The sequence below is a fragment of the Sus scrofa genome, chromosome 1 (assembly GCF_000003025.6).
Source record: "Sus scrofa isolate TJ Tabasco breed Duroc chromosome 1, Sscrofa11.1, whole genome shotgun sequence".
Classification (NCBI taxonomy): domain Eukaryota; kingdom Metazoa; phylum Chordata; class Mammalia; order Artiodactyla; family Suidae; genus Sus; species Sus scrofa.
Window position 1 is genome coordinate 120,851,079 of NC_010443.5, and position 144,179 is coordinate 120,995,257.

Consider the following 144,179-nt stretch of genomic DNA (forward strand, 5'->3'; position numbering starts at 1 on the left):
ACAACTGAAAAGTTTACAAATTTCAAACATTTAACCAACAGCCTGGTAGCCAAAGAAAGAATCTCATTATTGGTTTATCCTGAGGACTCTAACTACATCTGCTCAGAAACTCTGTACTAAATTTTCAATAGTGAGAATCCACAAAAGCCAAGTTAAAGTATCTACATTCAGGTGGCACCCTAAAGAAAACTGATTTCAAAAGAAGAAACGGTACAAAAACACTCAATTGATCAATTTCCATGCAAACTTCAGAGAGCAATGCCTGGCTAAGCAAGTCAAGGGCAGAGATGGGACTCCCTCTTTAAGGGGAGTGGGGTGGTATGGCAGGAGCAGTTTTACCTGGAAACATCACTGAGTCTTCAACTATCCCTTGGCACTCAACTCTGTCCCCACAGGAGGACAGCAGGGACTTGTACTGAAGTTTCCACCCACCCCTGACTGTGTCCTCCATGTGTCTGAACCCTGCAGAAACACATTCCCTGCCGGCTGTGCCCACCATGTGTCTGTATCACTTTTCCTCCCTGTGTTTGCATCTGTGAATCTCGACACCCTCAGCAACTCCAGGTCTCTGCTCAGTGACAAATCAAAATGAAAAGACTTTTCCATCTGTGCTTCTCCTCCCAACTCCCATCTCCCCCATATGTACATTTTTCAGAAGCAAATCAGTACATTCCCTGGCTGCTCCAATGCAATGAACTTTTTGTGTGGGTATATATATACATATACAAAATAAATACATGAGTTCTCAAATCAGGCCTACATATGCTCTGCCCAATATCTTTGGCGCTTGTTTGTTTGTTTGTTTTAATTTAACATGGTCCCAGATGTCAAGAGCAAAAATAATCAGTAAAAATTCTAGACCAACCAATTTCCGGCTGCAAAGACACTGAGTTAGTAGGAACTGTCCAGCAATGGAATATGTTGACAATAAAGTTATGAATCAGATGGCCTTGGAGGAGAAGATTGTGAAGGCTCTCCCTACTTAAAACTGTGTGGTCAGTGAGTTCCTTTGTTTAGTCTGACCCTGTTACGGGGGCCACAAGTCAAACCAGGCCATCTCTTGCTCTTTCCTTAGAGGGAGGTCTATGCTTGATAGGGGAAAAACTCTTCTACAACGCTGTTTTTCAAAATGCATCTGGAAATCCCTGAAAGTTCTGGACAGGGTGCAGGAGACAGGGAGTGAGCTGGAGCAGGTAGAAGTCCATGAGTTCTAAAAGAAGTTTATAAATTTTGTTCCAGCAATGGGGTCAGGTTATCCTTACATGTATACATTGCAACAGTGGGAAAATAAAAAAAAGAAAAAAAAAAAAGAAAAACTCTATAGCAATCAAAAAAATAAATAAATAAATAAATAAATTTTGTTCCATTCTGACAACTTATAAAAAAAGTCAAAATCGATATCAGTACCTTCTGGGAGTTCCCACTGTGGCACATCAAAACGAATTTGACTCGTAACCATGAGGTTGCGGGTTTGATCCCTGGCCTAGCTCAGTGGGTTAAGGATCTAGCACTGCCGTGAGCTGTGGTATAGCTTGCAGACACGGCTTGGATATGGCGTTTCTATGGCTGTGTCTTAGGCCAGCATCTGTAGCTCCCTTTTGACCCCTAGCCTGAGAACCACCATATGCCACAGGTGCGGCCCTAAAAAGCAAAATATACATCAGTATCTTCTGCGTCACTAGGAATGACTACATTATAGCCAGATAATGCCATCTGCCTTCAGGGTCTGAGTTTGTATTTATATTGTTGTTCGTGCTGATGGATCAACTCAAGAGAAATAAAATAATTGAACTTAATGTGTTTCTCTAATGAGGCCAGGGCATCCCCAGGGGTCTGCAGTCATAGCTTGGGCATCTATGAGTTCTCCATTTTGAGAAATCCTGCTATGATGTATGAAAGTATAGGCTTGCAGAGAATGAATGAGTGTTACTCTGCCCTTGACGGTGACTCATTTGTGTTGGGCTCTCAGAGACTGAGGGGTAAACCTGTATCTGGGGGACACATAGGCCTTGCAAAGAAACACTGCAAATCCACTTGCACTTGCTCACACTCTCTCAGTTCCAGCAGTACCTGCTGGTGTGCAGAGGCCCAGGTGTCAGGAGTGTGGAACTCATTGCTTGTCTGAACTTAAGGCAGGTGACATTCAGATTTCCTCCCAGTCTCAGAAGGAGAAATGGTCAGCCAGAGCAAGCTCTCTCTCACATCCCACCCCCAGCAGTGGTACATTCTTATTACACTGGTATAGTGGTATGTTCACATATATCTCAGTGCCATTACTAACCTGTCCTTTCCTTGCCTTCTCCTTTCTTTGCTGAGCTGGGAAAGTCTCTACAGAGGAGGGGTCCTGGCCATACACCAAGGCAGCCAGAGTTTGGGCAGCCAGGGCCCCCCAGGCTGTGGTATAGAGTTCCTCCTTGCTGACTCTAAGACCTTTCTGGACCAGCTCCTGGGACAAGAGAGTCTGGGATTTGGCTCTGTCATAAGGACTGGATGGGAGCCAGAGCTTGGCACAGAGCAAGTGCCGAGACTAGCAGGAAAGCCACAACCAGGCTCTGTTGTGGAGGGAGAGAGCACTCTTCCAGCCTCTGTCACTTGTGAAGGAAGAGCTTACAGGCTTGTCCCTGGGGAGTAATTAGACTTCTTCTGCCTCTCAGAGCAGCAGCTTTCCTGCCGAGAGGGTCAAACTTCCTCAGTGATGGGATGCCCCTGCTCCATGATTCAGAAACAGTTACAACTTGATTTTAGAACTGGATTATTGAGTTTGGGTTAGGGGTGACCAGGGAGATGAGTATTTAGGGGGTTGTTTTCTTTTCAGCTTTCATAGGCAGCAGGAAATATACAATATGGAATGAGCCATGAGTCAGGAGGTTAAGTCTCAGCTTTCCCAATACATGGTGATTTCCTTATACCTCTCCTCTTTGGGCCTCAGTTTCCTCAACTGTAATAGCAGAGAGTTGCACAAGGTTTCTAAGAATCCTTCTGATTCCATAATACCACGTTCTGAGCATCATAGGAGGGAAGAAGCTCTGGGCATTTCTCTGTTGTTGATTTCTTAGAAGGGAGGTTACTCATTAGTCAAACAAAGCAATACTACCCAATGGACTATGAAACGCCACCTCAATGATTCCTTTCAAGATCTTTGAATGTGAAAAGCAAAAACAAACAAAACAAAACAAAACGAAAAACCCCACTTAAAACAAACAAACAAACAAAAAACCAGGAATAAACCTAACCAAGGAGGTGAAAGACCTATATGTGTAAAACTATAAAACACTGAAAAAGGAAATGGAAAATGATTTAAAGAAATGGAAAGATATCCCATGCTCTTGGACTTGAAGAATTAATATTGTTAAAATGGCTACACTACTCAAAGCAGTCAACAGATTTAATGAGATCCCTTTCAAAATACCCATAATGTTTTTCACAGAACTAGAATAAATAATCCTAAAATTTATATAAAACCACAAAAGAACCAAGCTGGAGGAATACCCCTTCCAGACTTCAGATTATACGACAAAGCTACAGTAATCAAAACAATGTGGTATTAGCAGAAAAAAAAAACAGACATATAGATCAATGGAACAAAAAAGTGAGCCCAGAAATAAAACCACATGCCTATGGTTAATAAATCTATGACAAAGAGAAAATAATATACAATGGATAAAAGACAGCCTCTTCAACAAGTGGTGTTGGGAAAACTGGACAGCTCCATGTAAATCAAACAAATTAGAATATTCCCTCATACCATAAACAAAAATAAACTCAACATGGTTTAAAGTCCTAAATATAAGACATGACAGCAGTACCCTGGTGGTCTAGTGGTTAGGATTTGGTGCTTTCACTTCTGCAGCCTAGGTTCAAACCCTGGTCTGGGAACTGAGATTCCACACCAAGCCACTGCATGACAGAAAAAAAAAAAAAAAAGACATGACACCATAAAACTCCTAGAAGAGAACATATGCAAAATATTCTCTGACATAAAACTGTAGCCACATTTTCTTAGATCAGTCTCCCAAGGCAAAATAAATTTTAAAAAAATAAACAAGTATGATATAATCAAGTTTACAAGCTTTTGCACAGTGAAGAAAACCATCAATAAAATGAAAAGACAACCTGTAGAACAGGAGAAAATATTTGCAAATGATGTGACCAACAGGGGGTTAATATTCAAAATTTACAAATAGCCCAAACAACTCAATATTGAAAAAACAACCACCCAAAAAAGGGGCAGAAGATCTAAATAGACATTTCTGCAAAGAATACAGATGACCAAAAAAAATACATGAAAAGATGCTCAACATAACTAATTATTATGGAAATGCAAATCAAAACTACAATGAGATATCATCTCACACCAGTCAGAATAATCATCATCAAAAAAAAATCTATAAACAATAAATGTTGGAGAATATGTAGAGGAAAGGCAACCCTCCCACACCCTTGGTAGGAATGAACATTGGTACAACCACTATGGAGAATGGTATGGAGACTCCTTAAAAAAACTAAAAGGGGAGCTACCATATGATCCAGTAATCCCACTCCTGGGCATCTATCCAGAGAAAACCATAATTCTAAAAGATACATGTACTCCAATGTTCACTGCAGCACTATTTACAATAGCTAAGACATGGAAGCAACCTAAATGTCCACCAACAGATGAATGGATAAAGAAGATATGGTACATATATACAAGGGAATATTACTCAGCCATTAAAAATGAAATCATGGTCATGTTCAGCAACATGGATGGACCTAGAGATTATCATACTAAGTGGGGTAAGTCAAACAGAGAAAGACAAATATATGATATCACTTACATGCTGCATCTAAAATATATATATATATATATATATATATATATATATATATATATATGTACTTATTTATAAAACAAAAACAGACTCACAGACTTCTAAAACAAACATGGTTACCAAAGGGGAAACTTGGGGAGGGGAGGGATAAATAAGGAATTTGGGATTTACATATACACACTACTTTGTATAAAATAGATAACCAATAAAGACCTACTGTATTGCACAGGAAACTCTACTCAATATTCTACAATAACCTATATGGGAGAAGAATCTAAAAAAGAATGGATAAATGTATATGTACAACTGAAATCACTTTGCTGTACACCTGAAACTAACACAACATTGTAAATCAGCTATACTCCAATATGAAATAAATAATAAATTTTAAAAATAGGCAGAAGACATAAATAGACATTTCTCCAAAGAAGATATATAGATGGCCAATAGGCACATGAAGAATGCTCAACATTGCTAATTATTGGAAAAATGCAAATCAAAGCCACAATAAGATATCACCTCACACCAGTCAAAACAGCAGTCATCAAAAAGCCTACAAATATTAAATGCTTAAGAGGGTATAGAGAAAAGGGAACCTCCCTACATTGTTGGTGGGAGTGTAAATTGGTGCTGTCACTATGGAAAACAGTATGTAGATTCCTTAAAAAAAAGAAAAACAGTGCTACTATGTGATCCAGAAATCTTATTCCTGGGACTATATCCAGAAAAAAAAATTCAAAAAGATACATGCACCTCAATGTTCATAGAAGCACTATTTACAATAGCCAAGATATGGAAACAACCCAAGTGCCTGTCAACAGATGATTGAATTAAGAAAATATGGTACATATACACTATGGAATATTATTCAGCCATAAAAAAGGAATTAAATATTGCCATTTCAATGTGGATGGACCAGAGAATATTACTTAGTGAAGTAAGTCAGACAGAGAAAGAAAAATACTGTATGATACCACTCATATGTGGTATCTAAAATATAATACAAATGAATGTATATACAAACAGAAACAGACTCACAGACATAGAAAGCAAATTTGATTACCAAAGAGGAGAGAGAGAGGGCAAGATGAACAAATTAAGGGTCTGGGTTTAACAGATACAAACTACTATACATAATATAGATAAGTAAGAATGACTTACTGTATACTACAGTGAATTATATTCAACATCTTGCAATAATCTATAATGGAATATAATCTGCAAAACAGAAAAAAGCTGAATCACTATGCTATTCACCTGAAACTAACACAACACTGTAAATCAACTATGCTTCAATTAAAAAAAAAAATCTTTTAGTCTTTTTAGGGCCACACCCACGGCACATGGAGCTTCCCAGGCTAGGGGTTGAATCAGAGCTGTAGCCACTGACCTACACCACAGCCATAGCAACATCAGATCCGAGCCATGTCTGAAACCTACACCACAGCTCAAGGCAACGCCGGATCCTTAACCCACTGAGTGAGGCCAGGGATCGAACCTGCGTCCTCGTAGATGCTGGTCAGATTTGCTTCCACTGGGCCACGATGGGAACTCCCCCCCAACTCCAAATTTTTTTTTGAATGTAGATCTAAGTTCATGATTTCAGAAGGGAAAACTTTAAACCAGGAAATGTAAGGTTAAAAACCATAATGACCCACTGAACTAAACAATGTGGGCCCAGGTAGTTAGCTTAGCAAGGCCCCCTGGGATGCAATCCTAGGACTGATCTTTTACTAAGAATTACATTTCAAGTTGAAACATATCCAACTCTGGTAATGTAGCTCTGTAGAGATCTCAATAAGTCATTACTGATTTGAGTCAAATATCTTAGGAAATTAGCAGAATTATTTAAAAATGTATTAATAAAGCCATTCTCCCTTCAGCTGGTACATGTTATAGAATTCTCAAAATTTTTCCACCCACTAAATTGTCATCAAAGATTAATATATATCTTTACATAGTTTATTCTATTGCACCCCAGTGTTGTGAACTTACCTTTTTAAAAACAGCTTTATTAAGATAGAATTCACATAACATACAATTCACCTATTTAAAGCATACAATTCAGTGGATTTAGGTACATTTACAGATATGTGCAACCATAACCACAGTCAATTTTATAACATTTTCATCACCTCAAAAAGAAACCTGATACTCTTCAACTATTACCGCCCACCCCCAGTACAGACCTTACTCGCAACATAAAAATTGCTTTTCCTTCCCCCCTCCCTTGCCAAATGCCATAAATAATAATTTCTTAATATTGGAATTGCACTATGGTTGTAGTTTCAGAGCAAATAAATCCTGATGACATCCAGGACTAAGACTCATTATGCTGAACCCAATTGAACCTCAAGCATCTTCTGTGTTGTTCTATGAAAAAAAAGTCTCATTGCCCTCTCCATAGGGGTGTGTGGGGCATAGGGGGGGTAGATTCAGCTAAGTGTAGGTAAGAATGGATATTGAAGTCTCTAACTAGTATTGTAGAATCATCTGTTTCTCTATTTGATTCTATCAGGTTTTGCTTCATAGATTTTGATGGTCTGTTAAGGGCATAAATGTTTATATGTATCTTCTTGTTGTACTGAACTTTTTATTGATATACAATGTATTTCTTGAAACATTTTTGGATTTAAAGTCTATTTTGTCTGATATTAGTATAGCCACTCTTGCTCTGTTTTGGTTACTATCTGCATGAAGTATCTTTTTCCATCCTTTCACTTTTAATGTATGTGTGCCTTCAGATCTGAAGTGAGCCTTTTGCAAACAACATACAGTTGAAGCTTGTGTTTTTATCCATTCTGCCAATCTCTGTCTTTTGATTGGAGAGTTTAATCTACTTATGTTTAAAGTAATTGCTGATAAGGAGGGACTTAATTCTGTCCTGCTATTTGTTTTCTATATGCCTTAATAGTGTTCTGGCCCTCATTTCTCGCATTTCTTTCTTCTTTTGTGTTAAATTGATATTTTGTAGGGAAATGTTAAAACTTGATCATTTCCCTTTGTGAATATTCTATACTATTTTCTCTGTGGTTACCCTGCAGATTTCATTTGACATCCTAAATTATAATACTATAATTTGTATTTATACCAGTTTAACTTCAAAAACATACAACACCTCTGCTCCTTTACAGCTCTGACCCCACACTTTTCAGTTGTTGTTGTCTCAAAATTACATCTTTATGCATTATGTCCCCCAAAACATAAACTAATAATTCTTTTAAGTGCATTAGTTTCTTAAATCATGTAAAAAACAAAAAGTGGAGTTACAAGTTGTTACTTTAATACTAGCTTTTATAATTGCCCATGTATTTACTGCTATTGAGATATTTATTTCTTCATACTGCTTCATGTTACTGCCCAGTATCCTTTCATTTCATCCAACAAGACTGCCTTGAGCATTTCTTGTCAGGCAGGTATAGCAGTTACCAGTTCTCTCAGATTTTTTTTTTTTTCCTGGAAATGTCTTAATTTCTCCTTCACTTTTGAAGGACAGCTAAGCCTGAAGTAAGATTCTTGGATGATATTTTTTTGTTGACTCTAATACATCTAAATCTAATCATGTGGTAATTCTGGAAACCAGATACTTCTTCCCTGGATTTGCTGGATTTTGTTGTTTTTGCTGTTGTTATTATTGTTGTTTTATTGTCATAGGCTGTCTCTCTGCCAAGGTTGAGTTTTAAATCTAAGCTCTTCTCAGGTATTTTCTGAGTCTCACTTTTCCTTGGGCATATGCATAGTCACTTTCTAATTTTCACCATATATGCAGTTGCTTTTGAATGCCTGAGTCTTAAGATATCTGGCTTCCGAAAAGGAAAAAGTTGGGGGGGATATGAAGAGGGGAAGATGCTGGCTCTTTAAGTACCCTAGAAGTCAAATCAGCTAGAAGATGAAGGACTTGCAGCAATGGTGGGAGGTGCGACCATGATCAATTACACCTCTGTGATCAGAAACAGCAACAGTGACCAGCACACAGATCCTCCATGTTTGAAAGACAGGGACTCTGATGTCTAGGAGTTGTATATAAGGTGCTCCAGAAACATGCGTACTGCTAACTGCTATGTGGCTGGAGATAGGGGATCAGTAGCTGCTACTGTGCTAAGAAGCTGAAACTGACGAAAATAAAACATTCACATCTTCCCTTGGAAGTTACAAGACTTATTCAATAAACTTCAGAGTTCCAAAATAGTTAAGTAAGGCAAATTCTGCCAGTGCAGTTGTTGTTGTAAAAGGATCATGAATTGCCTAATTTTCTACCAATGCAATCAAATTCCTAAGAAAGAGATGGATCTTCATACTCTACGTAGTGTACATACATGTATAAATGTATAAGCATCTTCTTTTCTAACTCCCAAAATACGAACAAGGTGTTTTTTGTTTTTTTTTTTCATTTTTTAAATTCTGTTGATAAATTTCCTCTAAACTCTCTGAGTTAACTACAAACAACAGGATTGCTTGAAAGATTCTTGGCAAAAGTCAACACCTCCAAGAACTTGAAGAGGAAAACCAGCCCATGAGCATGCATGCTTGATGCCTCTGAGCCTGGAGTGTGTCCTCTGATCATGACTATTGGAGGGAAGAGATGGTGATATTTTGCTTCCCACCTCTCCCTTGCTGCCTCTCATCCACTGAATGATGTTGGTCTCATTTGTGGACTAATAATCACTGGGTTGATGGAAGGGAAGACTGTAGGCTTGACTGGGCTGCTGAACTGGGCTTTGTAAAGAAAAGGTTCCCCCCAGCTCTCCTCCCCCACCTTGTAAATGCCCAGGGAAAAAAGGCCCACAGGGGAGTGGATAACCCTCACATTTGTGGCTAGCCAATTCCTTGCCTGCCTGTGAGTTCCCAGAGGAAATGCAAACAAATCAGACTACACTTGGCTGCTGGCCAATGAATCTTTGAACTTCTTCAATAAAAAGTCTTTAAAACTTTGATTCTGACCCAAATCTTTTGCTCCAGCATAAAAAGTGCTAGGCTTCAAGTTTCTCTGTTGAGGGAAACAGTGTGTCTGTGGCATTTGAATAAGGATGTTGATCTCAGAAATGGTTTCTTGAGTTCCATCAGGTTCTATAATAAGCTCACTGTCCCTCACCCTCAGCTTTCAAGCCTTCCTGAATATCTGGTGTGCGTTTACCCAAATCCCTTACAGCAGTTGTTGGGTGAATTTACTTGTGAATGTTCCTAACTCTGCCTTCTTTCTTTGTAAGCCCCCAATTGTGCTTAGTATAAGGGCCCAGAGTTTGTTGAGTTTCCACTGAAACCAGGACAAGAGAGAACAAATGCTCGAGCAGGAGACCTTTAAAAGGTGTTGGTCACTTGTATTCACACTCAAAGTGGTCCTGAAGCTACCACAATACAAAAAAATTAAAAATAGAAATAAATTTAAGGAATTGCTGAGATATAAGGTATTCTTTTTTTCTTTTAGACTAAATGCACATTTGATTTTTTTTCATTTCCTCTTTGTTGCCGCTTACTTCCAAAGCAGATTATATCGCAGATATCCACTCTCCAAAGTCACATCTAACACTCTTATAAATAGAAGTCCCAGGAGGAGAAAGAACCAAGTTTTCCCAATCCAGGCATCTCTCCTAGTCTCAAATCAGTACCCTCATCTTCCACACCTTCCTGGAAATAATAAATGAGTTCACTTTGAGCCTTCGACAGGAAGCCTGGAAGAAGTTGTTATAGGCTTCAAGTACTCTTCAAGGAGATTAAACCCCAAAGCCTCTGACCATGTCTTGTTGCAATGCCCCTTCCTCCCCCTTGACCAGCCTGAGTTGCTCACTCCCTGCTAGAGAAGGAATGTCGCCCATTCCTCACCTGGCCACCACATAACCTGTTCCCCATGCAAATAAGGTATCTTGCCCAGGACAAATCTGAAGATCAAATTGAGTCTCCACTCAGGTCTCATTGTGGGGTATAAAGACTATGGCAGAGTGAGTCAGGTCCTCTTTTTTTAACCTGCAAGCACATGAGTTCTCTCACTTCCTCTCTGAAAATGTAGTTTCACCTCAATAAATTTGTAAAACGTCTTCAATTCCAATGCTTTGTTATAGTGAGACAGGGACTGAGGAAACTGATGGTATCAAAGTCAGTTGCCAGCAAACCACTAAGCAGTGGTTTTTAAACCCGTCCTATCACCAATTTACCTATATAACATGGACATTTAAACAGCAGCTGAACCCTCCCATGTGTCTTGTGGCCACTGGACTTAAACCTCCTCAACCTGAAATCTGCCAGCTCCAAATATGCAGCACATGTGGGAACCAAAGCCATCAAGAAAATTCCCCCAGAGTCTCAAATAGCTGGAAAAGTAACTGAGAGGAGGAGAGGATTCCAAACTCAAGGAAAGAAGAGAGAATCACAGATCAGACCCCAGGCATATTTTTCAGATAAATGGAGTGAGCAATAATTGTTAACCAATTTCTATATTGGCTCCCTTAATTAACACCTTCACAATCAATCCCAAATTGTTCATTTCCACCTAAAGATTTTTAGTGGCAATAGATGGGAACCAACTCCATTTCAGAATTAATTTCCTTTAATGGCACACTTCCAGACAAATCACAGGGTATTGAGTGTTGTAAAATAACATTTTTTTGTTCTTCTTAAAGTGACAGTTTAAATTTATATGTACATATCAAAAAAAAGAAAAAAAAGAAAAGAAAATAATAAAAAAAATAAAAAGATAAATTTATATGTACATAAATGTGCTGAGCCCAGTATGTTAGGTCACCACTAAATCATTTATAGAGATGAAGACTATTAATTAAAGGGGGTAAAAAGAGGTTCTAAGAATGCCTGCTCCTTGCATTTCCTATTTAGGCATCCTTTTTCTCTTTTCGGACTGGTGTCTATATACATATCATCTCCCTCCACCCCACCCCTGCCATTCCCACCCTTGCCATTCCCATCCCGCCTGTGCCCCCTCCAAAAGGTTTACTTTAGCCACCCATAAAACAATTCCATTCCATAATATTTGTGTATTAAATGCGATATTTAACCTCATTCTGTTATGTTTTCATTATCTTGTTAGCATTACACTCATATATTTACATGGAAACTTCTAAAATTGGCCAGAACTCTGTTGGGGCAGATAAATTATGATAGCAGATAAAATAACATATTCATAGATATTTATGATGTAACTTTCTAAAGCACTATGAAGTCAACTCCTCATGTGAAGATAATATTGAACTTGTTAGACAATATTGAACTTGTTAGATGCCTATCTGGGGTAAAAGCTGTTTTTAGGGACTTGGAAGAATCCCCCACTGTAGGTCACTTTGTTTGACACTCTGGGGAATCTCTAGATGGTTGTTTAAGGGGAGGCTGATCCAGGAGAAGGCAGCCGAGGCTGCATATAAAGGCGTGTGGTCACTGTTACCTGCCCAGGTAAAGAGTGGTTTCTGTGGTTCTCAGGTTGTAGAGAGTCCTATCTCAGGCTGCCTTGAGGCAGATGCAGATTGACAAAGCTGTACATTTGTTTCTGCTTCTTTCCTCACCTTTTGCTTCCTCTGCTTCTATACTTGTTCCCTACAAGAAGAACTAGAACATGACTGCTTTGGAGCTCCCCGTCATTTCTCCATCTCGCCATCACTGCCTTTTCCCAAACCATTAACCCAAATGCCTCCTCCAAGCTGTAGTTTTTCCCCTAGTTAATAGGACTTAGCTATTCTGCTGATTAGTAAACCTTGCTTGGAAACGCACTTCAGAGAAAAAGTAACACTCTCTGCTGTTTTCACAGCAGGGTTTATTTCCAGGTTCTCTATTCTGTTCCATTGGTCTGTCTGTCTGTTTTGATACCAGTACCACACTGTTTTGATGACTGTGGCTTTGTAGGATTTCTTGAAGGCTGGGAGAGTTATGCCTCCTGCTTGGTTTTTGTTTCTCAGGATTGCTTAGGCGATTCTGGGTCTTTTGTTGTTCTATATAAATGTTTGGATTGTTTGTTCTAGTTCTGTGAAAAATGTCATGGGTAATTTGATAGGGATTGCATTCAATCTGTAGATTGCTTTGGGTAGTATGGCCATTTTTACAATGTTGATTTTCCCAATCCAGGAACATGGAATATCTTTCCATTTCTTTACATCTTCTTTGATTTCTTTGATTAAAGTTTTATAGTTCTCGGCATATAGGTCCTTTACCTCCTTGGTCAGGTGTATTCCGAGGTATTTGATTTTTTGAGGTGCAATTTTAAAAGGTATCGTATTTTTGTATTCCTTTTCTAATGTTTCATTGCTGGTATACAGAAATGCAACTGACTTCTGAATGTTAATCTTATATCCTGCTACTTTGCTGAATTTATGAATCAGTTCAAGTAGTTTTGGGGTTGAGTCCTTAGGGTTTTCTAGGTATAGTATCATGTCATCTGCATACAGTGACAGTTTGATCTCTTCTCTTCCTATATGGATGCCTTTTATTTCTTTTGTTTGTCTAATTGCTGTTGCTAGGACTTCCAAAACTATGCTGAAGAGCAGTAGTGAGAGTGGGCATCCCTGTCTTGTTCCAGATTTGAGTGAGAAGGCTTTCAGTTTTTCCCCATTGAGTATTATATTTGCCGTGGGTTTATCATAAATGGCTTTGATTATGTTCAGGAATGTTCCCTCTGTACCCACTTTGGCGAGGGTCTTGATCATGAATGGATGTTGGACTTTGTCAAATGCTTTTTCTGCATCTATTGAGATGATCATATGGTTTTTGACTTTTCTTTTGTTAATATGGTGTATGACGTTGATTGATTTGTGTATGTTGAACCGTCCTTGTGAACCTGGGATGAACCCTACCTCGTCATGGTGAATGATTTTTTTTGATATGTTGTTGGATTCGGTTGGCTAAAATTTTGAGAATTTTTGCGTCTATATTCATCAAAGATATTGGCCGATAGTTTTCCTTTTTGGTGGTATCTTTGGTTTTGGAATTAGGGTGATGGTGGCATCATAGAATGTCTTTGGGAGTGTTCCTTCTTCTTCAACCTTTTGAAAAAGTTTAAGGAGGACGGGCATCAGATCTTCTTTATATGTTTGGTAGAATTCACCTGTGAAGCCATCTGGTCCTGGACTTTTATTTGCAGGGAGTGTTTTTATGACATATTCAATTTCATTTCTAGTGATTAGTCTGTTCAATTGGTCGGTTTCCAAATAGGAAGAGAAGAGATAAAACTGTCACTGAACGCAGATGACATGATACTATACATAGAAAACCCTAAGGACTCAACCCAAAAACTACTTGAACTGATTAATAAATTCAGCAAAGTAGCAGGATATAAGATTAACATTCAGAAATCAGTCGCATTTCTGTAAACCAACAATAAAATATTAGAAAAGGAATACAAAAATACGATACCTTTTAAAAATTGCACCTCAAAAAATCAAATACCTTGGAATACGCCTGACCAAGGAGGTAAAGGACTTATATGCTGAGAACTATAAAACTTTAATCAAAGAAATTAAAGAAGATATAAAGAAATGGAAAGTTATTCCATGTTCCTGGATTGGAAACATCAACATTGTAAAAATGGTCATACTACCCAAAGCAATCCACAGATTGAATGCAATCCCTATCAAATTACCCATGATATTTTTCATAGAACTAGAACAAACAATCCAAAAACTTATATGGAACAACAAAAGACCCAGAATTGCCAAAGCAATCCTGAGAAACAAAAACCAAGCAGGGGGCATAACTCTCCCAGACTTAAGAAATCCTACAAAGCCACAGTCATCAAAACAGTGTGGTACTGGTATCAAAACAGACAGACAGACCAATGGAACAGAATAGAGAACCCAGAAATAAACCCTGACACCTATGGTCAATTAATCTTTGACAAAGGAGGCAAGAGCATAATATGGGAAAATCAAAGTCTATTCAGTAAGCATTGCTGGGAAACCTGGACAGCTGCATGCAAAGCAATGAAACCAGAACACACCCTCACACCATGCACAAAAAAAACTCAAAATGGCTGAAAGAATTAAATATAAGACAAGACACCATCAAAGTCCTAGAAGAGAACATAGGCAAAACACTCTCTGACACCAACCTCATGAATATTTTCTCAGGTCAGTCTCCCAAAGCAACAGAAATAAGAGCAAAAATAAACCCATGGGACTTAATCAAACTAACAAGTTTTGGCACAGCAAAGGAAACCCAAAAGAAAACAAAAATACAACTTACAGAATGGGAAAAAAAATAGTTTCAAACGATGCAACCGATAAGGGCTTAATCTCTAGAATATACAAGCAACTTATATAACTCAACAGCAAAAAAGCCAATCACCCAATGGAAAAATGGGCAAAAGACCTGATTAGACCGTTCTCCAAGGAAGATATACAGATGGCCAACCAACACATGAAAAAATGCTCAACATCTCTGATTATTAGAGAAATGCAAATCAAAACTACCATGAGATACCACCTCACACCAGTCAGAATGGCCATCATTCACAAGTCCACAAATAACAAGTGCTGGAGGGGGTGTGGAGAAAAGGGAACCCTCCTACACTGCTGGTGGGAATGTAAACTGGTACAGCCACTATGGAGAACAGTTTGGAGATACCTTAGAAATCTATACATAGAACTACCATATGACCCCACAATCCCACTTGGGCATATATCCAGACAAAATTTCCTTGAAAAAGACACATGCACCCGCACGTTGATTGCAGCACTATTCACAGTAGCCAAGACATGGAAACAATCCAAATGTCCATCGACAGATGATTGAATTAGGAAGATGTGGTATACATACACAATGGAATACTACCCAGCCATAAAAAAGAACAAAATAATGCCATTTACAGCAACATGGATGGAACCAGAGACTCTCATACTGAGTGAAATAAGTCAGAAAGACAAAGACAAATACCATATGATATCAGTTATAACTGGAATCTAATATACAGCACAAATGAACATTTCCACAGAAAAGATAATCATGGACTTGGAGAACAGACTTGTGGCTGCCCAGGGGGAGAGGGAGGAAGTGGGAGGGATCAGGAGCTTGGGGTTATCGGGTGCAACTTTGAATGGATTTACAATGAGATCCTGCTGAGTAGCATTGAGAACTATGTCTAGAACTATGTCTAGACATACATCGCAACAGAACAAAGGGTGGGAAAAAAATGTATACATGTAAGTGTAACTTGGTCCCCGTGCTGTACAGTGGAAAAAAAATTTTTTTTAATTTTTTTCATCAATGAATATTTCAAAAATATAAGTGAAATTATATTTAAGCCCTCATTCACTTTCAAAAATGTCATCATTTCTACCATAGATTATATGGTCCCCCCACTTGAGAGAAATAATCCAGAGTAACACGTAATAGCTACTCTGTACGTTGAGGAACCAGGACAGTGAACATCCTTACTGAGGAGATCCCCTCCACACATCTCATGGGGCTCCTGAAGTTACCTCTGTTTCTATCCCCACTGCACTCTGCTACCTGGATATTTCCTCCAAACCGAGAACTCCTTAAGGGCAAAGACCCAGGCTTATTCCCCAATAACTAGCAACGTGACTGACATATAAAAGGTGTCTCCCCTCTGTTCTCTAGTGTGGGGTCCAGGGAGAAGTGTGGGAAACCTAGTGTGATAACTGGCACTTGCCCTCTCTCCTCCACTGGGCTTCTGGGATGGGCAGCAGCACTCCCCTGGACCACATGCAGTAGAGCCTCACATCCAGCCTCAGACTGCCCTGCCCCAGAGAGAGATATGCATTGCATCTCCTGACCTCTGGTCTTGAGGCCCTGGGCTTGCTCCCAGCACTCTGGACAGGAGCTAGTGGCCACATGATTCTATACTATGCCCTGTTGAGAGCAGTCAGGGAACCCTGGCTGAGAAACTTAATACTCAGAGTATCTCAAGTTGATGTGGCTAAAATACTTTATTTCATTAAATAATTATATATGTACCTGTGGGGGTGTATCTGTGGATGTATGCTAAGTTAATATACTTATAATTTATTTTTGGTGATGACTGGTCTTCTACTATAAAACAAAACCCACCCCAAAAATGCCAGTGAATAATCAATCATTAATGATTGACTTGTTAGTTTTCCTCTGGCTTCACAATTACCTGCTTCAATTAAACAAAATAATCACAGCATTATAAAATTTCCTGACCCAACTGCCAAATTAATCTAAAATAAAAAGAAATTATTGTTCCTGTCGTGGCACAGTGGAAACGAATCTGACTAGTCTCCAACTAGGATCCATGAGGATGCGGGTTCAATCCCTGGCCTCATTCAGTGGGTTAACGATCCAGTGTTGCCGTGAGCTGTGGTGTAGATTGCAGACGCGGCTCTGATCTGGCATTGGTGTGGCTGTGGCGTAAGCCAGCAGCTGTAGCTCCAATTCGACCCCTGGCATGGAAACTTCTATATGCCTCAGGTACAACCTTTAAAAAAAACAAAAACAAAAAAAATTATTTTAATTTCTCAATTTTCTTTAGACTAACTGGACTTTTGTCATTCAGAATGGCTTCAAATCTGGAAGAAACCAAGAAGATAAAAAGTAAAATGCGTCTCTCCCTCTAGTAGAAAAAGAAGAAACTTCACAGTGACAGGCTCGTCAATCTGATCACAGAAGTTAGGCTCCCTCATTCTGGCAGAACTCCCAAAGGGCCAGCTGCTCCTCACCAAAGCCAAGAGGTGTAGAAGAAAAAAGAGAAAACAGGAAATAAGAAAATAGGCAGAGGATAACAATCATAAAATCACAGTGCAACTCCTAACTTTACTGCTAGACCTTAGGCAAGTCACTTAAACTCTCTGAGCCTCGGTTTCCTCATAAGTAAAATAGGAAAATATCTGCCTTCAAAGATTTGGGAAGATTAAGCTCATGATAGTATTTGGAACAAGCTTCTGGCCCAGTGGCACTCAATAAAAATTTCCTTGTTGTTGTGATGACAAATTAATTTTTTCTTGGAGGCCTTTTGGATCTAATTAGGGGTAGACAGTCATCCAAGAGAGCAGATAAATTATAGCGAGAGGTAAGGCTGAGAGGTGCTTGCAGAGTATGAGTTGGAAACCACCTAACGTGAGGGTATTTTAAACCAACTTTATACTCTTAAGACAGAGAGGACAAACAACTTTCATTTTTAGCGGCGACTCAAGACTAACTAGCAGTGGATGCCTGAAGTGCTATGGTAGAAAGGATTCTGAAGTTGGGTGTGGACTCCAGGGCAGGAGGGATATGACAAATTTCAATGTCTGCCCTGCTATCAGGAGAGGAAGTGATGGCACGTGCCATTCCTGATCCTCTAGGCACAAGAGACAAAACTGCAATAACTTTTGGCCAACTTCACAAGAGAAACTCAGACAAGTAATAGTACTTCTTCTTCTTCTTTTTTTTTTTTTTTTTTTTTTTGGTCTTTTTGCCTTTTCTAGGACCGCTCCCGTGGCATATGGAGGTTCCCAGGCTAGGGGTTGAATGGGAGCCGTAGCCACTGGCCTACACCAGAGCCACAGCAAGGTGGGATCCAAGCCACGTCTGCAACTTACACCACAGCTCACGGCAACACCAGATCGTTAACCCACTGAGCAAGGCCAGGGACCGAACCCTCAACCTCCTGGTTCCCAGTCGGATTCGTTAACCACTGTGCCACGATGGGAACTCTGTAATAGTAATTCTTAAACCAAGAGAGATTCACTTTATTAAAAAACAAACAAAAATGCCAACACTGATAAGATCTATGGCATTACAGTGCCAACCCTTCAGGGATATCCTATTTTATTGACTTCTGCCCTTGAAACTGGAGGAAGAGGTTAAGGGATATTCTATGGGACACCCCAGGTACTGATAACACTTTCAACATGTATAAGCTTCATAGCCTTGGAAGGAAACTTTAAGAAACAATAACCCTCTCCCCTGCTCCCTCACTCCCCACAAAATCTATTATGCACTAACAAATCACTAGTTCAGTCCACAGTGGTCTCCCACCAAAAACATTCCCAAATACCAGTGTCAATACTAAAAAAGTTTGGCTCAGACTGTCCTGCCAAGGAGTTTTTAGCCTGGAGCTGCTCTAGCAAAGGCCTCTGCTTGTGCCTCCTGGCCTGTCTGGAAGTGTCTAATGATGCTAATTGCACTCTCTAATTATGGGTTCATTACCTGGCAAGACCTAAAACACATACAGGTTTCTCTGTCTACACAGAGTGACACATGCCTCTTCCTTCCAAATTCTACACTTAATGTAATCAAGTGCCTCAGAAATTCCTAGAATAGGGTCGGACTGTAGACTTCATGAAATTAAAAACTGGTTAGGGCACTACCTCTTCTGGCCAAGAGTAACAAGGACCGGATTTACCCTCCTGCCTTAAACAACTAGAAAACTGGAGATATATGAAATTATGATTAAAAACAAAAAACACTGAAAAACAACCAGCACAAGACTCTAATCCTCCTGAGAGAAGGGAAACAAAATCAAGGCAAGCCTTCTGATTCTTGTACCTGACTGCCTGGAAGCAGCTTACAGGGCACAGGACAAGAAGGAAAAATTCTAAGAGTTCCAGGAGGCCAGGATGGCCAAAACTGGGGATGCAAATGGTTTATGTTTCCACCAGCCAAAGTACCCTCATGATATAGAGTTAGAAAGGTGTTGTCTTATGGGGGATAAATTAACCCTAGACTAAAGACTGCTCTGGACCAAGCCTAATACAGCTTAAAGGCACGTCTTAAAATGATCAATCTGATCCAAGCAACTTAACCAAGTACCAGAACAAACTCCAACATTATGTAGAAGAATACACTAAAATGCAGCACCCAATAAGCTAAAATTCACAATGTCTGGCATCTAGTAAAAAATTACCAGGCATGCAAAAAGGCAAAAAACTATGACCAATAAAAGGAGAAAATACAATCAACAGAAACAGTCACAGGTCCCATGTGTAATGGTTAGTTAGCACTCTGGACTCTGAAACAGATACAAAGACATTATAACAGCTATTAAAAACACACACCATGTGTTTAAGAAAATAAAACATGAACATGATGAAGACAAAATATGAAGATATTTAAAAAACCTGAATGGAACCTCTAAAGAGATGAAAAACACTATGTCTGAATTGAAAAACACTTTAATAGCAGTTTAGACAAAAATAAGTTAGATATAGGATGGAGACAAAGACAAGAAAAAATAGAAGACAAAAGATACCACATTCTTCCAGAGGTTGAGGGAACTTTTTTTTTTATTTCTTCCTTTTAAGAAGACATAATTCTCTTAAAATTGCCATTAATGTTTAAGGACAATGGATTTAATGTCAGGATTAGCAGGAAGGAAGGAATATAATAATCACTGATGATTTTTTCTAGACTTGATCTTTGCAGGTCTATAAATTGAGGTCTTGGTTGAATGTTAGTTCCAAGACACCACTATCCAAAAGAACTATAATGCAGTCTCATATATGAATTTAAACTTTCCTTGTAGCTACATTAAAAAGAAACAGGTGAAATTTTAATTTGATTAATATATTTCAGCAATGTTAATATAAAATTTTAATATTTTACATTTTTGTACTAAATCTTTAAAATCCAATGTTTATTTTGTGCTTAAAACACAGTTCAGTTCTGACTAGTCACATTTCAAGGGCTCAGTTACCACATGTGGCTAGTGGTTAACATAATGGGCAGCATAAGTCTAAGTGGTTGCATCAGTCAGGGTAATGCTAGGTGTTGTAACAAACCCCAAAATCTCAGTGGCTTAACACAGCCCAAGACTTATTTCCAATTTGGGTTACAGCCCACGAAGGTTGATGGGGAAAAAAAGCTGCCTCACTCAAGCTGCTTTTAACCAGTGGCTCCACTGTCTCCTTTCGGAGACTTTCAGTGGATTCTCTTTATCCAGCCACCTAATAGCAAAAAGTAAGAGTGTGCCTCTGATTGAGTAGCAGCTACTACTGCATAGTCTCCTCGTGGCAAGTCATCATCATACAAGAGGCCAGTAAAACCACATACACTTAATAACTCTGCTTGTATTAAACTGGCTAACATTCCATTGGCTGTGCCAACAAAATGGTAGGAGAAAGAGATGGGGAATGAAATGTGCTGAACAAAGAACCATCACATCTCATCATGTCTTTGGAAAAGGAGAAACTAAAGTTTAGCAACTGGTGTGTTTCCCTCTCCACAATCAGTGGTAGTAGCTTTGTTACTCCCATAGTCTCCAAGGAAGATACAGCATAGATTAGTAAGCAAAAACAAGGTATGAAAACACTGATAATTATAGACTATGGCTCAAACTTCATCACTAGGGGCTTTTAAAGACCTAGAACTTTTTTTCCCTTTTTTAGAAAACTTAAAAAAAAAAACTTAAAAAAAAATAATAATAAATAAAAATGGAGTTCCCATCGTGGCGCAGTGGTTAACGAATCCGACTAGGAACCATGATGTTGCGGGTTCGGGTCCCTGGCCTTGCTCGGTGGGTTAAGGATCCGGCATCCATGAGCTGTGGTGTGGGCTGCAGATGTGGCTCAGATCCAACATTGCTGTGGCTCTGGCACAGACCGGCAGCTACAGCTCCCATTCAACCCCTAGCCTGGGAACCTCCATATGCCAAGGGAACAGCCCTAGAAAAGGCAAAAAGACAAAAACAAACAAACAACTTGTAAAATAAAGCACAGATACAGAAAGCTGTAATACACAAATGGATAGCTTCATAAATTATTAGTAAGTGGAAAACCACTGAAATACTAGCCAGATCAAGAAATAATGCTATACGAACCACCCCAAAAGCCCCTCAGTGGGCCCAATTCCAATTACAATCTCCTCTTTGACCCAAAGTAACACTACTCTATATTTATTACAATCACTTCTTTGCATTTCTTTTAGTTTTAATACCCAACTGTGCATCCCTAGACACTATAATTTAGTCTTGCCCGTTTTTAAGAAACTTCATATGTCTCTTTTAATCTTAAGATTCTGTTCCACCCCTTTCTTTTCCTTATCTGTTGAAGGCCTCTAGGGTTTTCCAGTTTGGATTTTGCTGACTGCAAACTTGTAACTTATTCCTCTCTCCTCTGTATTTTGAGTTACAAGCTGACAACTTGATCCAGAGACTCGAACAAACTCAGATTAGAATCACTTTGGTAAAGATCGTAAGTAATTTGTATTCTTTCACTGGAAGGCACAAAATATCTAGTTGCCTTTCTTTGTAGTATTACCAGTCTTTGGTGTTGAATACCTAAATCCACTAACTCACTGAAGGTTGTAAAGTGTAGAAATTCTATCATTTGTTTTTCATTTATCAGCAGGAATAGTTTATTAAAAGATGCTTGTCTTTACCTGTTCAGTTATCCAATGGTTTAATCTCTTTATTTGCTAGTTTTCAAGACAATTTATTTCCTACAGTTCTCCATTATGAACTCAAGGATTTAAGCATATTTAGATTTTAATGCCTACCTACACTAAAGCTTAAATTATCTCATTTTTGGCTAGTGGGAGCCTCTTGAGTTAGCTGCTATACTTTTTGTTTAGTACTTCAGTGGTCTTTGATAGATTCTTTGTTCCCTCATATAAAAGATTATTTTGGGTTCATCTTATGTAATTTCTACCCCTGACAAGGAATCATCAATCAGTTCTTCAAGAAGCCGTGGTTTCTTTTAGTGGGCAATACTGTTATAATATTTCAGGACCAAAATCTGGGCAGTAGGAGTGTATGTGTGTGTGTGTATCCTCAACACAAAACGATAACTACAAAATTTACTCACCCTCTTCTAATCATATCTCTATTTACTTTCCTCCATTCCAAGAATTCAAGTCTCAAGGATAGAGACTATGCTAAAATAGAAATATCCCAAAATTAGCCATTTGTTTTATCCTGTATTACACAGTCTCAGATAATACTACCACTACTGATATAATTACAAACAATATTTTTAATTTTGCAAGTACTTTTCCTATTCCCCCTCTTTCGGTTGTACTATATCTGCATTATCAGTGTAGATAGCCATTACATACCATACCTTCTCCCTTTTAATTCTCATTTATCCCTAGTTCTAGGAACAATCATATATTTAATGCTTACAACCAGTCTTTATGAATCTTTCTAGTAACGTCCTCAGGAAGAGTTCATAGGAACAATATTCCTTGACTATGTGCATATTGACAGTTTATGCTCTTCATACTTGAAGATCAGTTTTACTAAGCATAAAATCCTTGGTTAACATCTTCCTTTGCGTTATCTAAAATAAATTATCCTATTTTTGTCTGGCATAAAGCATGTGTACAAAAGTCTGATAATAATCTAACTTCTTTTCCTTAGAAGTCATTATTTTTTCTTACATGGGCAACAATTTTTTTTCTATTTTTAAAACTTTAGTGACCTTACTATAATGTCTTGTCTTGGTATTTATCAGTTGGTAGTCTCAAGTAATTTTTTTTTAAATTGTACTTTCGGGAATGTCCCCTCAAATTATCACATTTAGTATTTGTTTTGATTTTTTCTATGCTTTTGATTTTTTTCTTCAGAGCTCCTATAATGCGTATGTTGGACCTTCTTTGCCTATCTTCAGTATTTGGAACTTTCTCTTGAATATTATCCTCACATTCATTCTCTATTTCCCGTAGGTCATTATTTTTTATTTATTCACACTTTTTTTTTGTCTTTATAGGGCCACGCCCACAGCATATGGAGGTTCCCAGGCTAGGGTTCAAATCAGAGCTAAAGCTGCTAGTCTATACCACAGCCACAGCAATATGGGATCTGAGCCACATCTGTGACCTACACCACAGCCACGGCAATGCCAGATCCTTAACCCACTGAGCAAGGCCAGGGATGGAAGCTGCATCCTCATGGATACTAGCTGGGTTCGTTAACCACTGAGCCACCACAGGAACTCCTGTTTATTCACATTTGTGTTTTCTAGTTTAGTTTTCAGTTCTGAAATTTTTTAAAATTTCCATTACTTAATTTCTGAGTTTATATCACACTAATTTATGCTGTTCTTTCACATCTTAAATAATTTTTTAAATTTCATTTAGCTTGTTTTGAAGCAGTAGGTCAACAGTTTTGATCAACTCTGTGAGCATGTTATACTAGCGTGCTTTTTTTCCCTGTAGTAATATTAATACTCTTCTTAATCTCTCCCTCTCTCTCTCTCATGTTTATTTGGAATTTGACCATAGGAATTTTCCTGTTGCTTACATTTTTATAAAACTATTTTCCTACATATTTGGGAGAGATGGTTGAGAATGCTTTTCTAACTTCACTAAGCTTTTTTCAGTTTTTTCCTATAATGTTAAAAAATACATCAACCTGCTTTCCGATTTTCTGTTTAGGGCCACACATGTGGCATATTGAGGTTCCCAGGCTAGGGGTCAAATTGGAGCCACAGCTGCTGGCCTACACCACAACCACAGCATCATGGGATCCAAGCCGAGTCTGCAACCTACACCACAGCTCACAGCAGGCCAGATCGTTAAACCACTGAGCGAGGCCAGGGATTGAACCTGCATCCTCATGCATACTAGTCAGGTTCATTACTGCTGAGCCACAATGGGAACTCCGCTTTCTGATGTCTTCTGACTGTACTAAATTTCCTTTCATCTGGACCCCCTCTTTCCTTCATCTTTACTGCTCCCCTCTTTTTTTCCATAATGATGGTAATAAAATGATAGATCATGATCACATGAACCACTATGCACAATACCTCATTTCACAGTAGTCCTACAGAGTAGATATTGTTATCATCCCTATTATGCAGATGAGAAACTGGGACACAGAGTGTTTAAATAATTTTCCCAAAGGCACAAATTAGTAATTTGGAGCCAGAATTAAAATTTGACAATCTGACATCAATCTGAAAGTTACCCCTAATTATTTTTACAGTACTTCCCACTCGGACTTGATGGATCTTCATCTATCAGATCCTACCACACTATTGTCTTAAGAGCAGGACTGTGTATTTCTTTGAAGTCAGGTTATGAAATTATATGCAAAACAACCAGTCCTGGCAATTAACGAAAAAGGGGAAGTTGAAAAAGACAGATAGGCTCAGATTCAATCATTGCTCACCTTTACTAGCAACTTAAGAAAACAAAGCTCTTCAAGAATGACCAGCTAGTGTCTCTCATTGGCACCATGGAAGGATTCCAGAGAAAAACTGGTGACTATAGGAAAGCAACCAGATCCCAAACGGTCCTGACTCTCAGTGTTTTTCTTGTTTTGTTTTGTTTTGAAGTTAGCACTTCTATAAGATCCCTAGAGTAGTAAGATTCGTAGAAACAGAAGGTAGAAAGGGGGTTGCCAGGGCCTGGAGAGAGGAGGGATGGGAAGTCAGTATGTAATGGGTAGAGAGTTGCAGTTTTTTAAGATGAAGAGTTCTGGAGATCTATTGTACAAGGATGTAAACACACTTAAAACAACTGATCTGTACACTTCAAAATGGTTAAGATGGTAAAGTTTATATTAAGTCTATTGTCCTACAATTTTAAAAAGGAGAAAATAAAATTTAACAACCTGACATCAGAGCTTATGTATCCTGCTCCATTTTGATACCTCACCAAGCAGTTTCTCCTTGGTATGTTCCCCTAGTCTGAAAGGGAGCCATGACCAGTTGGATTTCAAGAATTCATAGGGGTTAGACTGCTCCAGATCTTACTATGCCTTTCGCTCACTCCCTGTAAACTGTAAAAAACATCCAGTTTCAGATGCTAATTTCTAATTGACCCATTGTCCTTTCCAGATACTGTTCATTATTTTGGAGTTGTCCTGTTCTCAGGTCTATTATATGATTTGCTTCCGCCTACAGACAAATGATACATACATACTTTGGCTACAATGACTTGTCTCTACCTGCTTGTATTCTGGGGCTCATGAGTACACTGTTGCTTAGTTTTGCTGTAAAAATTGAATTATTGAATGTGGGTTTTTGTTACGCTATCTAGTTGCTTTGCTCATTTTTATGTGGAGATTCAGGGAAATTCAAACACTAAGCTGCCTCTGCCATAGGACCTACAATTTTTTATATACTCATACAAGAGTCTTCTCTCGTACCTACCTAATCTTTCCAAATAATGCCATTACTTACCTCCTACTCAATAGCTAATTACTTCTAATCAAACTCCATTACAGGAAGGAGTCTGGGGAAAACACAACCAAAAGCAATCCCCTTGAGGAAGAGTGGGGTGAGAAAACATCTGAAACAGTGGTTCTCAAACTTGGCTGAACATTACAATTACCTGCGGAGTTTAAAAATTATTGAAGCATAGATCAGACTTCTCAGATTATCTGACTATGGCCTAGAGTATTGGATTTTAAAAAGGCCCCCTGTCTCATGGACAGCATAGTGATTATAATTAGTAATTTCACACTGTACATTTGATAGTGTACAATATGATACTACTTAAATGTTCTCACCACACACACACAAAAGTAACTATGTGAAGTGATGGGTGTGTTAATTAACTTGATAGTGGTAATCATTTCACAAGATATATTACATCATCATGTTGGACAACTTAAAAAAAATCACACTGTACAACCTAAATATGTAGAATTTTTATTTGTCAATTGATGTGGTTTTTTTTCCCACACCATGAAGCAGTTCCAATTCTGGGTGGACACACACTGGCTATCCTACAAATTAACTCAATTCTGACACTGTCTACCTGGAGACAGCATTAGATCTTACAAGTCAAAGGCTCAGTCCCACAAAAGTGCCCCACCTCAGACACCAATCACAAGTCTAGGTTGTCACTTGTGCTGCTGACACACTGACTATAAACTGGAAGTTCCCACAATTCACTTCTCAGTTTCACTTAACTTGCTAAAGTGGCTCAAAGAAATCTGAAAAACATTTAATTACGTTTACCACTTTATTACAAAGGAAATTATAAATGGTATGGATGAACAGCCAGATGAAGAGGTACAAAGGCTGAGAAACAGAAGGGTCCCAAGCACAGGAACTTCTTTCCTAATGGAACTGGCATGTGTCAAACCACTCCCCAGGATGTGGATGCATTCACCAACACTGAAGCTGATCAAATCCCTTTGTTCAAGAATGTTTACAGAATTTAATCTCCAAACCCCAAACCTTCCCCTTGCTTGAAGTCAGTGGGTAGAGCTGAAAGTTCTAAATCGAACGACTTGGGGTCTCTGGTGACCAGCCCCTTTTTGAGGCTACATGGGGGCCCCATCCCAAAGTCATCATATCAGCATTAACTCAGGTGTGCTCAAAAAAGGCTCCCTATGAGTAACAAAAGATAGTCCCATCACTTTTGCAGATGAAGACTGGTCCAGTATTTGGGTTCAATGATTTCATCTCTCCCATATCTCACAAAAACTATTCTATTTAAACCCATCAACCATATTAGTCAATAAAGATGAAAAAACTAAATTCTTTTATCTTGGTATCATCATGAGGACCAGCTCATTCTGGTCACTGATTTTGCCCTTACCTTCATTAAATTATGTGGTAGCAAATAATTTGTTATGTTATTTGTCACATAACATAAGGTGTAGAGAAGATATGCAATTAAATATATTTCTAATTACTTTTCGCTAACTGAAACACAAATATCCATTTGGCATAACTTCCGCCAGATACCATCAGGCTAGGCATTTAGTTACATTGGCAATTTATTGCTTTAAGGAAGGAAAACACACTTATCCACTCAGAAAAAGTTTAAAATAACTAAAGGAGGAGAGCCTGTCGTGGCGCAGCAGAAACGAATCTGACTAGGAACCATGAGGTTGTGGGTTCAATCCCTGTCCTTGCTTAGTGGGTTAAGGATCTGGCGTTGCCGTGAGCTACAGTATAGGTTGCAGACGTGGCTCAATTCTGCATTGCTGTGTCTGTGGTGTAGGCCAGCAAGTGTAGCTCTGATTAGAACCCTAGCCTGGGAACCTCCATATGCTGCAGGTGCAGCCCTAAAAAACAAAACAAAACAAAATTAAAATAACTAAAGGAAATTGATTCCTTCTCTTGTAAAAAAAACAAAAAACAAAGAAACAAACAAACAAAAAAAACCCCACAATCTAGCTATAACCACTTCCAAGGACTCACTATTTTTTTAGCATGACAGGTGTTCCAATAAACTTGTTTGACTTTCCCCACCCCTACCCCATTTCCTCTGTATCCAGGCCATAATCTTCAAGTTCTCATGGTTCTCAGGGATTCATTTTTGGAGGTATCTTCCTGTCTTTCATCCATACACCTACCATAAAATTTCCCATGTAATGCAAATGAAACATTTCCTTTTAAGTAACTTCTTTTGCTGTGTCCTTTTAAGTAACTTCTTTTGCTTCTTTTGTGTGTTCTTTTTTGTTTGGATTGTTCTAACCCAACTTTCCTGACACTATCGATCTAATTAATATCAATATAGTTGTCTCTCCCATTATCAAATTTCTCACTTTTCTAAAGAAATAGGTGATACTAATTTAGCCAGTAAATCTGCCTACATTCATTAGCTTCCTAGCTTTAACTTCACTAACCTAATGTCTAGTGCTTTCTGTCTTAGAACAAATTCTTCTAGACCAGTAAGAATTCATGGACATCTGATATATTACAGTAAATTTCCCCTTTGACAAGTCATAACTTCTCTCTGTAATCACACTGCATTTTCACAGTGATCTCTTAAACAGCATAGCAAGTTCTCATGGGACTTAGTCGTAGGCTGGTTAAGAGTCTCATCAAGGCACTATTATTTCTTCTCTACCATCTCAAACAAATTGGCACAAGCTATTTTCACTAGAACCCTTTTCTGCTGACTTATATCTATAAACCAGATCAGATCACTTTTATTTCTGGGCGAATCATAAGATTACTAAAATAAATCCCTGGATATTACTGGTTTCAGATTACTTATTTTGAAGGAGCAGGTCACTTTAGTCATTCATTCAATAAAATGAGTGACAGTTATGTACCAGGCAAAAGGGACATAAAAATATACACCTGGGCTCTAACTACCTGGTTTCTTGTAGTCTCTCATTACACATACATGTAAACAAGTAACTTTCATGTAATCATTAGTCCTGGCCCATCCATTTGGCAACAGGCCACCCTTTCTTTTTAATTCCTGCAGTGGCTGTGAGACATTTAAACCTCCTTTGGTGCCCCAAAGATGGGGTTTTAAGTCTCAGAACATTTTCCTATTACACATTATAGAAAACAAGAGGCAGATCAGTGAGATTTAAACACCATTTCTGATTTAGCTTTGTGTTTTAGGATACATAATCAGAGACAGTCAGGAGATTCAGAGTCTTTGGACACTAAGTCACCACCTGACTTACCATGTTTCTTGCATCTTGAGGAGAGGCAATATAGAAACAAAACACTCTGCTCTGAATGTTCTGGTCAGCCTAGGATGAAAGCATGGAACATGAACAGGCACCTGAGTATTGATCCATGCTCCAACCTGCTGGAAGCCCATAAAGTTTTTTCTCAACATTGTAGAGAAACAGTAGTATCTTTACTTTTAACCAATTCAATGAGATTCTTTGGAGCTATAATAAGTAAATTACTCTTTTCATTCCATTCCAATTGTTTCTGCTCTTTTTAGCTAATGCCTATCAAATTACTGAGTAGTTTTACTTATTATTCAGCTATTTATATAATAAGGAATATACAGACCAAAGAACAATATAGATCACTTTGCATTTATTACATGTTTAACTGAATTTTTTCAAATTACAGAATAAGATAATTAATGCTTGGTAAGTTGTTATTCACTTGCATTTTTCGCTCCTAAAATTTTAACACAGAAAAACACCTTAAAAGACACGTGAATAGGTTCAGTGCACTTCTGGTCGCTCAAAATCATGAGACAAAGAACACGATCATGAGACAAAGACCACATTTACCCACAGGGGAAAAAAAGCTCAATATTTTAAAATATTAGTGATATAAACTATAATAAAGGAAAAAAATACTGCATTTTCACAATTGTTTCAGTAAATGATAGAATATTTTTTTTAAACAATCCTACTTTGCAGAGCATATGCTGTGCTTGGCATGCTTGGCACATCAGCACTTTGTATCTCAACTTCTATCTGCAGTTTTTTCAGGAGGACACTTACTCAGAGCCCACGTTACCCTGAGACTAATCTGCCTTGACTCCACAGGGACTATTCTGGTGGGAGCTTGATCCTTCTTCCTCCACCTGCTCTTAAGGCTCTCCTGTCTTCCCTTCATTCTCCTCAGATTCACACTTCCTGTCACCTGGATTCCCAGCAAAGATGTCTGGCACTTAACTCACACAACTGGGTCTTTCTCTCCTCCACCCCTCTCCCCAACAGCTGTTATCCCAGATGCTGCCCCTTTATTTGATTAAATTATGACTATAAGGTAAAGAGACGATTTATTAAGAAAAATTGTTCTTCCTACTTCAGGTATATCTCTTACAATGCCAAAAAGATTGGTGATGCCTGATCTAGAACTTAAAATATTGAATTAGTTTAGGCAGAATATACTCTGCTCTGAAATTCTTTAAAATTTACTCCTTCCTATAACTGTTTTTAAAACCACAAAATATAAAAATGTAAATATTTCACTAAAAATTTCAGTAGAAACCCTGTTATCCCATTTTTTTATGTAGTCAGCTCAAAAAGAACAAAAGTGACACCATGTTCCCAGCACACCCAAAATCATGCTCCCAGCCCTAACCTACCATTACACATTTCCCATGGTGAGACAGCGTTTCAGACCAAGCATGGCTCTCATGAAAACTGCTGTTGCCACCAATGAACACCCTTGTAACAAAGCAGCCCAGCAGCTCAATGTAATCTCTCCCAGCTACTTGTTCATCTGCTTTCTGGGCTCCTTATGTCCACTGCTCTACACTCAACCCAGCCTTGGTGATCATGAAATCACATGGAAGGAGAGACACAAAAAATTGAAGCACCTCTTTTGCCACACTCTACATTCCTCTGCAAAGTGACAGGACACTTCCTATCTCTTAGAGTAACAGCAGAACCTGGTGGGTAGGGTGGTTGCTGCTGACAGAGGTAGAAATAAAGAAAAAGCTGATGAGTCTAGCCACCAGAGTACACCAAACCCCAACATTCACATTCCCTTCATGACAGTCTGGGAGCTTGAAGATGAATCTGAAGTATTCTACTCAATGGGAGAAACCTATGGAGGAAATTCTAGCCACTTTTCACTGCTCTTATAGGAAGGTTTTACTGTTACATTTTTTAAAAGCATGAAATTAAAAAGTGTTTTTTTAATAAGTTGAAAATTAATTTTTTAAACTGTTGCTTTCACTTTTAGGGAGATACATGCTAAGCACAAATGACTAATGAAATCTCTCAGCTTTGGGGAATTCCCTTAGCATCTTTATAGCTATGATTAATGAGAAAACCTAAAACCACAATTCCACACCTGGGTGATAAACAATACCAATTAACCAGATATTAACTGCAACGACTTAAAACTACATTACCTGAATAGTTTCCATGGTGAAGTACCAGAAAAAGTGAAATAATAAATATTTTCTGTAGCACCATAAGGTTTTATAAAATGTTATTTCAGCTTTTAACATTAATGTACAATCTCAAAGTTCTGGTCTATCATTCATATCACGCTTAACCTCTTCAACTGATTAATAGTTCTGCCAGAGGCCATATAGGCACAACTATAACCTGAAAATGATATATTTTACTGAAGAACCTGTATGATATACTTAGTCACTCTTCTGGTTGTATCACTGAGTACTAGTAGATTCAAAGCCCAGGAAAGGTGTTTTGCTGTTTACACTCTAATCACAAATTTTAATTTGCCAAAAAAAAAACCCAAGTGGTAACTAAGATATTTGCCATAACTATAAAGTCCTTTTATAACCTGTTTACTTTAGTACTGTGTGCTCTTATAGGTTTTTTCTATCTGATATTTTATAAATGGCTCTGAATTTTTAAAACTAGAATACAGTGATTCACTTTGAATTTTAAAAATAAATGCAAGTTGAAAACAAATTTTGTAGTCAAACTGTCTGCAATTACGTATAACTAGTTATCTATAATAAAAACTGTATCACAGACTGGATCCCCCTCCAATATCCAACATGCTCATGGATCTCCCTCAATTACTAGTGTGTGCTGTGCCAATTTAGTTCAATACTGATCTAAGCAAAACATAACTGAAAGCAATGACTTGCCTACCAAAAAGCATACACTGCACTCCAAAGCCAAATATGAATTAGGTTTGGGATTATCAAGTTCATGCCTCCTCTCCATTAATGCAGAGAACGGAGACTTGGCTTTACCACAAATCAGCTAGCACTGGAGTAAATTTGCTATAAAATTATTTATAACAAAATAAATATTTTCAGTCCTCCTACCCTAAGTGATATACAAATCATTAGCAGTTTATAACATTAGCTTAGGTCACTTTTTTGGAACCTAAACATACTGTACAATCCTGAGTAAAAGGTTGGGATACAGTTTCTTGGGGATCTTTCTTGATCAGGAATTCATAAAGAAAACATAAAACCACAACATGAATAATCCCCACTTTCATTAGAAGTACCATGAGTCCTTTTTACTTTGGTAAATACGTTTATCTATGTAAACCATTTATTTTGATGGGGTAAAATATAAGCAGAACTTCTGCTAGGATCCCTCCATCACCTTTTGACACTGATAGAGTAAATAGTCAGGAAGAGTAGAGCAGGAGGATCTGAACCACAGGGCTAATATGTCACCATGAACTCGGAAATGCAGCAAGCAGGGGCTGGATGGGAGCAGCTGACAGGCCAAAAGCCCTTCACTGCCTACAACAAAACAAAATTAGAAACTCTTTTAATAAAAAAGACTTCAACAGACATTTTTCCAAAGAAGATATACAAATGGTCAAAAAGCATATGAAAAGATATTCAACATCACTAATCATTAGGAAATGCAAATCAAAACCATAATACATTACTACTTGACACCCACACCCATTAGGATGGCAACTATCAAGATAAATAAATAAGCATTGGTGAGGATGTGAAGAAATGGAAACACTAGAGCATTCTTGGTGAGAATAGCACAGTTGCTTTGGAAAACAATGTGACAGTTTTTCCAAAAACTATATATAGAATTACCATATGACCTAGCAATTCTACTTTTGGGTATATAACCAAAAGAATTGAAAGCAGGGACTTAAACACAGATATCTATTTACCTGTGTTCAAAGCAGCATTATTCATAAAAACCAAAAGGTGGAAGCAACCTAAGTGTACATCAAAGGATTAATGGATAAACAAACTGTGACACAGTCGTATAAAGAAACAGTATTCAGGCTTAAAAACGAAGGAAACTTTGATACATGCTATAACATGGACGAATCTTGAAGATACTATGATAAGTGAAATCAGTCACAAAAGAACAAATATTGCATGATTCCAATTTGATGAGGTAACTAGAGTAGTCATATTTACACAGACAGAAAAGAGAATGGTGACTGCCAGGGGCTGGAGAGGGAGGGACAGTGGGTGTTTAATGGGTACAGAGTTTTAGTAAAGAAAGAGGAGCAAGTTTTGGAGATGATGGTGGCAATGGCTACACAACAACATGAATGCATTTAATGCCACTAACTTGTACACTTAAACATGGTTAAAATGGTAAACTGTTATATATATTATACCACACAAAAAATTATTTAATAAAGTCTGAACAACACACTCATCTGAAAGATATGTGAAAGATACTGAGTATCTGAAAAATATTCCTAACAGGAAATGTAGCTCTAAATCTTGACACTTACTAAGAGTTGATTTGTTTTCTGATTGTAAGAAAGCCCCTATAAACATAAGACTGCCTTTTCAGAACTCTACAAACCTATAATGTCAACAACATGAAGTCTTAGTTCCTGCTGCAGGGTCTTCAGAGTAGAAGGCAGAGCAGCTTGAGATTCTGACATCTTTACATTTTGTTTCACATCATTTGCGAAGGATAACCAAAGTTTACCAAAGTCTTCAGTAGAAATTTTTAATGGTCTGCAAATAAGTTTTAAAATTAGATTTATGTCCATAAGAATGAAATTATTCCAAACAAATACATTTCAAATGACTCATGGAAATTTAAAGGAAAAAATCACTGTAAATCTAGATTCCACAAAATTTATACAGGATCAATACTTACCATCATCCTCCAACCTGAAGAAAATGCTGAAAGCAGATGTTATTAAAGAACAAATGTCTTTTTCAATAAATCACCCAGTTCTCTCTTTTTCTACGTTATTAGTCATTTCAGTAAAATTTCACCAAGTAAGTCCATGAATCATTCAAATATAAAACTTTTCTTTCATGTATACTTTAGATTTGCAGACGAGACAGTCTATCAAAGTCACATACAAGAGTATGAATAGAAACCAGCACCTTCCGCAAACTGGACCAAGAGAAAGGATATTAATAAATATACTGTGGTGCAGTGGGCCAGCTTGTGTCTTAGTGGAGGCAAGCCCTGACCCAGCACAGTGGGTGAAGGATCCAGCACTGCTGCAGCTGTGGCGAAGGTCACAGCTCAGGCTCAGATTTGATCCCTGATCTGAGAACTTCCGTATGCCACAGGTGTAGCAAAAAGAGGAAAAAAAAAAAAGATACACTGAAAGTGGTTCAGGTGGAGTTCCTACTGTGGCTCAGCAGGTTAAGCACCCGACATTGTCTCTGTGAGGATGCAGGTTTGATCTCTGGTCTCTCTCAGCAGGTTAAGGATCTGGTGTTGCTGCAAGCTGTGGCACAGGTCACAGATGTGGCTCGAATTCGACCCCTAGCCCTGGAACTTCCACATGCTGCAGGTGCAGCTGCAAAAAAAATAAAATAAAATGGTTCAGGCAATTGAAGATCAAACAGTTTACGCTATTTACGTAAACTGAAAGGAGTTATAGGAAATTTTCATATTCGAATTATATTTTTATATAACATTTAATTTTTATAATAAGTATGTGCTGATTTTATAATTAAGAAAAAATATTTTAACATATAAATATTTTTATTAATAAGCAAAAGAGAACTGTTTATGTCATATATGTTGTGCTTCCTCAGGTTACTAACACGCATCATGGATATACCGTTACAGTCACAGAACATAAGTTTTGTTGGTTTTTTTTTTTTGTCTTTTTGCCATTTCTTGGGCCGCTCCCGCGGCATATTGAGTTTCCCAGGCTAGGGGTCAAATCGGAGCTGTAGTCACTGGCCTACGCCAGAGCCACAGCAACGAGGGATCCGAGCCGTGTCTGCAACCTACACCACAGCTCACAGCAACGCCGGATCCTTAACCCACTGAGCAAGGCCAGGGACCGAACCCACAACCTCATGGTTCCTAGTCAGATTCGTTAACCACTGTGCCATGACGGGAACTCCACAGAATATAAGTTTTTTGAAGGCTGAATTCTATCTTTTTGGTACCATGGTATAAATAAATAAATACTCTGTGACAGACTGATAAACATGTTCTTACTAAAGAACTTTAAAGAGGAGTTCTCTTGTGGCTCAGCGGGTTAAGGATGTGGCAGTTGTCACTGCTGTGGCTCAGGCTGCTGCTGTCACCTGGGTTTGATCCCTACCCCAGGAACTTCCACAGGCCACTTCCACTTCTTTAAATTAAATAACTTTAAAGAATAGGCAAAAATTATAGTAGTCTAATATAGGTGATGTGTAAAGGTTTAAAAAATATTTTTTACAGATAGTCACTGGTATTCTTCATTCCTTTTTTTGTCTTTGTAAGGGCCGCACCCACAGCATATGGAGGTTCCCAGGCTGGGGTCAAATCGCAGCTGTAGCTGTCAGCCTATACCACAGCCACAGCAATGCCAGATCTGAGCTGTGTCTGTGATCTACACCACAGCTCACGGCAATGCCGGATCCTTAACCCACTGAGCGAGGCCAGGGATGGAACCTGCATCTTTATGAATATTAGTATGGTTCGTTTCCGCTGAGTCACGACAGGAACTGCACATTTAGACTGTAATTATTTGGGCAACAGTGCACAGTGCCTAGTATAATACTAAATACTATTGTATGTCTAATGTAAGTTTAATAACTTTGCTGAGTAACTTACTTGCAGATCTTTAAAACTTAATGAAAAGACTTTATGAAAAAATTAATCTAATAAATGAAATACAAATGAGAGAAACTTTAAAAGCTTTTTAAAAAGTCGGGCAAGGAGTTCTCTTGTGGCTCAGTTTTCCATGATCACTAGCCAACCCCAATCTAGAATGGGTCCCACATTATAATCACCCATCCTACCATTTACTTTCTCTTCATAGCACAATTCACAATTACACATGCATTTATATGACTGTTCGATGTCTCCTCCCTAGAGGTAGGGGTGTGTAGTTTTGAACTGCTCTCCATCCAGAGAAGAGGCTTAGTAAATATTTGCTGAATGAATGAATAATTTGAATTAATTTTATAGAAAATATTTACCTAATGAAATCTAATAGTGATAAGGTTACTGAAAATTCAAGCTGAACAGAATGAGTATCCATCACTTGATAATTTATAAAACCAGAAAGAGTCCCTTCTATAAAAGGTTTTTCCATCTGCATACTGTACTGAAAATTTTTGGTGCTTTCTGCTTCTATTACAGGCAAGCAGCATCCAGGTTGCTCGGTGATCTGTAAATAAAAGTAACATAAGTATTAAAAAAGGAATCAACACAGACTACCATATGAAAACCAATTTTCTATGCAATTTAAGTAGTACAAAAGCATACTATTGTGAGACATTAAGAACAAGGCAAATTATGAAGATAACTGACAACTTCATTTGAGAAAAATTCACTAGCACAGATAGTTAATAAATAATAGTACATGGGTACTAATAATACATGGGTCGAAATTATGTAGCAAATGTAATTACAATGAAAACGTCTATGGAATTTAACAATAAAAAACAGATTAAACTCTAGTCATTTGGCTCTCAATACCAGCTAGCACCAGATTTTTAAAGCCAGGAGAGTTAAAAAAAATAATTCAGGTATCTTCCCCTCTCATTCTCCACCCTTACTCAAACTCTGGTGGTAAGACTCGGACAACTGAATTGGGTTTTGGTTTGTGGGGTTTTTTGTTTGTTTGTTTGTTTGTTTTAAGGGTCATACCTGTGCCATATGGAAGTTCCCAGGCAAGGGGTCAAATAAGAGCTACAGCTGCTGGCCTATACCACAGCCACAGCAATGCAAGATCCAAGCTGCATCTGCAACCTACGTCACAGCTTGCAGCAATGCCAGATCCTTAACCCACTGAGCAAGGACAGGAATCGAACCTGCACCCTTATGGATACTAGCTGGGTTCCTAACCTGCTAAGCCACAATGGGAACTCCAGTTTGTGTTTTTAAGTTCCACAGGTGATTATAATCTATAATCAGGAACTTCTGCCCAGCTCAGGCCCAGGTAATATACCACACAATGCATTCTAGTCCATAGAAGAAAAAAGAGTCAGTTTCCTCATTATAACTTCACCAAAGACATTCCCACATTAATGCAATTAGGATGTTTCTAGAAATCACAACGGTAATGTCTGAGAGCTAGGGAAGAAACAGAATTGACACCTGAGTACTCAGTACAGTGCAAAGGCACACATTATTTATATTTTCATTTTTGGAGTTCCTATTGTGGCTCAGTGATTAATGAACCCAAGTAGTATCCATGAGGAAGTGGGTTCGATCCCTGGCCTTGCTCAGTAGGTTGCCATGAGCTGTGGTGTAAGTCACAGATGCGACTCAGATCTGGCATTGCTGTGGCTGTGGTATAGGCTGGCAGCTACAGCTCCGATTAGACCCCTAGTCTGGGAACCTCCATATGCCACAGGGGTGTTCCTAAATAGACAAAAGACAAAAAAAAAAAAAAAATTTCACTTTAAATGTGAGGAAACTGAGGCAAAAACAGTTATATAGCTTGACTGTGTAAAACAGCTAATAAGCAACAGAAGCAAGATCCAAAGCCAAGCAGTCTGAGTCAAGAGCCTACATTCTAAACTACTGTGCTCTATTGAAACTCACTTTGCATTTACGGTTTCCCCCCATAAAATCTTTATTATGTTTGTCTCTTTTGAATAATTCATCCCTACTTAAAATAATAAAAAACTCTGTCACATCTTTCATGTTTCTGCTAAAGAGGAAAGAAGGATGTGGGAGAAATTTATAAGCCATCAAAAGCATCAACAGCAGAAACACTAAGCATTGTCTATTTAAGGTAGAAATAATGAACCATTCATTGTCTTACCTTGAAATTTTCTGCAGGAGCAATTTCCAAGTTAGCACTTTTTAGTTCCAAACCACTCTTATTAAAAACGGACCAGACCAGCAACAAACAATCATCTTGCCAAATTTTGTAAAAAGACACTGATACGGTTTCATCATTACAGACTTCCATAAGATCTGAATGCATGTGTTCAGTAGTTTCTTCTAACAAAGAGGAAGCTAAAGAGATTTCATTGGCAACTGAGGCTGCAGTAGATTGAGGAGGGTGAAAAACTTCCATGTTGTTATCAGCAAACAAAGAGGGTGTAGACAGCCTGCAATTTGAGAGTTTCTCAACCAAGGGAAGTTCTGTGAGTGGCTCAGAATCCAAAAGTTTTGAATTGAGAGAAAATTTATTTAATTCTTTGTCTCCTCGGTCCTGCAAGTTATCCAAATAATAATCGTCTTCATAATTCATATTTGATGAAGAACTAAAGGAAGAATGGGTCGTATGTTGAGCACTCGTTGTTTCCCCACTTTTGGTTTCCTTAACTTTTGATTTCCTTCTGAACTTGTGAGAAATAGCATCTGCTTTCCCTAGCTGCAAAAATAAAATACAATAATATTATAAAAAGAAAGCATTCAACTAAGTCACAAGTTTTAAACATTTTTCTATAATTTCAAATGAGCAACTTACTACCTTGCTAAAGTTCTATCTATAAACCATGGATTAACAAAGACTTGGAGAAGAATAAAATGTTAAGCCCTAAAATTCTGACAGCTACATAACTCTGAACTATTAAGCAAAATCTATTCCTTACCAAAAATACACAAAATGAGAAAAAGAAATAAAGTCAAAAAGTCAATTATGAACAATTCTAAAAACCTATTTGATTTCAGAATACTAAAGTACAAATTACACAAATTAAAAACAGTGAGAAAGCTAGCCATTTTCGAGCTTCCCAAGTTGGTTTATAGAAGTAAAGGAACAGGGATGCCTCAAACTTTGGTTCCATGATTTATAATTATGTTTTCATGACCTATGAGTCAATAAACAGGAGAAAACCTGATTTTACCTTAAGAATCAACTAGCAGTGGCTAACTATAACACATACCAGGAAAGAATTCTATAAGTTTTTAGCAATGTTTGTGACAGACTTGGGATGGGAACAGCAAACTTACCATCCTTGAGCTAAGCCTCTCAAAGAAATATCTATAAATCTATGTAAGAGTGATGGCTCAAAGAGCCCCCTTACACAAAGTTCCATCTAGAATCAGTGCAGCAGATGGTGCTATTTAAAGTCTTTCCTTCTGGGGGCTTTAACATTTAACACTACATGGCCACTTTTGGCAAGATTCTAGTTAACTAGAATTCGAATTCCCTTTTCTTATCCTCTCATCCCCTCACATCCCAACATCTCTGCCAACTCCTAGCAAATAAGTTTGTCTCCTACCTTTCAATTCAGAAGTCATGATACAAGAATTAACATCATAGTAACAGAAAAATGAAAACAAGTTGGGATATGGGGGGAGTGGAGGAATTCCATTTCCTGTAGCCATGGGACTCAAATTTGACATACATTAGACTGCTCGATATTATTCCTCAGGTCACTGATATTTTGGGGTTTTTGTTTTTTCTTTTCTTTCTGTGTTTTATTTTGGATAGTTTCTATTTGTCTTCCAGTGTAATGATCTTTTCTTCTGCACTGTGTAATTTGCTGTTAGTTAAAAGCTACACAAACCAGAAGACACTGGAGTGACCTTTGTTAAACTACTTAAAGAAAAGAAACAGTCAACCTCCAACTCATAGCCCAAAGAAAATACTTTTTTAAATTAACAGTGAAATAAAAGGAAAAGGTGGGAAAAAACTTTGACCCCTATAGTGAACCATGTAAAAAAATTAACTCAAAACAGACCACAGACTTAAAAACAAAAGATAGTTAAGGAGTTCTCCTGTGGCACAGTGGGTTAAGGATCCAGCATTGTCACTGATGTGGCTCAGGTTCAATCCCCAGCCCAGGAACTTCTGCGTGCTGCAAACACGGACAGAAAAAAAAAAAAAAAAAGTCAAAATGAAATGCTCAATATAGCCTTGACCTATGTAACTGAGAACTTTAAACATAAGAAAAATTCAAAGAGAGAATAAGATTGCTACAGAAAAGCAGCCATCCAAAGGGACTTATGATATAGATGGAGCATATCCAGTGACATAGTGAGAGAGGAAAAAATTGGGGCTGAGAAGTAAGAGAATACATGCTAATTTTATACAATTATTTGCTTATTTGCTTCTCCTCTTTTTTGCATGATGCCATCTGAATTGTAACCTAGTTCCTCACAGAATTCAGGGTTCCATTAAACAGGGAAATATACTCTTTTTACACATTTTTAAAAACAATTCTAGTGATAGCTGAGGGGAAAGCGTAATAGGTAACCCACAAAGGAATTAACCTAACAAAGGAATTAACCTAACTTAAATAGAAAAACATCCTAATTACATTTGTGATTTCAAGCCCACCACAAAAACGTTTGGCGATTAATTTGAATGTTCTCCTAAGAAAGATTTTAACTGAAAACTATGCACTTCGTTGAGAAGGCAGGAATCCTTCAATACCAGCAATGAAGTTCACAAATCAGGGCTTCATAAGCCTGGGTGCACTCTGACCACTGAGAACTTGCCCCATCAGCACCAGATCATTTACTGGCACCCTCACCATGGCCTGCTGGAACAGCTCAAAGACCCAAGATCAGTTACTCTGCTGTTGAAATACAAATGCTAACGGAAGCATTAAGATATGTTACTTACTAATACTTTGGGGCTGAATTTATTTTTTCTTAGAAAGGAAAAGAAAGAAATACAGGCAAAGAGTGTAGCCTAGAGTCTGGTCTAGTGTTGACAGAGACGTAGGAAAAATTCCACCAAGGAAGGAGGATGATAGAGCTGTAATGATATAAAACTGAAGAAAATATAACATCACAATTTTGTACTAGGTGGGATCATCTGCCCACAAAATGGAAAATTACAAATGGAATTCTCAGACACTCAAAAATAGCACCTGTACTTCCCTCTAATTTTTCAACCTTTCACTATGACAATAATATGTCAACATAAAAAGTTTTAAAAATCATTATCACTATAATGTCTGAATATAATTTTCATTTTTGTATAATTCCAACTTCAATACTTTTATCTTAACAGTTATAAGTAAGGTACAAGTAACTTTATATTCTGCTTTTTTTGCTTAACATTATCAAGAGTATTTTAAATTTTACAATTCAGTATTTATCATTTTTAACTTTTTAGTAATATTTGGAGCTAATATAATTAATGTATCCATTCTCCTATTAGACATCTAAATTGATTCCTATTTTTCACTATTAAAAATGACATTTTTGGAGTTCCTGTTGTGGCTCAGTGGTAACGAACCCGACTAATATCTGTGAGGACATGTGTTTGGTCCCTGGCCTCACTCAGTGGGTTAAGGATCCGGCGTTGCCATGAACTGTGGTGTAGGTCACAGATGCAGCTCAGATTCCCTGTTGCTGTGGCTATGGTATAGACTGGTAGCTGCAGCTCCAATTGGACCCTAGCCTGGAAACTTCCACATGCCATGGGTGTGGCCCTAAAAAGAAAAGGAAAAAAAAAAAAAAAAAAAAGCCATTTTAAGAAGTACTTTTTCCAAAGACATATCAATATTGTTGAACTATTATTATTGACAATACTTCCATCAAGTCTCCTTCCCATTACAACCTGTCCTCTCTGCCCATGGGGGTGAGTTTACACGTGGTCACCTCTGTACACTTACCCTTGCCCTAACTGACTGCATTAAAAAGAATACCTGACTCAAGCTGAGCCAATTAGACTTTCTCTTTCAGAATATAAAGGGTATGTCACTGGTGGCTCTGGAGCTGGGGAAGCCATTCATACCATGTGTATAGGTAATAGCCAAAAGTTTTTGTAGGGCCAATTTTTTGGTACATCACAGGGGACACAGATTCTCAGTGGAATATAACTGACTACTTACCAAATTGATTGTACTTTCTGATCCTAGCCCGACAAATAATGATGATGCCAGCAATTGCTTTTCTTTTTCCTCTTTAGACTGGGTAATGACTTGAGATTGATCCTTTTTTGTTATAGGTTGATCTACATTCTCCACTATTATACTGTCTTGAGGAACTGGAAGAGCTTCTGTTTCATCACCAGTTTTGCTTTCCTTCTTGGGAAGATAGCCCTCTTTCCCCCACAATTTCTTTATACCTTCCAGCTTCAAGCTATTTGCCCTGGGGAGATTGATAATGACATCAAGTCAAGTTAAATAATTTACCTTCTTGAGGCATTTTTAAAAACACATCATTGCCACGATCTTTTACAAATAGCTTTCATATTATATTCTATGTGCCAGAAATAATACCTAGATCTCTAGATTTTATTTTGGTTATAACCAACCTTCCCCAGCTCTCCAGATGAAAGATTTAAGGCAATAGAACTCTAGACTTAGTTAAAATTTCAGATTATTTAATCTTCATTTAACTGCTTGAATAAGTTGTCCAAAAATAGTACTGTAAATTAGTTCCTTTCACCCATTGACTTTGCAAAACTATCTTCAATTATGATGAGTTAAAGATCAGAAATGATGCAAGTTTCATAGCTATAATCACTCAATAAAGGAATTAACGCTACATAGATTCCCTATATAAAATCCTATTGAGGAAAAAAAATCATTGAAATCCACTATGTGTAAATTTACCTTTAATTCAAAATGTTTTCTTAATGTGAACACTACCTACATTTTCAACTGTTACAAATGTACATTTATAAATATGAAATGAGGTTTGATCTAGAAAAGAAAATAGTTATTAATATTTCTGGAAAAAGCATGAAGGTTATTAGTTTTTTATACCTAAGCTAAAGAACAGTAAAGCAGGGATAGAATTTGGACTCACCTACTGTTGTCCCAAAAGCTACAGCTGTAAATCTGGAGTAACTAATGTAATCATAAGTGCTAGCTGAAATAGCCAAAACTGCCTCTATTGTTTTCATATAAGAACTATGCTTTCTTGGCACTGGCTCATTTAAGTAACCCTGTCATGATCCCAATATGCATTTTTAAAATTTGTATTACAAGACAAGCAGATCATGAAATAAATCTAAAAGAGAGACTCAAAAATATCTATACTGAGGAGTTCCCGTCATGGCTCAGTGGTTAACGAACCAGACTAGCATCCATGAGGAGGTGGGTTTGATCCCTGGCCTCGCTCAGTGGGTTAAGGATTCAGCATTGCCGTGAGCTGTGGTGTTGGCCAGCAGCCACAGCTCTGATTGGATCCCTAGCCTAGGAACCTCCATATGCCACAGGTGCAGCCCTAAAAGATCAAAAAAAAAAAAAAAAAAGAAGAAGCTATGAAGAAAAATATCTGTACTGATTATTATTCCATTTTAATTTGTTGAAATCATCAGTTTGATTTTCTGTAGTATGTCAGAAGGAAAAACAGGTCATTATGCTTCATACTGAGGGAAGAACTAATGCTATTCAGGACCAAATGATTTAAAGAAAATTTAATATAAATAAAAAATGCCCTATAGGGAATTAATCCATTCCTTCTCAATGAATTTTACTGCTGAATGTTCCTTTATGAATATCTTCATTTGTTCCTTTTTTTCAGGTACCAAAAGAGTTTTCTAAAAAGTTTAAAGGAAAAAAACAAACAAACCTGTTATCTATCAAACTTCTTCGAAGAAAAATGGTTGATATTGTGCAAGCAGACAAAAAAAGTGGTTATGGGAACCCTAAAATGAGTGCCAGCATTTCTAGGATACTCAACAACTCAAATGGACTCATGAATGCCCACAGCAGGATTACAGTGTTTCTGTAACCCTGTTTACCAAAACATATTCTTTAATTATTAAGGGGGAAAAAAAAGAGCAATTCCCCAAATGATTCAAATATTAGTTTAACTAAAAATAGGGAGGTATGGTGGACACACTGGGATGCTCCATCCAGATATCCCTTCAATTAAGGTCTTGTTGCCCCAGCTGCTGGGAGCATATCACCTTTAGGAATTTATGCCTCAGTCCCAGTCACCTCACTAGAGACCATGCCCCCTTCCAGGCAGCCCACATCTGATCACTGATGAACAGAAGCAGAGTCCTGGCTACCCATTTTAGTCCATCTCAGAACAGCTCTCACAGGCCAATCTAGTTCTAAAGCTTCCTGTGGGGTCAGAAGATACTGCTGCTGACACTGCATTGCTTCTTAACTTCTTTCGCCCAAACCGTCTTCTTTCCCCTTCCTTCCACAGCTGTTGGAAGTCAAGGGCACTCCTTATTATTCTGCATGCTAAAATTCTATCTCAGAATGCACTTCCCAGGGAATTCAACCCACAATAACAGGCAAAGTGGGAAAGGGGAGGAAAAAGGAGCCTCAAGCTTTTAAAAAATTTTTCTGGTTTACAATCATCTGTAAACGTACTGATTGTTAATATAAATTTTCTGTCATGTATTGTATTTAGAAAGTCTAAAAAGCAGGAAAATAAGAGAGCAACATAAAACCATTTCACACACAAAATATGCTTCTTTATGATATGAAACATAATGTAAAAGAATTTTTTCAACATGAGGCATCTTTGCTTGAATTTTGACAAAAAGTAATAATATCATCCATAATTTTATATGGTATACCTTTATATTGTTTTTAAACAGACCAAACAGAGATGTACATTATGGCCAAGCAACTTTCAAAAGATTAGGGATAAACTTTAACTCAGCTCTTAGAAATTCCCATTTGAAGTAGGGTACTGCCCTGTAATAGGGCTTAAGGTAAAAAATTCTAAATTGGGCTTGCTTTATTCTCAGCTTGCCAGAGACTGAAGAAGAATGATCATCTCCTCTCTAAAGCTGATTCATCTTGCCAATTACCACACAAAGTTCCTAATCTGAAATAATGTGTTAGCTGTGGTACTCTTTGGAAAGAAATTTTAAATCTATACTTCTTATTGCGTTGCCTTTCACGATAATACAGCGAATGTATAATTCCTTAGCAGCTTTGTAATTGAGCACCCTGTGAAGCTTTCCCAGAGTGGACCCCACTCGTGTCCTCCACTTGCCTTTTTATGTATAGAAAAATTTTACTCAAAGAATCAATTTAATCAGAGAAAAGAGAAAATACAGAGAAGAAGGAAAACAGTAAAGCAAGACAGAATAATGATAGTTCAGCCATTCAACAAAGTCAAGGACATTTCTTTAGTTTGAAAAGACTACAGATAATATTCTGAGCCTCAGTCCTATAGACTATAGATAATATTCAGTCCTTGGAGCTGTTTGGCAGGTGCTAAAGCTCCCATCAGGTGGAAAAAGTCAACTGTATGCTACCCACAAGCAGAGGCAAGAAGATATTTTGGCAACAGCTTTGTCAAATGTCATTATCTGGAAGTAGTACATTTACACAGGTAGGATTTACAAGGCCCTGCCAAGTCCTCCAGATCCTAGTTCAATACTAAAAAAACAGTTGCTGTCATCTATTGTGCAGGTAAGAGACCAAGGTTCCTCTCTTGGTTTGAAGGGTTTCAGTTCCCTTGCCACTCTATTTTCTGTTTGAGGTACTTAATTGCTATCACCACCACTATCACATGCCCACAAACCCAATCTGCTCCCCATGCTTGGAATACCAAAATTAAATGTCTGAGAAAGAAAAAGGTGTCAACAGAGCAGGAAAAAAGGCTAAGAAAGAGAATTTGAACTTATGCCATTTCATTCAGCAGATCATTCTACATTCCTTATAATCCATGTGCCATTCTTCTGATAAATACTTCCGACAACCATCTCACTGGAAGACTGACAAATGCAAAGATGAACATAAAATAAGGTGGCTGACTCTGTCCAAAAGTCATCTTTCAAAGCTGTCACCTATGAGATTTTATCACATTTTATTCCAATAATGCTGCAATTATTCAAAACATCTTTGAACTCTTTTAGAAGAAGCTCCTTCACAAACAAGAAAGCCATTTTCACTACTTTACGTCACATCAGTTCATAGACCAAAATTATCCAGATTGAGCACAAATTTTATGTGGTAAATTCATCTTTTGGATAATAATAATGATAGCAATGACATTATTAATTACAGCAGTTACCATTTATCACTTACTATGTCCTGGGCTGTATGAGACATTTTACATATATTATCTCATTTTATTAACTTAATCATGTTTCTAGTAATTTATTCATATTTCCAAAATCAAAATCTACCCAAAAAGGATGAAGATTTAGCTCCATGTTAAGACATCTAGAAAATCCTATCACCAATCTTCAAGGTGTCTAGAAAGAAGCTCTGAAAGCATTCTGAACAAAGTATATAGCTTTCTCAAATGAAGTCAGTGATTTATTTTATGTCTATCTATATATTCGTCAATCTTCCAATGAGATGGTTTATAAGAAGCAGATTATGAGGAATGCAGAATTATATGCTAAATACTCACCTAAGTATATAAGTTCTGATACACTTCTTTAAAAATATGAGTGTGTGTATGCACAACATGTAGTAATCTATTACTATGTGTAAAGCTTATATATACTCTACCCTGTCTTGGAAGTAAGCAAGCTCTCTTAAAGTACAAGGACAGACTGTACACTGTCAACACCTAGAGAGCAATAAATAGAAACAACTGAAACAACAACCCATATAGAACTTAGCTTTCAGGAATCTTTCAACATTTAAAGATATTTATATAGTAGAAAACTGACATAACACTATAAACCAACTATAATGGAAAAAATAAAAAATATTTCAAAAATAAATAACGATACTTCTATTGCAAAAAATTAAACTTATTTAAACACTATGTTCTCAATTTTAATAAGAAAGGAACTTACTCTTTTAGCCCTGTCTCTGTACTATTTCCAGATATATCTGAACCAAGAGAAATGCCAGCAGGAGACTGTCGTCCAGTGAAACCAGATGAAGAAAAGGAGAGTCCATATGGTTCAAAATTGAGAACTAGAATTTTAAGACAATAACAGAGGTTCATATTTAAAACAAAGCAAAAATTATGAAAAAAAGAAAAAATTATCAATGTTGCCATTCACTACTGAAATAAAACAATTGAAGACCTAGAACTCAGTGACAATTTTTAAACTAGAAGGGACTTTGGAAACAATCTAATCAAATATTTATAGTAATAATAATAAAGCAGCTATGATTTAATGAATGTCCACCTCAGTCTTCATACAATTAGTTGATCAAAGATAAACAATCCTTCATTTTTATCTTTTATTTCTCTTAAAAGCTAAAAAAGAATTAGGAAAGACAATTGATAAGCCAGGTCTATTGGTCACTGCTGTCATGTAAAAACATTTAATGAGCTATGAATGAAGAACTGATGGCTTTTTTTTTTTTTTTAACAAAATGCTTTTGGGCACATTCCTGTACCAAATGTACTGATTGGAACCCTCATATGATATCTCCCTTACTGACAAATAGGTTCATACTCCTTTGAGTCTGTATACCCAAATTAACTCAATTAGAGCCATAGAAATTCGTATTGTTACGGTGGTAGAGGAAATGACGGTATCCATGCCCTTCTTCCTTCTAAGTAACAGAACCCTCAATTCTTAGCTAGGTACATGGCCACCCAAAAAAGAGATTACATTTCCTGACTCCTTTATTATATGACTTAATTATGACCAGTGAAATTATTAACACATTTTGTGCACAACTTCTGGAAACAGTCATCCTGGAAGAAAAAACTTTCTCACACCCTTCTTCTTTTATATTCATGAAGCCATCATCAATCCTAGGCTGCCTACTTCTGAATTTCTTTAATGGGAGAGAGCAATAACCCTCTACCTTATTTAGGGCCCTGCTTTGTCTGTTTTCTAAAATGCTATTTAGCTAAACTTAATCCTAACTGGCACATTATCTTTTGGACTGTCTGGACCTTCTTAAATCATAAAAGGTATCTTAGAAAATAAAATGTGAACTTCCATTAAAATTATTATCCTCATTTTACAAGTGAAATTGTGGCAAAGGGAGTGCCATGAAGTTGCCCAAGACTACAAAGACAGGAAATGAAAGAGCCAGATAAGAAATCAGATACAATGGTTTCAGAGCTGCACTCTCAACCACTAGATTATACTGTCTCCTCCAAAGGAAAGAGCACCTAATCCAAAGAATACTACATAAATTAGCTTGTTTGTTAGCTAAATGATACAGAAGAGGAATAACTGTCCAACAGAAAAAAAAAAAAATAATGGGCTAATGAATAATCAGGAGAACCAGTTCTTGATGTGGGTTGGGTGTTAACTAGGTGTATAAATTAGACCTTTACTTCTTTGGTCTGTAAAGAGAAGGTTGGGCTAGATCAACAGTTTCCCAATGCCTATTTGATAACTAGGATAACCAAATCAAGCCAACTTCACAGAATTCACACAATCTCCCACATATCTTTTTATACACACAACCAAGCTTTCAGAGATACAAAAAAGAATAGGAGTAAGACTCAAAAATCTGTATCATTTATTAAAACTCTCCCTGTGATTCTGATTCTTAATCATGTCAGGAAATCACTTGTCTAAATCTTTCTAAGGTCCTTTTCAGTTAGAATATCCTCTCATTTTAAGCTCTCCACTCATCTATCTAGCTTAACCTTCTATCCCATATTGGCCTCTTTTAAATAGCATCTGTTACAGTCAATCATTCAGCCTCTGCATTAACACTTCCAGTAACAGAAAAGAGCTCAAGAAATGTTTCAAGAGTTTAAGCCAAAGAGCAAGTAAAGATAGGAGTTTAAGCAAAGAGCAGAAAGAATTCAAAATTAGAGAGATAAGACTAGATATGGAAGGGGACAATATCTGAAGACTAGATAAAACTCTAATCCTGAGACAAAAGAATTGTAGATTGTCATTTAAGAAAGGCCAAGAAGACCTCAACATGGGGAATGAAGTTCAAACCACATTATTTTCATTCTTTAGTGAGAATATCCCAAGACCCTTAACAGAGGTAAATGATGGGAAAGGACAAAAATTGAGGGGAGTTAACCAGATGAACAACTGTAAAAATGAGGAACAGGAAGAGAATAATGGTATGCAGAAAGAGTCAGGAGAAGGAAGAATATGGCTGAATTGCAACTTAATGAATATGTAGAAGTTAACCAGATGAAGAATAGGGACAAAGGGCAATTCATAAGGAGAAAGCATGAGCTGGAAAGAGAGTCTTTGGGAGTTGCGAGTTATTGAAAGTAATCCAGGTGGGAGATAAAAACCTAAATTATCCTGGGCTTAAGTGAGTAATTCAATATTTAATCTGTTTGTACCCTTCATGACTTCAGAGGCCTTGACTAAACGTACACTCCTTTACATTACCTTTTACTGCAGTTTTATACCTTGGTCATGTGGCTATATACGTCTCTGACCATCCCCAGCTGTTATTAACTTGTATCTTGAGAGACTAACAATCTTGGCCTGATGTGGTTTTTTTCTAAAAGCCACAGTTCTGTAGACAGGAGACTACACTGCTATTTCCCCTTACTATCTCTGATTTTAACTAACATGGGGGCTACAAAATATTTTAAAAATGTTGTAACAGAATAATCCACACTGATTCCTAAATGCTTTTTCTGAGTAGGAACTGGTAATAAAAATTTATTCCCCACTATCCCATCTATTTTTGCCAATATCTTACAGTATCTTCCAAGAAGTTTATTGTTAAGAACTTGGCATTTTTCTACCAAAGAGAGCTAAGTACTGTATCATTCATAAAAGTAACATTTAACTACTACTCTCTGCAAATGATTTATAAAAACCTCAAATAAGATCAGTAGCAGAACGAACTAATACTTGAAGGAGTCTAAAATTAATAGCCTTTTAGGCAGAAAATAGATATCTACTTTTCCCCTACTTTTTTTTCTGTCTTATCGCCATCCAATTATAAGATACATGATTTTGTAACTTATTCCTCAAGTATTTATTAAGCATTTGCTATGTCCTATCTCATAACTGATTTCCTTTCCCATGATATGAGTCTAAGCTCATGAAATTTCAATTTTACTTTAGAGAACTTTTGAAAAATAAATTTGGGAGGAGAGTGGAGGAGCCTAATTTGAGAGTTTAACCCCATTTATAATGATGATTCTATGATTTAAAAACGTACTTGGCAAAGGAATGCACTAGCCTGGTAAGTTTCAGGGCTATCATATTTGCATTAGCCACTTAACTTAAGGAAAGAAGGCAGGCAGAGCCAAGACTTAGACTCCTGTCTTACCTCCCTTCCCCTTCCCTGCTCTACCCTTCAATTGCAGTAATAACAGGAGCTGATGGCCACCGGACATTTGAAAACAAGGAAATATGGCAATTAGACCATGTCTCCCCCTTTGGAACTCCAAATTTTCACTCCATGCCCTAGATGAGATAAGGCCTTTATATGCACGACAGTCAGAAACTGGGCACTTGTAATTCTGAACTTTATTTTCCCCCCACATATTCTATCAATATATGAGGAGTTAAATAAGAAGGAAACTGATTACCCTTTGAAAAGAAATTAAATATTCTAGGCCACTAGGTATCACTGTGTTAAATAATATGTCAAAAACCTTAAAAGAGCAAATACTTTTGCAAAAAGATAACATTAAGCCTATAATTAGTATTTATACTCTTTGGTTTCATTTTAGGATCAACCATTCAGTTGTAATCACATGCCTAGCACAGAGCCTGGAAAATAGTAAATACTCAACAAAAGTCATTAGATAATGAATAAGGGAGGGGGGGAAGACCTTTCAGCATTGAACTTCTTGGTATTAATATTTTTTGAATTCCTATATAAATAAGTCAGTGGTCTCCCTTTATTCATATATATATATATATATATATGTCCCATCCACTATCAAATATCTCAATAATCTCCACTTTACTAAAATCATAACAGAAGTCTTTCCCTGACAGGATACATTCAAATGTAAAGTTGTTCTCTGCTTTCTTAGCTGTTCCTAAATTTACCCATCAGACATCTTCTTGGAGGAAGCATTTTAACACAAGCTATACAAGACTACTCAGGATGATAATGAAACTCACTACTCCACAGTAAACAGAGCTTTTTTCCCTGAAATTTTTCTGTAGATATGCTTTACACTAATATCTGTCAGCCCTTGAGCACAGTGACCAACATGATAATTCCACCTTCAAGTTCTTTTACAATTCCAGGATGGCTGCCAAATCTTAGGTACTTATGTACATGAAACCTATGACTTCAGGAATACCTCCAGGCTAACACTTCTTTTTTCTGTTTACACCAACAAGGTCAGGATGAACAGGTCACAAGCAGATTTAAAGAGGGAAAATAAAAGTAAAGATCCTCAGTTATTTACTTACATGACTATAAGTTGCATTAAAAATTGTATCTCTACAATCTAGTTTATCATAAATCCATGAACACTTACCTTTTTCCTGAGAAAGTTTTTCCTCCTGCCGTTGATGGTGAGGTTTATAAGGTGCTGCCCCCTGACCTAGTTGTTCAGCCACAAAACCATCCAGAAAAGATAACGAGGCATCTACCTACATTAAAGTAAAGCAAAAATTAGGAATTAAAAAAACTGACCCTCAACAGTAGACTGTACGTTCATTTAAGTAATTTCAGCTCACATTTCCTAAAAATAGTTTTTAAGTGAAAACCAGAACTTTAATTCTAAAATTGCTACTCAATTCTCTTGCTGTCTAAAACATCTATAACCAAGTCACCCAGCTAAGAACCTAACAATGTAAGTCAATTGCACTTATTAATTTCACTGCATTGCAGAACACATTTTTGAGCATCTAATATGTTAAGGCATCATGTTAGATGCTATGATTGAGACAAAGACCTGCCCTCATGCGACCTGTAACCTACTAGAGAAAAACATATGCCCTATGAGCTATAGTGTCTAGATTAGTTTCGTTCTGTTGGGGGCTAAAAACAAGGTGTTGGCAAAGGCTAGGTCCTTCTGGAGATGCCAAGGGAGAACAGGAATAAGTTCCTTGTCTCTTCTAGCTTCTAGTGGCTGCCAGCATTCCTCGGCTTGTGGCCACATCACTCCAATCTCTGCTTCTATTATAACTTTGCCTTCTTCTCTCTGATCTCTTGCCTCACTTTTGTAAGGACCCTGGTGATTACACTATGCCTACTCAGACAGTCCAGGATAATCTCCCCATTACAAAACCCTTAACTTAATCAAACCTACAGAGTCCCTTTTACCATAAAAGCTAATATAAGTTCAGGTTCCAGGGATTAAAATGTGACTATCCTGGGGAGGCCCATTATTTAGCCTCCCACAGTGCTCCTGATTTAACTATCCTATTCTCTTCTAACTAAAAATGCTTTTTCAGGAGTTCCTGTTGTGGTGCATCAGAAACAAATCCGACTAGTATCCATGAGGTTGCAGGTTTGATCCCTGGCCTCACTCAGTGGGTCAGGGATCCAGTGTTGCTGTGAGCTGGTGCAGGTCGCAGATGCGGGTCAGATCCCGCATTGCTGTGGCTGTGGCAAAGGCCAGCAGCTGTAGCTCCAATTCAACCCCTAACCTGGGAACTTCCATTTCCCATATGTATGGCCCTAAAAAGCAAAAAATTTAAAAATTAAAAAATAAAAATAAAAATGCTTTTCCACAAATCTGTGGAAAATTAATTTCAATAAAGTACAAGAATATAAATATACAAAAGAATGGTTATTTGAAAAGAAATAAGGAGATTAAGAAAGAATAAGGGGGAGTTCCCGTCGTGGCGCAGTGGTTAACGAATCCGACTAGGAACCATGAGGTTGCGGGTTCGATCCTTGCCCTTGCTCAGTGGGTTAACGATCCGGCGTTGCCATGAGCTGTGGTGTAGGTTGCAGACGCGGCTCGGATCCCGCGTTGCTGTGGCTCTGGTGTAGGCCGGTGGCTACAGCTCCGATTCAACCCCTAGCCTGGGAACCTCCATATGCCGCGAGAGCAGCCCAAGAAATAGCAACAATAACAACAATAACAACAACAACAACAACAACAACAACAACAACAACAACAACAAAAAGAAAAAAAAAGAAAGAATAAGGGGAAAGGAGAAAAGAAAAAGTGAGGAGAGAAAGAGAAACGAGATATACAAGAGGACATAGCAGTAATGACTTCAGAAACCACAGATTTGTTTCTTCTGATTTAGTCAAGTGTAAGCAAACAGCTCAGATAATTTAGAATAGCAGGTAATTCTCAAACATTTAAGTGGCATGTCACACTCTGAATCTGGAAAGGTTTCATTTCTATTAGACTTGTAAGAGATGAAGCTATGTCATCACTGTTATCTTTTACTGGAAGAAAGGGAAACAGAGTTACTAACTAGCTTAACTATATAGTGGAGTTTCCATCGTGATGCAGTGGAAACGAATCTGATTAGGAACCATGAGGTTGCAGGTTCGATCCCTGGGCTCACTCAGTGGGTTAAGGATCCGGCATTGCAGCCTGTGGTGTAGATTGCAGACGTGGCTTGGATCCTGCATTGCTGTGGCTGTGGTATAGGCCAGTAGCTGTAGTGTAGGTCCGATTCGACCCCTAGCCTCGAAACCTCAATATGTCGCAAGTGTGGTCCTAAAAAGAAAAAAAGAAGAAGAAAAAAAATACTATGTATAGCCTATTTAGTCATACAGTCTCCAGAATGTCTACCAAATGTTAAAGCAAGGGCTCTGTCCCTTGAGGAACTAATGAAAAAATTACTGAACAAAGGTTCAAAATGAATACAAGTCATGAAACTCTGAGTAAGAATTAATGGGAATACTACCCATCTTCTCCTCTTCCTCAATTATACAATGTCTAACATAAAAATTTATACAAATCTGAATTCCTTCTGGAAGTTTTCATATTTACAACAATCTGAGGGAGACACTAGTACAAACTCAGAGGTTAGCATTAACTAAGCATTTTGGTTAAAAGGGGCAGTGGCTGAAAGTAGATGAGAGAAGGGAAGGTGGGTGATCAGATTCTGAAGTGGTAAAGATTTAGATTCTGAAGTGGTAAAGATTTAGAGAGACAAAATAAAATAGAAAACTGCTTTCTTCCTACATTCTCAAGGAAAAGAGAACAATACTAAAACGGCATATTAGAGAAGTTCAAATGAGATAAAAATTTTAATCCTCAAATTATTATATATTAGGAGATTGTCACAGAATATAAATCCTTTCACTGCAGTTCACAAGAACAGATTAGTCCTCCTGACTATTTAGGATCACTACTGAATAGAAGTGCTTCAATTCTCTCTCACACTAATGTGAAAGAAACTCCAACCTCCATATTAAGGACTATAGAAACTATATTTTCATATATTCCAGATCTATCATAAATGCAAGAATTATTCTGCTTAAAGACAATGCAATTTTTTAAAAGGTGGAACACAGATGTCTTACCACCATGTCCTCACAACTCTTATTAACTGGAAGCAAGCTTTTCATAAATTTCACATTCCCATGCAAATGTTTTAATTCAAATGCATGCTGTCTCAAACAAGTATCCAAAGACGTGGTAAGTTCCTGGATTAATCTCTCAACTATATTAGAAGAGTGTGCTTGGGGTGTCAACTTGGTCACAGCAGCAATTATCCAGGCTTTTGTTTCTGAAGAAATGGAGTCACTCATAAGTAACTTGTAGAGCTTGGTTATAACTTCCTCTGGTGTTTCCTTATCTAAGAGGTAGGAATACTCCCCTAAAACCTGTAAGTAAAACAAAGAGATGTGTCTATGTACAAATATCAAACCATACAGCAACTATACTCAGAAATCTAAACAAAGTGCCTACTGCTGAAGTGAATTTTATCTACTTTAAACATATTCTTGGGAGTTCCCGTCATGGTGCAGTGGAAACAAATCCGACTAGGAACCATGAGGTTGCAGGTTCGATCCCTGGCCTCGCTCAGTGGGTTAAGGATCCGGTGTTGCTGTGAGCTGTGGTGTAGGTTACAGATGCGGCTTGGATCTTGCATTGCTGTGGCTCTGGTGTAGGCCAGCAGCTGTAGCTCTGATTGGACCCCTAGCCAGGGAATCCCCGTATGCCACAAATGCAGCCCTAAAAAGCAGAGGAAAAAAAAACAACAACCATATTCTCATGGTAAAAAATTATTAACGATACAACTGTATATTTTAGGTTCAAAATTACACTAAGAATTGGAACTGAATATAAAAAAGTTTTCCATATCTTTACCATTAACATAAAGCAGTATACCTTTACAAATTAGCTTTCTTCTGAACTTACAGGTTTGGATGTTGGTATTATAAGCACTTTCACATTCTGTTACTATTTTCCCATAAGCATTTAAACAAGTGGTTCTCACATGCTAGAATGCATAAGAGTCACCTGAGGTGTTGTGTAAAAATACAGATTTCCAGGCTTTACCCTCAAATAATCTGATTTAATATATCTACAGTGGGGATCTACAATATACATTCTGTATAAGCATCAGCTGATTCTGATGTAGATGGTCTATAAAAGAGACTCTGAGGAACAGTCATCTATGTTCCATATTCTCTTTCTTCATCTCACTTATTCAGGTGATGTATATAATCCCATTGGGCTAAGAATCATTAATAAACTCATCATTCATGGAGTTTGAGATCTTTCCTAAGTAGTACTTACACAGTATTTTCATGTCTTTGGTATAAAATTGGGACCAGAAAGAAGAAAAAGTGAGGTGAGGTGATAAGCAAAGGAAGTTTTATAGCTAGTTAACAAGAAGAGGAAAAAAAAGAAATAGGACTACATAAATTCAATCCTTAAATTGTAAGATAATTTTTTGACTGGTTTAATAAAAGACAGAAGATAGCTCTGGAAGAGCAGGTTACCTAAATCCCAGTTCAAAAATCAGTGGACTTAAGCTTCTGGGAAAAGGGAGTAGAAGAAGAATTTTTCCCCTGTTCTTCCTATTACGTTTACCTAAAAGCCCTTGATGTTATTTGTAAAACACATATTAAAATACTGAAAGGTGGAGAAAAGAAAGCAGATCACTAAAGACCTTGGGACCTAAAGAAAGCAGATCACTAAAGACCTTGGGACCTAAGGATACAGTAAGTTATCTGTTGCCTCAAATAAACCAGACTGGGTATTGGAGAACCAGCAAGCTAGAAATGCACAGACCAAAAAAGCCCCAAGAATAGCCTGCCCTCTAGCCAAAGAACAAGGAAGACAGAAAACTTTCACACAAGTACATGACATAGAAAAAAATGTAACCCCATCCATACCAGAACGCTCGAGTGGAGAATCAAGACTTCCACCCCTAACAGGCTGTAAGAGGCACCCCAACTCCCAAGCAAGAGTGGTGACAGAGAGGCCGAGTGAAAACCAAGAATTTCATCCCCACACCAACATGTAGAAAGAACCACTCCTCTGCTGTGTCTGTATAGATCACATAGGAAGCCAGCACTTAACTTTCACCCAAGTCTAAAGAAGGAGCCCACCCCCTCTTCCTTGGTGTCAGAGGAACACTTGCAGAGACTCAGGACTTTCACCACTGCTCAGCGATAATGAAGCCACCCCTTTGAAGTGTCAGTGGAGGTCACATAATTAGAGATCTCTACACTCTGTCTCAACACCATGACCGAAAGAATTTAATGGACATCTATAAAACACACCACCTGACAATAAGCAGAATATGCATTCTTTTCAAGCACCCACACCATGTAACAAGAGAGATCATATCTTGGGCCATAAAATAAACCTCAATAAACTTAAAACAACTAAAACTATAGAGTGCTTTCTCTGATAAAAATGGAATCAAACTAGATCAATAACAGGAAAGACAAAAGGAAATTTTCAAATCACTTATAAACTAAACAATACCTTTCCATACAATCCTCCCAGAAAATATAAGAGGAGAGAATACTCCCAAGCATTTTATGAAGCCAGTATAACCTTGATACCAAAACCAGAGTAGTGAAAAAATGAAAACTATAAACCACTATTCCATTTGAGCAGAGATGCAAAAATTCTTAACATGGGTTCAAGAAATCTACAAAAAAAAAAAAGTCTAGATTAATAAGTGAGGTCAGCAAGATTGCACAGTACAAGATCAAAATACAGAAATAAACCCATGCACTTAAGGTCCACTAATCTACAGAAAAGGAGGCTGGAGTAAACCATGGAGAAAAAAGACAGTCTCTTTAATAAGCAGTGCTGGGAAAACTGGACAGCTACATGTAAAACAATCAGATTACAACATTTCCTCACATCATACTAAAAACATAAACTCAAAATGGATTGAGTATCTAGATAAAAGACCTGAAACCATAAAACTCCTAGAAGAGAGTTTAGAAGAGAACATAAGCAGACATTCTTTAACATAAATTGCAGCATTATTTTCTTGGATCTCTCTCCTAAGGCGAAAAAAATAAAAGCAAAAATGTACAAATGGGACCTAATTAAACTTTAATGCTTTTGCACAGCAAAGGAAACAAAACAAAAAGACAACCTATGGAATGGGAGAAAACATTTGCAAATAATACATCCAATAAGGGCTTAATTTACAAAATATACAAATAGCTCATATAACTTGATATCAAAAAAACAAACAACCCAATCAAAAAATGGGCAGAACTGAAAAGACATTTTTCCAAAGAAGACATACAGCTGGCAAATAGGCACATGAAAAGATGTTCAACATTGCTAATTATTACAGAACTGCAAAACAAAGCTACAATGAGGTATCACTCACACCTGTGAGAATGACCATTATCAAAAAGTCTACCAAAAACAAATGTGAGGATGTAGAGAAAAGGGGACGCTTGTAAATGTTGGTGGGAATGTAAACTGACGTAGCCACTGTGGAAAACAGTACGGTGGTTTCTCAAAAACCTAAAAATAGAGTTGCCATATGATCCAGCAATCCCACTCCTGGGCATATATCTGGAGAAAACTATAATTCAAAAACACACATGCACCCCAATGTTCATAGCAGCACTATTCACAACAGCCGAGACATGGAAACAACCTAAATGTCCATCAACAGATGAATAGATAAAGAAGATGTGGTACCACATATACAATGGAATACTACCCAACCATAAAAAAGAATGAAATAATGCCATTTGCAGCAACATGGATGACCTAGAGATTCTCATACTAGGTGAAGTAAGTCAGAAAGAGAAAGACAAAAACCAGATGATACCACTTATATGTGGAATCTAAAATATGACACAAATGAACTTATCTACAAAACAGAAACAGACTCACAGATAGAACAAACTTGTGTCCTACTGTATAGCACAGGGAACTCTATTCAATATCCTGTAATAAACCATAATGGAAAAGAATATGAAAAAATGTACATATGTATAACTGAATCACTTTGCTGTACAGCAGAAGTCAATACAACACTATAAATCAACTATACTTCAATAAAATCAATTAAAAAAAATAAAATAGATTTTTTAAAAAATTAGCCAAGTGAGATGTCAGGGAGAATAAATAGACAAGTAAATAGTTAAATGACAGATGGTAATCACTGGGGAAACTGATAGCTGAAGGAGTTAACTGAGTAGAACTGAATGATTTCTGAGGAAACATATTGTTAGTATTTGATTTTTATAAAAAATAATGTTATAACCATTTATGATTCAATATACTTTGCTCACCCAACTCATAACTTGAAGAAATCTCTGTGGATAGAACACATTTTCCATATCAAGTAAAGAGAGATAAGACTGAACTGCATAAAGTCTTAATTGTTGATTTTCTGTTTCATCATCAAAACCTACAAAGAAATTGATATACCATTTTAATTTCCACTAAATCCCTAAGGACTCTGTAATGAAAACATTTAATTTTAAAATCTTTACTTTGTAGAATGCAATAGTTCACTAACCTTCTGCTAGCAGCCTTAGAAAGTTATTGGGAATATCAGGATGCATCACATCTCCTCCCACTGAAAACACAGCATTCATTGTCTGAATAAACCATGCATTATCAGGAGCATATGTGTCCACAGTGTTAAGAACAAGTGCACTTCTAAATGCCACTTATTAAAATTATCCTTTATGTATCAACCTTTAAAAAAATAACCCTCAGTTCATCCTAGTCTGACATTTATACCTTTAACCTTTACCAACAAATTGTTCAACAGTTCAGTTTTATATAAAATAGGTGCTCAATAAAAGCTTATTTAATAAACTTAATAAGCCAGTTCATGTTGCTTTTTCTAGTACTGTATCTTGCATGTAACAGGCATCCAATAAAGAAATGTGAAATAACTGAAAGAAATGTTCCAGTTAACTATGGACAAATACATAATAGAAAATGATATGCACTTCAGAGACATGTGTCATGTCTTCCTGAGCAAGTTGTTCACCCTCTTTCATAAACTGTTCCTCTTCAGTTCTAAATTCTTTCATTCTGCTGGCCAAAGCTATAGCACTGGCTAGGGCAAAACTATAGGTAAGCAATTTCCAAGATAATCTGATTAACATTATTCATTCATTCATTCATTCAATCATTCAATATTAGATTTAAACAACGGACATCTTAAAATGAATGATGAATATCCTTATAAACTGCAGAGTTCTTCTGACTTTTTAAAAACAAATAATAAGAAAAGTAACAAGTGAAAGGAGTTCCCAACAATTTCAAGTGACAATTTGAACTGAACAATAGTGTCAAGGGTAAGTTTTAACATCCTGATCCCTTCCCACTCCCCCAAAACTAGACCTTTTACACAGAAGAGAAACTGATTAGGAAATAGAGTCAAAGATAAGAAAGGACTGAAAGAGGAATCAGACGGAGATTCCTATGTCTTTCTGCTGACCAATGGAATAAAGAGAACCAGGAAAATTAGTCATCCCCTAGGAAGTCTATACAAATTCTTGTTTTTGACAAGAAAGGCTTGATTAGCAGAAATGGAAGTTACTGCTGGATCTCTGAACTCAGTCTGCAAGTGATCATGTCTATACTAATCATTTTAAAGTCACTGTGTAACTAAAGGTATTTTATGGCTCTCGGTCCAAACAAAGGATATTTCTCAGCCAGTTCAGCTATTTTGCCAACCAAATTGACAATAATATATTCTTCTTTGCTCTGTTGTAAATATTCAAGCATTTTCTGGACAATCACTGTTATATTCTGTGCATTAGTAATTCTGTAAAGAAGTTCCAGTGTCTATTTAAGAAAGAGAAATAAAAACAGTATTATGAAACTACAAATGAGAACATCAATAAATACTGTAATATACAAATTTATAACAGTTGATTCTTCCACTTTTAAGTAGCTCTACTAGGAAGTCAGTTAATATATACTCAAGAAATGAACATTTTAGCTGGAAGAGAACTTAAGAAAGGTAAAAACTATTATTTAAAAAAAAAAAAAAGAATTATAACCAATCCCAAAGTCCACATGCCTTCCATTGATATAATTATGATCTGGTATCACTACATGACAGGCTACACAAAGACTAAAAAGTTAAAAGGTTTATAATCTATTTTCTAAAAATGTAACAGCTTCCTAAACCTACATTACTTATGCTTGTGTGTGTACGTGTGCACACGCACATGTGTGTATACACACATACACATAACAAAAATCCAATCTTGCAAACTGCCTTTTCCGCACAACCCAAACAATAGAACACAACATTTGAGTGGTTTGTCAGCTAAGGGCAAGTGATGGACAGATGGACAAGGTAGCTCAAGTACTTCAAAGGCCAGGAAGGCCTACATTTAGAATCTTGGGTATCAAGGAAGAACTGTTTTATAGTTTCTTTCTCAGTGCTGAGGAATATACCTCTTGCTATTTCATCTAAGATCAAGGAAGACCAGTACCAGAGTAGGCTCCCATTGGGTTGGCTTTCTGAGGCCCCATGTTAAGGTTCTAAAATACTACAGTTCCTAGCAATCAGTATGAGACAAAGGACAATAATGAGAAAGTATTGTATGTATAGTGGAATTTCAAGATCAAAATCTTTGGTGCAAGAGAATTTCCACATACCCTATTTGTCAAACTTTTTTGAAAGGGTTCTTTCTCATTTTTCAATCCTTAGGTTCAGGGCTTCAAGTACAAAGGATAACGGATTTTGAATTTATTTTTGAACTGTTTCAGTTAATCCTTGACACAATTTAAAATCTATAAATACATACGTTTCCCCATCAATAGCTTTCAACTTATGAAGCTGCCTCAGACATGCTTCCTGTACACCCGACACTGTATGTCACATATTTTAAGATAATCTACACCAAATTTACTTCCTAGTCTTACTCTACAACCATGAAATTTAGTATTTTGGGGACTGAATGGGGTATGGTATCAGGAATGCACAGCTAGAAGTCTTTTCAGTTAGCTCCTTCTTGCCTTCTTTTCCCCTGTTATGAAAGAAAAGTAATAATTATCAGGTATAAGGAAATCCCAGCCCCAAGCAACAGGACACTCCATACCCAAGGACTAAAGTTCTCAAATAAAATTACTGATGGAGGGTTAGAAATGACAGTGGCATTAAGGAGATGGTACTACAGTGGCTTCTTAAGGCACCACTGATCCTCAGTACCTTCCCCAAAGAATTCAAACCACTTTTTCCACTTCAGGTAATAGATCAAATAGATCAGACTTGGTAATTGCAAAAGTTGTTTTGTTTCCCTCTGACTCTCATTTTTAAATAAGAGCCCCCAAATTAAATAGAGCAATAAAAAAAACTGTACCTAAGTTAATCCTGATCAATTTAGTACTTAACCACACAAAGAAAATGCATGCTCTATATCTGTTCAAAGTAGAAGAGCAATATAATTATTTATTACTGTCCCTTGGCACCTTCTCATTTTTGTACTATGTTTACACAAAGAAACTCTTATATCTATAAATTTCCTGGGTTCAAGAGCTCCCATCGTGGCGCAGCGAAAATGAATCCAACTAGGAACCATGAGGTTGCGGGTTCAATCCCTGGCCTTGCTCAGTGGGTTAAGAATCCGGCGTTGCTGTGAGCTATGGTGTAGGTCACAGACACGGCTCAGACCCCATGTTGCTGTGGCTGTGGTGCAGGCTGGCAGCAACAGCTCTGACTGGACCCCTAGCCTGGGAAGCTCCATATGCCTCAGGAGCAGCCCTGAAAAGACAAAAAATAATAATAATAATAATAATAATAATAATAATAATAATAATAATAATGAACAAATAAATAAACTTAAATAAATAAATAAATAAATAAATTTCCTGGGTTCATCCCAGGCAGGTAACAATTTTCAGAAGATTAAAAGTATGGATTATATATATATATATATATATAAAATCCATATTTATATACATATATATACATAGATGGCAATTTCTCAAAATATTATTTCAAAACTAGTACCTTTTAAAATTCAAAATTCATAATCTTATCTTTTAAAAATTACAATTGTTTAATACCATATTCTCTCAATAAATTACTTTTAACTCATTGCTTTTAAGTAATTTAAATGTTAAGTAGATTCTTTTTATCTCTATTTTTTTTTTTTGACTTTTTTTTGTCCTTTTTAGGGCTGCACCTATGGCACATGGCAGTTCCCAGGCTAGGGGTCTAATTGGAGCTACACCTGTCAGCCTACACCACAGCCACAGCAACACTGGATGCGAGCTGCATCTGTGACCTACACCACAGCTCATGGCAACACTGGATCCTTATAACCCACTGAGGGAGGCTAGGAATCAAACCCAAAACCTCATGGTTCCTAGTCAGATTCATTTCCCCTGTACCACCATGGGAACTCCTCTATTATTTTTAAAATTAGAAATAAAACTATCTACTTTTCTTAACTAGGTCCCATATACCTTTATTATTATTATTTTTTTTTTTTTTTTTTTTTTTTTGGCTGTTCCTGTGGCATGCAGAAGCTCCCAGGCCAGGGAATGAACCCAAGCCACAACTATAACCAGACCCACAGCAGTGACAACACCAGATTCTTAACCCACTGAACCATGAAGGGACACTCCATATACCATTTTAAATGAAGGTATAGAGTAATTTCTCTGTATCAGAATTAACGGACATATCTACACAGACATCCAAGTAGATACTAAAACAATTCTATAAAAGAAAAAAGTTGAAAAAAATCAAGTAAATTAGACACCTTTCCTTCTAAGAAGTTCAAACATTTCAGGAGTATATTTATTCATTTTTTTCAACATTCCTACATATTTAATAGGGAAGTATTGGCCCATTTTACAGGTGTTAAGGGGAAAAAAAAGGAAAAAACTCCAATAATAACAACAACAACAAAAAGACAAAAAAAAAAAAAAAAAAAAAAATGGGAGTTCCCGTCGTGGCGCAGTGGTTAACGAATCCGACTAGGAACCATGAGGTTGCGGGTTCGGTCCCTGCCCTTGCTCAGTGGGTGAACGATCCGGCGTTGCCGTGAGCTGTGGTGTAGGTTGCAGACGCGGCTCGGATCCCGCGTTGCTGTGGCTCTGGCGTAGGCCGGTGGCTAAAGCTCCGATTCGACCCCTAGCCTGGGAACCTCCATATGCCGCAGGAGCGGCCCAAGAAATAGCAACAATAATAACAACAACAACAACAAAAAGACAAAAGACAAAAAAAAAAAAAAAAGGAAAAAACTCAATTATCATAAATTACATGCTAAAATTTTACTAATAGGAAGATCTGGATATAGAATTTATGTTTCCAAATGAAACAATCCTGGACCAAAAAGATACTAATTAACCCAATACAGGTAAAAGGACCTAACTCCTCTGACTCATAATTTAAAACCATTCTTGTGGTTACTGACACAAGTGCTTTTTAGAAAAGTTCCTTTAACTTCAATAGAAAGGATAAAATGCATTCAAAAGTTAAAATACACATGTGTGTATATACACACTGCCCATCATTTTACTCTCTCTCCATAACACCAAATAAAAATTTGAAAACTGTTACATTTCACATACACTATTCAAAATACCAGTTTACCTCTCTTTTAATAATGGGATCAGGATGGTCTAAGCATTCAATTATTGTCATCTGGTGTTGAAGAGCCAGAGTGGGATCCTGTTGGATAACATAGGTAAGAGCCTTCAGTCCTAGAAACAAAAATAACATTATAGAAAGTGACTTAAAACAAATATCCAGGAGTTCTCGTCGTGGCGCAGTGGTTAATGAATCCGACTAGGAACCATGAGCTTGCAGGTTCGATCCCTGGCCTTGCTCAGTGGGTTAAGGATCCGGCATTGCCGTGAGCTGTGGCATAGGTCACAGATGCAGCTCGGATCCCGCGTTGCTGCGCCTCTGGCGTAGGCCAGTGGCTACAGCTCCGATTAGACCCCTAGCCTGGGAACCTACATATGCCTCTGGAAGCGGACCTAGAAAAGGCAAAAAAGACCAAAAAAAAAAAAAAAAAAAAAAAATCCAGCAAATTTTAAAAAGCTCTTTTTGTAATTTTCATCAAAAGAACCAAATATCTGGGAGTGCTTGCTGTGGTGCAGTGGATTAAGAATCCGACTGCAGCCACGTGGGTCACCGCAGAGGTGTGGGTTTGATACCCAGCCCATCACAGTGGGTGAAGGGGATCTGACATTCCCTCAGCTGCAGCTTGGATTCAATCCCTGACCCAAGAATCTCCATATGCTGCAGATGCAGCCATTAAATAAACAAACAAACCAACTATCTTACCTAGATACTTGAGATTTATTTTAGGTGACAGAACGAATTTTCCAATGCACTTGGCAGCCTTCTCAAGTAATTCCGATTTAGGATAAATAGAATAGACTGTATGTACACATTCAAATAGAATAGCTAGAGAAATAAAATATTAAAATGTCAGGGATCATAGTAAGGCATAATAAATGTTACATTTGTGTAGAACTCATAACAAAACAAACTTATTCGAAGGACTGTTTTAGACAAAAATCTTATTTGTGGAAAATTTTCAAATATAAGAACCTTATTGTTTTCAGGCTCATACAGTTATTCGGATTATGTTACCACAGTACAATTTAAAGAGGACTGCATGTATTAATAGATAAGAATGATATATTCATTCATGCAACAAATATTTCATGAAACCTCCCACGAGCCATTGTTTTACTAGTATGGATAACAGCGATGACAAAAACCCCTGCCTTCAAGGAGCTCACATTCTAATGGACTCTAAGTGATATATTTGTTATTCCTATAAAACACAGAGTTTCCATTGTGGCTCAGCGGTAACAAACCTGACTAGTATCCAGGAGGATGCATGTTCGATCCCTGGCCTTACTCAGTGGGTTAAGGAACTGGCATTGCCATGAGCTGTAGTATAGGTTACAGACATGACTCAGATCCCACATTTCTGTGGCTATGGTGCAGACAGGCAGCTGCAGCTCCAATTCGACCCCTAGCCTGGGAAATTCCATATGCCACACATGAAGCCCTAATTAAGGGAGGAAAAAAAAAAAAAAAGATATCTCCAACACTCCTTGAATGCTTCAAAAGAATTTATTCTCAGGAAGTTTCTACCACTTTATACACAGAAACTGTATATGTAGTTTATTTCAATGTCATTTATTTCAGTATAATCAACATTATAGTGCTCTAACATTTATTACAAAATAGGGCCACTACTCAAAAATCCTCAAGTCACTTTTTAAAAATTAATCTCCAAGGATATAGAAAATCTACTAAACATCTTGATAGTGTCCAAATTTGATTTTCTAGTATAGTCAAAGATCTAATAGATGACCAAAGTCGACATTAAAAATTTTTTCAAACTCTTTTAAAGACCATGAGTCAAAGAGCTGGAGCTTTGTCATGGTAAAGAATCATCACTGAGGCACCATTAAGTCCTGCATGTCCTATGGAATCACAGTATGAGAAGTAAGACATAAAAACAATAGACTTAAAAACAGTTCTACTACAAGCTGAAGCATACTGTGTCTTTGACAGAATCACTCCTGCTCTTTTACATAACAAGCGAACATTTATTTGCGTACAAAATATAAGACAGATCATGAATATTCAACTAGCTTTGTTACACACTGCTAAGCTGCCTATCAATTAATATACATAAATTTTGGGTAAAGAGTTTTTTTTTTTTTTTTTAAAAAAAAACACTTTCTAAGAAAGGAGAGAAGAACTCAGAAATAAACATTTTTAAGAAATAAACATCTAAGAAGGGAACTGACTTTAATTAAAGGAAAACCGGAGTTCCCGTTGTGGCTCAGTAGTTAATGAATCCGACTAGCATCCATGAGGTTGCGGGTTCGATCCCTGGCCTCACTCACTGGGTTAAGGATCTGGTGTTGCCGTGAGCTGTGATGTAGGTCGAAGATGCGGCTCAGATCTCACATTGCTGTGTCTTTGGCATAGGCCAGCGGCTACAGCTCTGATTAGACCCCTAGCCTGGGAATCTCCATGTGCAAAAGGATAAAAGACAAAAAAAACAAAAAACAAAGGAAAACCTACCAAGTATCGAACCTAAAAAGATACTTCATATATCCAGATCTTTACTCTGTGCTACAAAAAAAAGTTAACTTTATGACTTCATGGACTAAACAGAGAAAGCCTAGTCAACTGACTCATCAGCTGGGGCAGAAGCAGACAAACTACCATGAAACCCAGCCCTCTGCCTATTTTTGTAAGCTGTGAACTAAGAATGATTTTTACATTTTTGAGATGTAATTAGCATATAAAATTATTAGTTTTAGGTGTACAATTACATTTTTAAAAACAAAGGCGAATATATGATAGAAACCTATATGACCTACACAAAACCTAAAATAGTTACTATCTGGCCCACTTTTCAGAAAAAGTTTGCCAAACTCTGAACTAACATGATAGTCCTAAGTAAGATTCAAAGTGATGATGTTCCATTTCTATCATAACCAACATATTTTCCTTGATAGCAGAACTCTCCTGCTATCAAGATGTTTTACTAACAGAAGCTTCTCATTGCCCATCTAAAAAGTAAACTTTTATATTTATATTTAAATGCTTAAGATTTCTGAAAAGCTAGTTAAGGTATAATTAACAGTTCAAAAGTTGTATATGTATTAGTCAACTATGGCATAAATGAGCTAAAATAAACTCAACAGGATTTTGTTTGTTTATTTCTGCTGTGTCCAGGGCATGCGGAACTTTCCAGGCCAGTGACTGAACCTGTGCCATAGGTCTCTTACAGCGCAGCAGGTTAAGGATCCTTGGGTCGCTGTTGTGGCACAGGTGCAATCCCTGGCCTGGGAACTTCCACTCGCCACAGGTGCAGCCAAAATATAATAATAATTTAGAAGCTAAGACCCTTTATTCTCCAGCTCCACAAAAATCTGAGTATAACTCCATAAATGAAAAAGTAAGTCATTCTGCTGTCTCCTCACTGGAGTGGTTAAAAGAAAAGTGTCTCTGAGAATTTTTAAAAGTAAAAATGCAATGTGGAGCTTGGTCTACTCTTCCAGAACAACCCAGGTCCTAATCAAAATATCATCAAGTAAAAATCACCAAATTAACGTTTAACATTTTTAACACTGTGGTTTTATCATAAATATTTTGAGTTGGATTATACACAAAATGTAGTGTTCTGCTGAAACTCTTTACTTTCATTTTAAATAAGTTATCTATTGTCACCATTCTGGTAGGGAGATGGGGGGTACCGTCCAATGAAGGTGGTAGTCCAGATTCTCCACTCTGCCTTTTTTAACACCTGGAGAGGGAGGGAATGCTGATTCCTTCTGGGTGGGGGATAGGAGTATCCTGCCTGGGAGAGGGAGGGGCACCCCATTACTGCTCCTTATGTGACCTCCACCTGTTCAGTGGTAAAAGCCCTAACTATCCACTAGGCTTCTTCTAACACCACCTCAGGAAAGATGAGAGGGGTACCTCATTATTACTCCTGGATAATGTGAAGTCCAGGCTTCCCACATTGTCTCCACTGACAATGCCAGGGAAGGCCCCCCTTAACATCTGGCAGGGATGAAAGTGCAGCTGCCTCTCTTGGGCTTCTCTACTACCAGTACCGTGTGGGGGTCAGGGACCTCATTATACCTGGTGAGGGTGGAAATCTTGCCTCTCCACTCAGCCTTTGCTACTATGGGTGATCCACAGTTTTTTCTGTGTGGTGCTTGACTGCAATAGAAAGGTTATTTTCTAAAGGTTTTCTATCTTGCTAGTCTGCCCTTTTCTCCTTAGTCCTTTGGGTAGAGAGTAGGCTGTTTTGGTGAGTTTTTGCCTGCACTTTTTGGCATTCTCAGGCTGCTGGCTCTCCAGTACCCAGTTTGGTGTATATGAGGCAAAAAGAAAACCCAGGGTACTCACCTTGGCTTCTTTCCTTGCATGCCAAAGTCCCTAACCAGCCTACCTTCATTTTTCTACCTTTCAAAGTCCTATGTTTATTTTACATATAATGTCCAGTTTTTTGGTGTACTTAGAGGAAAAACAGGACAAGCACTTCTGTCTAATTTTGATGGTTCTATCCCTTGTACTCCACTTGATATAATTCTCCCAATTTACTTAAGTTTACTTAAAATGTTATTCTCTTCTTATCAGTACCATGCCCAAAACTATTTCATACCTCCGGATTCATACAGTATGAAATCCAAACTCATTTGGCTGCCATGAGATGACCTCAGCAAATATAGTGTTCCCACTGCTCCTACTATGAATCGTCCAATTAGGCTGGCAAGGCACTATTCTCTAAAAGTGTTTAAAACATCCCCACTTCTGCACCTTCTCTAATGTTCCCTATGCCTACAACCCTCGTCAACCTCCCTTCTAGCTATCTTAATCCTATCTAGTTTTAGGGTCTTATTATATCAATAAATCCTTATGTAATAAATAAAGCCTACAGTGAACCCCACAGTGATATATATTGCCTCTGGACTTTTGTAATATTATTCCCTGTAGCTCCTCTTTGCATTCTGCCTTATACTTTAATAATTTATCTCTTTCATTATACTACAAACTCTTTGAAGGGAAAGATTATGTTTTATACTCCTTCATATCCTCTACATCACTTTATACAATAAGTGGCACATAGCAGATAATCAATAAATGCCTCTGGTGTGACCTATTTCTTTCTTTCTTTCTTTCTTTCTTTGGGGCCACATCAGCAGCATATGGAGGTTCCCAGGCTAGGAGTCCAAATCAGAGCTGTAGCAGCTGGCCTACACCACAGCCACAGCAACACCGGATCCGAGCCGTGTCTGCAAACTATACCACAGCTCACAGCAATGCTGGATCCTGAACCCACTAAGTGAGGCCAGGGATCAAAACTGCGTCCCCATGGTTACTGGTGAGATTCATTTCCACTGAGCCATGACGGTAACTCCTTATGTGATCTATTTCTTGATTTGAAACTTTCACAAAAACACCGTTTAGAAAGTATTAAGACTGAAACACCGTAACCGATAAAAAATAGCTTTCTTTTCTTTTAATTCAATTAAAACACATCACTCACTGATTAACGAAGTGCCAGATACTGGGGTATGCTGGCCAGTAAGACAGACACAGTCCCTGCCCTTATAAAGTTTATAATTTAAAATTCACATTATTAAACAATAAAATATTTATAGTAAGATTACTAGAGAATGCTCTGCCATTGATAAAATCAATGTAAGCTATAAACTGTATCAGTACAAATACGGGGGGAGGGGGAATGTACAACAATGGAAACATGAATAAAGGAAATAAACAAAACAACAGAAACTATAAGTTTCTGTGGCAAGGTGAAACACTAGACTGACAGCCTACAAAGAAACAAATTGTTGGCATTGGTCCCAGCAGTCTTAATAAAAGAAGAATGTCCTAATGGAGAACATTAAAAAATATTTCCTCAGGTATACAGTATTTTCTAAATTGAAAGGAACAGGCAACAGTGGTTATCTCCAGGAGGGGGACTGGGTGGTAGGTGATGAGGGTCGAAGGGACACTTACTGTTCACTGTATACCCTTTTGTATCTTTTGAATTTTGAACCATGTGCATATATTACCTATTCAAAAAAATAAAAAAATTAAAGCTGAAATGTCAATTACCAAAGGAAAAAAAAAAACTTTTTTTAAGGAAAAGAAAAGCAGACTCTTAACTTGATTTTACACTTGATCTTAGCCAAAAGGCCAAGAAGCGATTCTTAACTGATTTTAAACAGAATTCCTTGAGAGCTTTTCAAACCCTTATTCTAGACCACGACTAGATCTCAAGCAAAACTTCTTATACTTTAGCTGTCTGCAAAGATTCTGACACTACTCGGGATTTTCTGACACTTCCTAGACAAATCACCTGCCTCAATAAGGATCCCCCTTATTTCTGGCGTCTAATTTTCTCATTACATAGCAGGATCCTAGAAATTAACTATTCACTATACTATACACTCATAAGGGCAGAGCCTGTGTCTACCTTATTCTTCATCTCCCACACTTAGCATGGAGAAATGCATAAATCAATCAGTTCCTCAATCTATACTTTACAAATCAAGTTACTGTTTTGTAGGCATTCAATAAATATTGGTTGAACAAATGAATAAGACACTCTTATTGCCTTACTTACCATTTATACAGGCAAAACATAAACCTATCCTTCAAAATTTACTATCGCAATTCATTACCATGCGCATTATCTTTCCCATGTTAGTCTTGTACATGCAATCCTTTCTTCTAATGCCTATTGCATTTTTGTCAAGCACTTTTATTAGAGTTAAATCAGTTTAGTTTCTGCCCTCTAGTCTGCCCTACATTACTACAACCATTGTTCTTTAAAGACCCACAATTTAACACTGTCTGAATGAACAAGTAATGCTCTTCATCCCCTACTCACAGTATTTTACCAGATTAAGAAACGACTTGTGATTTGAGTTAAATCTCTCAATACCTCTTCTGCTCTTCTCCAAAGCATGCAAAATTCAAACTATTTTACTTCTATCTCTCTTTATTTTTTGGCCATGCCCACAGTATGCAGAAATTCCCAGGTCAGGGACTGAACCTGTGCCACAGCAGTGACCCAAGCCAGAGCAGTGACAACACTGGATCCTTAACCCATTGAGCCACCCACTTCTATCATTTAAATGTCTCCAAATGTTCCAATTTCTTCAATGGAGCTTTCTCAGGCTGATCAATAAAGAACTAAGAACTCTCCCCTCTGGCTATTAAAACTGGAAGTGTTTTTGGTTACTTTTTTCAGTTCTCCTTCCTCCTCCCCATCTCACTCTTGTCTCTTATCACTAAATTACCTTTTTAAATTGTATTTAATGTAAATAGCTAGTGTGTCTTCATAAAACAGAACATTACTCTACATCCATATATCCTTATTTGTACTGTACTCATCTTTCAGCTGTTTTCTTAAATACTATTTTTTTCAGAAAAGCCTTCCTTGTTCTCCCCCTCACCTAAGACTAGCTGCTATATTCTTCAAAGTACCTTATAAGTCTCCACTGAAGCATTTATAGTACCTGTCCTGTTCCATCTATCCAGGCTGTGAACTCAATGAGAACTATTTTATTCACAGCCATATTCCAAGCATCTTGCACAGGGCTTGATAAAAAACAAAAACTTAAGATCTGGTGACTAGATGACTAAATGCTTTATTTAAGAACTGTCTTCTTAAGTACGGAATAGATGAAGTGGATTATTCTTCATAGTCAATTAGATGTTTGATGAACATTTTTAATAAAGAGACAATTTTCTTTAAAAATTAAGTCTTAAAAAGATAGACAATTATAATGAATTTAGGTTAACTTGAAAACAATGCCATAGGCCCTGGTGGCCTAGTGGTTAAGGACCTGGCATTGTCACTGCTGTGGCTCAGGTTTCATCCCTAGCCCAGGAACTTCCACATGCTATGAGGGGAAGCCAAAAAAAAAAAAAAAAAAAAAAAGTCATAATTTTAAATCATTTCTATTACTTATTCAATGCTTCCAGTGAAAAATAATAACCCAAAAACTACCTTAAAATTAACATTTAAAATTATATTGGAATTTATACTTTCTAACACAGATTGAGCTACAATGCTGAAAACCTTATTAGTCATTAACCAGCATTTACATGTTACCTACCATATGTGACATTGTGGTTTAACTCAGCTCTTCGTAAGGATTCATCAAGAACATCATACATTAATTCACTTGTCCTGTTTAAAAGATATTTTATTTGCAGTAGAATTATAGTATTATAACCCAATAAAACAGTTTTTCAAACTTCTCTCTTTAAAACTGAGGATCTACAGAAAAGAAGTGAAAGAAATTCATTTTATGAAGTTATAGGAATTTCACTTCTTAAAGATTCCATTTCTTTTTCATGAGTTTAACATTCTGCTTTATCAAAGTTTCCTAGTCAATGAAGAGGTAAGTCAATCAACTCTTTCCTCACCTGTACCTAGTTTACAAATCAGGTTTTTGTTTGGTTGAATATACTTTTATAATTCTCTTTATTACTACAGTAATACGTCACATATTCAGATTATTCCAGACAGTATATTATCTGTATTTTGAATACTTAGTTTTTAAAAAGTATTCAAATATCAGTCTTTCTTTGAGCAGCACTAGGTTCCTCAGAAAGAAAATTTTAACCTTCATTTATATTAAATAATATATGTATAACTGATTCAGTTTGCTGTACACCTGAAACTAACACAACGTTGTAAGTCAACTGCGCTTCAGTTAAGTTTTTAAAAATAAAATTAATAAAATTATATTTTGTGTAACAGATTTGTACCATTCCTATGTCTTTATGGTCACTGATCACAATTATGGTAACAGGTTGGAGGCAGATACCATAACAGAAATGCAGTGCTTTATAGAGCCCCAGCACTCTGGAACCAAGACTTTTTTCCAAGGATAAGTCCCCTCCAAGAAGCCAATATGAAAACTTTGGATTCTCAGCTTTTTTTTTTTTTGTATGTTTTATTAACTCAAAAAGCACCAGTGGAGCTCCCGCTGTGGTGCAATGGGATTGGCACTGGGATGTGGGTTCAATCCCAGGCCCAGCACAGTGGGTTAAGGATCTGGTGCTGCCATAGCTGTGCCTTAGTTCACAGCTGTGGTTCAGATCTGATCCCTGGCCTGGCGGCTCCATTTACTGAGGGGCAGCCAAAAACAAAAAACACCATCAACATAGACTATAAACAAACAAAAAGATTAAAATAATCTGGGGCTACACAAATTATATATCATGTATGTTACATCCTTCTCAAAAAAGTCTTCTTTTTTTCAAATATACAGCTGCAAAATTCAATTTAAAGTACATGTACTTTTTTTAAAATTGAAGTATAGTTGATTTACAATATTATGTTAGTTTCAGGTATACAGCTCAGTGATTTCAGATTCTTTTCCATTGTAAGTTATTACAAAATACTGAGTACAGCTCCCTGGGCTAATACAGTACATGTACTTTTATTCCATCTTAACTATTAAAGTAGAAATATCTAGTAAGAATCCAGAACCATATTCTAAATTCCTTCATTTTATTATGTAAGCATTTCTTCCACAGATAACCACCATATAGTAGATACTACAAATCCTTCCCTCCCAAAATTTGTTAATACTACACTTATAGCATAGTTTCCCAATTTTAAAAGCCAATGTCTGGTATAAGAGTCATAATTAACCACATGAAATGTGGAAACATTTGCAGCCATGACTGAGCTAAACGTTAATAAACTAAGAAGCAGAATGCTATAAAACACAAGAAAATATTCAAACAATAGGTATAAAAGACCATAAATACTAGAGACTTTTCCAGTAAATTAATTTTTTCAACTAAATATATTAGAATCCTGTTATAAAATAACCTAACATTTTTTACTCCGCCACAGTGAGCTATTCTTATCTTAAGAAACATATGTTAACAAAAAATCTTGTTAGCATTGGGACAACAAAAGAAAAAACATTCTAAATTTCCTTAACACTATAAAAGAGTTCCACTCTTCACGTAATTAAGCCTAATTTCTATTCGGCTGAGTTCTCTGAACTCTATTCAACATTTTTGTATGCATTCGAAACTCATCCATGAAAAAAAGATAATGAATTAATTCACTAAACGCATCCAAAATTACTTCCTGACAACACATGATGGCATTAAATCTTCTTGGACCAGTGCAGTTTGAGTGCATTACTATGAAATCCTCAGTTTTGAAACGGAATTCCAGTGAACTCCAACTAGAGCTCCACAACAGGAAAAACATTTCTAATGTGTGTATATGCTCTATCACCTCCAGGTTTTCACCCTAGGTTTCAATTAAGGTTGAGATTCATCAACACAGAAAAAATAAAGATAGCAATACCAAGAGTGATACAGCCCAGGTAGTGCTCACCAAGAGCTCACTGAAGATGTGGATGCTGACATGACACTTAGGAGGCATTACTAGGAGCAAGGGCCTAGAGGACAATCCTTTAGTAAAGTGAGATTAAAAGATTAGCAGAATTAGCATATAAATGTACCTACTGCATAAAGCAGAACCATATCTCTAAAGTCAGAACCCAATTAATAATATTTTCTTAAGAAAGAAACACATCAGGGACTCAGCAATGGTCCTGGCTACTAGGGGTACTAAAATCTAGTTGGACTTGCCCTCAAACAATTCGGAAAAAAAATTTTAAATAAGAATAGTATGTGTGCACACATGCATATACAGGGAGAAAGAGAATGATAAAGCAAATATAAATGATTGATGAATCTATGTAGAGGGAGCTCCTGGTACTATTCTTGGAACTTTTCTGTAGGTATGAGAAACTAGCAAAATTAAAAGTTACAAAAAATATATGTAACTGGAAAGACACCCATTAAAATGCAATGAAATTACTGCTTAAAAAAGAGTAATTCAGGAATCTCCTGGTGGCTCAGTTGATTAAGGATCCAGTGTTGCCACTAGTATGGCTCAGGCTGCTGCCATGGCAAAGGCTCAATCCCTGGCCTGTGAACTCCCACATGCCTAGGCATGGCCAAAAAGAGAGTAATTCAGACAAATTAACTTCTCCAACTACAGCAACAGGGTCAGCAAAATACATAGTCTGTTTGCTTAATCTGTCCAGATGTCTGTTTTTTTTTATGGCTGCAGGCTAAGAATGGTTTTTACATTTTTGAATAGTTGAAAAAAAAACTCAAAAGAATAATATTTCATGATAAAGATTATATGAAATTCAAGGTTTTTTTTTGTTTTTGTTTGGTTTTGCTTTTCTTTTTTGGCTGCCCTGAAGCATATGGAGTTCCCAGGCCAGGGATCAGATCCAAGCCGCAGCTACAGCAACGCCAGATCCTTTAACCCACTGTGCCAGGCCAGGATCAAATCTGCATCCTGGCACTGCAGAGATGCTGTTGTGCCACAGAAGGAACTCTGTGAAATTCAAATTTTAATGTCCATAAAAAGTTTTCTTGGAATGTGGCTGTGCTCATTCATTTACATACTATCTATGGCTGCTGTTGAGCTATATGCAAAAGCAGAGTTAAATGGCTATAATACACAACGAATAGCTCACAAAGCCTAAAATATTTACTATCTGGTGTTTTACAAAAGTTTCTCAACTTCTAAACTAGAACAATTAAGAAAGTTTCACAGAAAATATGGAGCTTCAAATTATCTTTCACTAAGAGTCAGATTTAGATAAGCAGAGAGCCAGGATTATCCCAGCAAACTGAATTTATATCCTTTTACAGTGGTTTACTTATCACTATTAAGTCAATTAAGTAGGGGGGGAAATAAGGTTCATCATGAAACCTCTAGATGACTGAAGCCTAAGACTACCAAATTAGAATAGTTTACCTTTGATCATCTTTTCCTAGAAGTCCAAGTATTCTCAATAGCTGAATTTGTAACCATGGTGCTGGTACACTGTGGTAATTGAAATCTACTGGGAGCTTTCCTCCAACTACTTGCTTCAAAATGGTTACAAAACTCCCAGTCAAGTCTTTAAATGCAGATGAATTCTCCTACATCCAAAAAATAAAATAAAACAAAAAAACTTTGTTAATAATAACATCTTAAAACATACCTGATTGAAATACCATACAGACACTTAAGGCATGCTCACTTCGAAGTTTCATGTTCACATTTAATGAAACAGCCCTCTAATTCGTATAATTTCTTCCACTATGAAACTCCCTCTGGCTACCAGGTTCAGAGGTAAATCACTCCCAAAAGCTTCCACCACTCCCTATTTACCCCCAAACGCAGTTTAATCACACTTCCAAAGTTCTATAGTTATATCTTAGAACCTTTAATAGCTAATATCAGCAATTAAAGCAAAGTTTAAAAGATGTGGCATACTAAAAAAAAAAGCATTAATACCTCCAGTTTTGATGAAAATCAAAGCCTATGGGCAATCTCTGAACTTTGTTTGCAAAAAACTTCTCATGTAATTGAACTAAATGTGTTCCAGGTGGAAGAGCACAGCCAACATTACTCAGACATTCAAAACCCCCCAAATCAGTAAGCCTGCTTATTAAAAACTAATTAACCCTCTAGTATTTAAACATACTTATGATTCTGAATAACTGTGCCTTGATTATGTGACCAATCTCTTGGACTGGGGAAATTTTTTTCAAAATTTTTTTTTCTTTTGGCCACCTTTGCAGCATGAGGACATTCCTGGGCCAGGGAGAGAACCCATGCCACAGCTGTAGACCAGGGCTACAGCAGTGACAACACCAGATCTTTAACCTGCTGAGCCACGAGGGAACTCCCTCATTTTTTAAACTGAATAATAGTTGACATATGCTATGACATTATTTTCAGGTATAGAACATAGTGATTAGACATATATACATTATAAATTTATCACCAGTATAAGTCTAGTAACTCTCTGTCTAGACTGGGGAAATTTAATTTAATACACATTTCTCAAAATGAAAGTTAGAGTCTTCACTGTAATTTTTATTATATATCAAGGACAATTTTTGGAAGGGAAATAATAGCTCTTTCAAAGTTCAATAAATGTTAGGGGAAAAATAAGATTTAATATCAAATATCTATTTATGCCACACTATTTTGGAACACACAATGCATAAAAGTTAAGAAAACCTCCAGTTCTATCATTTTAAATTGATTTCAATAGAATGTTCCATTTCACTATGAGGTATGATGAAATCTCTCACAAACATATACTTAAGACACAAAGGGTTTCAGGCAATACACTGAGGTTGAATTAATGTAAACCCATATCATTATTTAGAAAAAAATTTTACCATACCATTCAACCCTCCTTCCTCCTCTAACACAGCGGGAATATATGGAGTCAACAATGTAGTCTATGCCTTGCACATGCCCACCAGCTCTACTCATTTCCATAAGCTGTTACATGCCTCCTATACGGTTGTATACAAGGGAGTCACTGCTTGAAAAGCCATAATCAGCAAATTTCAACCACCTTCTAGAGCAACCATTTTTCCATGTTTTTTTTTTTTTGTTGTTTTTTGTTTTTTTGTAACACGGAAAAACTTTAGGCATTAAAAAACAAACTAAATCTAAAATGTGTCTACAACTAACGCTATCAACAATGTGCAAAAATGGAGTTCCCGTCATGGCACAGTGGTTAACGAATCCAACTAGGAACCATGAGCTTACAGGTTCGGTTCCTGCCCTTGCTCAGTGGGTTAACGATCCGGCGTTGCCGTGAGCTGTGGTGTAGGTTGCAGATGTGGCTCGGATCCCACGTTGCTGTGGCTCTGGCGTAGACTGGTGGCTACAGCTCTGATTAGACCCCTAGCCTGGGAATCTCCATATGCCACGGAAGCGGCCCAAGAAATTCCAAGAAAAAAAAAATGTGCAAAAATGACTATTAAAAAGGTCAATAATACAAACTTAAAATGTTACTTAAGCATTTTACTGAAAAATCTGAGTTTCCTAATTCTATATTTTTCTAATGGTAGCTATTCAGTATCTGCTCAAATTTCCAACTTACCTTAATCATCCTTAAGTATATGTGCAAGGAAGCAGCCATGACTCCAACATCTCTGTCACAAAGCGCTTTCCGAAACTTAATATGGATATGCTGTACTTGATTAGGAGCAATGAGGTGGAATTTATATAATGCCAGAACAGCTTTTCTTCGTATAATCTCCCTAAAGATAAAAAATAAAATCTAAATAAACAAACCATCCAGCTCTCCCCTGCCAACACCAAGTCACACAGTGGAGGCCTGAGTGCATTCAAGATTTGGCTCCACCTGTAACCCACTGCCACAGCCAGAGCCAAGGAAGGCATTGCTGAGGTGTAATGGATGCTAACACTGCTCTATAAGAGGGGCTGAAGATTGCTCTCATCCATAATGGCCTAGAACATGGAATTTGCGAAGCTGCCAAAGCCTTAAACAAGTACCAAGGCCATCTTTGTGTGCTTGCATTCAACTGCAATGAGCCTGATGTATGTCAAGCTGGTGGAGGCCCTTTGTGTTGAGCATCAGTTCAACCTGATTAAGGTCGATGACAAGAAACTAGGGGAATGGGTAGGCCTCTGTAAAACTGACAGAGAGGGAAAACTCGTAGAGTGGTTGGTGGCAGTTGTGTGGTGGTTAAGGACTACTGCAGAGTCTCAGGCCAAGAAAGTTATCAAGGAGTACTTTAAATGCAAGAAATGATCAAATAACCTAAGTGGGCTTTTAAAAAAACACAAATAGGAGTTCCCGTCGTGGCACAGTGGATAACGAATCTGACTAGGAACCATGAGGTTGCGGGTTTGATCCCTGGCCTTGCTCAGTGGGTTAACGATCCGGCGTTGCCGTGAGCTGTGGTGTAGGTTGCAAACTCGGCTCGGATCCTGAGTTGCTGTGTCTGTGGTGTAGGCCAGCGGCTACAGCTCCGATTTGACCCCTAGCCTGGGAAACTCCATATGCTATGGGAGCGGCCCTAGAAAATGCAAAGAAAGACCAAAAAAAAAAAAAAAAAACCACACAAACAAATAAACAAATAAACCATCTGAATTGACAGGCATTCAGTCTGAAAAGATTATGAACCAGCTCATTTAAAAATACTACCTATTATCTTAATCTTTAAAAAAGAGAGAATTATATATTTATTATTAATTTTTTATTCTACTCTGCCGAACTATAGAAAGTGGTTATCTCAGAAGTTTCCATTGTAGCTCAGCGGTAACAAGCCCGACTAGTATCTATGGGAATGCCGGTTCGATCCCTGATCTCACTCAGTGGGTTAAGGATCCAACGTTGCCATGAGCTGTGGTATAGGTCACAGACTCGGCGTGGATCCCACACTGCTGTGGCTGTGGCATAGGCCAGCAGCTGTAGCTCCTATTCAACCCCTGGCCTGGGATCTTCTATATGCCTCACATGCAGCCCTGTAATGCAAAAAAAAACCAAAAACAAAAACAAAAAAACAAAGTAGTTATCTCAAGTAAGACCTGAAGACACTTTAACTATCCATATTATATTATTTCTCTAGTTATAAATTTTTTTGGTAACAAGAATATATATTACTTTTGAAACCAGAACAAACCAAGAAAGATAATTTTTTTTTTTTTTTTTTTTTGTCTTTTTGCTATTTCTTGGGCCACTCCCATGGCATATGGAGGTTTCCAGGCTAGGGGTCTAATCGGAGCTGTAGCCACCGGCCTACGCCAGAGCCACAGCAACGCTGGATCCGAGCCTCATCTGCGACCTACACCACAGCTCACGGCAACGCTGGATCCTTAACCCACTGAGCAAGGGCAGGGACCGAACCAGCAACCTCATGGTTCCTAGTCGGATTCGTTAACCACTGCGCCACTACGGGAACTCCAAGATAAATTCTTTAATTCCCTAATTCCATTTTTGAAAGCCATATCTCTAGAAATTGGAAAATGAATCAACAGTTAAATTTAAATGAGTAAGAGGTAATTTCAGCTGGCAGTATTAAACAGTCTATTAATATTAAAAGAAGCTTTTCTTATTTCTTTTTTTATATCAAGGGCAAACATACTCTAAATATTTTAGGATGGCAGGAAAGCATAAGGGAGACAAATTAAGATATTACTCCTCTCCTTGCCCAGCTGAAGTTTCAGAAACCTCATAACAGGAGTTCCCATCATGGCTCAGTGGTAACAAATCAGACTAGTATCCAGGAGGACGCAGGTTCAATCTCTGGCCCTACTCAGTGGGTTAAGGATCCAGCATTGCCATGAGCTGTGGTGTAGGCTGTAGAATAGGCTCAGAGCCCATGTTGCTGTGGCTGTGGTGTAGGCTGGCAGCTACAGCTCCAATTTGACCACTAGCCTGGGAACCTCCATACACAGGTATGGCCCTAAAAAGACAAAAAAATTTAAAAAATCATAACAATGAAGAAAAAAGTATACACAAGCCTTGCACTTCATTTCTTTGTTTTTTAGCCATGCCCGAGGTATGTGGAAGTTCCCAGGCCAGGGATGGAATCTGTGCCACAGCGGCAACTTGAGCCATAGCAGTGACAATGCTGGATCCTTAACCCACTGGGCCACCACGGAACTCCCTCACATTTGTAACAGAAAATGTCGACTACACAAGAAGCAAAAATAAAAAGTTACTATCCCGTAAATATACTGTAGTTTCCAAGGAACTACATGTTTTTCTCTCATGCCTATTTTCACATAACATATCTCTGTAGACATGCTAGCAGTGCTCACAACAGCAGCAGTAATTACTTTTATGGTTCCTTAACATATATGTCTATAATCTAAAATCATAGAATCTCAAAACTGAGATTATTCAATACAATCTTCTGTGCTCTATCCAAGAATACCTTAAGCAACCTACTATCTTCTAGGCAAACCATGTCATGATGGAAAATTCTTTTCATGGAGTTTCCGTCGTGGAGCAGTGGTTAGTGAATCTGACTAGGAACCATGAGGTTGTGGGTTCAATCCCTGACCTTGCTCAATGGGTTAAGGATCCAGTGTTGCCATGAGCTGTGGTTAGGTCACAGACATGGCTTGGATCCTGTGTTGCTGTGGCTCTGGCATAGGCCAGTGGCTACAGCTCCAATTAGACCCCTAGCCTGGGAATCTCGATATGCTGCAGGAGCGGCCCTAGAAAAGGCAAAAAGACAAAAAAAAAAAAAAAAAAAAAAAAAGAAAAAAAGAAAGAAAATTCTTTTCACATAAAAGCAAAGCAGATTAACAAGAGATTTACCACCAGTATTAATACTATAGTGACAATAAACTACATTTCAATGTTTTGCTATTAAGTATTAACCAATATGACTTCTGGAAGATAGTAAGTAAAGGAGGTGAGGAAAAAGAACACAAACTCTGACCAAACTCAGGAATCCCTAGGTCTGGCCTAAAGTGGTTGTTATAAAATCAAAAAACCTAGATATGGGAGTTCCTGTTGTGGCTCAGCAGTTAGGAACCCAACTAGTATCTATGAGGATGCGGGTTTAATCCCTGGCCTCTCTCAGTGGGTTAAGGATCTGGTGTTGCCATGAGCTATGGTGTAAGTCACAGACATGGCTCAGATCTAGCGTTGCTGTGGCTGTGATGTAGGATGGCAGCTGCAGCTCCAATTCGACCCCTAGCCCAGGAACTTCCATATGCCACAGCTATGGCCCTAAAAAGCAAAAAAAAAAAAAAAAAAAAAAAAAATTTGGATATGGGCTGTGGGTCTGGCATGCTGAAATAAAACCAGGGATTCAAAAGTTGAGTCCAAGATCTTCTTTATGACATCTACTGGCCTATGTGGAGCTCTGTCCCATAATTCCATCTTTATCTTTTTACTTCACAGCATGGAGTTAGGTATAGTCATAACTGCAAAAGCAGAGTTTTGAAAAGTTTAAACTCTAGAAGAAAACAGGAAAAGCCAAGATTTGAAATTAGAGTAGATGTGAAGCAATAAGGAAAAAACTGAAAGCATTAAGGGGAAGCAACAAAGAAAAAATTTAATTTTCAGAAAGATTTTATACAAAGGGTAATTAAGTGTAGCTACCACAAAAAGTGATGGTATGAAAAATTTTCATAAACATATGCTCTGCTATGATCAGATCAATTTCTAATTACTAAGAAAGGCTAACATTTTATTTCTAATAATTAATTGTATACACCCTCATTTACTCTAAATATAGATCTGACATAAACAAAACATTATAACAAGTCTGAAAAATACATGAAGTTATTCTATTATTTTTAGTAAAAGCCATCATTTTACCTGGAAGATTAATGGTCCAAGATCTCTTAGAGCATACAAACCATAATACAAAATTTTATAATCTTAGAACACTAAAAATACCAACTTAAGGATACATCTCAAAGAAATATTATATGAATACAAAAAAAACTTTATCAAAAATGTATATATAATTAAAATACTGCAATCACAAAGAAAAATGGCAAGTGACTTTAAACTTTTTCCTAGCTTTTAAAGGTTATGAAGTTAAGGAGCTTGGTCAAAAACAAAATAATTCCAAGTGTGGTGAAAAAGTTATCAAGTTAAGGAGCAAGTTCAAGAATCTTAAAACTGTACAGTGGGAAAATAAAAAATAAAAAAAAAAAAAAAAGAATCTTAAAAGATTAGCAGAATACCACAAGTTAAAGTTTACTTGGATATCTTCTGCTATAAAATAGAATTTGAAAGCTGCAGTTTTAATAAAAAAAATTATCCCCAGTACACTGAAGTTCTGTATCCATAGCATTTGAACCATTTCCAAACGTGTTTCATTATTTCACTTTATCCTCACAACTCTGTGAGAACTAAGGAGCTTCAACCAACCCCATATAGCCAAGGGAAAAACAGGACCACTGCTGTTTAGTGGTAGAAGTGGGAAGAGAGCCAAGGATTCTTGATATTAAGCCTATCTCTAAGTTTAACTTTAGAAAGCTGACAAACATTTTTCTAAACCCACATAAAAATAAAGAACGATGCTATCAGGGATTTCTGCATTACACCTTTCTGCAATACAAAGGATACCCTGGCTGCATTAAGTTAAAGTTATAATAAGTTTTCTGAGTATAAATTTATCTTTTGACATATATAGTGTAGACATCTATCCAAAAGGAATTTACTTACTTAGAATGTTGAAGTTTATCTTCTATTAGTGGAAGAACAGCTGGAATCATTTCTCGAGGGAAAATCTGGCTGACGATAGTAAGTGCCATACATACTTCCACCAGGTTAGTGCTCTGCAAGTCCTAACATAATTATTAAGCAAAGAAAACATCAATTGCAAATTCTGAAACTACAGATAGTTCAATATTGCAATGGTCCTACACACTATATAACAGTTTTCTACCACATTTTTTTTTCCTTTTTACAGCTGTACCTGCAGCATATGAAAGTTCCTGGGCCAGAGGCTGAAGAGGAGCTGCAGCTGCAGGCATACACCAGTCATGGCAACACCAGATCTGAGCCACAGCTTGCGGCAACACCGGATCCTTAACCCACTGAGTGAGATCAGGGATCAAACAAAATCCTCATGGATACTATATCAGTTCTTAACCCAATGAGCCACAACAGGAACTCCTCTACTAACTTGATTAATTGTACACTTAGGCTTATCTCGTATTTTATGACTATCCCTGTTTCATTTGCCTTAATAGTCAATAGATAAAGATAGCCCAAAAGCAACCGATCTAAAGGAAATTGTATTTCTGTTCTGACACTGCCAAAGTAGTTTCCTTTATTATAGCCTTTAAAACTTTTCTAAACTAGTAACAAACAATTTTATGAATTCTTCTTGTTAATCATTAATATAAGTAGAATTTAAAAGGAAGCAATTCTTGAATATATACAATAAAACACATGCATTATACATACTTTCATAAGCACAAAGTTTATAAGCCATACTAACAGAACCTGAAAATATGTTTTTGAAAGTTTGTAAAAGTTTAAGCTACTAATACCTTAAGAGTATATAAGTTAAAATTCAGAAAGTACTACACACACACACACACACACACTCACCTAACAAAAGACAGACACATGATAAACATGAAAAAGCTCAACGATTCAATTATGCTTCATTACCAATTTTGCTTAAAAGGAAAAAATGTGAGTGTGGATTAAATTGTGTTTTTATTATCTGTACATTTTGGTTAGACAATTATACTCTATTCTCCTTTAAAATGACTTAGAATTTAAAATACTTCAATTACTCAGTTTATATCATATCCCTTTAGAATAGATCCTAGAGAAAAAGACATAGCATGGAAAGGGCATCTAACTAAGAGTCTGGAGACTGAATTATAATTCCAACTCTGAACTTTTATTTGTATTTCTTTTTCTAAAGTATAGCTATACTGTAGTAGTACAGCACAGTGATTTAGTATCTTTGCAGATTAAACTCCATTATAAGTTATTACAAGATAACGGGTATCCCTGTGCTACCCTTGTTGCTTATCTATTTTATACACAATAGTTTGTTATCTCTTAATCCCATACTATTTTGTCCCTTCCTTCATGTCTATCCCTCTGGTAACTACAAGTTTGTTTTCTGTTTTGCATAAACATTCATTTGTATTGTTTTTTAGATTCTACATATAAGTAATATCATACAGTATTTGTCTTCCTCTGATCTATTTCACTAAGAATAACATCCTCTAGGTCCTTCCATATTGTTACAAATGGCAGTACTTCATTCTTTTTTATGATGAGAAATATTCCACTGTATATACCACGTCTTCTTCATCCAATTGTCTGTTGATGGGCACCTGGGTTCCTTCCATTTCTTGGCTACTGTAAAGAATGCTGCTACGAACACTGGAATTATATATCTTTTTGAATTACTGTCTCATTTCCAGATATATATATCCACGAGTGGAAATGCTGCATCATACATATTTCTATTTTTAAGGAAACTTCATACTGTTTTCCATGGTAGCTGACCAATTTACATTCCCACCAATAGTATAAGGGTTCCCTTTTCTCCACATTCTCACCAACATTTGTTACTTATAGACTTTTTGATGATGGCCATACTTACAGGTGTAAAGTGATACCTCATTGTGGTTTTGATCTGCATTTCTCTAGTAATTAGCAATGCTGCACATCTCTTCATGTGCCAGTTAGCCATCTACATGTCTTCTCTGGAAAAATGCCTACTCCAGTCTTCTCCCCACTTTTTTTTTGGTCTTTTTAGGGCTGCACTTGGCATGTGGAGGTTCCCAGGCTAGGGGTCAAATTGGAGCTATAGCTGCTGGCCTACGCCACAGCAACATGGGATCCAAGCCTCCTCTAGGACCTACACCACAGCTCACTGGAAACAGCAAATCCTTAACCCACTGAGCAAGGCCAGGGATCTAACCCGTATCCTCATGGATACTAGTGGGGTTCATTGCCACTGAGCCATGACAGAAATGCCTTCTCCCCACTTTTTGATTGGGTTGTTCATCTTTTTGATGTTGAGTTGTATGAACTATCTGTATTTTTGGATATTAGCCTTTGTCAATTGCAAATATTTTCTCCCATTTCGTAGGCTGTCTTTTCCTTTTATCAGTGGTTTCCTTTGCTATGCAAAAGCCTTTAAGTTTAATTAGGTCCCATTAGTATATCTTTAATTTCTTCTGTCTTAGGAGACTAATTCAAGAAAATACTGCTAACCATTTATGTCTAAGCATGTTCCACCTATGTTCTCTTCTATGAGTTTTATGATTTCAAGTCTTACACATAGATACTAGACCATTTTGAGTCTATTTTTGTTCATTTCCTTTTTTTTTTTCTGTCATGCCCATGACAAGTGGAAGGTCCTGGGCCAGGGATCAAACTTATGCCACAGCAGCAACCCGAGCTGCTTCAGTGACAACACCAGATCCTTAACTGTATGCCGCAAGGGAATTCCTAACTTGTTTTGTTTCGTTTTGTTTTTAATTGTCTTTTTAGGGCCGTACCCATGGCATATGGAAGTTCCCAGGCTGGGGATCCAAATCAGAGCTGTAGCTGCTGGCTTACACCGCAGCCACAGCAATGCAGAATCCAAACCATGTCTGCAACCTGCACCACAGCTCACGGTGGCAACATAGGATCCTTAACCCACTGAGTGAGGCCAGGGATCGAACCTTATTCCTCATGGATGGCAGTCAGATTTGTTTTCCACTGAGCCATGATGGGTACTCCATAACTCTTACTTTTTAAAATGAAACAGTAATAACAGCAGCAGTAGCAACTACTACTCTCTACAGTGTTTCATTTAACCCTCACAACTAGGTTAAATTCTATTATTACTCTCATTTTAAGGATAAAGAAACTGATCTAAAAATTTTTTCTAAGCCCATTCTGTAAGCCTACCTTCTAAAAATATCTAATTCAATACGACTGATTAGAAATATCAGATGCCTGAAGAAATAATTTAAGATTTCATATTAAAAAGCATATATTACAGTACCTTTACAACTGTATTCACAAGGAGAAGCAACAGTTCATGATTTTCGTGTAGAAATAAAGAAACAGCCAAATAACCTATAAAATTTAAGAGAAAAAGTCTCATTATTGCCTGCCAAAAATGAACATTTCCTAATAAGTTAAACAAAACAATAATACACTCCAAAATTTAAATGTCAAAGATACCAGTTACAGGTAAACATAAAAACAAATAATAAAATACAAGGTTCAAAAACTTCAGTAAAGAAGATTTCAGGTGTTCTTCATCCTAAAATCTTTTATAATTATGTATATCACAGGAAATAACTGAAATGGAAAAGAGGCTATGTGTACTGACTTAAAGTCCTAAAAATGGCATTGGAAATATATGCCTTTTATCTACTGTGCAAATCTCTACACAATCAAAACACATTCTGTCTTGTAGCCAAATATAATTATTTAAAAACTAATAGCTACTATAGTTAATAAATAGTGAGTTACTAGCTATTTGTATATTGAATGAGCTACCTAATACCAACCCATATGACATAATTCATATATCCAGCCACAAACAATATCTTATTTTCTCAATTTGAAGATGCACTACTGAATGAAGAGAAGTTTTTGAGGAAAGAAACACTATCTACCATTAAATGTACTCACTGACTTAAGCACTTTTACTTTAGTAATATCAAAACATTAAAAAGTACATCTTAAAATTGAGGAAATACATTAATAACTATGGCAAATACCATGCACATGGAATCTAAATGCTCCATGTCATTTTCCCATTCCCTTTCACAGTGATAACATTTGTAAGACAGTTACTATGGGTCAAATACATTATAAACTTTACCTTGTTTAACCCTCACAACACCTCCCTGAAGTAGATATTATTATTATCCCCAATATAATAATGAGGCCCCAAAAGGTTAACTGCCCAAGGTCTACAGCTACTATATGGTGGGAGCCAGGACTACAACCCAGACAGTAGGAGTTCATGTTTTGAACCCCTACACTATTCAGTCTCCCCACAAAAATCTATCTTGAGACTTTATTCCCTGACTCCCATTCCCATTGTTTTTCATTCTTCTCAATTCTTCCAGACCTTTTATTAGGAATTCTAATGTTAACTATCTTTATTACTACCCAGCATCCATACTGTCAGTGTCTACAGGGGAAGATGGGAAAACTATTAGAAATTTCCTATTCTCATAACCTAGGAATAGCAGCATGACCCACTGCACTATCGTCACTGAAGGTCAAGGAGCAGAGCTATCACTCTCACAATTTTATTAGACAGAAAAAAGAACAAACCAGGACTAAGAAAGAGGAAAACCCTAGAGAGCATTAAAACAGAGATTAGGTCTTATCAGATTGCTAAATACAGATTCCAACTGTTCAGCTAAGATATCACCCATATCCATGTAACTAATACCAAGATAGAAAAAGATCAACAAACTACTCCAAAGACTACCTTGAAACCTTATGAAATCTGACTTCTATCTGCTACAAATATCCTGTTTTGACAATCAGGGAAAAGAGGGAAACTGTTGTCACAACCAGGGATAAAGATATTCCATGACTCAAAAAATGAAAAAGGTTTCATGAAAACAAAGAATAACAGCTATGATTATAGTTATAAAGTGCATGTGATATGACTAAGAGTAAGGTATAGGATAAGAACACAGGTTTTGACTTATAGAAACTTGGGTTCATATTATGGCTCCACCATTCAGTAGCTCCACAACCTTTGACAAGTGATTTGACCTTTCTGAGCTCCAGTTTTCTCCACAGTAAAAAGAAATACCATCTCACAAGATTAAGCACCTAACATAATGCCTGACTTAATGGGTACTGAGATTTATTTGCTCAACAATATTCAGGTGAAAAATAAGAAGGCATTATCCATCAGAGAAAGCACCAAAGCTAGCCTTAGAGACCTCAAGAGAATGGATCAGGCAATGGTACCAGAGTAAAGATATAAAAGGTTTAAATGTTATCTTAAAAGCAAAACAAAACAAAAATATTCCAGTCATAAGCACACATAAACAATGTCTGAGGGGTTCCCTTATGGTGCAGTGGGTTAAAGACACAGCGTAATCACTGCAGCAACTTGTGTCTCTGGAGTAGCATGGGTTTAATCCCTGGCACAGGAACTTTCACATGCTATGGGTTCAGCGGAAAAAAAAAGGTCTGATACTCACAGACATGTCTCTCTAAGGGCAACAAAATATTTTCCTAAGGAAATCATAAATCTCAATAAAAACTACTCTGAGGTCTCCTTAGCTGCTGTAACTATGTCATTCACTGCAACATTATTTATGAGAGCAAAAATAAAAACAGCTCATATGTTCACCAAGAGGGACTTGGTTGAAAATACTATGGTATATCCATCCGCCCAATGAAAACCATGCTACTGAGTAAAAATATGAAGACTGTCAAAACAAGGTGTAGACCAATCTCTAGAGCACATCATCTTCTGAGTAAGAGACAGTATATAGGTGTGTACACATGCATTTGCTTGTTTTTTCAAAAAGAAACAATGGAAAGATTAATTCAGAACAAATGAAAATAGTTACCCTTGGGGTAAGGGACAAACCTGGTAGAGGGGGTAGAGATGAAAGTGAGATTTCTCTGATTATACCTTTTTATTAGGTCTTAACTTTTGAACTATGTAACATATGTAATTTTTACATATTTTAAAAACATAAAATGGAAAATTTACACTGAGAATATAGCAATATATGCACAAAGAATATAGCAATATATGTACAAAGTAGTGACTATCTACTAAACAGTCGATAGTCCCTGCTATTAGGAATCTTAGAATTAGTTTGGAAAAGACATGAAAAGATAAACACCATAAGACAACAAATGGTAGGAACCCCCTGAGTGAGCACAGAAGAGTTAAAGTTTGCTTTGGAATACAGAAAGAGAGACAGGATGCCAGAGGACACTCTACTTGGAGGGAATAATACAATGAAGATAGACAAGTATTTTGGGGGGAGTGAGGTTTAACAGGTGGAATATTGTGTGCATACAGTCTCGGAATCTTTACCAAGACATCTCCCACCCCCTCCCCATCAACTGACAGCAGAGGTCAAAATAACTTGAGACTGGTCCCTGACAACATGATGCTATCAATCTCTCTGAATAAAGAACATGTTCTACTTCTATATTATTCTAAGGTGTGTCTTTCTTAAATATCTGATAGAAAGCTGAACCCATATAAATACAAGATTTAAGTCCTTGAAAGGATTTTTCCTAATAGCCTTGAAAGTTAATTATAGAGACAAAATTTTTTTTAAAAAAGATACCTTAAACCCTCATAGTTGACATCTGTGAAAACTAAGAGCAGGATATCCAAAATTGTCAACTTCAGTTTATTCTATAAAAACCCATTTCTGATCATTAATCTAAGCAGTTGGACTTTTTAAAATCAGCTTTGCAGAGGTATAATTTACATACAAGAAAATTCACCTTTTTAAGTGCATAGTGCAATGAGTTTTGACAAATACATAAAGTAATCTAAACACCATTACAAGAACAGGCAACTTTTTTTTTTAAGCTGCCCTGAAGTATATGGAGTTTCCAGGCCAGGGATCACATCCAAGCCACAGCTGCCAGATCCTTAACCCACTGTGCCAGGCCGGGGATCAAACCTGTGTCCCAGTGCTCCCAAGACATTGCCCATCCAGATGTGCCACAGTGGGAACTCCAATTATAGGCAACTCTAAATCATCTCTATAACTCCAAAATGCTATGAATCAGGAAGACTGATTTCATTTTTAGGCTATGAGGGTTGTTTCTTTATTTCTTTTTTTTTTTTTTTTGTCTTTTTGCCTTTTCTAGGGCCGCTCCCACGGCATATGGAGGTTCCCAGGCTAGGGGTCTAATTGGAGCTATAGCCACTGGACTATGCCAGAGCCACAGCAACTCAGGATCCAAGCTGCGTCTGCGACCTACACCACAGCTCACGGCAACGCTGGATCCTTAACCCACTGAGCAGGGCCAGGGATAGAACCCACAACCTCATGATTCCTAGTCAGATTCGTTAACCACTGCACCATGATGAGAACTCCAAGGCTATGAGTTTTTAAGTGTAAGCTTTGGAAATCAAAAGGCATTGTTTTGAAAACGTACTATGTATCTGCCATCATTAATTTTATATAACAACCAGAACTTTAAGGACAACATTAAGTGCAACAGTCTTAAACACATACATACCTACTCTTTTTTCTAAAAGATTTCCTTGCTGTGCCAACTTGATTGCATGTATATAGCCAAAGGAAGCATCATATCCAAGCATTTCACAATATATAAGTCTCACCATACATTCCTTCATCATTTTCTGAAAAACAAAATATACAGTAATTGCATCAATAATTAAATGCTTCGATTTTTATATTATGTTGTAATGATTTAACAGAGGAATTCTTTAATCCTGCCACAGAAAAGATAACATATACCACAAATTAATCACCCAAAGTCAGACTTTATAAATAAAAGTTGCTCTCAAATTTAACTATCAACAGTATTCATTTTAACAAAATCATTGCATTATTTTTGTTAGTGGCAACAACATAAAATAAATCAACTGAAGCTATTACTAATTTTAGGTGCCCCTCCTATAAAATTTGGTTATAATGTGAGACACATGATCCTCAGACAAAATTTCACTTGTGGTTTTCTAACGTGGCTTCTAGAATGCAGGACATCACTTGAATGCATTTTGTCAAATGAAAACATCCATAAAACACCCACAAGTTGGTAATAATTTCTATAGCAAAAATACTTTTCTCATTTACAGAGCAAATTGGGAGTTCCATTTGTGGTGCAGTGGAAACAAATTTGACTAGTATCCATGAAGATGAAGGTTTGACCCCTGGGCTCACTCAGTGGGTCAGGAATCTGGCATTGCTATGATGTAGGTCACAGATGCAGCTCCAATCCCGCATGGCTACATGGCTGTGGCGTCGGCCAGCAGCTGTAACTCTGATTTGACCCCTATCTTGGGAATTTCCATATATTGTGGCTACAGCCCTAAAAAGAAAAAAAATTAAAAGGCCAAATTGCACCTGGAGTTTCTTCAGAATTATTATGCTGTATGAGACATGCGATTGCTTTATAATAGGCATTACTTTTTCAACAACTCTCACAATTACTATGATTTTATTAATGGTATAGTCATTCCAGTATTTAACTTAACTGGGTCTTTCAATACTTACAACACAAGCTAATAACTTGTTTTAGGATATTCTATAAATTCATGTTATTAGTATGAGAGTAGCTGCATTCTCAGTATTTATAGCAAATTTTAATCAAAACAAAAAAATGTGTTTCAAAATAAGCAAAGCTCAGACTATTTTTTAATTGGGGTTAATATGACACAGAGTTACTAAATCACAAAACACTTAAGAAACAGTAAAATTTTTAAGAATAATATTTAATATCTCATATATATTATAGACAGACATCGTGTGTGTCTGTGTGTCTGTGTGTATGTGTGTGTGCGTAAATATAAAGTTTAAAACTGGAGTTCCCATCCTGACTCAGCAGTAATGAACCCGACTAGTATCCATGAGGACGTGGGTTCGATCCCCGGCCTCGCTCAGTGGTTTAAGGATCCTACGTTGCCATGAGCTATGGTGTAGGTCACAGACATGGCTTGGATCTGGCATTGCTGTAGCCGTGGTATAGGCCAGCAGCTGTAGCTCTGATTGGACCCCTAGCCTGGGAACTTCCTTATGCCACAGGTGACAAAAAAAAAAAAGTTTAAAACCCATAGGAAAATCTTAAGGGAATAAGATTTAATTCAGGTGACTTGCATTTGTAGCAATAAAATTTAATTCATTACCACACTAATTAAATCACTAAAGAGAGTTCCTTTGTGGCACAGCAGGTTAAGGATTCGGTACCGTTACTGCTATGGCTGAGGCTGCTTCAGAGGCACAGGTTCAATATCTGGCCTGGGAACTCCCACATGCCACAGGCAAGGCCAAAAAAAAAAAAAAAAAAAAAAAAACCCTACTAAATACTGGAGTTCCCCACTGTGGCACAATGGATTTAGAATCCAACTGTAGTAGCTCAGGTCGCTGCAGAGACATAGGTCAGATCCCCAGCTAGGCACAGTAGGTTAAAGGATTCGGCATTGCCACAGCTCTGGCACAGGTCAAAGCTGCAGCTCAAATTCAATCCCTGGCCCAGGAACTTCCATATGTCATGGGTGTGGCCATAAAAAAACAAAACAAAAAAAAACAGTAAAATTAGCACTGGAGTCCCAGGAGTATTGCTACATTTATGTAACTATCATCATGTTGGCACTGAATTGACATCAGTAAAGCAAGTCTTGCTCTGGTACAGCCAGTCAGTAACAAAAGGCTAATGTATGACTTGTTACCATCATAACTGATTTTGACTGTGATAAGTTAGATTTCAGCAACTGATCAAATAATGCCACTACTGAGTCCATAGTTGACCAAATTTCAAATTCAAAATGTGCTGGCACTGACTATGCAAACTCACCAGAGTTGTAGTAGGAGCAGAAACCATTGCTTTCAGGTTATTCAGTTCCTGCTGGATTAACTTCTCTTCCTCCTGAAAAAGGTAAAATATTTAAATGCATGAATAACTGTCTTTTTAAACTGTAACAGCATTTTTCATGGGAAAATAAAACATGATATTTTCCCATAAAAAAGAAAAATTATTTTTAAGGAGAGTTATAAAAATTATGTGCTTAAGATTTGCCTAAAGGCATTTCTCCAACCTTCAGAATCATTCCTGAAAAGAAAAAATATTTCCAGGCTAACCCACCATTCTTCTTTTCTTCACTCAGTTACTTTTCCCCTAAGGATGATTTAACAACAACAAAAAAAGGTTTCCAAAAAAAATTAACAACGGAGAGAAAGTAGAAAAGAAATTCTTCATGTAGTGGCCCAGGAAAAAGGTTCTCACACCTCCTTCTTCAGGGAAAAGAGAAAAAGGGTAAGATGACAGAAACAGAAACTGATCTTTTTCCATTAACCTGTATTTTTCTTCCCTTTTTCTTCTTATTCTTCACATACTTTCCCTCACTTCCCATCTCTCACACACACAGTAAATATATCTATATGGTCACCTCTCCTGTCTGCATTAACTATTGGCCACAAGTGTGGCCAATATAAATCTATCTTTAACTTACACGTCGGATTGGCAGATGCCCATTAGGTGACTAACCAAGATTACCAGTGAAGTACTGCCACACTTAGATACTTTATGTACAGTTTTAAGCTGCAATTTAAAACCAAAAATAGTAGTTCCCATAGTGGCGCAGCAGAAACAAATCTGACTAGTATCCATGAGGATGTGGGTTAGATCCCTGGCCTTGCTCAGTGGATGGGGAATCCAGCGTTGCCATGAGCTGTGGTGTAGGTCACAGACAGAGGCATAGCAGTTTGCTATGGCTGTGGCCGTGGCCAGCAGCCACAGCTCTGATTCAACCCCTAGCCTGGGCATTTCCATATGCTGCAGGTGCAGCCCTAAAAATCAAAATAAAGAAAGAAAGAAAAACAAAAATAACTTATCTCATTCGCTATCTCATAAAAATTAGCAAAGAACAAAATGTCAAGACAATATTGAGAGTTCCCTAGTGGCCTAGTGGTTAAGGATATAGTGTTGTCACTGCCGTGGCACAGGTTCGATCCTTGGCCTGGGAACTTCCACATGCTATGGGTGCAGCCAAAAAAAAAAAAGACCCCAAAGACAATTTTAAGTTCACAAATAATGTTTTTTGACAGTGAAGCAGACCCTCTCTAGTACAGTATCATCTAACTTCAGTTTAAAAAGGATATTTTAAAGCCTTAGAGCACTTTGAAGGAAAACCTTCTTTCCCTCTTTGTCTTTTCTTCTCTCCTGACACTTATATTTCATTGTATATTGCTTATACTTGTCTATGTGGAGATGAATGACCAATTCTTTGGGAAAAGGAAACATTTTTTACACTATTTTCTCAGGTTCTAACACATAGCCTCTTCCATAAATATCTTTTGAAGAAACTGGCATATCACATGATCTTTTAAGATACAAAATCCTTGAAGCTCTGAATCAGTATCTTACACAACCGGTGCAACTATCAAAAGTCTGTGGGAACTTAGTTACTTCCATTACAACCGCTCCTTTTCCATCTAAGCAGAGACTTACTCAGCAAATACTACACTTGAGGAGAATTATGCTTTTTATTTGCCCGACTTGTTGGTCTAACCTAAGAACTACAAGTTCCCCGAATATATTAAACAGCAGGTTCTCACAGAAGGGTCTGTTTTAGCGTATGACACGTAGCAGTTTGAAAGACCTGTAAGAGAAAAAGAACCTGAGTAGGAAAGAAACTTTATAGAAGAAAAATGCTGACACTTCCATGGCACCTGGTATTTTTCACACGCTTGATGTCTCATCTAATCCTCGAAACAATCTATGAAATAGGTATTTCTACTTTTCCACTTCAACGCTCAAGAAACATTTAGAGACTCAAAGATTACAGATTTGCTCCAGATAAAAAGTGTCAGGGCCAACCCTGGAAACCCAGCCTCCCAGCTGTCAGTCCGGGCAGGAAAATGACAGACAGACGCTCCTTGAGCCCCGTCTGAGGCCGTTCCTGGAGATTCGCCACCAGACTCGGGCCTTCCAGCGCGGGGGCCTCCTCCGGTCGCTCCTGACCTCCCGGCCCCGAGGGCACCTACGTGCTTAGAGGTGAGCGCGGTGATGCCGCGAACCAGGTTGCCCAGCCGGGAGGAGAATGACGCCTTGGCGGCCGCGGTCCCACCAACCGACTGGTTCTGCAAGAAGAGTCCCGGCAGCGCCGTCAGCGTCTTCTCCACAATGTCGCTCATCGCCGCCGCCCGCTCTCCAGTTGCCGCCCGGCCTCATGCCCAGCCCCGGCCCTGCCGCCCGCCCGGCCTCCGTAGGCACTTCCTGTTTGTTTGAAGAAAAAAGCTTTATTCGCGTCCCGAACGGACAAGCACAGTGTCGTTCTCGAGAGACGCCGCCGGGGGGCGCTGGAGTCCACGACGGAGAGGCCGCCCGTCGCGCCTGCGCAGATGTTGTCCTTCTGTGGAGAAATACGGGACTCTCCGGGTTTCGTTGGCAACCTCAGCGTCCCGTGTCTCATGGGGCCTCCTGAGGTAGCAGCTTCGGGCGGTCCCTCTTCTACTTAGTCTGCCAAAGTCTCGCTTTTCTTTTAGCAGTTTCCGCGCTGCCCGAGAGCTCACCGGGAGATGGACCTTCCTGGCCCTCTTTCGGTCCCTCACTGAGAGACCACCAGGCAGTCCGCCCACCTCCCTCTACCACACTTCCAGGGGCTGAGTGGACACGGGGACCCGGCGTCACGCGCAGCCCCTGGCCCTGGCGGTGCTGGGGACCCTGGTGGTGTTGAATGACAGCTCGACTGTCTTGGGGATTCATCCTGTCGGGTTCAGCGCTCGCCGTGCAGGGGCACTCTTGACCACTGTCCCGTCCCATCCGTGCATCTTCTCGTGGGATTTGGGGAGGCAGCGGAAAAAGGGAAGTGGTCGGGTGTCCACCCTTCGCCCCCGGACTGCTCCTGCTCGGTAGGTCGCAGCTTGAAGGAAACTCTCCCGACCTCACAGACAAGGATGGGTCTCCTGGTCGTATCCCCTCGCAATGCTCAGTTCTTTCCCATTTTAGAACTGAAACAGTTGCCACTACATAAAGATTTAGCTCACTAAACAGAGGATATCTTACTGCTGTTATTCCGGCTTCTATTTGAACGGAATCTAAGACAGTGGTTTTGAGAATGTGGTTTGATGATTTCTGAGAGTCTGTGGGTCCCTAACAGAGGATCCAAAAAGCCAAAACTATATTCATAATACTACCTAAACGTTACTTACAGTTTTCATTGTCATCCTTCTAAAGTGTACAGAGTTTTCAAGAGGATAGATGACTTACAACGGCTCTGTTGGCTGATGAAGTGTGAGCTTGAGCCCCACTCCTGCGTGTTATAGACCCTACTAAGGTTTATGGTATAGCAAGTGCGTTTTCAGAGATTAACTCAGTCTGTCCTCACTGCCTCTAGTGTGTTCTTACAGGCTATCTTCATGATTAAATAAAATCCATATTTTGAGGCAAGACAAATTTAAACATAAAAATTTTCTCTGGGAATTCTTGTTGTGGGTCAGATTTTATACAACTAGTATACATGAGGATATGAGTTTGATCCCTGGCCTCACTCAGTGGTGATTTGAAACAATTGGTCAAATATATAGTCTTATAAGATAATGATTGTAATAGTGTAACTCTAGGTATGGGAAGAAGCAACAAAAGGGTACCATTTCCTGTGTCATAACAGACTAGTATGACAGGCAATCCAGAGGCTTTTGGCTGCTGTTAACCAGGGCCAGTCCTATCCACAAAATAATTGTCTGACCTGGGAATGGATATTCCCAGCACCATGAGACAAATTGGTCACAAAATGACTCCCAAACCTTGGTTAAAATTAGGAACAAAGAGAAGGGATTGTGAAATAAAGAAATGTTGCCCACCACTCACTTCTACAAAAATTAAATCATTAGCCGCTATAATTGCTGACCTGTATTATACCCTGAAAGGAACTCAGGGCAAAGATCAGGATGAGGCATTTTTGCTCTGGAAAACTGACAGAACTGGCCTTCAGATAGTTATATATTTTCAGGAGAAAATTTTATGAACTCAGTTTATTTCATCTTCTTCACTTAGAAAAACACTAAAACCATTTACTAATATATCTGTTCCTTGCAAATGGCAGTAACCTTTTACCCAGATGAGTGCTTGGTTGCACATACCCCTTCACCAAAGTCTCATGTGTACTGGCCTCCCTCTTTACCTCTTTGGAACAGTTTCCAGAGCTCTATGACAGACTGTCTTCTAGGTTTTAATCCTCAGGTTGGCTGGAAAAAAATTCTCCATTTCTCTCTAAGCAAGAATTTTGTTGACATTCATTTATGCTAAATCAGTCCTCATTAATCATCCAATAAATGGTATTTTTGAAATCCTTGACTTTTGTCTATGCAGAAACACAAGAAGAAAGTTCATTTTGTTTACTTGTTTTGCAAGAATACTTTCTAATTTTTTTTTCTTTTTTGTCCATCCCATGGCATATGGAGTTCCTGGGCCAGGGATCAGATCCAAGCCAATAGTTGCAGCCTCTGCTGCAGCTGTGGCAACACCAAATCCTTTAACCCACTGTGCCCATCTGGGGATCAATCATATGTCCTGGTACTGCAGAGATGCCACCGATCCCGTTGCACCTCTGCAGGGACTCCTAATTTATTGAAAACTTTCTAAATAGTTAAATTTCACCTGAAACTGTTATTCTTTTAGAGTTAATATTTTATCCTAAAATAAAATTTTGCTTACAATGTTTTTTTAATTTTAGATTCTTTCGTTGGCTCACAAAAGGGAGATTAGAAGACATGCTCTCTCAATCTCCCACATCTAGAGATGCTGAAAAAGATAACATTAACATCAAAACAAAGGATTCTGACTCAGGTAAAGGGAATAATCTAGATGAGGCTGTAAATAAGAAAGGAAAGTATGACAAAAGCGTCTTTCTTTTCCTTGACTTTAAAAATGATGATTTACCTTGTTTTGTCTTACTCAACAGAACATTTTCAAATACTATTATGGTACAACTTTTCAAACTAGAAATGAAAAACCTCCTGAAGTACCTTACAGATTCAGTTACTATATTGCACTGACTGGAGAAGGGCATCTGATAACTGAGAGACTAGGAAAGGCTGTATATTACTGAGTGAGTGACTGCTAGATGAAAACTTAAATCATGGCAGTGCTGTTTTCCAAAAATGCAGTAACTCACCAAATTAGAAATTTGATTGCAAACGTAAAGACTGAGTTAACATTCTATCTGCAGAATTGCACTGCCTTTAAGATGGATAAAAATTATATATATATATGGAGTTCCCATCATGGTGCAGCAGAAACAAATCTGACTAGGAACCATGAGGTTGCGAGTTTGATCCCTGGCCTCACTCAGTGGGTTAAGGATCCGGTGTTGCCCTGAGCTGTGGTGTAGGTCAGTGGTGTGGGCCAGTGACTACAGCTTTGACTCGACCCCTAGCCTGGGAACTTCCATATGCCATGGGTGCAGCCCTAAAAAGACCAAAAAAAATTATATATGTAAGTATACATGTAGCTAGACTTGTTGCTTTGCTTGTGTCTATCAGGTGTCAGCACCAATGAATACTTGAAGATCATTTATATAAATTCTTGTCAATAAATTGAAGTGGTGTGAAATAAAGCATTATACAATTTTTTAAAAATCTCATAGACTGTGTTGATATTTTCACTAATGTATAAAAGCAATATTGAGCAAAACAGTTGACACCTTGGCACAAATCAAGGCAGGGGCTCCCAACTGTACTCTTTACCACCAAATCCTCACATTAAAAAGCAAACAAACAATTTAAAAAAACATAAGTTTCACAAAAGAATATATTTAATCAAGCAGTAAGAATTTTTAATTTTATTAAATCTAAACCCTTGAGAATATTTCTTTTAAATATTGTGTGTGACAAAATGGGAAGTACAGATAAAGCAGTTCTGATGCACAACCAAAGTTTCTTAAGGAAAAGCACAGGTGCTGTTTGACTTGAGAGCTGAGCCAGATTTTTCTTCATGTAATACAATTTTAATTGAAATAACAATTAACAGTGTTGTTTGTGAAAATGAACAGTGAGCCTGTCACTTTGAAGGAAAAAAATGAGAATATTCATTACTGCTGATAAATGTCAGGCTGTCAAGTGAAAATTAGAATTTTGGAAAATATGTATCTGCCACCAGGAGTTTGATAATTTCCCAATACATAAGAACTGTTCTTACTAGATCAGTGGTGATATTAATGAATGTCCTTTTTTGATATTGCATAACTAAATTTGTCAACTTTTGGAAGATTTTTATAATTCAATGAAGCAATATTTCCCAAATGATCAATGCATGATGTTATAAAATTATGCATAAACTGAAGATCTCTAAAATGCATATAACATTACAAAAAGTTCACCAATACCTATGTAACCCAATGATTTTAATGTAACCCAATACAAAAAGTTCACTGATATATTTTCAAATCCCACATTCCAACAAAGCTTTAAGGAACTATTGCTTGTTGGGTTTGGGTATTCAAATCCCACATTCCAACAAAGCTTTAAGGAACTATTGCTTGTTGGGTTTGGGTATTAAAAATTTTTCTCAGTTTTACTTTGGGTATTCTAAAAAGAATATCCACAATTATTTGAAAAGACTATTAGGAGTTTCCATCGTGGCTCAGTGGCAACAAACCCAACTAGTATCTATGAGGATGCAGGTTCAGTGTCTGGCCTTTTTCAGTGGATTAAGGATCTGGCATTGCCATGAGCTGTGGTGTAGGAAGCAAATGCAGCTCAGATCCCATGTGGCTGTGGCGTAGGCTGACAGCTGTAGCTCCGATTTGACCCCTAGCCTGGGAACTTCCATATGCCATGGGTGCGACCCTAAAAAGCAAAAAAAGAAAAAGGAAAAGGATATTAAAATATTCTCTTTTTTCCTAAACTACATATCTGTATGAGACCAGGATTTGTTCATAAACTTCAGACAACCTACCAACATGTGGTAGGATGATAATGTCTTCTGTTGTTTTGAGCCACCAAGGTAATTTGTTACAGCAGCCCCAGGAAATAACTACAAACCCCAAAGCAATAGCTTAAATCCAGAAGCAGACATGAGAATTCAGCTCTCTTATATTAAGCCTGATGGAAAGAGATTTGCAAATTTGTAAAATAATGCCACTCCTCCCACTATTTTTTTTCGTTTTGATATATAGCTGTTTTTTATTATTTTATTTAATGTTGTTAACATGAGATGGGTTTACTGTTGCTGTTTTAATATCAATTAATAGGTAAAATTTTTCTCAGTTTTACTTTCTAACTCATTAAAGATGTACAGATGGCCAACAAGCACATGAAAAAAATGCTCAACATCACTCATTATTAGAGAAATGCAAATCAAAACTATAATGAGGTACCACCTCACACCAGCCATTAATAAGTCCACAAATAACAAACACTGGAGGGGGTGTGGAGAAAAGGGAACCCTCCTTCACTGTTGTTGGGAAGGTAAGCTGGTACAACCACTATGGAGAACAGTATGGAGGTACCTTAGAAAACTATACATAGAACTACCATATGACCCAGCAAACCCACTCTTGGGCATATATCCAGACAAAACTTTCCTTAAAAAAGACACATGCACCTGTATGTTCATTGCAGCACTATTCACAATAGCCAAGACAGGGAAACAAGCCAAATATCCATGACAGATGATTGGATTAGGAAGATGTGGTATATATACACAATGGAATACTACTTGGCCATAAAAAAGAACAAAATAATGCCATTTGCACAACATGGATGGAACTAGAGATTCTCATACTGAGTGAAGTATGTCAGAAAGAGAAAGGCAGATACCATATGATATCACTTATATGTGGAATCTAATATATGGCACAAATGAACCTTTCCACAGAAAAGAAACTCATGGACTTGGAGAATAGACTTGTGGTTGCCAAAATTATCTCCAGTTGACCAGGTTATGAAGGAATAGTTGCTGTAACAGCAACCAGAGCTTCCTACCCTTTGACCTGGGCACAAAGATCATTGAATATCCATCGTTTCTTACTATTTCTCCTCTAGCTTCTACCTCCCAAAACTAAAAATTTAAAGTAGAGCTAAGAAACAAATGTCAAAAGCCCAGAAGTGAAATGCCTGGTAGGAAAATCTATAGAACTACATAGCAGGACCTACTAAGATTTAGAATTATAAGCTGTGGGAGCTAAAAGACTATTTGGAGTTCATCTACACATCCAAACACTTAATTTTGAAGAAGAGTATACTGATACTTAGACTGTTGAAGTCATTTGGCCGAGGTCACACCACCTTGAGGGTAGAACTGAAATTACAGCCCTAAATTGAGACTCCAAGCCTGGACCATTTCCCCTTTTCTTGCATGGTATTGACAGTGAAGAAGAGATTGCCTGTGGCTTCCTGTTCTGAGACTCTGGCTTCAAGTCCTGCCTTGAAATGAAGGGGATATGGATGTTCTCTTTTAAGCTTATAATTTTAGACTGCACATTTTTTCTGTAAATATGGTCTCTTCTATTCCTTTTCCCATCTCCACCTCTGCCTCAAGTAATTTCATTCAGAATGACATACTATCACAAGATTTGAACCGATTAAATTAAACCCTCCAGAATTGGATTTCCTCCATCTCTTCTTCCAGTCAGGGAGGAAGGTGGCTCTCATTGAGCTGCAAATAGAGCAGAGAAGTGATTTAGTACATTTTAAGAAGGTGCAGCAGTCCTAGGAGCAGGGGGAAAACTAGTTTATTCCCCACAAGAATATCATCAGCCTCACCACAAACTGTCCAGGCAGGACAGTCTCACTCGAAAATATATACAGATTTGTGGAAGGGTGATAAATATTTTTTTCCAGGGCATTTCTTCAGCTTCCTTTTTTAAAATTTTATTTTGAATAGATTTTAAATTCACTTTATTCAAAATTTAAAATGTACAAAAATTTATACTAAGAAAAGTCTTCCTCGGAGTTTTCACTGTGGCTCAGGGGAAACAAACCTGACTAGTATCCATGAGGACGCAGGTTCAATCCCTGGCCCCAGTCAGTGGGTTAAGGAGCCAGCATTGCCACAAGCTGTGGTGTGGGTCTCAGATTTGGCTTAGATCTGGCATTGCTGTGGCTGTGTTTTAGGCCCACAGCTGCAGCTCTGATTCAACCCCCAGCCCTGGAACTTCCATATGCGAAACCTGTGGCCTAAAAAAGAAAGTCTTCCTCCTTTACCATTCCCCAGCCATCCACTTCTTCCTAGAAGCAACTGCTGTGATATATTTCTTCAGAAATATTTTACACATAAACACATTTAGCTTTCACTTTAAAGGCCTTATATTCCACCCACATGTCCACAGAGAATTCAGCCCACTTTTTTTTTTGGGGGGGGGGAACATATCTCTAAAGAATCATTTCTTCACCTAACATTTTTCTAAAAGTTTCTGCCCTCAGTTGATGGGACTGTGGAAGACAGACAACAGGTGTTCATGCGTTCTTACTCTAAGGTTGCCATGCTGTCCTGGGAATGTATGTAGGAATGACCTGAAAAAGAGTTCCAGGACAAACACATATCCTTAGGCCCAGTTCTCAGCCTCTGTTCTTGGCCAGTCTCTCATCTAGGCTCTAGGTCATCCAAGTCATCCATCCTAATCCCAACTCCCTCAACATTTTTTTTTTTTAATGGCTGCACCCACAGCATATGAATTTTCCAGGCCAGGAAGTGAATCTGAGTCACAGCTGCAAACAACACTGTAGCTGTGATTCCCACTGCAGAATTGAACTCGTGGCTCCACAGTGACCTGAGCCACTGCAGTTGGATTCTTAGCCCACTGCACCACAGCAGGAACTCCCCAACCCCCTCAACTTTTAATTCCATTAAGCTTTTTTCATCCCCTGGCTCTTTGCATTTAACCTCTGCCAATGTTTTCCCTTCAATGCCCTTGTCGGCTCTCATCAATAATTCTGATTTCCCATTCAAGCTAAATTCCCTCCATTTACCCCTTATAACATGCTTAAAACACTCCCGTTGCTCCATTTCTCCTGCCACCATCTTGTTTTAGTACCTCATCTCTGTCCTGAATTATTATAAAAAATTTCCTCTTTAGTCACCCACCGCCACTAATTCCTTCTCTTTTCAGCTATCCCTTCAGATAGAGCTATCTATATCAGAATATGATATTATTCTCAGTTCAAAATTGTCTTACGAACTCTTTGTCAGAGGATCTGGACATTGATAACTTTCCCATTGCCCATCTCTCTAACCTCTTCTCCTACCAGGCTTAAGTTTAGCATTTTGTTTGTTTGTTTGTTTTAGCCATATTGACCTGTCAATAGTTCTATGAACATGCCACACATTTTTTTTAGATTATTTTTTCCATTATAATTGATTTACAGTTCTGTCAATTTCTACTGTACAGCAAAGTGACCCAGTCACACACACATATATAGATTCTTTTTCTCACATTATCCTCCATCATGTTCCATCACAAGTGACTGGATATAGTTCACTGTGCCATACAGCAGGATCTCATTGCTTATTCACTCCAAATGCAGTTGTTTGCAAACTCCCAGTCTATCCCACTCCTCCCGCTTGGCAACTACAAGTCTGTTCTCCAAGTTGATGAGTTTCTTTTCAGTGGAAAGGTCCATTTGTGCCATAAGTTAGATTCTAGACATTTGTTATCATATAGTATATGTCTTTCTCTTTCGGACTTATTTCACTTACTATGAGAGTCCATCCTTGTTGCTACAAATTGCATTATTTTGTTCTTTTTTATGGCTGAGTAGGATTCCATTGTGTATATATACATCTTCTTAATCCATTAATTTGTCAATGGACATTTAGATTGTTTCCATGTCTTGGCTATTGTGAATAGTGATGCAGTGAACATAGGGGTGCATGTATTTTTTTCAATGAAAGTTTTATCTGGATATATGCCCAAGAGTGGGATTGCTGGATCATATGGTAGTTCTATAGTTAGTTTCCTGAGGTACCTCCAAACTGTTTTCCATAGTGGTTGTACCAATTTACATTCCCACCAACAGTGTAGGAGGGTTGCCTTTTTTCCACACCCCTTCCAGCATTTGTTATTTGTTGACTTGTTAATGATGGCCATTCTGACTGGCATGAGGTGGTGCCTCATTATAGTTTTGACTTGCATTTCTCTAATAATGAGTGATGTCGAGCATTTTTTCTTGTGCCTGTTGGCTATCTGTATATCTTCTTTAGAGAAATGTCTATTCAGGTCCTCTGGCCATTGGGTTGTTGGCTTTTTTTGCTGTTGAGTTGTATAAATTGTTTGTATAGTTTAGGGATTAAGGCCTTGTCAGTTGCATCGCTTGAAACTATTTTCTCCCATTCCATAGGCTGTCTTTTTGTTTATTTGTTTTTTTTTATGGTTTCATTTGCCATGCAAAAGCTTGTCAGTTTGATTATGTCCCATTGGTTTATTTTTGCTTTTATTTCTGTTGCCTTGGGAGGCTAACCTAAGAAAATATTTGTACAGTTGATGTCAGACAATGTTTTGCCTATGTTCAAGAGGACTTTTATGGTGTCTTGTCCTGCGTTTAAGTCTTTAAGCCATTTTTTTTTTTTTTTGTCTTTTTGCTATTTCTTGGGCCGCTCCTGCGGCATATGGAGGTTCCCAGGCTAGGGGTCTAATCGGAGCTGTGGCCACCAGCCTACGACAGAGCCACAGCAACGCAGGATCCGAGCCGCGTCTGCAACCTACACCACAGCTCACAGCAATGCCGGATCGTTAACCCACTGAGCAAGGGCAGGGAGCGAACCCGAACCCGCAACCTCATGGTTCCTAGTCGGATTCGTTAACCACTGCGCCACGACGGGAACTCCTTTAAGCCATTTTGAATTTTCTTTTGTGCATGGTGTGAGGGTGTGTTCCAGTTTCATTGATTTACATACAGCTGTCCAGTTTTCCCAGCACCACTTGCTGAAAAGACTTTTTCCCACTTTATGTTCTTGCCTCCTTTGTCAAAGATTAATTGATGTAGATGTCTGGGTTTATTTCTGGGTTCTATATTCTGTTCCATTGGTCTGTATGTCTGTTTTGGCAGCAGTACCACACTGTCTTGATTACTATAACTTTATAATATTGTTTGAAGTCAAGGAGAGTTATGCTTCCTGCTTGGTTTTTGTTCCTCAGGGTTGCTTTGGCAATTCTGGGTCTTTTATGATTCCATATAAATTTTTGGATTTTTTGTTGTAGTTCTGTAAAAAATGTCATGGGTAATTTGACAGCGATCTCACTGAATCTGTAGATTGCTTTGGGCGGTATGGCCATTTTTACAATATTAATTTTTTCCAACCCAGGAGCATGGAATATCTTTCCATTTCTTTACATCTTCTTTAATTTCCTTGATTAATGTTTTATAGTTCTCAGCATATAAGTCTTTTACCTCCTTAGACAGGTTTATTCCCAGGAATTTAATTTTTCAGGGTATGATTTTAAAAGGTATTATATATTTGGAGTTCCCGTCGTGGCGCAGTGGTTAACGAATCCGACTAAGAACCATGAGGTTGCAGGTTCAATCCCTGCCCTTGCTCAGTGGGTTAACAATCCGGCGTTGCCGTGAGCTGTGGTGTAGGTTGCAGACGCGGCTCGGATCCTGCGTTGCTGTGGCCCTGGCGTAGGCTGGCAGCCATAGCTCCGATTAGACCCCTAGCCTGGGAACCTCCATATGCCGCGAGAGCGGCCCACGAAATAGCAAAAAGACCAAAAAATAAATAAATAAATAAATAAAATAAAATAAAAGGTATTATATTTTTGTATTCCTTTTATAATGCTTCATTGTTAGTATACAGAAATGCAACTGATTACTGAATGTTTATCTTCCATCCTGCTGCTTTGTTGAATTCGTTGATCAGTTTGAGTAGTTTTTGTGTGGACTACTTAGGGTTTTCCATATAGAGTATCACGTCATTTGCATAGAGTGGCAGTTTTACCTCTTCTCTTCCAATTTGGATACATTTTATTTCTTTTGTTTGTCTTATTGCTGTGGCTAGGTCTTCCAATGCTATGTTGAATAACAGTGGTGAGAGTGGGCATCCTTTTCTTGTTCTAGATTTTAGTGGGAAGGCTTTCGGCTTTTCTCCATTGAGTATTATATTGGCTGTGGGTTTGTGGTAAATGGATTTTATTATGTTAAGGTATGTTCCCTCTATACCCACTTTGGTAATAGTTTTTACCATGAATGAATATTGGATTTTTGTCAAATGCTTTTTCTGAATCTGTTCAAATGATCATGTTGTTTTTGACTTTTCTTTTGTTAACGTGGTGTAGGACGTTGATTGATTTGCATATGTTGAGCCATCCTTGTGAACCTGGGATGAATCCCTCTTGGTCATGATGTATGATCTTTTTTATACGTTGTTGGATTCAGTTGGCTAACATTTTGTTGAGAATTTTTGCATCTATATTCATCAAAGATATTGGCCTATAGTTTTCTTTTTTGGTGGTATCTTTGTCTGGTTTTGGTATTAGGGTGATGGTAGCTTCATAGAATGTCTTTGGGAGTGTTTCTTCTTGAACCTTTTGGAAAAGCTTTAGGAGGATGTGTATAAGTTCTTCTTTTTATGTTTGATAGAATTCGTATGTGAAGCCATCTGGTCCTGGACTTCTGTTTGTAAGGAGTGTTTTTATTATATATTCAATTTCTCCTCCAGTGAGGTGTCTGTTCAATTAATCTATTTCTTCTTGATTCAGTTCTGGTAGGCTGTATGTCTCTAGAAGGTTGTCCATTTCTTCTAGGTTGTCAAATTTGTTGGCATATAATTATTCATAGTATTCTCTTATGTTTTTTTAATATATGCAGTATCTGTTGGTATTTCTCCTATTTCATTTCTTATTTTGTTTATTTGGGTTCTTTCTCTTCTCTTCTTGATGAGTCCGGCCAGAGGTTTGTCAGTTTTGTTTACCCTTTCAAAGAAAGAACCTGCTCTTGGTTTTATTTCTATTGTTTTTTGAATCTCTATTTTATTGATTTCCTCTCTGATCTTTCTGATTTCCTTGCTTCTGCTGACTTTAAGTTTTGTTCTTCTTTTTCTAATTCTTTTAGGTGGTAGGTTAAGTTGTTGATTTGAGATTTTTCTTTTTTGAGGAAGGCCTGTGTCACCATGAACTTCCTTCTAAGCACTGATTTTGAGGCATCCCATAGATTCTGAATGGTTGTGTTTTCATTTTCATTTATTTGTCTAAAGGTATTTTTTAATTTCCCTTTTGATTTCCTCACTGACCTATTGGCTTTTAGTAGCATGTTGTTTAGTCTGCATGTATTTTTCTTTCATTTCTTTTCCTGTGGTTGATTTCTAGTTTCATGCCATCTTGATCAGAGAAGGTACTTGAAATAATTTCTATACTCCTATATTTGTTGAGGTTAGTTTTGTGCCCCAGTATGTGGTCAGTCCTTGAGAATGTTCCATGAACACTTGAAAAAAATGTGTATTCTAATCTTTTTGGATGTAATGTCCTGAACATGTCTATTAAGTCTAACTTTTCTATTGTTTCCTTTAGGAACTCTGTTGCCTTATGATTTTCTGTCTAGAGGATCTGTCCATTGATGCGAGTGGGGTGTTAAAGTCTCCTAGTATTATTGTATTCCCATCAGTTTTTCCTTTTATGTCTCTTAGTGTCTGGTTGTATATTAGGGAGATATATATCTATATTGCTTTCCTAGGGCCTCACCCACGACATATGAAGGTTCTCAAGCTAGGGGTCTAATCAGAGCTACAGCTGCTGGCCTACGCCACAGCCACAGCAATGCCAGATCTGAGCCGCATCTGTGACCTACACCACAGCTCACAGCAATGCCAGATCCTTAACCCACTGAGCAAGGCCAGGGACCAAACCCACAACCTCATGGTTCCTATTTGGATTTGTTTCTGCCTCACCACAACAGGAACTCCTAGGGGCATATACATTGACAATTGCAATATCCTCTTCTTGAATGGATCCTTTTATCATTAAATAAGGCCCTTCTTTGTCTTTCTTTATGGCCTTTGTTTTAAAGTCCATTTTGTCTGATATGAGTATTGCAACTCCTGCTTTTCTGTCTTGTCCATTGGCATGAAATATCTTTTCCCATCCCCTCGCTTTCAATCTATATGTGTCCTTTGCCCTAAGGTGAGTCTCGTGTAGACAGCATATTGTAGGTTCTTGCTTTTTTATCCAATCTGCCACTCTGTGTCTTTTGATTGGAACATTGGGTCCATTGACATTTAAGGGAATTATTGATAAATATGTATTTATTGCCATTTTACATCTTGTTCTCCAGTTGATTCTGTGTTTCTCCTTTGTTCCCTTCTTTTTTTGGTTGGATGATTTCCTTTTACTTTATGCTCCTGTCCTTTTCTTTTTAATTTTTGTGAATGTCAGGTTTGGTTTTGATTTGTGGTTGCCCTGTTTTCAAGCATGTTAACCCCTTCCTAGATCTGCTTGCTTTAGCCTAATAGTCATATAAGCTCAAACACATTCTAGAAAAAAAAGAGTCTAGATTTTCTTAGTTTCCTTCCCCACATTTTAGGATTTTGAAGTCCTTCATGTTTGTCCTTTTGCTGTTCCTTGTGTTCATCTTCACTTTTACAGTAGTTTTTTTTTTTCCTTTTAGATCAGTATACTGGCTTATTTAAGTGATTACTTTCCAATTGTGATTTCCTCTATCCTATATCTTCTCACTTCTTTGTTATTTAGAGAAGCCCTTTCAGTATTTCTTTTAGAATGGGTTTCGCATTGCTATACTCTTTTAGTTTTTATTTGCTGGAGAAATTCTTTATTTCTCCTTCTATTTTGAATGATATCCTTGCTGGATAGATTATTCTAGGCTGCAAATTTTTCCCTTTTAGAACTTGCCACTCTCTTCTGGCCTATAGTGTTTCTGTAGAGAAATCAGCTGATAGCCTTATGGGGGTTCCCTTATAATTAACGCTTCATGTTTCTCTTGCTGCCTTTAGAATCCTCTCTTTAACTTTAACTTTTGCCACTTTTATTATAGTATGTCTTGGTTTGGGCCTGTTTGGGCTCAACTTGTTTGGGGCCCTCTGTGTTTCCTGTATCTTGATATCTATTTCCTTTAGATTTGGAACATTTCCAGCCATAATTTTTTTCAAATATATTATGTTTTCTTTTCTTTTTCCTCTCCTTCTGGAATCTCTATTATGCACAGATTGGTATTCTTTATATTATCCCATAGATGTCTAATATTGCTTTCATGTTTGTTCCTTTGGTTTTCTGTCTGCTGTCCTGATTGGGTGATTTCCATTAGTCTGTCTTCCAAGTCACTAATTCGTTTCTCTGCATTATTCATTCTACTCTTTAGTGCCTTTAACTCAGTTTACATCTCTGCAAATAAATTTTCTAATTTTTCTTGGATCCTCCTTATATTTTCTAGTTCCTTTCTAAAGTAATCAGATTACTGTTTATATCCACTCTTAATTCCTTCATATTTGCCTTGAATTCCTTCAGTATTTTCACTATCTCCTTTTTGAACTCTGTGTCTATTAGACTGCAGAGGTCTATTTTATTTTTTGCTCCTTCAGGTGAATTCTCCTGGTCTATTAACTGGGAATGGTTCCTGAGCTTCCTCATTTTGCTTGTATTTTTTTATTCTGTGAATTTAGTAAAATCAACTACTGTAGTCCTGAAGGGCTATTTCTATGCAAGAGCACCCCTTTGTATTTTGTGGGGGGGTTACTATTTATTTTTGGCATGGGAATCTGGATATTTGCTGTTTCTTTCCTCACTGTGAGCAGTGTGAATTATCTCCTTGATAGGGTACTGTGTGTTTCCAGGGAGAAGGAGGAAATGGGCAGGGCTAGTAGTCAGTGCCTAGTTTCTGGGCTCTTGACAGCAGCAAGGATCCACTGGAAAGTGGTGCAGCCTACTCCTAGTTGCAGGGCCCTGGGAAGTGGTAATGAGCATCAGGCAGATTTAGGTGGTACCCAGAGCATTTGGCAGTGGCAGCAGCAGGGTGTGTGAGTTCCCAAGGGAGTGAGAGCAACTACGGGTGTTGTTTGGTCACAGTGCTCTCCTCTGTGGTGCCCTATGAGGTGACTGAGGCCACAAGTGATGTCTGTTCAAGGAGCCCTAGTGGTGGCAAGCCCTGCCCACCTCTGAAGTCAGAGATAACTGTGGTAGTTTGCCCACTCCACTTATTGACTATGTAAGAAACACCCTGGCCCACTTAGCCCATGCAGGAGGTGCTGCACAGGCTGCTCCTAGTTTCAGGGTCCTAGGAAGTGACTGTGGTCAGGCATGTATAGGCAGTGCCATAGCATTTGGTAGTAGCAGCAACAAGGTGGGTGTGTTCCCATGGGAGTGAGAGCAACAGAAGGTGGTGCTTGGTTGCTGTGCCTTCTTTTTTGCCAACCTCTGAAGTGACTGGGGCCACAGGTGGAACCTGTTCACGGCTCCCTCTGGTTTCTGAGATGACTGCTATGGTTTGTTCCCACAGCCTGTAGATCACACAGGAGGTGCCATGTCACACTTAGCCCCCCACTGCCCTTTGCCCACATAAGAGGTGCATGGCCACCTATATCCCACACAAAGAGGTACCTGGTCTCTTTACCCAAGCAAGTGGTACCTGCACCAGAAGTCCACCTGTGTGCAGGGAAAGAGATTCCTATGGCAGACTGCCCTCCTCTCACCCTCACCAACAATGGCACTTTGCTTCTCCTGTGGACCCAGACCTCCTCCCAGGTTCCCTCAGCTGTGGTGTTCCACGCCCAAGCCCATGGGGTACTGCTCCCTAGGCCCTCATGCTGTCTCCACACAGCCAGTCCTAGTCATCTCCCTGGAACTCACCTTCAGAGCCTGAGTCTCAGTGCCCAGCCCCCACTGGAACATCTCAGGCTGTGGTGTCAGGGCAGTGTTGCAGATGATCTCATTTTGCTTTGCCCTCATCAGTCCAGCTGCTGCACTTTTCTCTGTGACTTTGAGGTCCCTCCCTCTTGGCTGATATCCCCATGAGTTAGGTAGTTCTCCAGGTTTAACAGCTCCCTCTCAGGATTTCTAGTCCTGTCCTGATTCCTTTTCTCTCTCTTTCTCCCTCTCTCTCTCTCTTTTTTTTCTTTTGTTCTATCCAGTTATGTGGAGGGTTTCTTGCCCTTTTTGGAGGTTTGAGGTCTTCTACCAGCATTCAGTAGATGTTCTGTGTGAATCGTTCTACATGAATTTTTTTTTTTTTTAATTTTTGATCTTTTGTGGGAGAAGGTGAGCATGACGCCACACTTTTAACTCCCAGTGTGTTTTGTTTTTTAGGGCTGCACCTGTGGCATATGGAATTTCCCAGGCTAGGGATTGAATCAGAGCTACAGCTGCCAGCCTATGCCACAGCCACAACATTGCCAGGTCCACTTACCCTTAACCTACTAAGTGAGGCCAGGATTTGAATCCACATCCTCATGGATACTAGTGAGGTTAGTTTCCACTGAGCCACAATAAGAACTCCATTGCTCGTGTTTTTCCATGTACTTAATAACTGGAATATTCTTCCATTCTTTACTTAACTGGATAATTGGTATTTATCCTTAAAACAGAGCTCAGGCATCACTTCCTCTATGATACCTTCCCTGCACCATATTCGTGCCTTATACAACCTCTACTAAAATTGAATTGAAATAATCTATTTTATGTCTTTCTCCCCTGTTAGAATTGAACCCTCAAGGATAGAGAGCATGTTTTTATTATTCTCAATTCTAGAATCTATATTGTCATGGAAAGATATTCATGCTATGCTGATATAGCTCCAAAAATATAGTAAATAACAGAGTAATTAAAATGGGATACAAAAATATTTATTAAACATAAAAGACAATTAAAGAAGAGCAGAAAAAAGCATGTAGTGCATAGAGAACAAATAGCAAAGTGGCTTACATGAATCCAACCATATTCATAATTATATTAAATCTAAATGAGCTACTTCCTCAAATGTTAAGGTGGTATTTTTCATTGATTTGATTTTTGTATGTTGAATCATCCTTACATTCCAAAAATTAAGTGGGCTTGGTCATGGTGTATAATCCTTTTAATGTACTATTGAATTCTCTTTGCTAGTATTTTGTTGAAGATTTTACATCAGTATTCATTAGGAATATTGATATGTGCTTTTTTCACTTGTAGTGTCTTAGTCTGACTTTGGTATCAGGTCAATACTAGCTTCATAGAATAAGTTTGGAAGTGTTCCCTCCTCTTCAGTTCTTTGGAAGAATTTGAGGAGGATTCATAGTCATTCTTCTTTAAATGTTTAGTAGATTTACTAATGAAATCATCTGGTCCTATGCTTTTCTTTGTTGGGGGTCGATTACTGATTCAATCCCCTTACTAATTATGGATCTGTTCAGATTTTTCTCTCTTCATAATTCAGTTTGGTAGGTTGTATGTTACTAGGAATTATTTATTTCTTCTGGGTTATCCAATTTGTTGGCTCACAACTGTTCATAGTAATCTCATAACCTCTTTCATTTCTGTGACATCACTTGTAATGTCTCATCTTTCATTTCTGATTTTAGTTATTTATCTATATTGTTGGTCTTTTTGAAGACCAAATTTTGGATTCATTGAATTTTTTTCTATTGTTTTTCTGTTCTCTACTACATTTATCTCTGCTCAGATCTTTATTATTTCCTTAATTCTATTAGCTTTGGGTTTAGATGTCTTTTATTTTTGTAGCCCTTTAACGGACACAGTTATGTTATTTGAAATTCTTTTTCTTTTTTAATGTGTACATTTACAGTTTTAAGTTTCCCTCTTAGCAGTATTTTGTCATATCCTGAAATTTTGCTTGTTGTGTTTTGTTTTCATTCATCTCAAGGTGTTGTTTTGTTTTGTTTTGTTCTTGTCTTTTTAGGGCCACACCCAAGGCATACAGAAGTTTCCAGGCTAGGGGTCGAATTGGAGCTGCTGGCTTACACCACAGCCACAGCAACGCCAGATCTGAGCCAAATCTGAAACCAACAGCACAGCTCACGGCAATGTTAGATCCTTAACCCACTGAGCAAAGCCAGGGATTGAACCTGCATTCTCACTGATGTTAGTCAGATTCTTTTCTGCTGAGCCACGATGGGAACTCCATCTCAAGGTATTTTTAAATCTCCCTTCTGATTTCTTCTTTGAACTATTTGTTAAGAGTATGTTGTTTAATAATTTCCACATATTTCCAGTTTTCTTTCTGTTATTGATTTCTACTTTCATTCCATTGTGGTCAGAAAAGATATCTTGCATGCATGTATGATTTAAGCCTTTTTAAATGTATTAAGATTTTGGTTGTAGCCTAGCATATACTCTCTCCTAGAGACTATTCTGTCTGTACTTGAGAAGAATGTGTATTCTGCTGTTGTTGGATACAGTGTTCTGTATATGTCTGGTAATTCAAATTGTGTATAGCATTGTTAAAAATCTTCTGTCTGATTTTTAATCAACTGTTGAAAGTGGATATTGAAGTTCCCATCTATTATTGGGCACTGTATTTCTCTTTTAAATTTCATCAATTTTTATTTGTTGATAGGTAGGAAATAAAAGATGTTCATGGATTGGAAAGAATCAGTATTCTCAAGATTGCAATTCTCCCCAAGTTGATCTATAGATTCTATGCAAAACTACAACAGCCTTTGGCACAACAGACCGATCCTAAATTTTATGTAGACTATCCAAAATAATTTGTTTTTGTCTTTTTAGAGCCATGCCCAAGGCATATGGAGGTTCCCAGGCTAGGGGTCAAATCAGAGCTGCAGCTTCTGGCCTATAATACAGCCACAGCAATGCAGGATCCAAGCCATATCTGCAACCCATACCACAGCTCATGGCAACACCAGATCCTTAACTCACTGAGTGAGGCCAGGGATCAAACCTATGTCCTCATACATACTAGTCAGATTCATTCCACTGAGCCATGATGGAAACTCCTCCAAAACAGTTTTTGAAAAGAAGAAAAATGCTGGATGACTTACAATAGCCTATTTTCAAAACTTAACATAAACCTATAGTAATCAAGACAGTGTGCTATTGGTATATGGATAGACATATGTTAATGGGACAGTATTGAGAGTCAGGAGTAAATTTGCAGTTAATTGATTTTCAGTGAAGTAGCCAAGACTGTTGAATAGAGAAAGAACAATCTTCTCAACGAATGACACCATGATACTGGGACAATTGGACAGCCATGTGCAAAAAAAAAAAAAGAAAAGGTTAACTTAGACCTTTATCTCACACTGCACACAAAAATTAATTCAAAATGGATCTTATACCTAAATGTAAATGTAAAAAATAAATAAATAAACTAAAACTATAAAAGTTCTAGAAGAAAATATAAGATAAAATCTTCATGAGTTAGGCTAGGCAAAATTCTTAAATATGACATCAAAAGTGCAATCCACAAAAGATAAATTGGACTTAATCAAAATGAAAATTGTGTGCTTCAAAAGATAATCTTGTATGAGTGGGTCACTTTGCTGTACAGCAGTAATTGACAGAATATTGTAAATCAACTGTAATTTAAAAATTTTTTAATAAAAAAGATAATCTTAATGAGTTGAAAAGACAAGATATAGGCTGAGAGAAAATACTACAAATCATATATCTGATAAAGGACTTGTACCCCAAATACACAAGGAACTCTTATAACTTAGTAATAAGAAGACTAACAACCCAATTAAAAAATGGGGGAGTTCCAGTCATGGCTCAGTGGTTAACGAACCTGAGTAGTATCCATGAGGACATGGGTTTGATCTCAGGCCCCACTCAGTGGGTTAAGGATCTGACGTTGCCATGAGCTGTGGTGTAGGTCGCAGACATGGCTCAGATCTTGCATTGCTGTGGCTGTGGCATAGGCCAGCAGCTATAGCTCTGATTGGACCCCTAGCCTGGGAACCTCCATATGCTGCACACACAGCCCTAAAAAGACAAATAAATAAATAATAATAAATGGGGGAAATATTTGAATACACATTTTACCGGAGGATATATGAATGAGTAAAAGACACTTGAAAAGATATTCAACACTATTAGGCATTTGTTAAAAGCAAATTAAAAACACAATAACATAGGATCTGGTATTGTCATTGCTGTGGTGCTGTTTCAATCCCTGGCCTAGGAATTTCCCCATGCTGCAGGCACAGCCAGAAACAAAAGCAAAAACAAACATGGCATCACATACCTACTAGGGCTATAATCCAAAGGACAGACAATACCAAGTATTGGACAGGATGTGGGAAAATCTTCATATATTCCTGGTAAGAAAGTAAAATGGAAGAGCCACATTGTAAACAGCTTGATAGTTTTTTTTTAAAGCTAAACAAATTTCCCAGAAATTCTACTACTAGGTATCTACTCAAGAGAAATGAAAATATATGTTCACAAAGACTTGTACATAAATGTTCATGTGACATTATTCATAATAGCCAAAAGCTGGAAACAACCCCAATGTCCATCAACTGATAATGGATAAACAAAAGGTAGTATATCCATACAATGGACTATTTTTCAGCCATAAAAATAAATGAAGCAAATGGTATGTGGTTGAGCCTTGAAAACATTATGCTCAGTAAAAGAAGCCAGTTACAAAACACTACATATTATATGATTTCATTTACATGATATGATCAGAAAAGGAAATTTTATAGAGATAGAAGTCAAATCAGTAGTTTCCTGAAACTGGAGATGAAATTGAGGATTGACTGCAAATACTCATGAGGGAACTTTATGGGGTTTTAGACATGTTCTAAATCTAGATTTTAACAGTGGTTGCACAACACTATAAATTTACTAAAAATTTTTGACTCCACATTTATCGTGAGTGATTTTTATGATATTTAGGCTATATCCCAATAAAACTATAAAACATTCAAATGAATTTTAGAAATGTTCATTCATTATTGATTGACAGTTTGCTACAGGGTCTTTCTAGGACTTAATGACCAGAGATGCATGCCAAATGGAAAGAAAGAATTTGTTAGTAAATTGAAGTAAAAGGAAGGTCTATAATAGGGAGTGGCCAGAAAAAAACTTCATGAGACAAACCTTGGGAATGGCCAAAATTTGGTCAGGAAACCACACTGAGAGGCAAGGACTAGAAGAGGAGACATGCTGAGTGGAGTTCTGGTAACTCCCAACAGTGGGGATTTAGGCAACTTTAAAGAACACAGTTCCACCCTCATGCCCAAGAGGGCACCAGAGGAGCAAGTCCCAGTTGTGACTGCAGACATTCTCAGCTAAGGGAGGAGGGCACTCTCCCGGATTCATTCAAAATCCCACCCAGATTCTTCAGAGACCAGTACTCTCAATTTCCTTTTATTTTACTTCTTGAGAGGAGGGGGGAATTTATCTGAAGGTGGCTTCCTTTTAAGTCTGAAAATGGGGCAGGAAGAGCCAACTGAGGCCCTGTGACTCTCTCCAGGGGAGAGGCAGCTATTACAGCCAAAAGAAACTGCCCTAAGAGGAGCTTTTTTCAGAATGACACATTCTATTTTCTTCCTCTCCCTCTGTGACTCAGATTCACATTTCGCACAGACCTTTCCCTGTGTTTTCTTTCCTCTGCCTTGACCACTAGCCAGCAGACTGTATCCACAGTGTTTTCCCACTCCTATTCCCCAGACTGAATCAGCCTGGTGAAAACATTAGCTGGAAGAGATCTATGTTTACCAGGTAAATCCCTCTACAACAAATACCTTAGCAATGAATATCTCTGTTTAACTAAGAGTCTCCCATAGCACAGCTTATGTCTAACCTAATTCAAGCCATAGTCAATGAAACAAAATTCTAATCCATATCACATATTTGGACCATCCAGTGGAGCTTTCTTGTAAAAAAGGTTTGACCTGTAATGCTCTCTTTTCCCCAAGGAGCTTGAGAAATAAGTAAAGGCAAAAACAGAGCCCCTTCATACTTGGAGAGTATTTTCCCACAGACACTTGTTTTTAAAATCCAGTTCCCAGGAAATCTCTGTAAGCATGTTTCCCAATAGTCTGCAAAATCCTGGACAAGAAAGAGAGATAGACTCTAAATCTGATAAGCAGTATCTCAGAGAGAAACCATGGGAAATTTCTCAGTCTTCAAGCAGGTTCTGACCCAGAGCATTGTAGAAAATGATCAAGGGATCAGAAATGAATCAAGGTAAAGGAAAGAAAAGTAGCATTCCTATTGAGGCCTGAGGCTATACTAATGCACTAATGAGAGTCAAGTTGTTAAAAATACAGTCGGGGAGTTCCCGTCTTGGCGAAGCGGAAACGAATCCTACTAGGAACCATGAGGTTGCGGGTATGATTCCTGGCCTTGCACAGTGGGTTAAGGATCTGGCATTGCTGTCAGCTGTGGTGTAGGTTGCAGACGCAGCTCAGATCTGATGTTGTTGTGGCTGTGGAGCTGCAGCTCCAATTCTACTCCTAGCCTGGGAACTTCCATATGCCACAGGTGCAGCCCTAAAAATACAAAAGACTAAATAAACAAACAAATAATAAAAAATAAAACCCAACCAACCAATAAAAAAAGCAGAATCAGCCTTAAAAAAAAATACACTCCGTAGATCATATGAGAGAATTAATTATATCAACTGTTCTTACTGCTAAGAGCAAGATGTTCCTCAAAGGGAATTACTGTGGAGAGAAGTCATCTTCTCTCTCTCCCCTAGCTCCATAAAATAGAAACTCTACTTCTTCAAAATTGTGAAGGGTATTTGCCTTCCTGCTATTCCCCACTCAGTTCTCCCCAATTTTGAAGAACTCAGCTGACTGGGCTACTGGAGAGGAACTGAGCACTTTTGGCCCCTTCTGCACCTTCTCCCAGGACTACCCTGCCTGCCAGACAGGTGCCTCCAGTCCTGAGCACCCACTCTTTCCTCCCCAGAAGGTCTAGAGGAAAAGTAGTCGGAATTCTGGTTGAAAGCCCTGACCTGCAGGGCTCTTCCATGTTGGCCTCACCCATGTCAAAGCTGACACTTTTATCCCTTTGTGTCTGGTTCCTATGTCTTTCTGAAAAGGTTCTGAACACAGCGGGGGTAAGAGCTGGGGTTTATTGGCCTCCTCAAAGCCCCCAGATTAAGACTTTAGGTAGCTCTGCCACTGAAGAGTTTAAAGAATCAGTGAATTATCCAAAGAAATGACTTCAGCAGGAGACTATATTCACTATATGCCTTGAGCAAGAGCTGAGCTCCTCAGTCAGGAAGGGAGCAACCTCTTCTAGAAGAGGATGCATCTTGAGGGGCTTGCCATGGGACAGCAAAAGATGCAGAGGCAGTTTCCCAGGAGTCTGAAGTGGGGTGACTGGCATCACTGTGATTCCATCATGTATGAGGTGTGAAGTGGTGGCGAGAGCCATGAATTGGGAGACAGAAAACTTGTGTTGAAGGCCCAGCTCTTATCAAATGTGCAGCCTTTACTGTTTTGAGCCTTAGTTTCTGCATTTGTAAATGAGCATAAATATCATTCCCACCTACCCTATCCGGTTACTGTGAGAAACATACTATATTTTCAGAGGGAATTGGAGAGGGGGCTATTTGGCTTCTTGGACTAGATTCCCCTGGTCTCCTCCCTGGTGTCTCCTCAGGTTGGCTGCATCTCTTTAGGCAGGGCACAGCTTGAGTCAAACTGCCTTTTCCACACAGTTTTCTCTCCAGACCAGCAGCATTGGCATCACCTGGGATTTTGTGAAAAATCCAAATATTCCAGTCCTACCCCAAACCTACTAAAGCAGAAACTCCAGTGTGAGGCCCAGCAATCTATATTTCACAAGCCCTCCAGCTAATTCATACCATAGTTTGAGAACTACTGCTGTAACTGCTCCTTTTTTCTCTGCTCACAGCTACTAACCCTGGAATACTGTCCAATCCCTTGTTGCTTCCCCCAAACCCTGTTTATTTTTGTAAATAGTCCTCTCCTCAAATTACTCATTTTGAGTGTGCCATCATTTCCTGCAGAACCCTAACATGTCTACAAAAGGCTTCTTGGGATCCAAAAATAAGATAACTAACTGCTTTGTCCCCCACCTGTTAAAAGAACAGACCCACTGACCAAGGTGAAAGAAAAAACCTGCAATGAAATAGCTAAGTAAGGAAATCTAGGTATAGCTCACCCCCAAATTTTTAGGTGAGAGCTTGGAGTGGGTCTCTATGTTTCAGGAAATGTCTGTTTGTTAAACTAAGAAATGAAGTAATATCCTTGTGAGACATATGACTAAAATCTGAGGTTTTTGTGTGGGCTTGGGCTGTAATGTTGGTTTCCATCAAGGGCTTTAGTCTGAAGAGGGAAAATGCTAAAATAAGTTGCTACTTGCAAAAGGAAGCTGTTGCTATTTCTTTCCTTTGACTAAGGCCAAAGCTATAGCAAACTAAATTCATACTATTTATTTTTCATCCAATATGAAAGCTGTATGGGCCAAGACAACATTTGAGCAGCAATAGCAAGTAAACAAGTTCAAAGGGTCAGTCTGACTAGAATGTATAATGCCTAAGACAAAGACTGTTTCTAGGTGTTTGTTCCTCAAGTCTCTTGTCACGGGGACTTGCTTTGTTTCCAAGGAATAAATCTGAGGTAGAAATATTCAACAGAGGTCAGAAAGGCAGTCTTGAGTAAAACTGAGAAGCCCTATTCCAGGAGTTCTTATGATTCAGCAGTAATGAACCCGATGAGGATCCGGGTTCAATCCCTAGCCTTTCTCAGTGGGTTAAGGATCCTGCGTTGCTGTGTGCTGTGTGTATGTCACAGATTCAGCTTAGATCCTGCATTGCTGTGGCTGTGGTGTAGGCCGGCAGCTGCAGCTCCATTTCCACCCCTAGCCTGGGAACTTTCATATGCTACAAGTGTGGCCCTAAAAAGAAAAAAACAAAAAACAGAAAACAAAAAACACTCCAGCAAGTCATTTCCTTTGGAAATGTAAAGGTTTATAAGGCTAGAGTCAGGATAAGAAAGAGCCTTTGGGAAAACTTTGCCCAAAGTATGAAAGTAATTCAAGTTTTTCTTGCCTTTGTGGATTCAATCTATTGCTTTTTCTACAAATGAAGAATTTGGTTTTGAGAGTAGCATCTCTTATTGATGCCTTGTAATTTATTAATTTGGCCAATAATAACTAGAACATGAAAAATGTTGACACAGGCTAAGTTTGTCCTCAAATTTTGTCCTTAATCCACTTTTAAAAAGTTCCCCCTGCCATCTGCTCTTTCCCTTCTCCCCTTTCCTCCCTCCCTCATCCTTCCCAGAGATCCTTGGTATTCTCAAACTGTAACCTGTCTGTTTTACAGCCCACCACTTAAATACCTTCCCAGGTTTCCCCCTCTTTGAACTTTTCTAGAGCATACTCAGAATTTAAAGGAACAGGGCCCTATCCCTCAGGGTCTAATGCAGTTGGTGGTTATCTAATTATTGATGGGTAATGGCTTGCCTAGTAACCCTCTTGCCTGAGGCTGCCTGCTGGAGTGAACTGATCTCAGGGACAGAAGGCCTTGCCACTTAGATGCTGCATGATCTTGGGAAAATTCCGAAGAAAGATACAGAGTGACCAATGTTTGAATACATAGTCTAACACCTTACAGAAGTATTATCCACCTTCTACTTAATTTTTTTTACTGAAAATAACCTCTGTCACTTATTGAGCACCTCCTCTGGGCCAAGGCCTGAACTAATCATTTTGTATACATTATCACTAATCCTGAAAATAACTCAGCAAGGTAGTTAGCACTAGCTCCATTTTACAAATGTGAAACTGAAACTCAATAGAGTGACATAGTCCAAGCAAGTGGCAAAGCCAGTGTTTGTACCCATTGCAGCTCACCCCAAAGTCAGTGCTCATTATGCTTGACTGTGTGATCTCCTAAGAGATCTCATTCTAACTCTACAACTGAAGCATCATTTATCATGGGCTGAATTTGTCTTATATTACCTCTCACCCAGCACTACTTCCAAGTTCAACCCCTCTGAGTATAGCAAAGGAAATTGACTTCCTCTTCCACATGCCACTCCTTCAGGTATTTGAAGACTACAAACTACTTTGTCCATCCTGAATTTTTTTTTTTTGTCCTTTTTACAGCTGCACATGCAGCATATGGAAGATCCCAGGCTAGGGGTCGAAACAAAGCTGCAGCTGCAGGCCCACACCACATCCACATCAACATCAGACTCAAGCTGCATCTGTGACCTTCACCACAGCTTGCAGCAATGCCAGATCCTTAACCCACTGAGGCCAGTGATCAAACCCACATCCTCATGGAAACTGTGTTAGATTCTTAACCCACTGAACCCCAAGGTGAACTCCCATCCTGAAAATATTCAAACTTTCCACCTATGAAAGTTTAAAGTCCCTTCATTCCTCAGTTTGGCTGTGTACCATAAATCAACAACAAAAACCTGAGGCTTAGTTTCCATCCACTAACAATGAAAGATCAGAAAGAGAAATCAAGGAAACAATCTCATTTACTATCACATCTAAAAGTACAAAGTACCTAGGAATAAACCTACCTAAAGAGGCAAAGGACCCGTGCTCCAAAAACTATAAGATGCTGATGAAAGAAATCAAAGATGACACAAGTAGGTGGAAAGATACGCCATGTTCTTGGATTGGAAGAATCAATATTGTCAAAATGACTGTACTACCCAAAGTAATCTACAGATTCAATGCAATCCCTTTCAAATTACCAGTGGCCTTTTTTTTTTTTTTCCTGTGGCATATGGAAGTGCTCAGGCCAGGTACTGAATCCAAGCCACAGCTGTGACCTGTGCCACCATGCAGCAATCCTGGATCCTTAACCCACTGTGCCATAGTGGAAACTATACCAGTGGCATTTTTCTAGAACAAAATCTTTTAAAATTTGTATGGACGGGAGTTCCTGTCGTGGCTCAGTGGTTAATGAATACTTCTAGGAACCATGAGGTTGCGGGTTTGATCCCTGGTCTTGCTCAGTGGGTTAAGGATCCAGAATTGCCGTGAGCTGTGGTATAGGTCGCAGACGCAGCTCAGATCCTGCATTGTTGTGGCTGTGGTGTAGGCTGGCGGCAACAGCTCTGATTGGACCCCTAGCCTGGGAACCTGCATATGTCGTGGGTGTGGCCCTAGAAAAGACAAAAAAAAAAAAAAGAAGGTGATCCAAATAGACACTTATCCACAGAAGACAGACAGATGGCCAAAAAACACATGAAAAGATGGTCAACATCACTAATTATTAGAAAAATATAAATCAAAACTACAATGAGGTATCACCTCACACTGGTCAGAATCACCATCATCAAATATGAACAATCAATAAATGCTGGAGAGGGCGTGGAGAAGAAGGAACCCTCTGTTGCTGGGAATGTAATTTGGGGCAGCCACTATGAAAAATAGTATGGAGCTTCCTTAAAAAACTAAAAATAGACGTTCCTGTCGTGGTGCAGCAGAAACGAATCTGACTAGGAACCATGAAGTTGCAGGTTTGATCCCTGGCCTTGCTCAGTGGGTTAGGGATCTGGCATTGTCGTGAGCTGTGGTGTAGGTCACAGACGCGGCTCAGATCCCACGTTGCTGTGGCTGTGGCTATGGCCAGCAGCTGTAGCTCCAATTTGAGCTCTAGCCTGGGAGCCTCCATATGCCATGGGTGTGGCCCTAAAAAGCAAAAAAAAAAAAAGGAAGAAAGAAAGAAAGAAACTAAAAACAGCACTACCATATGATCCAGAAATCCTACTCTTGGGCATATATATATATCTGGAAAAAAAACATAATTTGAAAATGTACATACACTCCAGTGGCCATTGTAGCACTATTTACATAGTCAAGACATGGAAGCAACCTAAATATCCACTAAAACAGAGGAATGGATAAAGATGTGGTACATATATATGATGGAATATTACTCATCTGTAAAAAAATGAAATAATACCATTTGCAGCAACGTGGATGGACCTAGAGAATATCATAATAAGTGAAGTAAGTCAGACAAAGACAAATATATGATGTCAGTTGTATGTAGAATCTAAAAAAAAAATTGATACAAACGAACTTAATTACAAAACAGAAATGAACTCACAGAGTTAGAAAACACATTTATGGTTACCAAAAAGGAAAGATGGGGGGGAGGGATAACTCAGGAGTTTGGGATTAATATCTACACACTACTCTGTATAAAATAGACAATCAACAAGGCCTACTGTGTAACACAGGGAACTCTACTCAATATTCTAAATAACCTATAAGGGAAAAGAATCTAGAACAGAATGTATATATGTATATGTAAACTGAATCACTTTGCTATACACCTGAAACTAACACAACATTATAAATCAACCTATGCTCCAATATGAAATAAAAATTAAATTAAAAAAAAAAACCTGGGAGTTCCCATTGTGGCTCAGTGGGTTAATAGTGTTCGAGAGGATACATGTTCCATCACTGGCCTCACTCAATGGGTTAATGATCCAGTGTTCCTGCAAGCTGTGGCATGGGTTGCAGATGCAGCTTGGATCTAGTGTTGCCATGGCTCTGATATAGGCCTGCAGCTGCCTCTCTAATTCCACCCCTAGCCCAGGAGCTTCTATATGCTGCAGGTGCATCCATAAAAAGGGAGGAAAAAAAACCCTGATGCTTAATACATGGACAGAAAATTGCATAGATTATATGTATACAGTGCAATTAATTTTTTCAAAACCACTTTTTTTTTTGTCTATGTCTTTTTAGGGCTGCACCCATGGCATATGGAGGTTCCCAGGCTAAGGGTCGAATCGGCGCTGTAGCTGCTGGCCTACACCAGAGCCATAGCAACTCGGGATCCAAGCCATGTCTTTGACCTACACCACAGCTCACGGCGGCGCTGGATCCTTAACCCACTGACTGAGGCCAGGGATGAAACCTGCAACCATGTGGTTCCTAGTAGGATTCGTTTCCACTGTGTCACAATGGGAACTCCTCTGCCTCATTTTAATGCATGAATTATATAGCGGGAAGCACACATTCTGGATCCTTTTGTGTCTGCCTTCATTTGCTCAGCATTGTGAGAGTTTCTTGTCATATCGTGTGGAGCTAGAATTGGTTCATTCTCATTCATTTCATTTTTTAAAATCCCAGTAAAATATGTATAACATAAAATTCACCATTGTAACCATTTTTATATGTGCAGTTCAGTGGTATCAAGTAGTTTTGTGTAACAGTCACCACCATCCATCTCCAAAACTTTTTCATCTACCCAAACTGAAACTTTGTGTCATTAAACTCTCAACTGCTGGAGGGTCTTCCTCTAGCCCCTGGCAAACATTCTACTTTCTGTCTCTTGACTATAACTACTCTAGGTTCCTCATATAAGAGGAATCATATAGTATTTGTCCTTTTATGACTGGCTTATTTCACTTAGCATAATGTTCTTAAGATTCATCCCTTTTGTTGCACATGTCAGAATTTCCTACTTTTAAAGCAAAATAATATTCCATTGTATAGATATACCATTTTTAAAATTCCACGTGCTTTATAAAATGTGTTTCCTTATATGGGACCCAGTGTCCCCAGTGGATCTGGCATAGGCGTGTCCTTTACACAGCTCTAACACTGCATTCCCATTCTCTTTTTTCTTGATTTTGATTCTGGCTTCCCTCTAGATGGAATGCTTCTCCTTCCTTATCCATCTTTGCTTCCCCAGCACCTAATTCCATGTAGAAATTCAATGAACAATATCTGTTAATAAATGAATGAAAGTAGAAAACCCCATGAAGTCCTTCCTCATTACCTCTCTGAGCCTCAGTTTCCTCATTCTTGAAAGGAGACATTGGGCTGTTGATTTCTCAAATCTTGCCTGGCTTGACATTCCTGATTTTGTGACAGATTGACATTTAACAAGGCACTTTGCTGACCTATTCCAAGGGTTTAACAAAAAACCACAACAGTAATTTTTTAAACTACATATATATGTTTCAGTTTATGTAATTTCAGCTTATCCTTTTGGTAACCTTGTTAGGTAATGTTAGATTTTAAGGCTCTGTGAGAGATACTTTTTTTTTTCCTTTTTTTGCCACCCTATGGCATATGGAGCTCCTGGGCCAGGGATCAGATCTGAGCTACAGTCACAACCTAAGCCAAAGCTGGGGCAACCCTGGATCCTTAACCCACTGTGCTGGCCAGGGATGGAACCTGGGTCTCAGCGCTCCCAAGATGCCACGAATCCCATTGTGCCACAGTGGGAGCTCCTGTGAGAAATACATCTGTACAAGGAAACAGACTCACAAAGTGGGTCATTAAGGTGGTCTCTGTTAGGGAGAGGTTTGCTGAGCTAATTTCTTTCATTGTAACGTGACTTGAAAAGCTTCCCCAGGGCCTTAGAGAAGCTGCAATTCCCAACTCAGTCACTAGGTGGCCACTTAACTGCATCCAGAGGGAACAGATGAGATAGACAACTCCAGCCCCAGAACCAGGCTGGTCCCAAAGTGGCAGTAAACCAAATTAGACTTTTTCTAGGAGACTTTGAGTATGTAAAATGGCTAGGAGGCCCTACGTATTCTGAAATGCACTATCACTGGCATCAGACTTAGAATGCTCCTTGCTCTCTTCCCAGATATGTTGAAATGCAACAACTATATTTTATCCTCCATCTTGTGACTTCTGGTTCTTATTCTCTCCCCTTTCTTTCTTGTTCAATTTCTGAGAGAGGCATGAAGCCAAATTTTGATGGGCCCATGACTAAAACATACGGACTTAGAATGTCTCAAGGGACAGAAGTTTATATGCAGATCAGTAGCTCTCCAGCTGAAATTGTTTTAAGGATACTGAGCTTACTGTTTCATGAAAGAGAACACTCACATATATTTGAGAACATTGGGAAACTTCTGTGTCAAATCGGATCAAGATCCATACAAGTCAATATTCTCTTCTTGACAATTGCTGCTAATAAAGGGGTATACATGCCCCCAGACTTTTTTTCCCTAAGAACATGCTAGCATATGTTCCTTCTTAGAAAAAGAAAATTAGCACTTTCAGATAATCTTTAAAACTTTATTATAAAAAGGAGTATTGATTAAACCATGACACCTATCTGTTAACCTCACTCCCTGTTCTCTTATTTTGAACATTCATGAATAAAGCTGTGTTCAATTATTTCTTATTTTAGCTCTTAAAAATAATTAGCATTAATTTACTTTGGCTTCCTTCTGAATTCTTAATTGTTATAGGCATTTCTGCTACAAAGGTATTTTTGCCAGTTCTTCCCAGCTTTCTCTTATACTTTAAAATTGCAAATTTGATGACTATATTTTTAGATTGATTCATAACTTTTGAAATATGTGTTGCTCTATTTTATTATTGTTACTTCCTTAGTTTCAAGCACTGCTAACTTCAGGTGGGATTAGCACACATAACTGTTCTTCATTCTTTTATCTTCATGAAAGTTCTGTGACCCTCATGTTCTACTCATTCTTTAGCATTTGTAATGCTCTGGAGTTCCCATCATGGTGAACTAGGAAATGAAGTCAACTAGGAACCATGAGGTTTTGGGTTCAATCCCTGCCTTGCTCAGGGGGTTAAGGATCTGGCATTGCCATGAGCTGTGGTCTAGGTCACAGACGTGGCTCAGATCTGGCATTGCTGTGGCTGTGGTGTAGGCCGGCAGCTGTAGCTCTGATTGGACCCCTAGCCTGTGAACCTCCATATGCCGTGGGTGTGGCCCTAAAAAAACAAAACAAAACAAACAAAAAACACATTTGTAATGCCCCAGTCGGTTAAAGCAGAGAGAAAACCAGAGACTAAATAAATAGCTATTTTGGGCGACCACAGAGAACAACTTCTATCTTCACTTTAGTGTTATATCAGGATAAAGCAAGGTAATGAACATGAAAGCCCTTTGAAAAATACAAAAGCTTGTCATACACATGTAATATTTGGCTTGACTTCAAGAGGAAACCAAGGTCTGCTGAAATAATGACTTCTTAGGATTTACCAAATTCCTGGTGTTAAATATCTGAGGAAAGAGTTTGGAGACACATAACTAGCATTATTTCTTAAACTAGTTGAATACTGTACAGTGTTTACTTACAAGTGTTCTGGCTACAGTTGTTACTTAACACATTTTAGTAACAGAGCAATGGGAGGATGCAATTTTTTTTTACAGTAACCTAGAGATACCAACAAATATCAGAGGATATAAATCAGCACAAAGATTTAAAAGTGGCTAGTCTGACAAGAAGGAGCCAGTGTAATGTGACTTTTCTATTACCTTGACTATAAAGTTGGCTATTAACTTAGCACTTAATTGGATCCTCCTACAGTTGAATCATAAAAGCATTCAGTCCTGCAGGCTAGAGAACATGTTGTGCTTGCTGAATAGTGTTTAAGGTACTCTAAAAGTCTGGTTAGAATTGAGTAATGACTAAACACAAATTTATCATATTGGACATTTAGAGGTGGTGGGCATGGTGTCTGCCTCTACAGAATTGTGTCTGAAGGGCCATATCTGTATCTTAGCTCTACCATTTACAAACTGCATGACTTCGGTCATTTTTTTAGCCTTTATGAGCCTAGGTTTCTTAATCTATATGATGAGGGTAACAGCGTCTGTCCTTTTTACTTCATAGAGTTAAAAGAATTGTTACACCATGAACAGAAAAGAGCTTTAGAGACTTAAGACACACACATTAGTTACAATTACCAAATGTAATGCTTATGTTTGACCAATGAGTAAACTGAGTCCCAGAGAAGCTAAATGATTTGATGAAGGACACAGAGTGGCAGAGTTAGATCTAGAACATACATCTCCAAGGGCTCTCATCTTTGCAGTGTATCAGTCAGTATGTTTTTTGACATTGTCTATAAACAAAGGTCTCTATCTGTGACTCATTTACATATAATTTACTGCCCAGCTATAAAAGGTCATTAAAATTTAACTAAGTTTGTTAGAAACTACATTTAATTACCATGTATGTGTAGATGCATTACTGAACTTCCAACTAAAACTATAGTTACGCTAGCCCCTGAAGGAAAACATTGTTTTTTTTTCTCACGTCAGTTCTTGGCTAAAACTTCTGTTTTTACAAGAGAGTCACATGATATAATCTAAACCCTAAATCTAATTACAAAGAAGAATCTACAAAACAAATTCAAATCTTGTATGAACGCCAAAGCTGTCATTGTACTTTCATGGTCTTTGTAAAATAGCTTTTTTCACTTTCACCATAACATATATATTTTAAACCTGAAATTTTGCCATTAAGGACCAGTCACGTGGCCTCAGAGGTAGCTTATTCTAGTATGATTTTTGTCTCAAGAGGTTAATTTATCCATAATGCGTATGTGAAAAAGCATTTTATTTTAAAGGTACTTTTTTGTTTTAAATAAGGCTATTCTGGGTTTTCCCTTATACTTAAATTTATGATGGATTTGAACTAAATAGTGCCTAAAATTTGTTTACAACTTTAAACTCTTATGATCTAGAATTTGGAATTATAGAAAGAAATGAGATCAATATTTATTTTTCTAGCTATAGTCACATGGGGACTTGAGACCAGTTTGTTTTCTACAGAAAAAAAAAAAAAAAACAAACTACATAGTGGCATGTTCAACCCTGGGAACTTGTTAAGGAATATCTTTCAGATTCTTTGTGAGTTTATCATAGATTAATTTTACAGTGTTCTTCAATAGAAACACATGGAATTTATATCTAAAATTCAGGCACATGTCTCACCTGATCTTGAGCGAGATATTAAGCCTTTCTAGATCTCCATTTCCTAATCTTTTAAACAGGGTGTTTCAGCAGGATGCCCAGAACTTAGAAGATTTTTTTTAAGTGGCAAGAGTGTTGGCAGGTGACTGAAAAACCTAGAAAAGCATTGTTTCAAAGCTACAGAGTTTTTGGTTTAGAAAAAGGTAAAAACTTGACTACTCATTGTTGTCTCCCTTTGTCCTGGTGAAATGACCAAACTAAGCCCTTTACAAAAAGCAAAACTCATAGCTGCCTGGGTCATGGAGAGCACTTTGAGGAAACCTAAACACAGATGTTCACAGTGGAGAACTTGGCTAAGTATTCTCATTGGTAACGCAATTGCCGTTGGCTTCGAAGCCTGTGCTTCTCTTTGCCTGCTTTGTTGCTTCTGAGGTGGAGACAATGGCTCTTTTCTTTTCATATGAATCTAAAAGGATCTGGGCACCTCTATTTCTTGTGCCTGGGGAAATGTGTATTCTTGCCAGAAAAGGTGCTATCCAGAAATCTGAAACTGAGGCCTTGGAGACAGCAGGGTGTTTACATCCAGAAAGTGAGGACAATGAAATTTACCTTGGAATGGGATTGAGAGAATTAAGTGAGCTAATGCCTGTAAGGTTCCTGGCACATACTCAATAAATAGTAGCTATTATGAGAATGCTCAATATTGTTTTCCAAGTCCTACCAAGGTCTCTTCCTCTGACATACATAAGAGGAAGTGGCAAAAAGCAGGGCAGCACTGTACAGGTGCTGGCCTGTGTGGTCCCACTCTAACCTGGGACATGCACCTGCATACCTTGAGCAGGGCTCTGGGTGACAATTGGGCAAGGTTCACAGCAGTGAGAACCAAAGGCAGTCTGTACAGTTAGCATCCTCCCAGGGCTGGCACAGGGAGACATGTCGCCTGGAGTTCAGCTGAAATGTAGGCAGGGGTCATATACTGGGTCCCTAGTTTACATAGGCTTGCATTCACTATTGAAACTTCAAACAGAAGAAACACAGTAATACAAGGCAAAGGGACACTGTTACCAGGGAGCACACCCAGGATATGCTATCTTGATGCTCTCTGATTGTTTTAATCTCCAGTAAATATCTGCTTTCAAGTAAATGATAACTAGATAAGGGGCATGAATTCAGTGCTGAGCACCGTCTTCCAGGGGTTTAACAAATATGAGTCATGGGGGAATTAGGGTAATGGGAGCACATGGAAGTTTCCTCTGATTTTTCATATAAGGAAATAGTAAGCAAGGCGACCTGCAGAGTAAAAAGTGGCATGTGTGAACTAGATGTCTAGGGGAGTGGGCAATGTGACAGAATAATAGGCAGCATAGATAAAGGGCCATGGGATGGCCATGACCACAAATTTAAATTGAGTCCTGTTAGCATGTTTGTGTGTTTCTTCCCAACACTTTTAAGTGTGAAGTAGGCAGAAGTAGTTTTAAATAAAGTTAGGATGGAGTTCCTGTTGTGGCTCAGTGGTTAACAAATCCAACTAGGAACCATGAGGTTTCTGGTTCGATCCCTGGCCTTGCTTGGCGGGTTGAGGATCTGGCATTGCTGTGAGCTGTGATGTAGGTTGCAGACGCAGCTCTGATCTAGCATTGCTCTGGCTCTGGCGTAGGCCAGCAGCAACGACTCTGATTAGACCCCTAACCTGGGAACCTCCATATGTCTTGGGTGCAGCTCTATAAAGACAAAAAGACAAAAAATATATATATAAATATAAATAAATAAATAAAGTTAGGAGGTTGCCAGGAGCTATGAAAGCAGAATGGGGCAAAGAAATGGGGGTTATAGGCAAGGACTATGAATGGAAGTTAGGTAAGGAGGGAAGTAAGGACACAAGGGAGGGAGCGGGGAATGAAGGGATCAAGATCAATGGATTCTAGGTCCTAGTGGGCTTGAGGAAATTCTTCAAGCAAATCTTGGAATTATTTTTAGGTATTTTAAGAGTGGAATATTTCCTTAGCATACTCCTACTTTACCTTCTTTATTCCCACTTTTTTCTTTTCCTTTCTGTAGTTTAAAAAGTAAGTTCAAGAAGTGTTGCTTTGCTGAGAGATACATTTTTCCCAGCAGATTCTTGTACTTCTGGCACAGAAGGAGTTAAGTTGTGTTATTTGGAAGTATTTTAATATTATCCAAATTTGGCTTAGAGATAGTATTATGCTGATGTCCTTTATTTTTCTCCTTAATTTACAAAGAGCTCTTTTATCTCAGTATTCTGGTGTTTTATTGGAATTTTCTAAGCAACGCAGCCTATCGCAGAGCAATTTTTTGGGAGAACTGCAATCTAACCCTTAAATTGAGGCAGGATTCTAGCAAAATAGAGGCCTCCTGGCCAGAGTTTCTGCTCAGGTTCCTGACAGGAATATATTTCTCTCAGAATGGCTGCAGGAGATTGGATGACAGAGGCCTTTTATCAGTTTGTTGCACTGGTCTTTCACCTACCTGAAAACTATCTTAAAATGATTGCTCTCCAAAGGCAATGACACAGCAGTCTGTTTTCTAAAGACCTTTCACTCAATAAGTTCCTTGCTCTGAATGTTTGCCCTGGAGATTCCAGAGGTGATTTTAAGGTAGAACAAGCAGTTCACAAAGGCACAGAAACGATGGCGTATAATAGCAGCTACAACATCCTGAAATCAGGAAAAGTGAAAATGGCCCACTAATATGCTGGAAGGTACCCTGAATGGTCTCCACATCCATCTTCCTGCATCTACATGGGACTTCAGTGAAGCTGTTCCAGAAAGAGAGCTTTCTGCCCACTTGGAAATTAGATCTATAATGCTCTGTAAATACCTCAGGAATTTTTTTTTTTTTTTTTTTTTTTTTTTTTTTTTTTTTTGTCTTTTTGTCTTTTGTTGTTGCTGTTGTTGCTATTTCTTGGGCCGCTCCCACGGCATATGGAGGTTCCCAGGCTAGGGGTCCAATCGGAGCTGTAGCCACCGGCCTACGCCAGAGCCACAGCAACGTGGGATCTGAGCCGCGTCTGCAACCTACACCACAGCTCATGGCAACGCTGGATCGTTAACCCACTGAGCAAGGGCAGGGACCGAACCCGCAACCTCATGGTTCCTAGTCGGATTCGTTAACCACTGCGCCACGACGGGAACTCCACCTCAGGAATTTTTTAACGTTGATCTTACATTTATCTTTAAGCAGATTTACTCTTCCATACTTTTACTCATTCTTCTGTTGCCTATAAAGGGATATCTGCAATTTGAAAGGTAATTTACTCTTTGTTTCTATAACGAATACACCTAATTTTTTAATTACCTTGTTACCCCAAGAAAAATTAATCATGGCAATCTAGGGTTTAAGTCTTGACTTTTTTCTTTTTTTTCTTTTTTTTCTTTTTTTTTTTTTTTCTTTTTAGGGCCATATCTGTGGCATATGGAAGTTCCCAGACTAGGGGTGGAATCAGAACTGCAGCTCCTTGCCACAGCCACAGCCACAGCAATGCCAGATCTACAATCTATGCCACAGCTCACAGCAACACTGGATCCTTAACCCACTGAACAAGGCCAGGAATCAAACCTGCATCCTCATGGATACTAGTCAGGTTCTTAACCTGCTGAGCCACAGTAGGAACTCCAACTTTTTGCTTTTTCTAACTTGTAAAAAGTATAACCTTTTATAAGGTGACTTGAATTCTCCTTGAGTTCACCCCCCTCACCTTTCCTGGCATTGTGGAATGATGGACAGAGAAATAGAGCTAAAATCAAAAGCCTCAAACCCTAATTCTGCTATTACAAGCTGCATCATCACAGTTTCTATGATTCTTAATTTATAGCCACAATTTCCTCACCTGCAAAATTTGAAAGACACCTATGCCCCCAGATAATCAGGTAACAAAAGTAAAAAACACTTTGTAAATGGTAAAATAACATAAAAATGTATATATTTTTAGGGTTTACTCCCAAATCCTCCATATTCGCTTGTTTGAGGGCCCCTGTCCTTCCCTTCTCTCTTTGCCTGACTTCCCCTCTCCCTTTTCTAGTGTCCAGCTGTCCTCCATAAATGCTGCTGAAGCAGACTACACAAAAGCTAAAAATCCAGCCATAGAAGAAATTAATACCAGTGTACAGAAACCTTTTTCTTGATAAACCCATTTCTCAGAGAGGGCAATAAGATGGGGCAAAGGAGGAGAGAGAGGAAAAAGCAGATAGGAGACACCAGTGGCAAAAGAACAGTAAAGGAGAGAAGAGTAAAGGAGGCAGGAAAGAATCCATTAGAAATGGAGGACCACAGCACTCACATCCTCCCAGGCCTCTGAACCCAGCTGGGAAAGGAGGGGAGAATGACAGCATTATTCCAGCAAACATGAAGCTATATCAAAGGAGTTTGTACAGAAAAGGGCAAAGTAAGCACACGAGAAGAAAATTATTTTCAGGGAGGAGAGTAACAGGTAGCATTGCAGGTAGGCACTGTGATAAACTGAATTATATTATAAACTGCTGAGAATAGTTTAATAAGAGTATGTAATTCCTTGGAGTTCCCTGGTGGCTCAGTGGGTTAAGAATCTGGTGTTGTCACTGCTGTGGCTTAGGTTTGAGCCCAGGAACTTCTGCATGGGAAAAGCACAGCCAAAAAAAATATATATATGTATATGTATATGTGTATATATATATATATATATATATATGGAGTTCCCATTGTGGTGCAGCAGAAACAAATCTGACTAGGAACCATGAGGCTGCGGGTTCGATCCCTGGCCTTGCTCAGTGGGTTAGGGATCTGGCGTTGCTGTGAGCTGTGGTGAATGTTGCAGACGTGGTTTAGATCCTGGCTTGCTGTGGCTGTGGTGTAGGCCAGCAGCTGTAGCTCCAATTCAAACTCTAGCCTGGGAACCTCCATATGAAGTGGGCCATAAAAAAGAAAAAAAAAAGTATGTGATTCCTACAAATTACTGGGAGGAAATATAAATCAGTATTATATTTCATGTTGCAAGTAAAATTATACTATGGCCAATAAAATATAGAAAAGAGATTTGCTTAAAATCTGGTTAGGACTCATACTTTACTTTCTATCCACATGGTAGAGAGAAGGTGGGAGATGAACTTGGAACAGCACACGTTCCCATCTGCATGCTTCCTACACCAAAGGGATCAAGTGACACTGTACAATAACTTAGCAGTAGGAAGATAGGTTTTCGATGGAAGCCAGGTGTAGGAGTTGGAAGAATAAAGGAATTGGAGGAGGAATCACAACTAAGGTGTGAGCTGGGATTCACAGAGGGAATAATAGAGTAGCCTAGATGGAGCATCAACCCTACTAGGGACTAGTCTCTTTCTAGTGGAATTTCTTGAGCTGAGAAACTGCTAATACCTAGCCTGCCTTGTAATTAAAGGGAGCTACATAAATCCATTTGCAGACCTATGTTCCTATGGAAACATCACCACCCAATCCTCAGTTTCTTCTACAACATGTATAAAATGTCTTTCCCTGAGCCTAGGTAAGGACAATAGCAGTCCATACATTTCCCAGCCCCACCAAGACTAACATTAGGAGTAGCAACCAGGATAGTGAGCTACGTATGGGAGAATTATACCCTCCATCTTTAAAGTCTCCAGGGAACAAAACAAAACTGCATAGGTAAACTATTTCTGTTTCACGTTCCAAAAGTACCCCATGACTCATCCCATTCTTCCTTCATTAGTCCTTTTCTTTCTGATCACATTTCAGGCAAATCTAACCTTTGTGAGCCTTCTGTAAGCATGAATATAGGTTACCCATACGGTGTTGTTTTGAGATACATCAGGTTAATTTCACTCCTGCTTTGGCTGCTCTGAAATTACCCACCTTATGCAAAATTGAATGTAGTTGCCTTATCTAAGTTGAATAAGGTGTCAGTGAAAAGTAAGGCCATCTTTTGTTGGCTGGAGAGGCTGGACTTTCTTTCCCATATGGTCCAGGTAAATAAATACCCCTTGCCACCAGCCCTCTAGGCAGTTTTCACAGACATAGGTTATCTGCTTATGCTCAGAAAGAGAGAAAAAAATTGTAGGCTACTCCATTTGCCTGAAAACTAGGACTTGATGATTCGCAGGGGCTTTGGAGGGGAAGCAGAGATGTTAAAAGGGCACTGTTAGGGCATTTTGCCCTGTGATGTACCCCCTCCTCTATAACTACCCAAAATCATCAGTAAGAATCTACATTACTGGAAAACAAAAATAAAAACAAAATGAGGACTTGATGACTACTGAGGTCTAACCTCACTTACAGCTTCAGCATTCTAAAGCGTGACTTCTACCTTCATATCCACTCAGACAAGTTAAACAACATTCAAGTCTCCACTTTCTAGGTCTTCATGTAAGAGAAAGCACAGAATAAGAACTAAACCTTTTGCATGGAGGGCAAAACCCTTCAACTTCCACTTTGAATAGAACTAATGAGGCTGAGCAGAGAATATCTTCCATTGCTCCCTGCCAGGTATCATGACTAGAAAAGGCAGGGACAGTTCCTTTGTACAAATCAGAATCATTCTGGTTCTTGAGATGGGAAAGCAAAATTAGGAGAGCCAATTTTACACTTATAAACACTCAAGTTCAGAATAGCTAGTACACAGTGTCCCTCTATGTTATGGGACTAAGGTGGGTTTATCCTTTTATTTGTATGGAAAAATTAAAGAATACCAAATTATATTTTGTGTACATATCAACTAGTAAATAATATTACCTAAACACCACCCATTATACTTCTCTTGATTTTTTGAAATACGCATTATTTCAACAAGTTTCATAAGTTTCATTTTCAGTAGCTTCCGTTAGCACAAATATGTTCCTGGCATTAAAGCCATACTTCATTATTTGACACTTACCTTTTCTCCCTTTTTTTAATTTTTCTTTTTAGGGCCACACCCATAGCATATAGAAGTTCCCAGTCTAAGGATTGAATTGGAGCTGCAGCTGTTGGCCTACACCACAGCCACAATCACAGCAACACCAGATCTGAGCCACATCTGCAACCTACACTGCAGCTCAGATCCTTAACCCACTGAGCAGGGCAAGGATCAAACCCACATCCTCATGGATACTAGTCAGGTTCATTACCACTGAGCCACAATGGGCACTCCATCTTTTTGCTCTTAACGTAATAGGTTATATTTTAACTGTTCCTGTTTTTTTAATTATAACCCTATTTTTTTTTATTATAACCTTCCACCCATCTAAACTGGGAAGAATAAGGATTATACAGAAGAGGCATTATTTTAAAATAGCCATAAAGATCATAACTTCCAGTCAATGAAAAAAACCACTCCTCCCATTCCAAACATATAGAAATAAAACATGCATAACAACAAAAAAATTAAATACAATACATAGATAAGTTCAAAAGTAAGAGAGAGAAAACAGTCACATTTATAGAGACAGAAAGTAAAAAGGTCATTTCCAGGGGTTTAGGGGAGGTAGAAATGGGGAGTTATTGTTTAAAGGGATGGAATTTCACTTGGGGACAATGAAAGTTTAGAGATGGATAATGGTGATGGCAGCATAATGATGTGAACATATTTAATGACCTGTACAATTAAAAGTAGTTAAGATGGCAAAATTTTGTTTATTTAATCACAACTTTTTAAAAAATAAAAATCATTTAAAAATAAAGACAATTTAAAAAATAAAGCTATAATATAAATTAATGAAAGTCAGGGAGCTGAAACATAAGTCCCTACATAATGCCAGGAGTCAAAAAGGGTTATCCTTGAAGTAAATCATTAAGCATCTTGGACTTCAAACAGAAGTAACAAGGAATCCTGGTGTGAACTTGTGCCATAAATCAAAAGAAATCAGAAACCTAGGTCTCTGCCACTTTTGGATATAAGGTCTGGATTCACACTATCTGCATTGAAAGAACTACTAAGCTTTCTTATTTGGGAAAAATAAAATAAAAAACTTGAAGAAGCTCCCATTGGCAAAATGTAGAAAAAAAGTAAGCATCAAATGAAATATCGACTTAGATTAAAACACATTAAATATATAAAAATCCCCAAGATTCATAATTTTAAAGAACCAAAAAGCAAACAACAACGAAAAGGCCAGAACACACCATTTGCATATATTGGTCACTACTGAAACCTAGGGTACAAATATTTATTTTGAAAATAAGCAATTAAAAATAATTAAGGATTTATGCTACCTTTCCTGAATAAGCTATGTCTCGGTAACCAAATATTTGATGAGAGAAACTTATTTACAAAATAACTTCAGTTAATATAAAGCAAAAATGGTATTAGAAAATCTTCAGTTTTCAATCTAATCAAATAGTTGATGCAGGCAAACTCATCAAGGTATAAAACCACTAAACAAAAGGTTGATGGAGAACTTTACAGTAAAGGGATCAGACTATCATAATTTGAACCCACTGATCAATCTTAGCATTGCTAAAAATGACACAATCAGATACGCTAAGCCTCCTGATTTGATACAATATGAATTTCAGTATACGGTACCAACTCTGAAGTATTTCTGTCAAAAATATTTAGCCTAACTTTTCTCCTCTTAACCTAGTTTCCAAAGACAGGAATAAGGGATCATGGAATAAGTTGGATGATCCCATAAGGGAGCAGACAAATTCAGAATGTATAAGACAACTCATCTAATTTATTATTTAAGTCAATATCATATAAAAAAGAGAAGGAGGGGAGTTCTTGTTGTGGCTCAGCAGAAATGAATCAGCCTATTATCTATGAGGATGTGTGTTCCATCCCTGGCCTCACTCAATGGGTTAACGATCCAGTGTTGCCATGAGCTGTGGTGTAGTTTGAAGGTGTGGCCCGGATCCAGCATTGCTGTGGCTGTGGTATAGGCTGGCAGCTGCAGCTCCAATTTGACCACCTAGCCTGGGAACTTCCATATGCTGTGCGTGCAGCCCTAAAAAAAAAAAAGGAGAGAGAGAGGAAGGTTTATACTAAATCAGTTTTCTCAATCAGAGATGATTTTGTCCTCAGGGGGATATTTAACAGTGTCTGAAGAAATTTTTGATTGTCACAATGTGAAAGGTGCTTCTGGAATCTAGGGAGTAGAAGCCAACAATGCTGCTATACATCTTACGATGTACAAGATATATACATTGGACAGCCCCACCCCTCACCCTCACAAGAATTATTTGGTCAGCAGTACCACTGCTGAAAACTCCTGTACGGAAGGAGACTGAAAAGACACAACAATCTAATTTAGTATGTGGACCTTGTTGAGATCCTGGTTTAAACAAACCCAAACCACAAAAGGATATTTTTGAAACAATCAGGGAAATTGGAATATAGACTGAGTATTAGATGCTGAAGAATTATTGTTGGCTATGATACTAGTATTGTTATGGTATGTAAGAAAATGTCTATAATTTTTAGAGATGGATACCAAAGTATGTAGGGATAAAAGGGCAGGATGTCTACAATATTCTTTAAAATATCTCTTTAAAAAAGAGAGATAATAGATAGATTACATAAGTATGATAAGACATTTATAATTCTAGAATCTTGGTGATGACTTTGTGAGAGTTCCCTGTATATTTGATAAAATTTTTCATTTAAACCCAAAGGATATTCTTCAGAAAGAAGGAACTTAGCAATAAACAATGAGGTTTTTTTCATGGAGGAATCCTATTGGACTGTAAGGACTAACACAGTTCTATTGGACTGGACTAATAGGTTCCAATTCAGCCAGACTGGTTTTGGTCAGCAGCTGGTGCCCATACAAATTCTGAGCATGATTAATGCACAGTAGCCAGGCACTTTGAACTGCAATTGTGAGTGAGAAGAAGCAAAACTTCCATGCTCACCAAAGGTACTATATCTGAAAAAAAAAAAAAAAAAGTATTATGATGGGTTCATTCCAGTTCAGAAGCTATGGTTATACATATTTGCTGAAGAATAGATTTTTTTCACTTTGTTTTTGTAGCAGAGGCTTTTGAGAAATTTGAATACTCTAAAAAAAAAAAATATCAACATCAGGGGGAAAAAAAAATCACTGAGCTGACAAGGAAGGAATCTTCTAGTGTGCCTCTTATTTCTCTGTGTTTTCAAAGACACTGTCACTTTTCACATCTCAATTTATTAGGTGACCATACCTCTCAGAGTATTAAGGACAGATGATTTTTCTACTTGTGATTTCCCTTGGCTTGTTATCATGTCCAGACACCTAAAATGACCTCATTAGTGTGGGTTCAGTGATGAGTATGTTCCTCATGATTGAGGATGACATTGGTGGAGAGTCAAGGCCACACTTTGACACTTTTGGCCTGCTGAAAAAAATGTTCACTTGCATTGCAAAACACAAGCATGGATCATAGTATAAGTGATTTTAACTGGTATAGTGGATTGGATAATTGCCCCCAAAATGAGATTTCCAAGTTGTAACTCCAGTACCTGTGAATGCAATGGTTGGAGGATGAAGAGAATGAAAAGCACCCACAAAACTGAGAAACTATCTTGATTCCAAAAAAGGAGGAAGGCAGCTCCATATAATCAAGGGATCAGTTTATGATAGAGTAATTTACAGGGTAGAATTGAGTGGACAACGATCTGAAGCATTTGCAGCTGCATCCTGTACTGCAAGGGACCGATGAGGCAACTTTTCTTTTTAGGGCCACACCTGTGGCATATAGAAGTTGCCAGGCTAGGGGTCGAATTGGAGCTGCAACCACCAGCCTATACCACAGCCACAGCAACACCAGACTTACGCTGCACCTTGCGGCAACCCCAATTCCTTAACCCACTGAGCAAAGCCAGGGATTGAACCTGCAACCTCATGGATACTAGTCAGGTTCTTAACCCACTGAGACACATCAGGAACTCTGTGGAACAATTTTGTAGTTAACCTAGGGTATGGGGGTGCATGCTTGGAAATAGGAAGTGCATTCCTGAGTCAAGATGACTAAAAGAGTAACTAGTTTCATGGGCACCTGGAACACGTCAACAAAAGTCTTCATCATTGTTTGAAAACTAACAGAGCATAGAAGCTGCCTAGTCCTAATGATTATTAAACAGTATCTATTAACTACAAAGCCCTTGACAACAGGGGAGTGATTTACCACACAGTGTAGTCCTGAGTAGGGTCAGCGGAAGGATAGGAGGAACTGTATGAGACCAAGATGGTGTCAGTTATGCTCATTGCCATATAGAAACCTTATTTGGAAATAGTGTCGTCACAGATGTAATTAAGAATCTTGGGGTAAGATCACCCTTGATTTAGGGTGAACCCTAAATGCAATTTTTGTGTCCTTATAAAAGAGGAGATTTGAGTCATGAAGGGCATGGCAAAAGCTGTGTGAAGATGGAAGCAAAAATTGGAGTTATGCAGCTACAGGCCAATGAAGTCTAAGGATTGCCAGCCACCATTAAGAGTTGTTAGTAGAGGATAGGACTGTGGCATGAAATGTATTCTCCCTCAGAGCCTCCAATTGGAACCAATGTTCCAACACCTTGATTTTGGACCTCTGGTCCCAAGAACTCTGAGAGTAAATTTCTGTTTTTTAAGCTGTCCAGTTTGTGGTAGATAATTAAGAAACTAATATAACTGGTATGAGGCAGATTCTTACAAAAATAAATGACTCAGATTCTTAGATGATCTCCATTTAGTCATTCATTCACTTATTTTCTCATTCATTCATCAGATATCTATTATGTTCTTGGCTCTAAAATCTGACTGGGACTTTTTAGATTCTTTGGCACTTTTTTTTTGTTTGTTTTTTTAAAGAGCTGCCCCTGGGCATATTGAAGTTCCCAGGCTAGGGGTGGAATCAGAGCTGCATCTGCTAGTCTATGCCACAGCCATGGCAACACTGGATTCAAACTGCACCTCTGACCTATGCTGCAGCTTGAGACAAGACCAGATCCTTAACCCATTGAGTGAGGCCAGGGATCAAACCCACATCCTCGTGGACCCTATGTTGGGTTCTTAACCTGATGAGCCACAACAAGAACTCCAACATTCTTATCTAGGGTAAATCTGGTTACTGCTAACTCTGTCAGTGGGGGAAATCTTACTGTAAATATTTTATATTTCAAAAGCACTGTTATATTCTGGGTTCTTCATAAGTTACCTTTGCATTCTATTGGTTAACAAATGGCAATACCAGGAAGTAAAATGAGATTTTTCTGTTTTCTTAGAATCTCACCTAAGGCCATAAAGTTAAAAACAAAGGGCAGTCAACACTCCCATTTTGGGAGGAAAGGTGCTAGATATATCTGTGCAGGATTTATGAAAATGTAAAACCCTTACCACATATAATCTAAATATAAGAGAAAAAAAGAAACTTCTTGTTAGAAAAGAAGTCATTGAAAGAAATTCATAGAAGCTAAGGATGTGGAGGTTTTTCTTCCTGGGAACACTCCTTACAGCTGGGTTAAGTGTACGGTGCACAACTACAGGGGGCACCATTCACTCCACAGTCATTGGAGATTTGTATAGTGTAATATCAGTTTTCCAGCAGATGGCAGTAAAGTATCTTGAGGAGTAAGGTAACCTTTCCTAATTCACACAAGGTCATTTTCCTTCCTCTCCTGTACACCCCCCTAAGCCAAGTATGTAGAGTTCCAAGAGAACATTCAAAGTTATTCGGTAGCCTGCAAAAAGAGATACTAACATCTCAGTCCCTGAATGAATGCTGGCTGAGTCATAGAAACTCTTAGGCCTGCACCAAGCTATTTACTATCAGAGCAGAGCCTCGGAGTCCTGGATAAGACTGATAAGCGTCCCAAGAATCTTAGACTTGATGCTTGCTCTTTATCTGGAGAAGTCTTGAGGGCAGGAAACTGGCTAGAGTTTCCATGACAGTAAGACAAGGAGAGAGAAATCAGAACCGGTCAAACTTGGAGTTCCTGTTGTGGCTCAGTGAGTTAATGTGAGGCTGCAGGTTCCATCCCTGGCTTAAGGATCCTCAGAGGGTTAAGGATCCAGCATTGCTTCACGCTGTGGTATAGGTGGCAGATGCAGCTCAGAACTGCTGTTGTTGCGGCTGTGGCATAGGCCAGTAGCTGCAGCTCCAATTCGACCCTTAGTCCAGGAACTTCTATATGCTGCAGGAATGGCCCTAAAAATAAAAAAAAATCTAGTGTAGAACTGGTCAAACTGCTCTTCCACCACTTGGCATGGCAAGAATACATGAATTCCCTGGGCCAAGAGGACACCCTGGCTGCAGTAGCCAGGTGTAAGCTGTCCAAAAGAACCTTATCTGTGAGAACTGATCTCTGAGTGACAGCCCCCACCTTACCAAAAAGAAGGAATGTACAACAAGAGGACAGAAAACATGAGGGGAGATCCCCAAAGGTCACCCGGAGAGAGGATCACCTTTGGCAAACAAAGGTCTATCACAAGTTTTCCAAAGAACCCATAAACGTGCCCCACAAACATTTGGTCACCTGCTTTTATAGAGGGCATTCCACAGCCAAGAGAAAACTATAAATATCACCAGCATTTGTTTGTCATCCACTTATTCCTCCCTACCCCAGAGAAGTCAGAAACTGCAAGGGTAGGAGCAAGAAAAGTAAAAAATAAACATGTCCTCTGCTCCCCTTCCTCAGGGTGGGTTCCCAAGGCACCAGTCAAGCCTAAGGAATTACTTCTTACTGTATACCTTTTTGTTACATCTGAAGAAAATCTGGATTCTTATTTGTTAATTTCCTCTCCTCCAGGCAATTCATGTGCACTAGGGGAAGCCAAACAGCCTACTAACAACAATAACCTATTCTCCACCATCCTAGCACTAGTTCTTATACTCTGAAAACTATGAAACATTGTTAAAATAAATTTTAAAGTTCTAATTAAATGAAAAAACATCTCATGTCTATAGATAGAAGACTTAATACTGTTAAAAGTAAGCAATTCTCCTCAAACAGATCTACAGATGGAACACAATTCTTATCAAAATCAAAGTAGGATTTTTTTGCAGAAGTTAACAAGCTGATCCAAAATTTCACATAAAAATGTAAGGATCCAGAATCACCGCAAGAATCTCAAAGAACAAAGTTGGAGAGTTCCCTGGTGGCCCAAAGTTAAGGATTCAGTGTCGTCACTGCTGTGGCTTGTCACTGCAAAGCCCCACATATTGTATGATTCCATTTATATCAACTGCCAAAATAGACAAATCTTTAGAGATAGGAAGTAGTTTAATTATTGCCTAGGACTAGTGGCTTAGGGGGAATGGAGAATGACTAGTAATGAGTAAAGAGTTTTCGAAGGTGATGAAAATGTTCTAAAACTGACCATGGTGATGGTTATGTAACTCTGTAAATATTCTTACTAGGAACCACTTGATTGTTCACTTTAAATAGGTGAATTGGGGCGTTCCATGGCGCAGTGGAAACAAATCCGACTAAGAACCATGAGGTTTCAGGTTCGATCCCTGGCCTTGCTCAGTGGGTTTAGGATTTGCCATTGCCGTGAGATGTGATGTAGGTTGTAGCTGTGGTGTACACTTGCAGCTGTAGCTCCAATTTGACCTGTAGCCTGGGAACCTCCATATGCTGTGGGTGCAGCCCTCAAAAAAAAAAAAAAAAAAAAAAGAAAGCAAAAATAAAAATAAATAATAATAAAATAAATAAATAGGTGGATTATTTCTTCATAAAACTGCTATGTATACTTTTTTTGAATTATTGGGTCCATCCCTAGAGATTGTAATTTAATTGGATTGGGACATATGAGGACTTTTAAAAACTTTTTTGCATTCAGTGAATTTTATTACATTTATAGTTTTACAACCATCATCACAACTTAATTTTACAACATTTCCATCCCAAACCTCCAGTCCATTTCTTCCCCTCAACCTGTCTCCTTTGGTAACCATAAGTTTTTCAAAGCCTATGAGTTATTTTCTGTTCTGCAAATAAATTCATTGTATCCTTTTTTTAATTTCACTTTATTTATTTATTTATTTTGGTGTTTTTTTTTGTTTTTTGTTTTTTGTTTTTTTTTTTTTTTGCCTTTTCTAGGGCCACTCCCATGGCGTATGGAGGTTTCCAGGCTAGGGGTGGAATCGGAGCTACAGCTGCCAGTCTATGCCAGAGCCACAGCAACATGGGATCCAAGCCGCATCTGCAACCTACACCACAGCTCACGACAATGCCGGATCTTCAACCCACTGAGCAAGGCCAGGGACCGAACTCGCAATTTCATGGTTCCTAGTCAGATTCATTAACCACTGAGCCACAATGGGAACTCCCATTGTATCCTTTTTTTAGATTTCACATATAGGTGATAGCATATGATGTTTGTGCCTCACTGTCTGACCAACTTCACTTACTATAATAATTTTTACGTCTATCCATGTTGCTGCAAATACCATTATTTCATTCCTTTTATGGCTGAGTAATATTCCATTGTGTATATGTACCACTACTTCTTTATCTATTCCTCTGTCGATGGATATTTAGGTTGTTTCCATGTCTTGTATAGTGCTGCAATGAACACTGGGGTACATGTATCTTTTTGAGTCATGGTTTTCTCTGGATAGATGCCCAGGAGTAGGATTGCTGGATCAAATGAAAATTCTATTTTTAGTTTTTTGAGGAATCTCCATACTGTTTTCCATAGTGGTTTCACCAATTTACATTTCTGCCAACATTATAAGAGGGTTCCCTTTTTTCCACACCCTCTCCAGCATTTATTATTTGTAGACTTTTTGATGATGGCAATTCTGGCCAGTGTAAGGTGGTACCTCAGAGTGGTTTTGATTTGCATTTATCTAATAATTAGTGATGTTGAACTTCTTTTGTGTGCTTTTGGGCCATCTGCATGTCTTCTTTGGAGAATTGTCTGTTTAGATCTTCTGCCCATTTTTTGACGGGGTTGTTTGTTTTATTTTGGTATTGAGATGTAGGAGGTATCTACATATTTTGGAGATGAATCTCTTGTCAGTTACTTCATTTGCAAATATTTTTTCCCATTCTGTGTG

At 38.1% G+C, this 144,179-nt stretch overlaps 1 protein-coding gene and 1 pseudogene across 3 annotated transcripts; one reads left to right on the plus strand and one right to left on the minus strand.

Moving 5' to 3' along the window:
- AP4E1 (adaptor related protein complex 4 epsilon 1 subunit) lies at window positions 29,382-94,967 on the minus strand. Of its 3 annotated transcripts, XM_001924871.7 has the most exons (21): window positions 94,731-94,967; window positions 92,542-92,613; window positions 90,244-90,367; window positions 86,039-86,112; window positions 82,729-82,850; window positions 77,665-77,824; window positions 75,528-75,694; window positions 71,827-71,900; window positions 64,487-64,609; window positions 63,788-63,897; window positions 59,876-60,015; window positions 58,730-58,842; window positions 58,500-58,618; window positions 54,288-54,590; window positions 51,325-51,439; window positions 46,769-46,892; window positions 41,922-42,180; window positions 37,943-38,500; window positions 36,147-36,337; window positions 33,559-33,716; window positions 29,382-32,507 (listed from the first exon to the last, which is right to left on the minus strand). In XM_001924871.7, the coding sequence occupies exons 1-21, from the start codon at window positions 94,878-94,880 to the stop codon at window positions 32,347-32,349; spliced, it is 3,417 nt and encodes a 1,138-aa protein (XP_001924906.4). In that variant the 5' UTR covers window positions 94,881-94,967; the 3' UTR covers window positions 29,382-32,346. The 3 variants fall into 3 exon arrangements, with proteins under 3 accessions (XP_001924906.4, XP_013848453.1, XP_013848454.1); XM_013992999.2 differs by lacking the exon at window positions 54,288-54,590 and having other exon boundaries at window positions 94,731-94,963; XM_013993000.2 differs by lacking the exons at window positions 58,500-58,618; window positions 58,730-58,842; window positions 59,876-60,015 and having other exon boundaries at window positions 29,386-32,507; window positions 94,731-94,963.
- LOC106508530 lies at window positions 77,831-78,473 on the plus strand (annotated as a pseudogene).

Bases quoted from the DNA above. Each gene is read 5' to 3' on its own strand.
- AP4E1 (XM_001924871.7), bottom strand. From the start codon at position 94,880: ATGAGCGACATTGTGGAGAAGACGCTGACGGCGCTGCCGGGACTCTTC. The intron at 77,825-82,728 runs GTAAGTAAATTC...TTTTATCTTTAG, and splicing joins GATAAACTTCAACATTCTAA to GGAGATTATACGAAGAAAAG. The intron at 38,501-41,921 runs GTAAGTAGTCAG...TTATTTTTGCAG, and splicing joins CAGAAAGTACAATCAATTTG to CTAGGGAAAGCAGATGCTAT.